Below are 144,179 nucleotides of genomic sequence, written 5' to 3'. Positions count from 1 at the left end.
GGGGGGGAGCTAAATATGAAAAATTTGAACTTTCCGGATTTGTTCCATGGGTTACAGGCTAACAGGTATCAGACTGCCGGCTGGATGGGTCTAACACGAAATTTGAGTCCGATAATTTAATTGGGCGGAAGGGTGTAACACGAAATTTGAGTCCGATATTCTGATTGCCGGGCTGAGTGGCTCAGACGGTTAGGAGCTGGCCTTCTGGTCCCAACTTGGCAGGTTCGATCCTGGCTCACTCCGGTGGTATTTGAAGGTGCTCGAATACCTCAGCCTCGTGTCGGTAGAGTTACTGGCACGTAAAAGAACTTCTGCGGGACTAAATTCCGGCACCTCGGCGTCTCCGATAACCATAAATGAGTAGTTAATGGGACGTAAAACTATATAACATTATAATTATATGGTATTTAGATTCGGTGGGGGGCTAAATATGAATAATTTGAACTTTAAGGAATTTTCCCTTGGGTTACAGCCTAATAGCTATCAGATTGCCGAATTTCGAGTTCCTAGCTCATCTGGAAGGGTCTAACACGAAATTTCAGTCCGGTATTTGATTGTTCGGAAGGGTGGCTAAATATGAAAAATTTCAACTTTTTGGAAATTTTCCTTGGCTTTCAGCCTAATAGCTATCAGATTTCCGAATTTCAAGTTCATAGCTCATCTGGAAGGGTTTAACACGAAATTTCAGTCCGATATTTTGATTGGTCGGAAGAGGGGCTAAATATAAAAAATATGACATTTTTGGAATTTTTGCTTGGGTTGCAGCCTAAAAGCTATCAGATTGCCGAATTTCATGTTCCTAGCTCACCTGGAAGTGGGCAAACATTAATGTCAGTGAGTCAGTGAGTCAGTCAGTCAGTTAGCCTTGTCAGTCAGTTAGGATATAAGATAAGATAAGATAGAGTCGGTCAATGTGCACGCTAAATAGTTCAGACTTTTGCGGCCAAACGGTAAGTCAAATCGACGTACGGATTGCGGCATCAGACGTTCCATTTAGTCGCCTACAGTATTATCTGAGGCATTTTCTCGTGTCTCAACTACTTTTACCATAGAGAGTGGTGAACGTTTCGATTCATATCAAATTTCGTCCGCTTAACACCAGTTGAAAAATAATTTTGCCAACTTAGCAGACATCTACACTCCTAAAACTTGGTAGGCAGGTCGACGATGAAACGACCTATAATTCTGGTTATTTATGGTTTTGCAGTATCTCAACGGGCTTCACCATAAATTGCTCAAGAGTCATAAATTAGGCTGAAATTTCAATAGTGTTTACACATATACGTTCCGTTTTCCCATGCTTGCAAGGCAGCAAGAATAACAAAACTCGGTCTACATATGGCCACTGATGTTGCCAAGGACCGTGCTGAATTTCGTTCATCTATCTGTCTTATGCGTGTGTGAATCAGTAAAATAAATTGTGGAAATTTAACAGAATTGACCAGAACCGGGAAAATAAAGCTCAATCTATGGTAGAAGGGTTGGAGATACGACAAAAAGTCATAGGACCAAAGTTGTAGATCTCCTAATTTTAGTACGCGAAAGTGCAATCCGTTCATTGATAGTAATTACCGTTCAACCACAAAATAGCTCGGAACGCAAGTCTGCACTGTCATTAGATTTGCCTTAATATTTCGAATTTTTGAATGGGTAAAATGTTAAATATTTGAACTCCTTGCAATATCTATGTCAGTTACAGGACAGGAGCTATATCTTTGCCAAATTTTAATTTTGTAGGGCACTGCATCTTTGCGTCCGCCATTTTGCTTGGGGGAGTGGGGCAGACCATTTTGATTGGGTGGTGGATGGGTAAATACGAAAGATTGGAATGTTTTGGAATTTTTCTTTGGCTTACAGCCCAATTTCCATCAGACTGATTAATTTCAACTTCCTAGATCATCTGGAAGGGCCTAACATGAAATTTGAGTCCGATATTTTGATTGGGCGGGGAGGGGACTAAATATGAGAAATTTGAACTTTTTGAAATTTTTCCTTGGGTTGCAGCCTAATAGTTATCAGATTACCGAATTTCAAGTTCCTAACTCATCTGGAAGGGTCGAACCCGAAATTAGAGTGATTTCTTGCGGGGGGGGGGGGGGATTGATATGAAAAATTTGAACTTTTTGGAATTTTTCCTTGAGTTGCAGCCTAATAGCTATCAGGTTACCGAATTTCAAGTTCCTAAATCATCTGGAAGGGTCGAAACCGAAATTAGACTGATTTCTTGCGAGGGGAGGGGATTAATATAAAAAATTTGAACTTTTTGGAATTTTTCCTTGGGTTGCAGCCTAATAGCTATCAGATTGCCGAATTTCAGGTTCCCAGCTCGGTTGCAAGTATGCAAACATTAATGTCAGTGAGCGAGTGAGTCAGTCAGTCAGTTAGCCTTGTGGCTTTATATATATAGGATAAGATAAGATATAGAGCCAGGCAATGAGCACGCCAAATAGTGCAGACTTTGATTTGGAAATTTATTGCGGCAAAACGGTACGTCGTATCAAAGTACGGATTGCACCATTCGACAACCCCTTTAGTCGTCTACCTTACTGTCTTAGGCATTTTCTCGTATCTTGGCCTATTTATACCAAAGAAGGAGGTGAACGTTTCGATCCATGAAATAATTTCGTCCGCTTTTCACAAGTTGAAAAATGAATATGCCAACTTAGCAGACAGCTACAGTCTTGAAACTTGGCAGGCAGGTCGACGATGAATGACCTATAATTTTGGTTATTTGAGGTTTTGCCGTATCTCAACGGGCTTCACCATAAATTGCTTAAGAATCATAAATTAGGCTGAAAATTCAATAGTGTTTCCACATATACCTTCTACTTTCCCATACTTGCAAGGCAGCTAGAATAACGAAGGTCGGTCTACATACGGCCAATGATGTTGCCAAGCAGCATGCTGAGTATCGTTCATCAATCTGTCTTATGAGTGTGTGAATCAGAAAATTAATTTATGAAAATATAACAAAATTGAACAAAACCGGAAAAATGAAGCTGAATCTGAGGTAGAAGGGGTGGAGATACGACAAAAAACATAGGACTAAAGTTGTAGATCTCTTCATTTCAGGATACGAAAGTACAATCCGTTTATTGATAGCGATTACCGTTCAGCCACAAGAGAGCTCGAAACGAAAACCTGCATCGTCATGAAATTTGGCTGAATATTTCGAATTTTTTAGTAGATAAAATATAAAATATTTCAACTTATTGTAGTTTTTACGTCGGTTACAGACTATGAGCTAGAACATTGGGAAACTTTTAAATTTTGTAGGGCACGGCATCACGGTGTCCGCCTTTTTGTTTCGGGGGGGGGGGGCAAAAATTAAAAATTGAACCTTTTTGGAATGTTTCCATAGGTTACACGCTAATAGCCAAATTACAAGTTTCTAGCTCATCTGGAACGGAAGGGCCTAACCCGAAATTTGAGTCCGATATTGTGATTCGGTGGAGGGGCTAAATATAAAAAATTTGAACTTTTTAGAATTTTGCCCTTGGTTAGCCTAATAGCTATCAGATTGCCGAATTTCAAGTTCCTAGCTCATCTGGAAGGGTCTAACAAGAAATTTCAGTCCGATATTTTGATTGGGCGGAAGGGGGACTATATATGAAAAATTTCAACGTTTTGGAATATTTCCTTGGGTTCCAGCCTAATAGCTACCAGATTGCCGAATTTCAAGTTCCTAGCTTACCTGGAAGTGGGCAAACATTAATGTCGGTCGGACATTGAGTCAGTTAGCCTTGTGGCTTTATATATATAGGAAGACTCGCTTTCGCTCGTTGGGGGCTCCGCCCCCAAACCCCCAATTCCTCTACATTATAAGTGCTCACGTGGAAAATTACTGTGACGAACCGGTACTTCGTTACGAAAAACGGATTGCGCCACCAGACGGCCCATATATTCGCGTACATGTTTGGTCCCCTAATATTTTCTCGTACCGTACATTCAGGATTTATAGAAAAGATAGCGTTAAACGTTTCGACGTGGGGAAAATTACGTACGATTCTCACAAGGTAAGAAATTATTTTCCTAATATAACGGGGAGCTATAGTCTTGAAACTTGCTAGGTTTATCGTGGTTGAAACGCTCTATATTTCCGTTATTTGATGTTTTGTCGTATCTGCATCGAGTTCACCGTAGATTGGTTTAGAACCTTGGATTAGGAGTACAGTGTTTATGTTTTACTTTCGTTTTTCCATTTTTACAGGGTGGTAGAATCATGCATTTTGCTCACCTGTGATGCACGAACGTTCCAGTGAGCCTGCTAAATTTCATGAATCTATCGGTCTTATAAGTGTGTAAAACAGTAAAATTAATTACGGAAAATGTAAAAAATTGACGTTAAATCTGAAAAATGCAGCTCTATCTAAGGCATAAGGCATCAAGATACGACTAACATTCCCGGGTGAGAAGTTGTAGATCTCTTCATGATGGGATCCGAACGTCTTATCCATTTGGCGGTAGGACTTACAGTTTAGCCACAAAAATCCTCGAAACGTTAGTTAGTACCATAATGAAAATTGCTTCCAGATTTCGATATTTTCTGGAGATAAAAACGTTAAACAAAGGAGCTCTTTCGAGTTTCTCCGTTGGTTGCAGGCCAAAGTTGTAACTGCGACAAATTTTAATTTTCTGGCGTACTGCAACGTATCGTCTACACTCTATTTTAAGGGAAGGGAAGTAAAAATAACAAAAATCAACATTTATAACTTTTCGACAATACAGCCTAATAGCTATCATGCTGCCTAAATTTCAAGTTTCTAGCTCATGCCGAAGTGGGCAAAGATTTAAGTCAGCCAGTGAGCCAAACGGTTTTATATATATAATATAGAGCCAGGCAATGTACACGCTAAAGAGTGCAGACTTTGATTTGGAAATTTATTGCGGCAAAACGGTACGTCCTATCAAAGTACGGATTGCGCTATCAGACGACCCCTTTAGTCTTCTACATTACTGTCTTAGGCATTTTCTGATAACTTGCCTACTTATACCAAAGAAAGAGGTGAACATTTCGATTCATGTCAAATTTCGTCCGCTTTAAACAAGTTGAAAAATGATTTTTCCAACTTTACAGACAGCTACAGTCTTGAAACATGGCACGCTGGACGACAGTACAGCGGCCTATAATTTTGGTTATTTGAGGTTTTGCCGTATCTCCACAGTCTTCACCATAAATTGATTAAGTAACATACATTATGCTGAAATTAGGTTAGTGTTTCTATATATTCCTTCAGTTTCCCATACATTAAAGGCAGTAGAATAATGAAAGTCGGTCTACATATGGCCAATGGTTGTGCCAGGGAGCGTGCTGAATTTAGTGCATCTATCTGTCTTATGAGTGTGTTTATCAGTAAAACAATATGGAAATTTAACTAAATTGACCAAAACCGGGGAAATGAAGCTCAATCTAAGGTAGAAGGGGTCGAGATACGATAAAACGTCATAGGACCAAAGTTGAAGAAATCATCATTTTAAGCAAGAACGTTCAATCCCTTTATTGATAGCAATTGCCGTTCAGCCACAAGATTGCTCGAAACAAAAGTCTGCAACGTCATTAAATTTGGCTTCATATTTCGATTTTTCAGTGGGTTATGTATTCAAAATTTGAACGTGTTGCAATTTCTTCGTCGGTTACAGGCTTGGATCTAGAGCATTGCCAAATATTAATTATGTAGCCACTGCATCATGGCGTTCGCCATTTTGTTTAAGAGGGAGGGGGCAGAAATTAAAATTTGAATTTTTTTGAATTCTTCCGTACGTTTCAGGCTAATAGCCACAATATTGCCAAATTTCAAGTTTCTAGCACATCTGGAATGGTCTAACCCGAAATTTGAGTCCGATACTTTGATTGGGTGGGGGTGGGGGGAGTAAAAATGTGGAAATTGGAGCGTGTTGGAATTTTTCCTTCGCTTACAGCCCAATATATATCAGACTGACGAATTTCAACCTTCAAATTCATGTGGAAAGGTCCAACACGAAATTTGAGCCCGATATTTAGATTGGGGGGGGGGGCGGTAACTAAGCAAAATTTGAACGTTTTGGAAGATTTCCATGGGTTCCAGCCTAATAGCTATCAGACTGCCGAGTTTCGTGTACTATCTGTCCTATGAGTGATTGAATCAAAAAATAAATAATGGAGGTTGAACAAAAATTGACCAAAACCGGGAAAATGAAGCTCAGTCTAAGGTAGAAAGGGTGGAGATACGACAAGAAGTCTTAGGACCAAAGTTGTAGATCACTTCATTTTAACATCAGAAAGTGCAATACATTTATGATAGCAATTACCGTTCAGCCACAAGATAGCTCGAAACGAAAGTCTTCACAGTAAATAAGTTTGGCTTCATAATTCGATTTTCTTAGCGGATAAGAGATTAAAAACTTGAACTTGTTGCAATTTCTACGTCGGGTACAGGCTTGGAGCTAGAGCATTGCCAAATTATAATTTTGTATGGCACTGCATTATGGCGTCCGCCATATTGCTTGGGGGAGGGGGCAGAGGAATTTGATTGGGCGGGGAGGGGGCTCAATATGAAAAATTTGAACTTTTTGGAATTTTTCCTTGGGTTGCAGGCTAATAGCCATCAGACTGCTGAATTTCAAGTTCCTAGGTCATCTGGCAGGGTCTAACCCGAAATTTGAGTCCGATATTTTGATTCGGTGGTCGGGCTAAATATTAAAAAATTGACTTTTTTGGAATTATTCCTTGGGTTGTAGCCTAATAGGTATCAGATTTCCGGTTTGAAGTGTCTAACACGAAATTAGAGTCCGATAATTTGATTGAGCGCGGAAAAACTTGAACTTGTTGCAATTTCTACGTCGGGTACAGACTTGGAGCTAGAATATTGCCAAATTATAATTTTGTATGGCACTGCATTATGGCGTCCACCATATTGCTTTGGGGAGGGGGCAGAGGACTTTGATTGGGCGGGGAGGGGGCTAAATATGAAAACATTGAACTTTTTGGAATTTTTTCTTGGGTTGCAGGCTAATAGCCATCAGACTGCTGAATTTCAAGTTCCTAGGTCATCTGGAACGGTCTAACCCGAAATTTGAGTCCGATATTTTGATTCGGTGGTCGGGCTAAATATGAAAAAATTGACCTTTTTGGAATTATTCCTTGGGTTGCAGTCTAACAGGTATCAGATTTCCGGCTTGAAGGGTCTAACACGAAATTTGAGTCCGATAATTTGATTGAGCGCGGAGGGGGGCTAAATATAACATTTTTCCTTTTGTTACAGCCTAAGAGGTATCAGATTGCCAGCTGGAAGTGTCTAACACGAAATTTGTGTCCGATAATTCGATTGGGCGGACGGGTGTAAACGAAATTTGAATCCGATATTTTGATTCGAAATTTGAACATTTTGGAATTGTTCCTTGGGTTATAGAGTACAGTAATAGCTATCAGATTGCCGAATTGCAAGTTTCTAGCTCATCTGGAACGTAAGGGACTAACCCGAAATTTGAGTCTGATATTTTGATTCGGTGGGGGGCTAAATATAAAAATTTCAACTTTTCGGAATTTTGGCTTGCGTTACAGCTTAATAGCTATCAGATTGCCGAATTTCAAGTTCCTAGTTCATCTAGAAGGGTCTAACACGAAATTTCAGTCCGAAATTTGATTCGGGGGGGGGCTATTGTATAAAATTTGAACTTTCTGGAATTCTGCCTTCGGTTATAGAATAATAGCTATCAGATTGCCGAGTTACAAGTTTCTAGCTCATCTGGAACGTAAGGGACTAACCCGAAATTTGAGTCCGATATTTTGATTCGGTGGGGGTCTAAATATAAAAAATTTGAATTTTTCGGAATTTTGTCTTGGGTTACCGCCTAATAGCTATCATATTGCCGAATTTCAGGTTCCTACCTCATCTGGAAGGGTCTAACACGAAATTTTTTCCGATATCTTGATTGGGCGGAAGCGGGGCTAAATATGAAAAATATCAACTTTTTGCAATTTTGCCTTGGATTCCAGCCTAATACATATTTGCCAAATTTTAATATTGTAGGGTACTGCATCATGGCGTCCGCCAAATTGTTTGGTGCTAGAGGGGCAAAGGATTTTGATTGGGTGGTGCAGGGGTACATATGAGAAATTAGAATGTTTGAGAATTTTTCCTTGGCTTACAGCCCAATTTCTATCAGATTGCCTAATTTCAACTTCCTAGTTCATCTGGAAGGGCCTAACACAAAATTTGGGTCCGATATTTTGATTGGGCGGAGAGGGGGCTAAACATAAAAAATGTGACCTTTTTGCAATTTTTCCTTGGCTTGCAGCCTAATAGCTATCACATTGACGAATCTCAAGTTCCTAGCTCATCTGGAAGTGTCTAACCCGAAATTTGAGTCCGATAATTTGATTCGGTAGGGGGGGCTAAATGAAAAATTTGACCTTTTTGGAATGATTCCTTTGGTTACAGCCTATTGGTATCAGTTTGCCGGCTGGAAGGGTCTAACACAAATTTTGAGTCCGAAAATTTGATAGTGCGGAAGGGTGTAACACGAAATTTCAATCCGTTATTTTGATTCGGTGTAGGGGGCTATAGTGAAAAATTTGAACTTTTTGGAATTTTTCCTTGGGTTATAGAATAATAGCTATCAGACTGCCGATTTGCAAGTTTCTAGCTCATGTGGAACGGATGGGTCTAACCCGAAATTTGAGTCCGATATTTTGATTCGGTGAGGGGGCTATATATAAAAAATTTGAACTTTTTTGAATTTTGCCTTGGGTTACAGCCTAATAGCTATCGGATTGCCGAATTTCAAGTTCCTAGCTCATCTGGAAGGGTCTAACACCAAATTTCAGTCCGATATTTTGATTGGGCGGAAGGGGGTTGCAAAATATGAAAAATTTCAACTTTCTTGAATTTTTCCTTGGGTTGCAGCCTAATAGCTATCAGACTGCCGAATTTCAAGTTCCTAGGTCACCTGGAAAGACATAACCCGAAATTTGAGTGATTTGGTGGGGGGGCTAATTATAAAAAAATTAAACTTTTTGGAATTTTTCCTTAGGTTGCAGCCTAATAGCTATCAGGTTGCCGAAATTCAAGTTCCTAGCTCACCTGGAAGTGGGCAAACATTAATGTCAGTCAGTCAGTGAGTGAGTCAGTCAGTTAGCCTTGTGGCTTTATACATATAGGATTTTAAAATGAAAAAAGACGTGAATTAATGAGGTACTTTCGGTTCTCTCAGAAATTTGAAACTTGGTACGGATAAGCTGATGACCCCAGGATCTTTAGAAAAATCGAAAATTCTCAAAATTCCTTTAAGGGGGCACGCTGGGGGCCTCAAATAATTTTCGGCTCAGGATACGAACGCAGTCGTATAATTTATCCAAAGCGACAACCTATAGGCTTCGTGGGCTTAACAATTTTCAGGAATTTCCTAAATTTATCCCCCGTCCCCCCAAATCAAGATGGCGGCACAACCTGCCAGACGAGGTAGAAAATTGAAATTAGGTGAAATTATACCTTTTGGTCCCTAACCGAAGGAAAAATTCCAAGATGCTCAAATTTTCCACTTTTTACCGCCGAAGATATAGAAATATGGAAGCAATCTTAATGACTGTGCAGACATTCCTTTTGAGCCATTTGTTGGCTAAACAGTAAGTCGTATCACAAAACGGATGGTACTATCTCTCTTCAATTCGCAGTGTTATACAACTTTGGTCCTATAACATTTTGTCGTATCTCTCTCCGTTATACGTTAGCTTTCGTAAATTTGCTGATTTTTACAAGTATTTTTCATTGTTTGACACACTTATAGGAATGACAGGATCATCAAGTTGGGTGCGCACATTGGCACGATCAAGGGCCATATGTGGACAAAGTTTCATGATCCTAGCTTATATATAATTATGGAAAACGTAATGTAAAACGTTCTAAATGTACCCAAATTTCACCCTATTCAAAATTTGAATACAATGTACCCCCTAAATATGGGAGAAACGAGGGATAGTTTTGAAAAAAATTTGTAGAGCCATAAATGTGGCGTCTGATAGCTCAAACCGTTTGCACTGTTCAGGAGTTATGAAACTCGAAGTGGAGGTCTGCACTTTTCAACGTGCTCATGTTTATCCGTCATCTATATATATATATAAATAAGTAAGTCGGTCTGGGGCGATGAATATATAAATATTTAAAAATGAAAAAATCCTGAATTAATAAGGCACTTCCAGAAAATTCAGTAATTTGAAACTTGGTACGGGAGAAGGATCCCTAGAAAAATCGAAAATTCTCAAAATTCCCTGAAGGGGGCACGATGGGGGCCTCAAATAATTTTGGGCTCTGGTTAAGAACGCAGTCGTATATCTATAGGTTTCGTGGGTTTAAAAATGTTCAGGAATTTCCTAATTTTTATCCCCCGTCCCCCCAAATCAAGATGACAGCACAACCTGCCAGACGAGGTAGAAAATTGAAATTTGGTGAAATTATAGCTTTTGGTCCCTAAACGACGGAAAAATTCGAAGATGTCCAAATTTTTTAATTTTTACCCCCAAAGATATCGAAATATGGAGGCAATTTTAGTGACTGCAAACATTCCTTTTGAACTATTTGTTGGCAACGGTAAGTCGTATCACAAAACTGATGGCACAATCTCGCTTCAATTCGGAGTGATATACAACTTTGGTCCTATGACATTTTGTCGTATCCCTCTCCCTTAAACGTTAGATTTGGTCGTATTTCTGGATTGCTCGTAAATTTGCTGATTTTTACAAGTATTTTTCATTGTTTGACACACTTATAGGAATGATAGGATCATCACGTTGGGTGTGCACAATGGCACAATTAAGGGGCGTATGAGGACCAAATTTCATGATTCTAGCATATACATTAGTAGGCAAACCGTAATGTAAAACGTTAAAAATTTACGCCAATTTCACCCTTTTCAAATTTTTGACCCAATTTACCAGCTAAATGTGAGAGATACGAGGAAATGGTTTCAGAAACAAACATGTAGAGCGATAAATGTGGCGTCTGATGGCACAAACCGTTTGTTAATATCATGCACCGTTTAGGAGTTATGAATCTCGAAGTGGAGGTCTGCACTTTTCAACGTGCTCATGTTTATCCGTCATCTATATATATAAAAGCAAGTCGGTCTGGAGCGATTTATTTAAAAATATTTAAAAATGAAAAAAGCCGTGAAATAATGAGGCACTTTCAGAAATCTCAGAAATTTAAAACTTAGAAAAATCGAAAATTCTCAAAATTCCTTGAAGGGGGCACGCTGGGGGCCTCAAATAATTTTGGGCTCAGGATAAGAACGCAGTCGTATAATTTATCCAAAGCGACAACCTATAGGCTTCGTGGACTTAACAATTTTCAGGAATTTCCTAATTTTTATACCCCGTCCCCCAAATCAAGATGGCGGCACAACCTGCCAGACGAGCTAGCAAATTGAAATTTGGTGAAATTATACCCTTTGGTCCCAAACCGACGGAAAAATTCTATGATGTTCATATTTTTCACTTTTTACTCCCCAAAGATATAGAAATATGGAGGCAATTTTAATGACTGCAGACATTCCTTTTGAGCTATTTGTTGGCTAAATGGTAAGTCATATCACGAAACGGATGGCACAATCTCGCTTCAATTCGGAGTGATGCAGAATTTTGGTCCTATGGCATTTAATCGTATCTCTCTCCCTTATACCTTAGATTTGGTCGTATTTCTGGATTGTTCGTAAATTTGCTGATTAATACAAATATTTTTCATTGTTTGACACACTTATAGGAATGATATGATCATCAAGTTGGGAGCGCACATTGGTACAATCAAGGGACATATGTGGACCAAATTTCATGATTCTAGCTCATACATAAGTACGCAAAACTTAGTGTAAAACGTTAACAATTTACTCAAATTCCACACTCTTCAAATTTTGGAACTCAATTTACCCCCTAAATATGGGAGGTACGAGGAAATGGTTTTAGAAACAAACACGTAGAGCGATAAATGTGCCGTCTGATGGCGCAAACCGTTTGTTAATATCATGCAACGTTTAGAAGTTATGAAACTCGAAGTGGAGGTCTGCACTTTTCAACGTGCTCATGTTTATCCTTCACCTATATATATATAAGCGAGTCGGTCTGGAGCGATGTATATAAAAATATTTAAAAATGATAAAAGACGTGATTTAATGAGGCACTTCCAGAAATCTCAGAAAATTGAAACTTGGTACGGGAGAAGGATCCCTAGAAAAAGAGATAATTCTCAAAATTCCCTGAAGGGGCCACGCTGGGGGGCCTCAAATAATTTTGGACTTCGGATAAGAACCCAGTCGTATAATTTATCAAAGCGACAACCTATAGGTTCCGTGGGCTTAAAAATTTTCAGGAATTTCCTCATTTTTCCCCCGTCCCCAATTCAAGATGGCGGCACATCCTGCCAGACGAGGTAGAAAACTGAAATTGTGTGAAATTATAGATTTTGGTCCCTAACCGACGGAAAAATTTCATGATTTTGGCCGCGCACTAGGCAATGGAGCCTGCCGTTAAATGAAAATTACCAACTTCTTTGTGAATTGCAGTAGACAAGTGGACTTGCCGTTATCATCGCAATTCCGCAAATAACACTTATATTGGAAACAATGTCTGTGTATTTCACAATGCTGTTTCACGGATAAGGCCAAGACACATCCAATTTAGGAATTTTATCCGCTTCATGTGCAGTAATTTACTTCGATATCCGTATACAATGCAGAGTACCGTAGCGAAGCACGGGTACATTTGCTAGTACAGAAATATTGATATAAAATTTCAATTTCAGCTAAAAAGTGTGGCGCTAACATTGCAGTGATTGATGAAGAAAATTTAAGTAAAATAAAATTATGGCTCAATGGGAAAGTGCTTCTTTCTTTCTTTCTTTCTTTCTTGCTTTCTTTCTTTCTTTCTTTCTTACCGAGCTCGATAGCTGCAGTCGCTTAAGTGCAGCCAGTACCCAGTATTCGGGAAATAGTGGGTTCGAACCTCACTGTCGACAGCTCTGAAGATGGTTTTCCGTGGTTTCCTAGCCCATTCCCAACCCATCGTCGCCATAAGACCTATCTGTTTCGGCGCAACGTAAAACAACTTGTGACAGTCTTACTTTCTTATCCGTTTATCCGCCAGGGTTGGTTTTCCCTCGGACTCATCGAGGGGATACAACTGAGAAGGAGAACCAGTGCCTCGCCTAGGCGGCCTCACCTGTTATGCTGAACTGGGCCGTTGTAGGGGGATGGGAAGATCAGAAGGGGTAGACAAGAAAGAGAAAAGGAAGCGGTATTAGGTACCATACCAGTATTTCCCTGGAGGAGAAGTGACGAAACCACGGAAAACCACTTCGAAGATGGCTGAGGTTGGAATCGATCCCCTCTACTCAGTTGATCTCCCGAGGCTGAGTGGACCCTGATCATGTCCTCGTACCACTTTTGAAATTTCGTGGCAGAGCCCGGAATCGAGTCCGGGACTCGGGGGGGTGGCAGCTAATCGCACTAATCACAACACCACAGAGGCATGAAAAAGTGCTAATAACTAAAGTTTTACATTTTTTGTTTGAAACATTTTTTTTGATAAGAAGGGCCGTTTTTGCGAAAATGCTGAAACAGTGTTTTGGCCGCCATTTTTTCAAGATGCTGGACGTAGAACCAAGTTTTCTTTTTCCTAGGACTTTTAGTTAGTTTTTCTGGGAACGTAAAAACTACATATATACCAAGTTCCACACTTTTAACACTAGAACGGCCAGAGCGGTCATTTTCACCGTAAGCGAATTTCAAGTTATTTCCACGCTCGTAATTTTTTACGCACGAGGTTGTTCTTTTGTGACTTTTAATCTTTTAGGGTTATGTACATTCACGCCAAAAACTAAATCCGTACATAATAAGGGAACACCGATATTGTCCTTTATACCTAGGAAGGCCATAAGCGGTCATTTTGACCGCTTTACTTCCTTGATACGGAGAGCTCTATTCTGCTCACTGCTTGCTTCCTGTTATATATTTACAAGTGGCGCTATAGGGGCGTATGGTGTAACTAAATAATATGCCTCTTAGCAGTGGTTGTGAGTGGACGAGTTAGTGCCTGTCCCTTGTGTCGTATAGTGCGTAATAATGGCTCGGCGGCAAAATCTTACTCCTGTTCAATTATTAGCAGAACTTGAAAAGCTAGAAGAAGACAAATCAGGTGACGAAGATACATTATCAGATATAGACGCAATGAGTGACGATGAGGATTTTATACCTCAACAGTGTGATAATATGTCGGATAGTGATGGTGACTCGGCTGATGAAAATATGCACACAATGGACTTCGCACCTACGATAGACGCAGTTACTCCTTCAACCAGCCGTGATCAATCTTGCAGCAGAGCACGATCTCTTAGCAGCAGGCAACCTGTTCGAAGAGGAAGGGGACGAGGTAGGAGAGGTGGGAGAGGTCATGAACTGGTAAAGTCTTCTTCATTAGCACCAGGGGATCAGTTATGTGGTAATAATGGAACAGCTATTTGGACTGTTGTCGAGAGTACTGGGAACCCCCCTGGAAGGATGGCTGCTCAGAATGTACTGAAAGAGGCAGCAGGGACTACTTCTCACGCTAAGCGTAACGTAGAGACTAACAGCAAGGTTAGTGCCTGCCGTTTATTCATTGACGCATCCATGTTGAAGCATATAAAGATGTGCACAGAGACCGCAGCTCGTAGACAGACAACGGATAATAATTGTTCTATTTCTTTGGAAGAATTAGATGCTTTTATTGCTTTGTTATACGCCCGTGGAGCTTATAAACTTACTAGTCTAGCTGTAGATCATATGTGGTCTTCTTTATGGGGTCCCCCTGTTTTCACTAACACTATGGCAAGAAACAAGTTCAAAGAAATTCTAAGGTATTTGCGCTTTGATCTCCGTAAAACTAGATCCACTCGTTTGCAGACAGATAAATTTGCTTTGGCTTCGGCTATTTGGAATGTTTATTGAGAATTATTATGCGTGCTATGAACCAGGAGCGAATGTCACAGCTGATGAACAACTCTTCCCCAGCAAAACTCGGAGCAGGTTCACGCAGTACATGGCCAACAAGCCAGATAAATTTGGCATAAAATTCTGGCTACTGGTAGACGTTGATTCTAAGTATGTGTGCAATGAGTTTCCTTATCTTGGGAAAGACGAAATGCGACCCGCCAATGAGTAACTGCCTGAAAATGTCACGAAACTTATGGACCCATGCCTCATGAAAGGACGTAACGTGACCACTGATAACTTCTTTACATCGGTAAAGTTAGCTGAGAGACTGAAAGAGAAGAAAACTAGTATTGTTGGAACAATCAATCGAGTGAGGAAGGAAATCCCGGTGTCAATCAAAGCACTACGTATGAATCTGTACGAGACTGTCGTACTTCAGAAGGAAGATCACACTACTCTCACAGTATATCAAGGAAAAGTGAACAAGAATGTGCTTCTGCTAAGCACTCTACACTCAAGCGTTCAAGTCAGTGAAGATAACAAGAAGCTCCCTAGTACTACTGAATTTTATAACGGAACTAAGTATGGTGTGGATGTAGTTGATCAAATAGCGCGTACAAACTCCACTAGAGCTGGATGCCGAAGGTGGCCTGTACATGTATTTTACAACCCACTTGATCTAGCAGCAATAAATTCATGGATAGTCTACAAGGAAGTTACGGGACAGAGAATCTCTTGACATGATTATATTCTTGAAGTAATACAAGAACTAAGATCTGATTTTGTGAAGACAAGATCCCGGTTGATTGAACTCCCTACACTTCAGCCTGAGCCTCAGATTCAGGTTCAATGTGACAGTCGTAAGCAAGAACAATGTCAAGTGAACTCCAATTGTAAACAGAACAAAACCTCTGACATATTTTCTTCGTGCAACAAGGTAGTCTGTGGAAAATGTTCGTGTAAAGCATAAATTGCTTGTCAAGTGTCTAAATAGGCTTGTAAACAAATATAGACCGTTATTTTTATCATAATTTTTCACAAAGGCATTCAATAGCAAGTCCGCCGAAATATTTCATTGTTACCTATTAGAAGTGAGAGAATATGAACAATTATTAATATTTAACAATGGATTGATCTGTATACAACACATCTTAATGGTTAACTTAAATGTTCTTTTAAAATAAATTTCTGAATATTCCGGCACTACATTCAGTATGAAGATAAGTCCCTGTGTGTATACACCCAAGTCGCGAACTTGTCCGAACAATTAACTTTGTATTCCGTGTATCAGCAAATACTTCCAACTGACCTGTGCCGTGTCTTGCTGTTATGTGCATGCTACGTAAAAAAAGCCTTAACTCGCTATTTCATATCTCCACAAAAAAACTCCTGACACACACTTTTCCTGTTACCACTTGACTTTAGTAGCCAAAAATTGGCCCTAACGAGACCCGATGTAATCTCTGCGTACGTCCTAATAATTTTTTTTTTGCTATTGGCTTTACGTCGCACCGACACAGATAGGTCTTATGGCGACGATGGGACAGGAAAGGGCTAGGACAGGGAAGGAAGCGGCCGTGGCCTTAATTAAGGTACAGCCCCAGCATTTGCCTCGTGTGAAAATGGGAAACCACGGAAAACCATCTTCAGGGCTGCCGACAGTGGGGTTCGAACCCACTATCTCCCGGATACTGGATACTGGCCGCACTTAAGCGACTGCAGCTATCGAGTTCGGTCGTCCTAAATTTAGCCCCGCAATAGTTCAGACTCAATCTCTCCGTCAGCTCTTAGCACCTAAGCCCCTGGATCATGTCTAGTTAGATTGAGCCTCAAACTTGAGGCTGTAACGCCCTTTGGCGACTAATGCGTGGGTTAACCTAGCACTCTTAACTATAATCACGTTAGTAGTTAGCTTTCTAATGTTCTAAACAGTGTTCACAACAGCAGCTTCGTAAGTATGTGAACAAAGTCTTAGAGTGTTGAAAACAGCAGCTTGGTTTAAAAACTAAGTTCTCTAAAAGAAATATCTCTTGCTAAGCAGTAAACATGTTCTGAACACCTGTTGTTCGATTCTAGTCTGTTCGAATCTATCTACAAAAGTATCTCTTGCACATGTTCTGAACACTTGAGGTAGGCAAGAGCAGCTTCTTAAGTATGTCAACAAAGTCTTTGAGTGTTGAAAACAGCATGTTGGTTAAAAAATCTAAGCTAATAGTATTTTGAGAAGGACACCTTGCTGGCGGTGTGTCGAAAAGTAGCAGCTTGCTTGCTTGTCCTGTAAAATTCCGTACCAAAGTAGCAGTAAGCCATGTGCATGTAGTTAAAGATGGCGGCTGACAGCTGTCAAAAAAGCACGTGGAATTTTTCAAATTGCCCGCCACCACATTTCAAAGGTAGTAGCTAAAGATGGCAGCACGATGCTCTGTTGATTAAAGATGGCCGCTGTCGGAAAAGCGCGTGGAATTTTTCAAATTGTCCGCCACCACATTTCAAAGGTAGCAGCACGATGCTCTGTTGATTAAAGATGGGAGCTGTCAAAAAGTTACGTGGAAATTGCCCTCCAACACATGCATAAGGATGAGGTTTAGTGCCGTAAAGATGGCAGCACGATGCTCTGTTGATTAAAGATGGCCGCTGACCGCTGTCAAAAAGCACGTGGAATTTCAAATTGCCCGCTACCGCATGTCAGAGGTGGCAACTATGAGGTTTAGTGCCGTCAATATGGCAGCACTGACGTTAGCGATGCGTTGTTGTTTACTGTCAAAACGCACGTGGCTTTGTTTACAAAAAAGAGCACGTGGCTTGGTTTAAAGATGGCCGTTGATAGCTGTCAAGAAAGCACATGGAATTTTTCAAATTGCCCGCCACCACATTTCAAAGGTAGTAGCTAAAGATAGCAACACGGCACTCTGTTGATTAAATATGGCCGCTGACAACTGTCAAAAAGCACGTGGCCTTGAAGAGCACGTGCAATTTCAAATTGCCCTCCACTGCATGCATAAGGATCTTCATAACAGCAGCCGCCATCTTGTGCAGTAGCCTCTAAGCTAGCTTTCTTCATAAGAGCCTGTGTATAGCCGCCATCGTGCGCAAGCGTCCCTAGGCCGTCCCCTAAGAGCAGTAGCCATCTTGCGCAAGCACCCCTAGCCCGTCTCATAAGAGCTTATGTATAGCCGCCATCTTGCACAAGCGCCCTTCAGCCGTCTCATTAGGAGCTATGAATAGCCGCCATCTTGTGCAATTGGCGTCGGGAAGGGCATCCGGGCGTAAAACTGAGGGTAGGTCTCTCCATGAGGTTAGGCTTGCTGTCTTGCGCGTAAAAAGGAAGGTTACATCCCTCCAAGATGGCGGATGTGAGGTTAAGCTCGCTCTCTTAGGCGTCAGGAAGGGCATCTCGTCGTAAAACGGAGGTTAGGCCCTTCTATGATAGCGTCTATGAGGTTAAGCTCGCTATCTTGGGCGTCAGGAAGGGCATCTGGCCGTAAAACCTAGGTTACGGCCCCCCTTATTATGTTAGGCTTGCTCTTTTACGTGTAAAAAGTAAGATTAAGTCCCTTAAAGATGACGGATATGAAGTTAAGCATGCAGTCTTAGCTAGCATGGCAATGGCCTTGCCGAAGGTCAATGCGGCGGAGGCCTCTGCGGAGGGCCTGCGGCGGTGGCGGTGGCCGAACCCGTCAAAAACATCTACTCACACGGCCATCCTCAGTCTACAGAAGTACACACACCACACACACAGACACACACCGTTCTCTCACGCAGTACACAATCTTCCGTTCCGCACGCCGCCTTCAGTCCAGCCACTAGCTGAACACTCCAGCACCACAACAGCTCCTTGTTCACAACTCGGAGGGACTCTAGCGACAGGGAATACCTCTGTCGCCCTGGCAGGGCTGCCACGTAACAGTATATTCTCAAAGCTGGGGTAGTGTTTTGTGCACCATGTTTATTGTATAATGGAACTTCACAGTTTACGAAACCCAATGAGACCCCAACACACCGAGTCTCACAATGATTCCACCACGGAGTCCAATACTGTCCCGGAGTCAAGCAACAACTGACTGTCCGCGGCTAGCCTCCCTTTTTATAGCTCGGGCGATGTGCACCAGAATGTTCGCGATGTGTGAATATTCTCGTTGCATCTCCAAGAAACTCACAGGTAAGCCAGCCGACGCGAACAATACTCGGAAATGCCAGCCATGCCCTCCAGGACGGCTGGGAGCTCGCCTGTCGAGTGACTCATTAGTCCCTTCTAGGAAGTAACGAAAGGTGTTACCACAGGGTGGCACTTGACGGTATTTTCTCAGAGCAAAGGTAGTGTATGTTGTGTCCCGTGGTTATTGTGTAATGGAACATCGCAGCTTACTAAATCTACTGCGGGATTTAAATACTGAAAAAACTGATAGACATTATCAACTGCCCATGAAAATTCAGCTGAATATAGAAAATATGTTTAAAAATTAGAAGAAAACTAATGCGGAGAACATACAATAAATTGACATCTCAGCATGAAACAGAAATATTGGAGAGACGTGTTAAAACAAGTCATTGCTGTCAAAAAAAAAACATTATGGAAAAAATGAAAAGGGAAGACATATCTTTCTTCTCAAACGTGCGAAGAGTTTACATCAGTTCTGGCAGGAAGGGTGATGTAGTATATTGTAGATGAAGTGAAGCAAACTGAATAATTTCCCACTACATTAGACGCCACCCCCCGATATTACACTTGTAGATCAGGGACCTATTTCATAAAAATTACAATTTTACAGGTGACATGTGACAGAAAATTGCCAGATGTTAAGTTCGTACTTCACAAAAACTTAAAAGATTATAAAATTGACATGATAATTTTGCATATTTTAACGACAGTTTTACAAATGTCTCTTTCATAAAACTTTTGAACTGACTGGTAAACAATATTTCCGATTTTGTCAAATTGTAAGGTACAATATGTACCTTACCCTGTCCTCAAAATCTTGGCCTAGCTCAGCAGAGAAACTGCGTGTGTCGTCTGATAGTAAAGTGGGTCTTAAAATCTATCTAGAATTTACTTAAACCAAAATAGGACAGGTGCAAGGCCACATATCTTAATTAAATGAGAAGTCAAAGGTGTAAAGGTTGGAACAATTAATAAACAAATCGCATTAAGAAATACGACAACAAAAACACGTGAACTCAAGCGAAACATGATTATAATAATTTGACGTCACAAGTGTGAGTCGCCAGTATCGGTCACGAACCCGTGTCAGAATATCTCGTAAGTGGAGAAGTACGGTTGATCTCGTATTTGCGTGGACTATTCAGATGAGCTGAGCTACCCATTGCTTAAAGCTGAAAGTAACTGTACAATTCAATAAGGCATACGATCATAAGATTCGCTTGTCCACCCCAACATTAACACATAACAACCGATGAAGTCGGCTAGTAAATACACAAAATCGCACTGTCTTGGGACTGACACAATATACCGCCAAAAGGCACTGAATTTAACTTCACGGGTTTCGCCTGGATAAAATGGTGACGTTCAGAAACCCCACGACCAGAATTCAGCACGCGCTGTATACACATATTAACAACGCAGATCAAACAAAAATGACAAGACGTCACAGACATACAAATATAAATCACGAAAAAATACACTGAACACCAGCTGAAAGAAAAACACACAAAATTATACACTCTGTATCGTCGTCTGATGTTCAGGTAACGCGCACGGGATATCAAAAGCTGTGTCCTGCCCACGTCAGGGCTAAATTTATCAGCTGTGGAGAAAGTGAATTGACGAGGGGAAACAAGCTTAAACAGCAGAGCAGACCTCCCCTTCGCATGGGGTACAATAATAACGGGACCTAGTGTACACACACACTGCTATGTCATGGTTCGCCAACATTTAAGCCCAACCCGCGTTCCATAAATGCTTGCCTTCGAGGCTGACAAAACACGCTCCAACTGCTCGCATAGCAGGGAAGCAATCAAAAAATAAGCCCTGATTGTAATCAATATTCGCGTCAATAATAATGCTGCTTCAGGGCACTCATCACCCGTACTCTACACAAGCACTCCTGGCTTCCAATATCCTGAACACTGCAGGTTCAAATCTCGGCTCATTCACGGGCTATTCAAAAAAGCTTCACGCGACTAAATTCATACCTATCTCGTAACTGTAGTATTAAATTCTCTGGGCGCATTCTGGCCTCATACTACACCCTCACTGGGTTCAAGACTCCCCTCGACTCCGGATTAGTCTGTTGCATAATTAATTTGAAGGATCTTATCTCAACAGAATGGTGGAAAATTACCTCGCTTGTCTTTCTCCGTGCTGAAAGCCATGCTACATGCAAAGAAATTCGTGCACATCCTAACCTTAACTGTCTGGAATTATTTCCCTTATTCCCACACGAGTACTAGAGGCGATCGCACCTCTGAATTTAATTTGACGATACTGCCATCATAAATCTAAGCACATAGAAATGGCGCTGGTGAAATTATATAAAACAATACTGTAAGAAAATCACTATCATTCCCTCTATACCATCTCTAAACAAAGCTAATTAAATCACACACGCGGGTCGTCAGCTCCAAGTTAAATTACTTTAAAATCAAAAGAAAACATTATTCTTAAGGCATATAATTACATAATGAAATATATTCAAATTTACAGAAGTTACAAAGAAAAAGGCCATATAGACGAGCTTATATCATATGTCATTCTCAAGAAATGAAGTTTAACTCATCAGAAAATCTTCCATGATTTCCTCCAGCTCCCAGCTGGAGCTCGGTTTGGAATTACACCATGGTGTAACTGTGGATGTCCAGTCTTGAAGTCGGGCACTCGATCTCCTGGGTTGCCATCTCTGATGCCGTCTCCTTCTTACTTGCGCTTAGATCGTCCTGGAACTGGCTGCTACAAATTGAATACACAATGCTGTGACCTAGGCGAGATCCATTAACAAATCTCCTACTTGCAGATTAGTTCCGTTATAGGTTCGTTCGTTCGTAATCTGTTTGCCCTCCAGGGTCGGTTTTTACCTCGGCCTCAGTGAGGGATCCCACCTCTACCACCTCAAGGGCAGTGTCCTGGAACTTCAGACTCTGGGTCGGGGATACGACTGGGTAAGATGGCCAGTACCTCGCCCAAGCGGCCTCACCTGCTATGCTGAACAGGGGCATTGTGGGGGATGGGAAGTTTGGAAGGGATAGACAAGGAAGAGGGCAGGAAGCGGCTGTGGCCTTAAGTTAGGTACCATCCCGGCATTTGCCTGGAGGAGAAGTGGGAAACCACGGAAAACCACTTCGAGGACGGCTGAGGAGGGAATCGAACCCCCCTCTACTCAGTTGACCTCGCGAGGCTGAGTAGACCCCGTTCCAGCCTTCGTATCACTTTTCAAATTTCGTGGCAGAGCCGGGAATCGAACCCGGGCCTCTGGGGGTGGCACCTAATCACACTAACCACTACACCACAGAGGTGGACTTTGTTATAAGTAATGCCTAATATTGGTTTGAAACCAGTCACAGACAAGTTTATCTGGCAGAATATATGTAGCGCGAACCGCACTAAAAATCGCGACTCATATTATATCAATTATATTTTACAAATGCACAGTCAGTGCTCTCTCCAGCCTGTCTTTGTCATGTGGTGGTGGATTCCCAACGGATATTTGAATGTGAGTACATAAATATAAAATGAGCTTGTATCTCTCTACAGTGGTACAATAAATTATATCCTTTCAAAAGTTAAGTAGGCACATAATATGCTCCGATGAATGTTATAATTGGCGCTCATGTAGAAATAACTATTGTCGCGGCCACGAAATTAGGCGAGTCAGAGAAATTACGCTGTTACCAAGGTTATGTAGCAACTGGCTAAGAAATGTCTAACTGAACACATCATTTCGGAGCGCGAGGCAAGTTGTTCTCTCTCAAGCTTCTGATGTTACTTCATACAATGTTTCGAGACAAATTATACTACAAGCTTCAGAAAAGACTGCTGATTCCAGTGGTATAACTATTTTCCATATAAACCACTTTAAATTATTAAGAAAAATAAAATCTTGAACGAGTACGTTTAAATCCGTAGAATCATGTATTGAAAATTTCAGTAAGCAGCCAAGTTTGTATTTCTTCAGCCAATAAAATTTTGTCTGCGGGAAAAATGTAAAAAATCGCCTGACTTATATTTTTTATCTGAAAAATATTTCCTTGAGTCTTGTAATTTTCCTGGAAAATGGCCCGGAAAGCGATCATGTAAATGTCGCTAGCAGAGGCAGTTCGGGGCGCGCGCACCAGCACAGGCTGCAGGACCCCGTAAATACTTTCGGATTACATATTAATCCGTATCAGTTTTATTACATTATAAATATTTGAATACTGTATATTGTACCGAGTAATATAGGAAAAGAACTACTTTAAAGAATACAGTAGGTTTACATTAATTTACAATGAAGTAAGAATCGGTTTCTGGCTTCAAGGCAGTCTTAGTCACTGTCATCACTCATCTCACTATCTGTCGAGTCGTCTTTTACACTGATGATGAATGGCTCCTTTCTTTCGTCCCTTACTATTTCCTTGGCCCAATCGTCTGTTTGAACATCTTCCGCGCGATTGAAGCACTTTTCCCAATCTGCAGCAGTCACACGGTCGATGGCTTCTGACGTGAGTTTTTCTACGCCCTTTATTTTGAATGTTTTGTTCCTCTCTGCCACTTCTCTCTTGACTTGAGCCCAAATCAAATCGCATTCACTATCCATTTTTAACTGCACTTACGATGCGAGCTCAACAGCTGCTTGACAGGTAATGACTCGGGTAAGGTGGCCTGGAGCGGTTGGGCTTCAGTTTGACAGCACTGCACGATCAGCGTTGCCAATCCGTGCCCAGGGGTAAGCGACTCTCGACCATCTGTCGCTTCGCCGTTCCCATATCTGACGACAGCGCAGTTTTCCTCACCCGCCTAATTCGGTGGCCGCGACAATAGTTCAACTGACTATCTGTCAGGCCTGGAGTCCTCGTATTTGGCTACGAAGAGTTGACACACAGCTCCACGTGACAAATTCAAAATACTCTGTCGCCCTCGCACGATCTCGTTTCTCTGTCTCGCTGGGTGTTGGCCAGTAAATTTGAACTGAATGTTCGTTTCGTTCCGGGGTATTCACAAATAATCCAACGGTCTCTAGCTCTCTCTATGGGGTCTTCAGGCTCTACATAGCGCTACATTAGGATTATACTGGCTGATTAAATGTTTTACACATAAATTTATGATATTAGGATAATTGGACTGTGACCATGGTGATACGTTTCTATAGTGTTACGAAACAGATATGTCATTACTTTTTTAAATATTTACAAATTTGTACAACTGCCATTCAGGAGGTAACGCCATCTGTAATGTATACATAAGTTGAGAGTTCATTTTGGCGAATGCTTTGTTATTTAAATTGTCCTGCGGATAGTATAGGCCTACTCTAGTAGCAACGGAAGTAGTAGTAGTAGTAGTGAGAATAATGAAGGTGGTGGTGATTATTGTTTCAAGAGGAAGTACAAATGGGCAACCATCCACTATTAAGTATTAACACTAATCAGAGGGAACATACGGAAGGGGTTCAATACTTGGAAAAACGAAGGTATCGATCAAGGAAAGACAAAAGCCACGAAGGGCGTGAAAATGAGACTTCCTAGGCCTCGTAAACCTAACACCGTCGGGGTCGTAAAATAAGAAGAGTTCGGATAGAACAGATGAAAGTGAAAAGTCTTGCACAAGTAAGTGGAAGCAATACCAGGACAGGTAAGGGCCCCGTGGTTGCCAACTCATGCTACCAAGCTCAGAGTCCCTTTTATTCGCCTCTTACGACAGACAGGGGACATAATTGTCGAAGTTGTCGCACCTGTCCAGTTTTATGAAATATGACCCAGCTGTCTTACCTTTTTAGTAGGCTTCAATAGTGTAAGACCTAAAGAAGTACAAAATACGCAAGCAAATGCACCCTAAAAACCAGCTAAATGTGCCCTAAAAACTAGCTCTATATGACCTAATAAAAGGTATGACTTAAGCATTTGAGAGATAGGTAGCAAGTATTAGAGTATTACTAACATTAAACGTGACAAAAGTGTTAACCGATGTTACAGCTGACACATTTCATCTTGCAAACCGACAGAGCGACAGTAGGTAAATTAAAACTGAAGATGGTCTTCTGTGGTTTCCCATTTTCACACGAGGCAAAGCTGGGACTGTACCTTAATAAAGAGCACGGCCGCTATGTTCCCACCCCACGCCATTTACTGACCCATCGTCGCCATAAGACCTACCTGTGACGGTGCAACGTAAAGCAACTTGTAAAAAAAGTCCTGTTTAACTTTTTTGTCTCGGATTTATCAGAAGAACTAGCTGATGCTTTAATAAGTTTATTAAGTTAATATGATTTGGATATTCATTTATGCAGGGGTCAATCATATGAAAACGTTACTAAAATGGCTGGTATTTAGTCCGGTCTTCAAACTATAAATAAATAAATAAATAAATAAATAAATAAATAAATAAATAAATAAATAAATAAATAAATAAATAAATAAATAAATAAATAAATAAATAAATAAATCCTACTGCAGTGCATATGTGTTCCGTATGCAGCAGTGTGTTATCCTCAAGCGGCTTCATATTTTCTCTTTGTTACAACACATTTTCACATTCTTCTCTGCTTCGATTAGACGTTGGAATGTTTTGCAGGCAAAATTAAATAGTTCAGTCTCCGTAAAACGACCTTCATGAATACTCTGGTCAGGGCTTCATGATGCCTGGTGGTGGTGGTGGTGGTGGTGGTGGTGGTGGTGGTGGTGGTGGTGGTGGTGGTGGTGGTGGTGGTGGTGTCAGCGGTTGAGGAGTAGGATTCGGCCTACAGGTGGCCACGGCTGGTGCGTGAACCGACAGCTCTGCACTCCGACCGAGCAGAGAAGCGGTGGCTACGGCTCTACCGTGGCTCTACGCCCCTGTATTCGGAAGACGGAGAGAGGCTGGTTCCCACCGTCGACTGACCTGAGAATGGTTTTCCGTGGTTTTCCATTCTGCTGCACTAAGGCGAATGCCGCAACAGTTCCTAGTATAGGCCACGGCCGCCAACCTTCTCCGAGCATCTCCTTCACCGCAACAATTATGACGGCCTGAGAGACAGAGTCGCCGTCTAAGAGGCCCGCCAGTGCCTTCAGGGGAGGAATGAAAACATTTTAGTGGTGGTGGTGGTGGTGGTGGTGATGGTTATTGTTTTAGAAGAAAGTACAACTGGGCAACCATCCCGTTAATAGTAATAAGAAGGGAAAGAGAAGTGATCCGATACTTCGAAGAATAATACCGGTAAAAAAAAGACAAGGGCCACGAAGGGCAGGAAAATGAAAGACTCCCTAAGCCTCGCATACATAATACCGTCGGGGTCGCAAAAGAACAATAGTTGACCAAGGGAAGTAGTGATTATTGTTTTAAGATTAAGTACAACTAGCCAACCATCCTCTCCTTTTCCTACCACTTTTCCCACACCTTGTAGGGTCACGGGCGCGAACTGTGTCACATGTATATTTGGCTCCGTTTTACGGCCGTATGCCTTTCCTTACGCCAACCCTATGAGGAGGGATGTAATCGTGATTGTGTGTTTCCGTAGTTGTTGGTAGTGTGGTGTGTTATCTGAATATGAAGAGGACATTTTTGGGACACACACATACAATCCCCGAGCCAGAAGAATTAATCACACGCGATTAAAATATCCGACCCATCCGAGAATCGAACGCGGGACCCCTCTGAACCGAAGGCCTCAACGCTTGACCATTCAGCCATGGAGTCGAACCAGGCAACAATCCTGTATTAACATTAATCAGACAGAAAAAATCGAAGGGGCTCGGTACTTCGAAAAATGAAGATATCGGCTAAAGAAAGACAAGGACCGCGAAAGCCGTGGAAATACAAGACTCCCTAAGCTTCGTAACCTAATACCGTCGGGGTCGGAAAAGAACCAGAGTTGACCAGGGTAGATATGACAGGATAGAATAAAGTGAGGAGCCTGACACAAGTAAGTGGAAGCAATGCCGGAACTCAGCTAAGGGCCCTTGATCGTCATCCCACGCTCCCAAGTTAAGAGTCCCTGGGGCCTCTTACGACAGGCAGGGGATACCGTGAGTGTTAATCTTCCGCCCCCCACCCATAGGGAGATCTTTCACCATCTGCAAAGGTCTGTAGGAATGTAACAATCCTGCGCCTAATTCGTATTGCCATCAATTGGAAAGACGGGGCACTTGAAGGGAAGAACGCCCGAAACAATTTTCTGGGAGGGTGTTTCACAGTCTGTTCAAGATGCTCAGCTCTCACTCGTTCGTGAACGATTCGTCTGAAAACACTTGCTCTGTAATCTTGAGCAATAATATGTGACTCATCACTAAATGTTTCCAGTCATTGGAGCTCCAAGATTGTTTTCCAGCCATCCGTGTTTCTTCATGACATAAAGTTTGTGGAGAAAAATACAAATTCTATTCCATTTTGGCCACCTAAAACTAGGAATTATAAAAAAAAGAAATTTATATAGACCCTGCCTTCTGTTACCTAACTCCTTTCATTTATTAAAATATAAAAAATACTTAGCGAAAATACGCACAAAATGTAATTCGACGCATCTAACCGATTCGTACAATGCCACAGCTAATGCAGTTGTGCAGACTCGCGAAGCAGCCTGTACAAGAGCGATTAGTATCTGATACACAAAACCTTAGTTGCGCACGTCTGAATTGTTCCTTTGGTGAAAGTTTTATTGTATAGTATTGAATTAAAATCTCAAGAAAAAGTTTATTACCGCAGTTAAGTTGATAAACTGTAAACCCTTACCTCTCTGTTGAAATTCGCTCAAAGAGCATAAAGAAATTTGCAGTTTTTAATGTTGTTGTCTACCATCCACCCCCCCCCCCCCAACCCCGCCAACGGCGAACTACAATATATTCTCCAAACTCCCGGTAGACTTTGTGGTCTATGCAGTCTTATACCTTCCTCCTCTACCCCCTCCCACCACCCAACTTCTAAATCCCAATCGCCGCTACTGTTGACAGATGTCCACAACTGCTTTTTTAAATTGGTTTTCTGGCCTTCCGCCCACAATCAAGAAGCCTACGCCCTACGTTCAAGCGTCAATTTCAATCAATCAATCAATCAATCGCTACTGATCTGCATGTAGGGCGTCGCCCAGGTGGCAGATTCTCTACCTCTTGTTTTCCTACATTTTTTCTTAAATGATTGCAAAGAAATTTGAAATGTATTCAACATCTCCCTTGGTAAGTTATTCCAATCCCTAACTCCCTTTCCATTAAATGATTTTTGCCCCAGTTTGTCCTCTTGAATTCCAACTTTATCATCATATTGTGATTTTTCCTACTTTTAAAGACACCACTCAAACGTATTCGTCTACTGATGTCCTCCAGCGCCATCTCTCTCTCCACTGACAGCTCGGAATATACCACTTAGTCGAGCAGCTCGTCTCCTTTCTCCCAAGTCTTCCCAGCCCAAACTTTGCAACATTTTTGTAACGCTACTCTTTTGTCGGAAATCGCCCTGAACAAATCGAGCTGTTTTTCTTTGGATTTTTTCCAGTTCTTGAATCAAGTAATCCTGGTGAGGGTCCCATACCCTGAAACCATACTCTAGTTGAGGTCTTATCAAAGACCTATATGCCCTCTCCTTTACACCCTTACTACAACCCCTAAATACCCTCATAACCATGTTTAGAGATCTGTAATCTTTATTTATAATAATGTTTATGTGATTACCCCAATGAAGATCTTTCCTTATATTAAGACCTAGGTATTTACAACGATCCCCAAACGGAACCTTCACCCCATCAACGCAGTAATTAAAACTGAGAGGACTCTTCCTATTTGTGAAACACACAACCTGACTTTTAACCCCGTTTATCATAAAACCTTTATCGAGGTTATTTTGCAGTTGCTCACAATCTTCTAATTTATTACTCTGTACTGAATAACATCATCTGCAAAAAGCCTTATCTCTGATGCCACTTCCTTACACATATCTTTGATATATATAAGAAAACATAAAGGTCCAGTAATACTGCCTTGAAGAATTCCCCTCTTAATTATTACAGGGACAGATAAAGCTTCGCCTACTCTAATTTTCTGAGTTCTATTTTCTAGAAAAATAGCCACCCAGTCAGTCATTCTTTTGTCAAGTCCAATTGTACTCATTTTTGCCAGTAGTCTTCCATGCTCTACCCTATCAAATGCCTTAGATAGGTATATCGCGATACAGTCTAATTGACCTCCTGAATCCAGGATATCTGCTATATCTTGCTGGAATCCTACAAGTTGAGTTTCAGTGGAATAACCTTTCCTAAACCCAAACTGCCCTTTATCAAACCAGTTATTAATTTTACAAACAATAATCCGAAAGAATGCTTTCCCAAAGCTTACATGCAATGTATGTCAAACTGACTGGCCTGTAATTTTCAGCTTTATGTCTATCACCCTCTCTTTTATACACAGGGGATACTATATCAACTCTCCATTCATTTGGTATACCTCCTTCATGCAAACAATAATACATAAGTATGCCAGATATCGTCCTATATCCCAACACCTTGTCTTTAGTATATCCCCCGAAACCTTATCAATTCCAGCTGCTTTTCTTACTGTAAATGTCACAGCTGTCATAGGTAAATTTTAATACTCCTTTAGTATTAGTCACCTCCTCTATCTGGACATAATCCTTGTAACCAACAATCTTTACATACTGCTGACTGAATACTTCTGGCTATTGAAGATCCTCGCATACACACTCCCCTTGTTCATTAATGATTGCTGGAATATCCTTCTTGTAACTCAGTGGCGGCTCGTGGCTGTAAAGTATGGTGAAGGGCTATAACCCGTTCGGTTTCGAGCGACAGACTTAGATACTACGTGCTTTTGGTTGTTTTGTACTCGGACCTCGAACCTGTGACTGGTGGAGGGTCCACAACGTGACCAAAAATTTATGCAGACCGGATCGCTGTGTAACGTCACAGCGCGGCAACCATGTGGCTGCCTTTGCTCTACAACGCAAAGTAGAGATAAGATCTGACCGGGAGACTAACAATTAGAAGCGCGGCACACTCGAGAAGAGCTAGACATTTTGTCGTGTTTTCACTTATGACGCACAGCTGTTTACTGACGCTAGAAACCGAAAAATTTATAGTAGTAGAGAATATGTATATATTTCCATTAATTGTTTTCTTAATAATTGAACTCACCTATTTTTTGTACATCAAGTCGATCCTCCGGTCCTTTAAAACTGCGTACTAGTCGGTAATGTCTTCATAGAATGGTTGTTTGTTCATTAACTGCAAAAGTATTTCTTTCAGAATAGCAATATTCACCAATAAGATAATCTCTCTTCTGAAATTGCGTTTCTGAGGTATGTTTTTATACGTTTTAGGCAAGAAGAGATTCTTTCCACTGACGCAGTAGTAGATGAGATGGATAGAATAAGGAAGAACAATTTATAAGCGTCTTTATCTTCGTAAAGCATTTGGAACATCTTTTCAGTAGAAACATGTCTGTACTTTTCATCGGCAGACAAAATAGTGTACCCGACACCTACCCTAAATGGCTCCGGCGAGAAATCTACAGAGCGATACTGGGTAAAAACAAATATGCGCTCATCTTAAATTATCTTAGCGGCATACAGGGTAGGAGAAACGGGGCATACCTAACTATAATGAGAACACATTCCTATACAGTTTAAATTAATTCATTCGGTTTATGAAAACCCTGATGATTACGGAATTGAAACATATATACACAAATGAAGTACATAACTGATTTTACGTCTGTTGTGGATTATTTATTGACTCACTGGAATACACAGTTCACCTTGCCGATGGGATTTAGCCACCGCCGACGCTAATTACGTACACCTCATGTTACACAAAGCATCATAATAATCGCACATTATATACAAAAATCACGTGAGGCATACCTCCTTCATCCCAACATTGGGGAATACCATTGAACTCGTCCAGGACTGATCTGATGACCCCAAAGATGAACATTTGGCGCTGAAAACCCTAGCTAATTTAGACTCAAATTAATAATAATAATAATAATATAACAAATATCAGTAACAATTACCGTGTCGCTTATTAGAAAATATATTATTCTGCCGTGTTGAATATTCCAACTACTAGCCACATTCATTCTGGCCTTGATTTTCAGCCCAAAGTTTCCCCTTCTTTGAGGCGTACTCACACAAAAAAACACATCAGGCAAAAGGTCAAGCATCCCCCCACTTGCTAGGGTGGTCATTAACTTCACCTTTCACGGGCAAAACAAACCTTCTGTTTAAAGACACGTCGTTCCGGGGTACACCTCGATAATACTGAGGTCAATTCCTCATTCATCAAACCGCCTCAAATTCGAATAAAACAGCCTCAATCCAACACGTATTTTGCTCATGGCCGAACCCATGACTTCGTATGTCACACCTACCTCACATCACGACATCGGTTTATGATACTAACATTTGCATAATTATTATCATTATCGTCATTATTATTATTGTTTATTATTATTATCATTATTATTGGTTTCACCTGTCCACTGACTTCCTTACGTGATTTACCTTCCACATGCACGCAATAATGATGCAATACACCTCGTAATCAGATCGGAATTAGGTCATACCTGGTAATTAAATCATATCAAATCATCACACGGTAACTTCCTCATAATTACCATGTAATTAAATAGTCCCACGATAATTAACTCACAATTAAACGATAATTAAATTGTCACACGGTAATCAACTAATAATTAAATATTCACACGGTAATTAACTCATAATTAAACTGTCAAACGGTAATCAACTCATAATTAAATATTCAACGCTCATTAACTCATAATTAAACCATAATTAAGTTGTCACATGGTAATCAACTCATAATTACATATTCACACGGTAATTAACACATAATTGAATATTCACACGCTAATTAACTCATAATTAAATATTCACACGCTAATTAACTCATAATTAAACCATACTTAAATTATCACACGGTAATTAAATCATAATTAAATTAAAAACAAACTGATCAAAACAACCCAACTTAAGTTGAAACAATCCCTAGCTAAATATTTCAATGGAGGGATTGGGGTATCAGACCTGTGAGCATCTCTCGAAATTCTGGAACTCCTTACGTAGCTTAAATTACAATACTTACTATTCATGAAATTATCAATACTAGATTAACTACACCTATCTTAAATTATCAGTCCTTGAGTTTACGAAACTAATGGTCTTATGATGAATTAACTAACTACGGTTTTCCCAAATTATTTAAATAAATGAATCCTCTCCCGCACACAAATTTCTCAGAATCAAAAGTTTCCCCTATTTACAATTAAAATCACTCAGATCTGTTATCAATAAAATAAAAAACTACGTGCTCATGTTTGGCACTTCTACATTCAAATAAGGTTACATCCCTAGCATTATAGCGACAGCTTATGACAAATAATTTCCGCCCCTTCTATCCATGCCATTTAATTAGAAAAGTACTCTCTCTATCATCTGATGACATCTTGTCAGCTGGAATGGTCCATATCGGGGTTTAGTGCTGATCCATTGGCACCAAAGCGATCACTGGTAGCTCCATTTCACCATCAAGACGGAAATCCATGTCCTCGATTGATGATGTCACTTGCAGTTTCCTAGGCACAGAACACGTCACTATTTTATTTCCACAAGACGTCCGATTGCGTTCAGCGCGGGTGTCCGGCCACGATTTCGGATTAGTACCTTGTAGTCCGTGGTTCAGTATCGAATTACATTGTATCTCTCAGCCACTGTTCATTTATTACTACCGACACGGTCGTGTAATAATAATTTTACAAGTCGAACTGAGTGTTCGCAATTCGACACAATTTAAATATTTAATTAGTAGCGTCACGTATGTCAGCTCTATGTAGTATTCACACGAATTACTCTCCTGCGCTTAAATTTTAATTTTCAATTCACTAAACGAAGAATTACTACGAGCTCAGCTAAACATAGCTTCGCCCTCCGTGAGCTGAGAGTTCCGAATGAGAAGCTGCACCCTTGGCAGTGCTTTTTACAAGAAGGCAGTTCCCCCAATTAAAATATGCATATGGCCTATCCATGGCCCACTAGAGGTCAAATAGTGCGACAACTAGGTGACCAGTATTCACCTGATGTGAATGAGACACATCCGTGCGATTATTTTTCGTACGATCTCCCGTATTTAAAGTTTTTCCTGTTTCCCCTTCTACTCTGGGGTAAACTCCCGCATCAATGAGGTATTTTGACACTAACTAGATGGCCCCTGGTAATTTTCCATGCAGATATAACGAAGTATTCTTTCTCCATCCGTAAGTTATCACCCAAGAGGACATTATACACTCTAAATGAATGCCCCAATTATAATGATCTCTTCTAAATTGAAACGCGACGCCAAAATTCAGATTTTATTAATTTTCAAATCGTAGACAATCAAGTTGGTCAAGCTGATTTAAAGATGGCTCCCATATTTCGCTTCGAAAAAGTTTGCCTCCCCTCGCTTTCTTGAACGTGAGATAGGGATGACTTCTCTCAAGTTACGTCACAGTGAACCACCGATTGCAGCCCCACCCATGACTTCACGGGCTTCACTCTTCTGCGGGCTCACCGCTGGACAAGGAAAGATGTTGCGCGATAGATCGCAAATAATGAAATTCTATAGAATAAATTGTAAAGACTTATTTCATCTATCTCAATGATATTGATATTAATTAATTTCGTGATTTATTTCCTCAAATAGCATTGCGTCTGCAATTTAAATGACCAGTCTTAAACAGAGGTCCTTGGATCATGCCCCTGTCGGGTGCAATAGAGAGTTCGTTTCTTAAGCGATGCATCTTGGAAAACACAGATCCAAAGAAATTTTGCACGTTTGCAAGAGCTCTAGAAGGAAAGCACGTGTTGTATTCTTCAAATTTTGTGTTATCGGCTAAGCAAACAAATTTAATTTTTTCACAATCGCGAAAACTCCCATCAATATCCATCAAAATGTTATCCAAAATTTCAAAATATAAAATTCGATACATCTGAACACATTCGTCCTGTGACGTTATGTGCAACATAGTTAAGATATCTTGAGAACTTTCTCCAAAACTAGTCTTTTCATCGCAGTTGAGAGAAAAAACTACCAAACGATGTCTGTGCATAGGCATCACTGCACCGAGGAGTCGATCACATCAAACCAGAAAAGGAGCAGAGTGAGCGGAAGCAGTACTGGGGGGGGATAGTAGGAGGGATTTACCGTGGTTGGTACCAAAAATCAAAAAAGAACACCACGTTACAAAAAAAAATTAGATGACCAAGTGTATTGGAAACAGCAGCTTTAACGAGAATACAGTACACACTAACATTTTTGGAAAAAATAGATCCTCAAATATACCCTGGACATTGTAGGAAAGTATCAAAGGGATAATTAAGCTAAAGCTACAGAATAAAATTGACCAATATATATATATAAGAGATTAAAAAGGAACTGCCATGCAAGGTCCGTGCTTTAACAGTCTTTCCAAAGTTATACAGATAACCATCTCAGATGATATATTTCTTATGTAGAGTTTCAAAACCTTTGAAAGAACAACTTTTTTTTTGGTCAATAAAATTGGTGAAAAAAGTTTATCACAATATACACCTTGTTAACCAAGAAGATATAGTCCGAGCAAAAATCCCAGGCATTGATTACAAAGACAAAATAGCTCGGGTCCCCGTTTTAGAGGAAACGTTTTCGAAAGGGGACTAACCCACAGATAAGTTTGGACAAAATTTACAAAAATCGTTACAATAGAAACACTGTGTCAGCGGGAATCTCGACCATATAATGGAACTAGATCACAAAACCAGTTTTCTCAATTATTACTATTATTATTTTGAAAAGAGAGGTGTCACACACACAATCACCTCAAAAGATAATTATTAATATTATTATCTGATCAAATTTGGAGGGAACAAGTACACTTTTACCATGAAGATCAAGAAATATTTGGCCACACTAAAAAAAACCAAATACGCCTCCAGGGCGCCCTAATATAAAAAGCATACACACCTAATAAAATAGAAAAGAGTAGGGTAAAAAGAAGGATCTGTACAATAAGGATAAGTGAGGATGAAAAGAAAAGGAAACTCCGACTGCGTAATGCTGGAGAATGTTTGATCTGCCAATAGATTTTTTTTCAGAATCGTCTAAGGTTGTGAAAGTTTCTGTTTTACGATGTTTAGGCTCAGTCCACATCACCAAGTGTTCAGCACTAAAAATCAATTAATCTTAATCAATTTTGAAGGTGGCAAGGAGTTAGACTCAAAACCAAGGCCTTGAAAGTTTTCATAGCATGCCATCACTCAACATGCCGAAACAGGCCGAGTATTAAAGTTTCCAAAACAAGTTTAGTAAATGATATGTTTAGCTCACCAAAGTCCTTTCAGAATAACTCCATCAGCTGGTAGGGAAGAAAATGGCGCAGCACACGGTAAGCCGTGCGAGGTCCGTAGTCCCTCCACACACACACACACACACACACACACAAAAACACTATTTTACAGAAGATGATGCCAGTCTGCCGAAGACGGGCCAAGCAGTCCAATATATACACGCCCGGAAGAGAAGACTAGTTCATTCGAGAAAGATCAAGTGACGTGGCAGATGACGTAGTAGGTGCAAGGCAGACAGAAAGACAGCGGTCAGTGTGTCGAGAAAAGTCGGAGGGTAACGACAGGTGATCAAAGTAAGGTAATTCCAATGATAGGAAGAAGATTGATAACCAGAGCAGACAATAATAATAGCATTATAGTCTTGTAGAAACATAAAATTGTAGAGTATGTGGAGATGTACATGCGACGAAGTTTGCAGAAACTCGTAGAACGTCGATGGAGAGGTTATGGCAGTAGCACGTTACATATTCCTGCCACCGGGCGGAATCCGAAGGATGGGCGAAAGCAGGTAGGCGTAGCAGCAGCAGCAGGGATGTCCAAGAGCAGCTTCTCCACCGGAATCGCTGATGGGCGACCAGAAGAAACGCAGTATCGGAAAAAAGAAAGAAAAAAAGGAACAACAGAAGTATGGAAAACAAAGAAGCAAGCAAAACAAGGAAAACAGAGAAAGAGAAAGGGAAAGGGAAAAGGAAAGAAGAAGGAAGTAGGAACAATGGAAAGCGGTCCGGACCAAAGCATAGTAGACTTTAAGTGGCCAAATATAAAAATTACAGGAAGTTTCGCATGAAAATAAAAAGCAAGGACAATACAAGAAAGGGGCATGGGAGAGTCTGACATCAAAAGTGTGTGTGGGTGGAGGAAAAAAGGACTGGGTGAGCCAAAAAGAGTAAAATAAATTTTCAGAGATGTGGACCAGAACAAACAAAGCAAACAGAAGGTAAATCCAAATACCAGATAGTAAACATAAAAGAACTCTCCCTCAGTACGCAAGAAGGTTCAGGAGGAAAATTTCTTAAGTTCGGAAAAATGGGCCTGCCGAATATCCTGAGGGTTGGAGAGAGACTGCAATTGAGCAGTAACCAAAGAGGGGAAAGAAAGAATTCGGTATGGGCCAATCCATAAAGAGGAAAGCTTAGCCGAAATATGATGTTGGGTAGAACTAATGGGATGGTTTTTTAACAAAACCTGATCAAAAAGCTTGAACTTAGGCGGACGAAGACGGGAATTACATGTTTTACGGTAAAGTCCCTGGCATGATTTAAATTACCAAGAGCTTCCCGAAGTTAAGAGTCAGTGAGTAAATGAGAAGGGGTAAGCAATAAAGAGGGCAGGTTCCAGTTTAAAGATAAAGGAGTATGAAGATCTCTTCCCAAGAAGAGTTTGGCGGGAGAAAAGGAGGTAGAATCATTAACAGTAGCATTCAAAGCTAGACAAAAGTGAGGGAGTTCAGTATCCCATGACTTTTGATCTTGGGAATGAAAAATGGAAAGAAAAGATTTAAGATTCCGGTGGTAACGTTCAACAACATTTGCCTGAGGGTGATAGGGTGAGGTACAGACCTTTTTGATACCATAAGAAAAACAGAAATTATAAAAAACTTTTGAAGTAAAAATTGACGCGTTATCAGAGAACAGAATTTTAGAAATGCCTATAAGAGGAAAAACGTGATTAGTTAGTAAATTAATGATAATCTGGGAAGAAATGTTACGTAATGGGCGTACAACAAGAAATTTGGAAAAACCATCCAATAAAGTAAAGATGTAGGAGTTTGATTTGGAAGATTTGACCAAAGGACCGACAATGTCGATATAGAATTTCTCGGCCGGGTAAGTAGAGGGAGAGGCTGCATATGTCCCAAAAGGTTGATGATTTTGGGGCTTATGCTTTTGGCACAGATCGCAAGATCGGACCCAAGAGAAAACATCCTTTCGCATTTGGGGCCAATAAAACTGAGAGGCAATGCGAGAATAAGATTTCGCCATTCCAAAATGTCCACCAGTAGGGGATCCATGAAAATATTGAAATATCATGGGGCGTAATGCGGAGGGGAGAACCAGACGAGGAGTAGCCCGAGGAGTAGGTTTAAAGACAAGGAGTTGATTTACAATGCGAAAAGGCCCAGAATAATCATTAGAAGAAATATCGTTTTTCAATTGTTGGCAGTATGGATCGAGATTTTGATGGTCTTGGCAGGACTGAAAGGACAAAGGAAAATCAGTAAGAGAAGAAATAGAATTTACCATAGCAACCGGAAGGTGGTGTATTTCAGAATCAGCAAGATGATGATCGTCAAATAGGCGAGACAACGCATCAGCGACCGAATTTTGAAAACCAGAAATAAATTTCAAAGAAAATTTGAAACGTGACAAACGAAGCAAACAGCGACCAGTACGTCCAATTTTCGGAGCATTATTAAGTAACCAAGAAAGTGCTTGGTTGTCAGTGCTGACGATAAACTCGCGATGATCGAGATAGTCGGAAAAATGTTCAATTGAAAGGATTAAAGCAAGTGCTTCCCGTTCATAAACGGAATATTTACGTTCCACAGGTGATAGTAAGCGACTATAATAGGCAATAGGGCGGGTTTCGCCCTGTATAGTTTGATGCAAGACAGCGCCAATGGCGACATCGGAAGCATCAGTAGAAAGCTCAAATGTAATGTTAAAATCAGGAATTTGTAAGAGAGGAGCTTGGGATAGTTTAGTTTTTAAACAGGAAAAGGCATTTTGCTGTAAGTCACCCCAGTGAAACTTTACGCCTTTGCGTTTCAATAAGTTAAGAGGTTCGGAAAAATGGGAAAAATTACGTATATATTTTCCATAAAATCCAACCATACCAAGAAAGGAACGTAACTGCTTTAAGTTCTGTGGAGGTGGGACTTTATGGATGGCAGAAACCCTATCCGGATCGACAGCAACACCGTTAGAACTGAGAATATGACCTAAAAACTTAATCGAAGTTTGAGCAATTAAGACTTTAGAAGGATTAACCGTTAAACCCACGGAACGAAGACGCGTTAATACTTCACGAACATGCTGTAGGTGAGTGGAAAGATCAGGGGAATGGATCAAAATATCGTCAATAAATGGGAACAAATATTGATATTTTATGTCAGAAAAAGTGAATCAACAAAGCGTTGCATAATTTGAGAACCTAAATTAAGTCCGAAAGGAACTTTTTTAAACTGAAAAAGACCATTAGGAGTAATAAAGGCAGTGTAACGGGAGCTAATTTCGTCTAGGGGAATTTGATTGTATGCAGAATTAAGATCGAAAATGGAGTAATATTTGGCGTTGGAAAAATGTTGAAAAGCGGACTGCAATTTGGGCATAGGATAGGAATCGTAGAGTATACGCCCATTTAATTTACGATAATCTACGATAAATCTCGAAGATCCATCGGGTTTATCGACAATAAAGGCAGGGGAGCATAATTAGAAGAAGAAGGAATTATGGTTTTGTCCTGAAGCGTTTTATCAATTAATTGATTTAAAATTTTCATGCGAGGAGGGCTGAGAAAATAGGGGGATGAACGAACAGGAGTAGAATCAATTAAGTCAATATGAGCCTTGAAATTTTTGACCGTACCAAGAACAGGAGTAATGACATCAGAAAATTCAGTTAACAAAGAATCAATTTGATCAGAATGAATAGAACTGATACTGTGAGACATGGATGAAGTTGAAGAAGGATAATCAGCTATATTAATTAATGGAATAACCGTTGAAGAAAAATGAAAAGAAATCGTAGAGTTCATGGAATCAAAAATAAGACCAGTATGGGAAAAAAAATCATAGCCTAAAATAAGAGGACAAGATAATTCCGAAACAACAAGAAAGGTAAACGGCCAAGAAAAATGTTGAATTTTAACAGTGAGAGAAATATGACCAAGAACATCAATAGGGTGATTAGAAGCTGAAACACAACCGACAGTAGAAGGAAGAAAATGAAGGTGAGAAAATACCATTTTCAGAGATTCAAAGAAAGATAAACTGATTAAAGAAACAGTTGCCCCTGAATCAAGAAGAGCGACGGAGGGGACATTATTAATAGTCAAGACAATATGAGAAGTAGGAGGTACAAATGACGAACTTTCCGTCAAAACAAACCACGCTCTGCTACCATACGTGACGTTATGTGCAACATAGTTAAGATATCTTGAGAACTTTCTCCAAAACTAGTCTTTTCATCGCAGTTGAGAGAAAAAACTACTAAACGATGTCTGTGCATAGGCAACACTGCACCGAGGAGTCGATCACATCAAACAAGAAAAGGAGCAGAGTGAGCGGAAGCAGTACTGGGGGGGATAGTAGGAGAGATTTACCGTGGTTGGTACCAAAAATCAAAAAAGAACACCACGTTACAAAAAAAATTTTAGATGACCAAGTGTATTGGAAACAGCAGCTTTAACGAGAATACAGTACACACTAACATTTTTGGAAAAAATAGATCCTCAAATATACCCTGGACATTGTAGGAAAGTATCATAGGGATAATTAAGCTAAAGCTACAGAATAAAATTGACCAATATATATATAAGAGATTAAAAAGGAACTGCCATGCAAGGTCCGTGCTTTAACAGTCTTTCCAAAGTTATACAGATAACCATCTCAGATGATATATTTCTTATGTAGAGTTTCAAAACCTTTGAAAGAACAACTTTTTTTTTGGTCAATAAAATTGGTGAAAAAAGTTTATCACAATATACACCTTGTTAACCAAGAAGATATAGTCCGAGCAAAAATCCCAGGCATTGATTACAAAGACAAAATAGCTCGGGTCCCCGTTTTAGAGGAAACGTTTTCGAAAGGGGACTAACCCACAGATAAGTTTGAACAAAATTTACAAAAATCGTTACAATAGAAACACTGTGTCAGCGGGAATCTCGACCATATAATGGAACTAGATCACAAAACCAGTTTTCTCAATTATTACTATTATTATTTTGAAAAGAGAGGTGTCACACACACAATCACCTCAAAAGATAATTATTAATATTATTATCTGATCAAATTTGGAGGGAACAAGTACACTTTTACCATGAAGATCAAGAAATATTTGGCCACACTAAAAAAAACCAAATACGCCTCCAGGGCGCCCTAATATAAAAAGCATACACACCTAATAAAATAGAAAAGAGTAGGGTAAAAAGAAGGATCTGTACAATAAGGATAAGTGAGGATGAAAAGAAAAGGAAACTCCGACTGCGTAATGCTGGAGAATGTTTGATCTGCCAATAGATTTTTTTTTTCAGAATCGTCTAAGGTTGTGAAAGTTTCTGTTTTACGATGTTTAGGCTCAGTCCACATCACCAAGTGTTCAGCACTAAAAATCAATTAATCTTAATCAATTTTGAAGGTGGCAAGGAGTTAGACTCAAAACCAAGGCCTTGAAAGTTTTCATAGCATGCCATCACTCAACATGCCGAAACAGGCCGAGTATTAAAGTTTCCAAAACAAGTTTAGTAAATGATATGTTTAGCTCACCAAAGTCCTTTCAGAATAACTCCATCAGCTGGTAGGGAAGAAAATGGCGCAGCACACGGTAAGCCGTGCGAGGTCCGTAGTCCCTCCACACACACACACACACACACACACACACACAAACACTATTTTACAGAAGATGATGCCAGTCTGCCGAAGACGGGCCAAGCAGTCCAATATATACACGCCCGGAAGAGAAGACTAGTTCATTCGAGAAAGATCAAGTGACGTGGCAGATGACGTAGTAGGTGCAAGGCAGACAGAAAGACAGCGGTCAGTGTGTCGAGAAAAGTCGGAGGGTAACGACAGGTGATCAAAGTAAGGTAATTCCGATGATAGGAAGAAGATTGATAACCAGAGCAGACAATAATAATAGCATTATAGTCTTGTAGAAACATAAAATTGTAGAGTATGTGGAGATGTACATGCGACGAAGTTTGCAGAAACTCGTAGAACGTCGATGGAGAGGTTATGGCAGTAGCACGTTACAGTCCTGAGTAAAGGCGCTATACACTCGGATTCAACGCATATCCGTCATTTTGTTGGCCTTTTCAAATATAATTAGAAAATGCTCATCGGTCCTCTTGTTTCTTAGAAGACCACATTTTGTTCTTATTTCTGATATACAGTAGTTCACATCCAATGACTTCTTTTGCAAAATATCGTAAAGAATATCAGTTAGACAAAAAGTCATGAAACCCTACTGCCAGAAAAGTGAATTCAAAACTGTTCACGTCCTGAAAAAAGCCTCTGGCAAATAGAATACATTTGTCACCGGACTGTTCACTGGTAACTATATTTTCGAAGACTTCTTTCAGCTTTTTCCAGTCATCCACAATTACACTCAATAATTTGGAGTTCGAGCTCCAGCGGACAGGAGTCACGGTTGGAATGCGTGGCCCCGATACAGCAGAAATGGCGTACGTTCTCTTCGCCGAGTGATGGAAAAAAGGATGGTATTCTAGAAATTGATGAAAAAATATACATTTTCGTATTGTTTTACAACTCTGTTGTAAGACAAAATTTAATCTGTGCGCCAAACAGTGTAAAAATACTGCAAGAGGAGCTTTCTCTTTCATCTTTCTCTGGAGTCTATTTAAATGGCCAGACATCACGCTAGCACCATCGTAATATTGTTCTACTAATTTGTGCTCGTGATCGAATGGTCCCAAAATTTTGTCCAATAAAGCAAACAAAGCATCTGAAGATCTGTCAGCACTTACATCATGGAAACCTAAGAAACGTTCCCCTATAGCCCCGTCAGCATTAACAAACCACACAATTACAGAACACTGAGACACCTGTTTGATATCTGTCGTATCGTCCACCCGAACAGAAAACAATCAGCACACGTCAATTCTTTTTTTACGAAATCATCGATGTAAGTTATTCTGAAATACACTCGATTAACTCATCTTGAATACTCTTTGATTCGTCACTAAACACTTTTTTATCTTAGAATACTGGTTTTGTATTTCTGCAGGGCTCCTTGATACCAGCAATGTTAACAATTCATTAAAATTACCACGATTTATTGAATTTAATGTTTCGTCATGACCACGAAAAGCTAGTTTTTGCTTACTTAAATAGAGCACTGCATTAATTACCAACTAAAGGAAAAGCCTTTTTAAACGTACATCTTCATTGAACTGTACAATATACAGTGTAGCATTTTCCTTCAGAGCATCAGAGATCGTATTTTGGTTTCTTTGCAAAGTCTTCAAATCTAGCTGGCATTTTATATATTCTGCAATGTCTGAGTGCTTATGTAAAGAACGCGTTATGTTCAAAAGGGCTGAAGATCCTTCTTTATTCCAAACGTTATTTTTATTGCTAAAAAGCAAGCAGGGCCAACATAACAACTTCTGTAGAGCTGCAGAGGAGGACAGCCATGGAAATTCCTTAAACCACGATCGTTTAAACTAAGGCTGTAAGATTTACCGAAATGTTTCACTTCTTTTGTAGCACAAATTTGCAGTGATTCAGTAGGGCGACCAAAACGTAGAACTTCATTCTGATCTTCGTTTCTCCAACGCGAAAATGATTTTTATAATAAAATACACACTATGACATAAACAGGATACATGTTTAAATAAAACGACACAACACTACGAGTGAACCACGATGCGTAAGTACTCGTACTTCACACAGAATGTCGGAGGCAAGACGAGACATTCCGATCTTCCGGCAACTTCACTAGCACAATGCGCTATGAGGAAAGTACGCGGGTGACGTTACGGTTGTCATGGCAACCGCCAAGGCCACGCGGTACGAGGGAGCACTTGGGAGGTAGAGCAAGCTGCGGAATATTTCGTTTTCACTCAATCTCACGCACCGTACTTTTTTTTTTTTTTTTTGCTATTGGCTTTACGTTGCAGCGACACAGATAGGTCTAATGGCGAAGATGGGACAGGAAAGGACTAGGACTGGGAAGTAAGCGTCCGAGGTCTTAATTAAGGTACAGCCCCAGCATTTGCCTGGTGTGAAAATGGGAAACCACGAGAAACCATCTTCAGGGCTGCCGACAGTGGGGTTCGAACCTACTATCTCCCGAATACTGGCTTAATGGCCACACTTAAGCTATCGAGCTGTGGCCGGCGCTTTCGTGAGTTCCCCTGGTTCTCATCAAGTGATGCGAGCTCTTGGTGCTCCAAACGCCGTAAAAAAAGCATTTTCTTTCCGTAAAAGCAACAAATGTAATAAGAAAAATAACAAAATGGGTCAGTAATTTAATGGAAGCCAAGACAATATATGTCAAATTTCTCCGTTAATATTCGCCGTATTGAAAACCTGTACATAACGAAAATTGTTTAGAATATAATTTTCGATCTTTTACGTTTTTTGCGATTTTACCGTGTAGCAAATATCCCCGAAATATCTGTTTTATCTAAAACCTGTACATAACAAAGGTTACAGGAAAGGTCATTCCTGATCATTTACTGTACGTCTCATTCATTTTCACCGCATGAGGTATTATGATTGATGTATTCTCGAATTCAAGCATTTATGCCTGTTCATCTCTCAGAGGGCGTGGATATAAGTGCCGCTTAGCATCAAGTTGAGTTTTCCCATTCATTATAATGATAACAATAACAGTCCGACGCTGTGATTGAATGATAAGCGTACTGCCCTTCGGTTCAGAGTGCCCCGGGTTCGATTCCCGGTCAGGTGGGATATTTTAATAGCTCGGGCTTGGGGACTGGGTGCTTGTGTTTTCCCCACACTCTCCTCTTCATATTCAGACAACATACCATACTATAAATGAGCACAGAAACACGTAATAGTGATTACATCTCTCCAAATAGGATTTGCAACGGCCGAGAGGATTCGTCGTGCTGACCACACGACACCTCGTAGTCTGCAGGCTTTCGAGCTGAGCAGCGGTCGCTTGGTAGGCCTAGGCCCTTCAAGGGCGGTAGAGCCATGGGGTTTGGTTTGGTTTGGTTTTATATAGGATTTGCGTCAGGAAGGGCATCCGGCTATTAAACAGGACATGTGTGACACAGTTCCCACCCCCAACCCCACAGTTTTGGGAAGAACGGTAGAAAACGAAGAATTTAATTATAACAGTAATAACAATGCATTAGCTAAACCGATAGTAGCAAATAGAATGTTTAAAATACAGCGGATATCTACCAGTACTAAGCAAACCCGAGCACAGAATTAGGCGCACATCGCGGGTGGTCGATAATTGAGCCCTAAATACAAGTACTCCGGGACCAGGAAATCTGCTTCTTTTCACAGAGCAGGAAGTAGTATTTTCTCAAACTATATTGTATAGTGATATAAATATTATTATTGCTCATTGCGGGGATCAAACCGTAGCCATCATTAAAGGATTACTATACAGCACCCGGGGATCATGGCCGTTTCTTGTTTTCACCACTAAAGAGTAGCAGGTTTTCGTTAGTATTTCTATTAGTACAACGAGTAAAATGGTACAGTATATTATGAATGAATATGAATATTCTTTATTCTTTCTCCAGATCTACATAATATGTATATGATCCATTTATGTGGAGAAAAAATAACAAATCTTACCTAAACAAGCTCACAAAAGGAAAAGGAAAATACTGTCACCTGGTAAACAAACAGACACATGAACAAAAACAAATAATAATAATCATTTAAAAAAATGGCAATAGGCAGAATAAACACTGCCGCCTGACCCGAGATCAACCCTTATTCATAGTCTGATGGCCGTGGCAAAAATGTAGTCTGGGAGTATAATAATCAGAAACTAAAACAATAACACATTGCTGCATATTCCTATGTAGAGTGCGAACTAAACCCATAACACATTGCTGTGGAGTGTGTCTACACAATAACATATTGCTATATAGGATACAATAGTGTAAGCAGACGGTGACTGTTCTTTAAACACGCGGCATATCTCTTCCGGCCTGGTATGTTACTCAGCACAATCTTTTCTGAGCACTGACCTTCCTGTAATTCTACTTACATTGCAAACCCAGCTATCTTGTTACCTCCATTGCCGTGTCCTTGAGCACTGTTTCTCCTCCCGTTTCATTGTTACTTCCACTGCCGTGTCGCTGTGCACTTTTTCTCCTTACGTTTCATTACTATTGTCCGTTCCTGAATTCCACTGCCTCGCTACACTTGTTTACTTTTATCCACACACAGTTCACCTCCTGCTAATTTAATACTTGTTCACTCCTATTTCATCTGCAAATAACACACATCCTCCACTATTCCCTTTAGCTTAAACAATTACTTGCTACTACTGCTTGTTTTTTTACTTCTTGTCATTACACCTACGTCCAGGTTACTCGTCTTCTCCCACATTTCTTTCAGGCTCGAGCTCCTCCCTTTTGCCAAGCCACCTCGTGCTTCTGTCTTCTCCCTTTCACTCCGTTTGTGTGCACTCGTCACGTCTTGTGGTTCCTCCTCCCCCCCGTTCACTCCGTGTTTCTTCCTTTCGTCTCTGGCACCAAACTCCAACCTCATCTCCTCAATCCTCGTCTTGGTCTCCCTCCTCATCTCTTCACCGATAACCTGTAGGATCTTCTCTACCGTGATGTCTCCTTCTCGTTGCGAGCTCTTTTCTAATGCCCTATTTTCCTTGGTTTTTCCTTTGTTTCCATGCCCGTCTTCACCAACTATACTATCTGTACTTCGCATTTCTTCCACCCTCTTCCCCATTACCACTTCCTTCTCATTTTGCTCCATTTCACGTAATTTCGTTACTGTCCAATATTTGGTCCATTGACCATTGGTTACCACTAATAATTGACCGTTGATGTTGGCTCTTAACCCTTGCAATCGAGCCCGGACCAAATGTCTTTTCAGGGTGTTTATATTCTTGATCCCATCTCTTCCCATATCACTTTTAATCCGAATTTTTGCTCCCTGTATATTATCCGCTCCTCTTATCACTATTTCCGCCATCAGGGTGGAAAACAACTTCATTTTTATCGGTATGTTACCCCGTGCTTTACCTACCCTTCCCACATCGTCAATATCAGCTTCGCTAAAATTGATTTTCATCATTTTTTGGATGACTTCCACCACTTTGTATATAGTCAGCACTTTGTCCTCACCTTTTTCTTCCGGCACCCCATATATAAATAAACATTTATTCCTGCGTTCTTGGTTACCATTTTCTACTGCTGACTTCAACTTTACCATCTCTTCCTCCATCTTCCTTATTTTCGTCTTGAGTGATGTAATTTCTCTCTCGTTAGTTTCCACTTTGGTCATTGTTTCCTCCGTTTTTCTCTGTATCCATCGCCTTATATTTTCAAGTTCTTTCACTTGTTCCTTCATCACATTTTTAATCTGTTCAAACGGGCAAACTTCTTCTACAACTTCTTTGACCACTTTTCTTACGACCTCCACGTCTTCCCAGTTCATATTGCCACTGTGAGTCGGACCGGGATTTGTTTCCAAACCCCCTATAATTAACAGTACCATAATCACCGCTGCCACCTGTATTATCTCACCCATTATTCTCGTTTCTACTTTACCTCCTTCACTCCAAGCTGTTTCCATCTTCCGTCTTCCCTGCCATCTTCCAATAACCACCCGATATTGGTCCACACCAATCATCTTCCTCTTCCCTCCCGTCTTTCTTCCCACTCGCCGCACACACTGCGCTCCCGCTCTACCGGCACTGTCAGTTCCGAACGTCTGCTTCCGTCCGCTGCTTAGGTAAGACTGTCGTACAGTATATTATGCTAACTTATATTATGTTAACTTAAATATGAGCTAGTTAATACAGTTTGGTCTACCCATCGGTTAACTAATCATATTATTTTCTTTCTTCTGCGTGTGTTAAGATTATGTACATACCGAAAAGTCGTATATAAAAAGTACATTTGTATGTATACTTTGATAATACTGCGTTGTATAATCTGATATGTAAAACCATGTAACCTGGAATATGGTAATTATACTTTTTAAAATTGAAATGTAGGCTAACTTTACAGTCATCACATAGATTATTCAAGACAATGACCATACTATTTTATGCCACAGTTATTATAAATATTGTAGGCATAGCTACCGACACAGAATTTCTAACCTCTGCAATAATTGTGGCTTGTAGACCTATATCACGTACAAATCTAAATTTTGAAGTCTTACGTCAGGTAGTCAGACGCTGAATATAACAAATACTGATAGGCCTATATACATACAGCATAAACAAAACAAATAACATCTTAAAACATTGACCTAGTCTATTCTTTATAGAAACAATAATAATATCATTCTCCTTCATCTATTAGCTAATTGAGTACTTGGCTAAGACATGGCTGCTGGACTGGACTTGGCCGCACTGTACATATGGAGTCACTGTACGCTGTAGGGCACCACAGCGACACTAGACGGCCAGTCTACGACCTTAATGACTCTACTATGTGTTTCCAAATATACGGCTCTCTGGTTGCAACTTTCTTTTCAATCAGTTGTATGAAGAAAAACTCAAGAATTTGGATTAATGGATTGCAGAGAGAACTCATATGCAACTTCCGTGCAAGATGTGTGCACCTTGGTGGCTGGTTGGAAATAATGTCTACGGTTCCACAGAACGAGAAATTATCATCATTCTTCGATTACTTTTTAGAACAGGAGTTGAACAACATACTGTAAATATGACGAAAGAACTCTGGAATGTTGGCCAGCGCCACCGCACCAACAACGCTGTGGAAGGTTTGAATGGAAAGTTAAACAGCATAATTGGAGTAAGAACGCCTACAGTATTTTCCCGTTGATTGGACACTTGAAAGATGAAGCAAATAATCAGTGGTGGCAATTGGGAATCAGAAGTGGGGTGGGGCATCAGAATTGAAAAACAACTGAAAAAATGGTGTTTGATGTCCTCTGACGAATTTTGACAAGGAAGTAAAGGTTGGTCCGCCTCTGTCGTGTAGTGGTTAGCGTGATTAGCTGCCACCCCCGGAGGTCCGGGTTCGATTCCCGGCTCTGCCACGAAATTTGAAAAGTGGTACGAGGGCTGGAACGGGGTCCACTCAGCCTCGGGAGGTCAACTGAGTAGAGGTGGGTTCGATTCCCACCTCAGCCATCCTGGAAGTGGTTTTCCGTGGTTTCCCACTTCTCCTCCAGGCGAATGCCGGGATGGTACCTAACTTAAGGCCACGGCCGCTTCCTTGCCTCTTCCTTGCCTATCCCTTCCAATCTTCCCATCCCTCCACAAGGCCCCTGTTCAGCATAGCAGGTGAGGCCGCCTGGGCGAGGTACTGGTCATACTCCCCAGTTGTATCCCCGACCAAGAGTCTGAAGCTCCAGGACACTGCCCTTGAGGCGGTAGAGGTGGGATCCCTCGCTAAGTCCGAGGGAAAAACCGAACCTGGAGGGTAAACAGATGATGATGATGATGATGATGATGATGATGATGATGATGATGATGATGATGATGATGAAGTAAAGGTTGGCAGAGCATTAACTTCAGTGCGGTAATATTAGTTGCTTTTTGAGATTTTGGTTCAACGCTATAAAACTTTCACATGTATTACAGTTAAATACAATTACGGCGTGATTATACAATAAAATGTCATTTAGTATATGACTGCACTCTGACGAAGTAAAGTAAACTCGTGTCCTCATCCTGAGGTTGTGCAGCTCTTCTCAGGCACACCCCCGTTGCAGGTGAGCTGCATGTACCATTTTAACCACATACCAGCCCTCCTGCCATTCTTAAATTCCTGGCAGTACCGGGAATCGAACCCGGGCCCTCGAGGACGGCAGCTAATATCACTAACCGTTACGCTACGGAGGCGTACTGGCGAAGTAACAGACACATTGGCCGAGTAAGACCGCCATATTGATGAATAAGCTCTGCAAGCGTGTGAATAATATCTCAGTGCCCATGGACTTGGCAAAAATATACCCCTGTTACCCTTCCTCAGAGCACGTAACTACGTACACGCTGCTGCTCTACGTACTTGCTGTGGCGCTGTAAGAATAGGTTAGATGCGACAAATGACATTTTATGCGTGTCTTCACTAGGCATTTTTGTAATAATTAAAGGAAAGAATTATGTGATAAGACAAAGGAGTTTGTATAAAAAATTTAAAAAATATATAATTCATATAATTTCTAGTTTCAGGTGGCTAAAATGGAATAAAAATGTGTGTTTTCCACAAAGTGAGGGGGAGGGCCGGCCCCCTCTTCTAATCGCCGCCGCTGCAATTAACAGCGATCTCGCCGTCAAGTCATTTGACATTTGTGAACCTGGGAGGAAAAGAAGAAATACCCATGTAATGTTGAACGTAGAATCTCAGCGTTTTAAACATAATCCAGTGCATTAACTTAAGTGCGGTAATATTAGTTGCTTTTTTAAGATTTTGATTCAACGCTGTCCGCCTCTGTGGTGTAGTGGTTAGTGTTCGTGTGATTAGCTGCCACCCCCGGAGGTCCGGGTTCGATTCCCTGCTCTGCCACGAAATTTGAAAAGTGGTACGAGGGCTGGAACGGGGTCCACTCAGCCTCGGGAGGTCAACTGAGTAGAGGTAGGTTCGATTTCCACCTCAGCCATCCTCGAAGTGGTTTTCCGTGGTTTCCCACTTCTCCTCCAGGCGAATGCCGGGATGGTACTAACTTAAGGCCACGGCCGCTTCCTTCCCTCTTCCTTGCCTATCCCATCCGATCTTCCCATCCCTCCACAAGGCCCCTGTTCAGCATAGCAGGTGAGGCCGCCTGGGCGAGGTACTGGTCATTCTCCCCAGTTGTATCCCACGACCAAGAGTCTGAAGCTCCAAGACACTGCCCTTGAGGCGGTAGAGGTGGGATCCCTCGCTGAGTCCGAGTGAAAAAGCGATCCTGGAGGGTAAACAGATGATGATGATGATGATGATGATGATGATGATTCAACGCTATAAAACTCTCACCAAAGGAAAGTAGTATAAGTGGACGGTTCAGCCGCCACCACCGCCGCAGGCCCACCGCAGAGGCTACCACTGGCACCACCGCCACCGGCTCCCCGCAGAAGCTACCACTATCACCGCCGCCACACGCGCTCGGGAGAGGCCTCCTCCTCACGCTGGCTAAGAGCGCGACCCTAACCTCACATCCGCCAACTTGGAGGGGTTTATTCTAACTTTTTATGCGTAAGAGAGCTAGCCTAACCTCAGTTTACGGCCGGATGCCCATCCTGACGCCAATTGCAAAAGATGGCGGCTATACACAACTCCTTATGAGACGCCTTAAGGGTGATTGCGCAAGATGGTGGCTGCAAGATGGCTGCTATACATAGGCTGTTATGAGACACCCTTGGGATGCTTGCGCAAGATGGCTGCTATAATTGGCTCCTTATGAGACGCCTTAAGGGTGCTTGCGCAAGATGGCGGTTGCTCTTATGAGACGGCTTAAGGGTGCTTGCACAAGATGGCTTGACACGCCCTAAGGATGCTTGCGCACGATGGCGGCTACACACGGCTCCTTATGAGACACCTAAAAGGTGCTTGCGCAAGATGGCTGCTGCACTTATCAATAAAGCTAGCTTAGAGGCTAACGTGCCGTGCTGGTTCGATTCATTAAATTTGGGGCTTAAATGCAAAATGTTAAATATCTCGAAAACGGTGCGTCGTAGAACAAAACGGACAACATTTTTCTGCCTAAAACCCGGGTTCGCAGTATCAGGAATATGATAGCATAAGAAAAAAGTAGTCTAATGATGAGATCAACGGTTCGGTTCCTACTTAGGCCCTTTGGCATTGACAGCTATCTAATTCTACAAGGCGACAGCTATACATAGCTTCTTATGAGAGTGCTTAAAGTGCTTGCACAAGATGGCTTGAGACGGCCCACTAGGGATGCTTGTGCAAGATGGCGGACACAAAATGGCGGCTATACATAGCTTCTTATGAGACTGCTTAAGGGTGCTTGCTCAAGATGACTGCTGCTCTTATGAGACGCCCTGGGGATGCTTGCGAAAGATGGCAGCGACAATATGGCGGCTATACATGGATCCTTATGAGACACCTTAAGGGTGCTAGCGCAAGATGGCGGCGGTTCTTATCAAGAAAGCCAGCTTACAAGCTACTGTGCAAGATGGTGGCTGCTTTTATGCGTGCGGTAGAGGGCAATTTGAAATTCAACGTGCTCTTCAAAGGTACCTTCTTTTTGACAAGCTGTCATCTTTAATCAACAGAGCACCGTGCTGCTATCTTTATCGTAGTAGTGGGCAATTTCCACGTGATAGCTGTCATCCGCCATCTTGCATCGCTAACCTTAGTGCTGCCCTCTTTAGCTACTTACCTTTGAAATGTGGTGGCGGACAATTTGAAAAATTCGACATGCTTTTTGACAGCAACCATCTTTAATCAACAGAGCACCGTACTGCTATCTTTGGCTACTACTTTTGAAATGTGGTGGCGGCAATTTCTACGTGCTCTTCTTTGGAAACAAACCCACGTGCTTTCTTGACAAGCTGACAGCAGCCATCTTTAATCAACAGAGCATCGTGCTGCCATCTTTATCGTAGTAGCGGGCAATTTGAAAAACTTAAACAGCTGTCTTCCACCATCTTTAATTAACAGAGCACCGTGCTGCTATCTTTAGCTACTACCTTTGAAATGTGGTGGCGGTAATTTTAAATTGTATCCAGCTGCCATCGTTAACCAACAGGGCACCGTGCTGCTATCTTTAGCTACATACCTTTGAAATGTGGTGGCGGGTAATTTGAAAAAATCCGTTCGCTATCATCAACTCTAGTGCATACGAAAACCTAACCTCTCATCTACCATCTTGAAGGAGACTATCCTTAGTTTACGACAAGATACCCTTCCCGACGCTAATTAGCACTTAGAGTTTACTACACAAGATGGTGGCTGCTGTTATGACCTTCTCCTCTGTTAAGGTACAAGTTTAAACACGCATCGCGAAGGCTAGAGTGAGCACGTACTACAGTGATGACGTTATTGTACATGTTTAGACTTGATCGTTTTCTCAAGAGTCAGGAGGCAAAGGAATGCAATAAGTATGCATCATGAAAGCAAGAGTGTGCATGTGCTGCAGCGATGGCGTCATCATAGTTGTGCACGTTTAGATGTGAAGATTTCAAAAGAAGTGAATGAAACATAACAAAACTAGAATCGAAGAGTGTGCTCGATGTTGTTAACTTCAACATGCGTTTAGAACATTGTTTGATGTGTTCATATCACTAAATAAGTAATAACAAGACTAGAATCGAACACTGCACTCGACACAACATGTGTTTAGAACATGCCAGGGATACCTTTGTTGTAAGAAGATCAGGTTGCCGCACATTCCTTGTAGGGCTAAAGGGCTAATAGGCTAATAAGATAAATGGCTAATGGGCAAAAGGGCTAAAGGGCTAATGGGCTAGGGTGCCTCTCCTCTCTTTATCTGGGCTTGAGACCGGCTCTACATCTAGAGGCGGAGTTAACACCCTAAAGAAGGGAGAATGTTGGAAAATAATCTATACGAACATAGCTACTCGATCGACTATATACTACAGAAGGATGACTTAGGAGAGGGTAAGCGCTGGGATTGTAGGAAGGTGTTTAAGCTGTTGTACTGTCGAGAGAGAGCCATCACTTAATAATACCTACACGACGTAATTCATGATCTATTTCAAAAATATCTGCTTTGTACTTTGTGTAACCAGCAGCATGATAGGCTCTTAACAGTTGCAAACGTTTTACCAGTACGTTGGGGTCTTTACAGTATCTTATGCTACATAGGGTAACAGAGGCTTGTTGTGAACTTTGAGCCTATATGCAGACAGATGATGTGTAGGGACTTGTTTTGATGTAACACGTGCTTTAGCAGTAGCGTTTCTAGGTACAAACTTAACTTGTTTCGATAGCAATGAAGCGTTGAAATTTTCTTCTTCTTCATCTTGCATCTCTTCTTGAGATGTTTGCACTGCGACAGAACGTGTAGTAGGCTTAGGAAATGAAGTAAAATCATCAAGCTGTAATAACAATAAAACATTGAGATATTCTTCTTCTTCTTCTACTTTCCCTTTACTACTGTTTTGATCAAAATCATTATCCTTATTATAATCATGACCTTGCCTCTCTTTATCTTGAAGTTTGTGCTTAGTAACAGAACTTGTAGCAGGCCTAGACAACAAGGGAGAATTAAAAATCTCTCGCAGAGGAGTACTTTTTAAAAATAAATCAGTATTCGCTTGAATACGGTTGAACTCTTTGTATTTTGTTCTCGACGAAGGTACATTACACGCGACTTCATGACGTTGAGCGTTGTATGCGTTCTTGAACTCCCTTCTACAATGCTTGCATTGAAAAATTGTCCTACGTGATATCTTATGACGTCCCTTGTGATAGCTTCGGGAAAATGCTTTTCCACACTCTTTGCAAATATGCCTAGAAGTAGGGTTTTCTATGACGGACTTTTATCTTCTGCTAACACATTCTTCTTTAAATCTGCTAGACACTTGTTACTCGCTACTTCGATGATGCTAACAGCTTAGCGATTAACAGTAAACCTAACACAAAAGCGTATAACCAAGGTAGCAACAGTGAGGTTTAACCCCGTCAGGAAGGCAGCAGTGAGGTTAGCGATGTTTTGTTGTTGGATTTTAAATTCCGCGCTACGACATGCATACGGTGGCAGCCTTGAGGTTTAGCGCCGTAAAGATGGCAGCAGTGAGGTTAGCGATGCTCTATTGTCCTTAAAAGTGAGGTTAGGGTCCGTCAAGATGATAGCGCTGTTAAAAAAGCACGTGGTTTTTTTACCAACAAGAGCACGTGGTCGTCCCGTGTAAAACGATAAGGGCTATAGAAAAGATATATGCTGAAGTAAAGTGTACTGTGAGAGTCAAAGAAGGAGTAGTAGTAGGAGAGATTATCACTAAAATGGGTCTGAAGCAGGGGTGTAAATTGTTACCGATTTTATTTCTGTTGTTCATTAACGATATACTAGAATTTGAAGTTGAGGAACGATTAGCACTGCCATGTTTAGAACATCTGGATATTCCTGGTCTTGTCTTTGCTGATGACATACTACTGTTCACACTAACGCCAGTTGCAATCCAAAAAAAGTATTGATGGTATCGAGAAGTACTGTAAAGAATGGAATATAATTAACGCACAGAAAACTAGAGTAATGGTGCGCAAGAACGGGAAGAAATTAGCAAAAATGAAAAACGGTATCTTGAAGGAGTGAATCTGGAAGTAGTTAACAAGTTAGAATATTTTGTAATTATCATATCAGGAAATGGAAATTGGTCTGAAACGTCAAGAGGGCAAAACTGATTGGTGTAGCAGCCCTAGCTACTATAAGAATATTAGATAACAGGATGTCTAATATTGATTTTAGGGTACAAAGAAATGTATTCAGCGCTGTGATTAAATCCAAAATGCTATACGGTGCAGAAGTTGGGGCACAGAAAAGGAAATAGTAATGCTCGATTCAGTCACTAGTAGATTTATTAAAATAATTACAGGCTTACCAATATATACAGCGAATGGTGGAGCAAGATTACTGTGTACAGATATTAATATAAAAGTGGATATAATTAAGAGACTAATAAAATATTGGTTTAGTTTTAAAAGGGGGTGGAGGGGGATAAATTCTAGATATAGCTTACCGACACCAAATGAGGTATCAGGATGGGTACTGGGCGGGCAACTTAAGAAATTACTAGAAGGAATTGGGATGGGGAACTATTGGGACAACGATTTAGAAGAAAGAAAAGTCTGTGGAAGAGTGACACGGAGGGTAGCAGATATAGAAATACAAAGACTAAGAGCTGAGGGTAATAATAGGAAAACTCTGTAGGAATTCATTATTATATATATCCAGGTATAAATAATACATGATAAATTAACCAAAAGAGAATACAGGGGAATAATATGGTGGTTGATGGGAGTTTATAAAAATAAGGCATTTACAGAAGTTGCAAATACATGTTTATTGTGTGAAAAGGAGTTAGGAAATGCACATTTTTGAGACAGTGTGAAAGTACAAGAGCATTACGGGTTAAATACTTGGAAGCGAAAGAGATAAATGAAACGGAAAGAGAATCTGAGTACTATACTCTTGTCAAATTAATAAACAGGGAATGGAGATGGCCAGGAAAACTATCGAAATTATTGACAATTGTAAAAAGCTTGTGGGAGAAAAAAATAAAAGTGGTGAATGAGGGAAGGGGCACATGCTGCTAAAAAATGAAAGAGCGAAATCAGCACGAGTACACATGTTTAAAGAGATAAAATGGGACACAAAAACCACACATACCCGTACACTGAATAGGAAGTTTAAAATTGATTATATTCAGTAAAAGAATACATATAGAAAGTATTTATCTCTGAAGTATCATCTCTTTATGGGTTAATAATAACGAAGTTTCGCAACCATGTATGCACATAAAACAACTTTGATACACAGATACGGAACATTATAGAGTTTAAGTCACTAATAAGTAAGGGCGCCAATAATTATAAGTTTAGAATATTGTTTCGTTTTTATATTTGTTCAGTTTTGTTCCTTTGTTCCTTAGGTAATGTATATGTCTAATTAGTAGATTCATTTCATTGATATGTAAGCCGTACTGTATTCCTTCTAATGAGGTTGTTTGTTGTTTGTCTGCCTGTTTTCTTTTTACTTTGGTTTATGTTAGTTTGTTTTGGCTGCTGACGTACAGTAGAGTTGGAAGAGTGGGAGGTAGGCCTGACCTATCTCAAGGTAAAATGTTGATTCGGTACGTCTGCACGTGTATAGTAGAGTAAGGTAGTGAATAGTGTTAGGATAGAGGAAGTAAGTTGTCAATGAGACAGCGAAAATGAACCGAGTTATGGAATCCGTCTCGGCAGTAGAATACAGGCGTGTCAGCCTACATGTAGAGCTGGGCAATGCGCACACATGTGGGCTGTTACATGAAGGAGTGGGTAGGAAATAACATTGGCAGCTTAAGGGGTCTGTGAGGTATCGGTTTCCGAGCCTCGTAAGACATGTCTGGTCGTGACATTCCAGGGAAGGGTGGTAGGAGTTCCTCACCAGTGGTGATGTCGCGGCCGGACAGATTTAGGATAGAGTTAGTGTATATTTAATGTATTTAAGTAGTTAGTTTAGTTTTAAGTAGAGGTAGTGTGTTGCATGTGGAGCTGGCGATCAGCCCATGTGCAAAATGCTACATAGTAGATATAGAGGTAGTTAACCCCTCAGCGCCGACCTCTATACGTGGTATAGACCCTCTTTTCTTCCGTAGCCGCCGACCTCTATACGTCGTATAGACCCATACATGGTTTCACATTTACGACTATAGCGCGAAGAGTTTTGTAGTTATTGATATGCAAATTGTTTTGTTTCCAAGAAGACATTTTCAGGTTTATCAGTGTTGTAAATAAGAATTTAAAATCGTTATAATGTAGTTGTTTTTGCAAGGTTAATTATTTGTCAAGTAAGTCTGAGCACTAATTTCTGCTTTTTTTTAAAGTCTGTTTGTTTCATTCTTTCCCACAGAAGAAAATAAAGAAATGATGATCTCAGAAGTTTGTCTTTTCGCGTGATATTCTTTGCTCTATTTGTACATTGGGAGTGCGGTTTATTTATTATATTCGTCTTTATTTCTCAGCTTGTAATATTTTCGTAACTCTCCACGAGCGCTCTGTGTAGGCAACAGCAAGTGCTGCTTTCTGTCATACGATACGAGAGCCAGTTGTTCATGGTACATATCTCGCTTGAAAGACTATGTCTCGACCTTTCATCTGAAATATGTATCGAGTTGATTTGTTTCGCATACAGTAAGTGTTATTCCCCTCATTCAGTTTCGTCCTGCTGCTTTCAGTCTCGCTGCAGCTTTATCAGTCCGTGTGGCGCGCCGCGCTCAGCCGTGGTTTGACTGACAGTAACGTGCTTGGAATATTGTATAATTCAGATGAACGTTTAGTCGGAAGTAGTAATGACAGTATTAGCAGCACTGATAATGAAATAGATGATGTAGCAGTGGTAAATGATGAGAGTGACGATGAGGAGGAAACAGTACTTGGAAATTTCGTGTAGGAGACTACTGATAATTATACATGTCAAAGGGAAGTTTTCAACAGTGAATTATGATTCCTAACTTCTCTAATAATATTCACACATGTCACAGAGACAAATATTGAGCAATTAGGGGTACCTTATCGGAGCAACTGGTGAAAGGTTTGTTTACAAAATACGCTCGCTCGGGCGGGGAAAGAAATATTCAGGGCCGGCGCGCATCAGATAATACAGTTCCAAGGTTGCAGAAAAGACATTTTATCAGGAAATTAGCACCGAAGAGTGAGAAATCCAAACCTCAGAGACGTATCGTGTGTTAAAAACACGACGAAAAGAAGACATCAGTGTACTGCTGCCAGGAGTGTGACTTGGGTCCCTGTCTCGAATAGTGCTTCGAACTCTATCACTCGGAACTAAATTACTAAGGAAATGTGAAACAATTATGTAATTATCTGCACGTACTTAGTTCTGTCATAAGGAATTCCAAGTTTCGTGAATATCGGGCTACTCTTATAATTGTAGTAACGTTGTAAGTGAATCAATGTATTTCAGTCGCGCGTAGTTGAAATCTCATCCGGCCGCGAGGTAGGAAGCTCTTTAAATGGCTGCGACGCTGAGGGGTTAAGTACTAATTAGTTAGTGCTTAGCTATAAATAGTCTGTAAGTGTTTATTTTGAGTTGCAAATTGAATTGCATACATCATTATTATAACCAAAAGTCATAATAAAAGGAATATACGAACATATTTGTAAATTTAGTGCTTTAATAGTCTACTATTGCACATTTTATTAACATTACGTATTTAATTACATGTTTTTTGTGATGATTACATTTAATTACATATTTTGTGATTATTACACATTTAATTATATATTTTGCAATTTTTACATATTTAATTACATGTTTTGTTATGATTACATTTTAATTGCATATTTCGTGATTTTACATATTTAATTGCATATTTTGTGATTATTACATATTTAATTACATATTTTGTGATGGTTACATATTTAATTACATATTTTATGAATATTACATATTTAATTACATATTTTGTGATTATTACATATTTAATTACATATTTTGTGATGATTACATATTTAATTACATATTTTGTGATTATTACATATTTAGTTACATATTTTGTGATTATTGCATATTTAAATACATATTTTGTGATGATTACATATTTAGAGATATATTTTGTGATGATTACATACCGTATTTAATTACATATTTTGTGATTATTACATATTTAAATACATATTTCACTGTTATTCACTACATTTCATGCACATATGACGCATTTCGATATTATATAAATATCCGGGCACTACTTTCAACAGTATAGCCTTACGTGCTACTATTTTGAGGATCCTACCAGCCTGCGGGCTGAAGATTTGACGGACATAACATAAATTTATAAGGGTTATTATAAAATGTTGGTGTCAAAACAATCAGGATTACAATAAACTAATAGGGGAAATCCATACAATATGAACCACTTAACTTCAAACGTCCATAACTCTATTGACCTTAATGAAAATGTTTAGGCTATATACGACATTTAGTACAATGTGTCAAATTATTTGTTGAAAATAAATGTTAATATTATCTGTAGGATTTGTTTAAAAGTAATGTGTATTCTAAAATTTGTTATCAAGTAATTTGCACCAATAGCGTGTAACTTGGAGCAGGTGATCATGTAATTTATAAACGTGTTAAATATAAATGCTTATAAGTTATTTAATGAATTTGATATTAAATACTAAGCTATACAATAACGACACTATGAACTCTGGTCGTCACTTTTCGTATGTAGGGCAATGACAAAACGATTCATCCTGAACTTTAGCGCTTTTTTCATGAGCCCACTTTTTGCAACTACTGCACTGAAACCAATCTACATCACAATACTTGTCACATAGAATGCCGTCAGATAGCTCCTCAATTGTAATTGCGTAGGCTGAGTGGACCTTGAACCAGCCCTCTGATCCACGTAAAAATCCCTGACCTGGTCGCAGTCGAACCCAGAGCCTCCGGTTGGCAGAACGCTACCACTACACTGTGGGGCCCGTTTCAAATTATAAGACAAGTTCTTTTAGAATCACCAGTAAAACCACTAAGAAACATAATTATTACAGTTGTTTCAACGGTCCAAATTACACACACTCGGGCAATCTAAAATTAAACAACATGCAAAAAAAATTTAATCAAAGACTAAATAAGATAGAAAGCATTTGAAATGTATGAATTAAACTATGTTTACACTTACCTGGGTATTTCATCAGTACTTGCAAAAGCTAAGCACCCTCTTGGCTGAAATAACTACTTCACAGTACCCTTACTTGTCACCGTATAAGCTTACAAGGAATGTGAGTATTAAGATTGTTTTCCTTTTCTCCCTTCAAGTCCATTAGGAAAACAACTTCCAGGAAGAAATTTACCCTCGGCTGTCTTTCTGACCTTGCCTCAAACAGGGGGTGACCAAACTTGCAAATCCCAACATTATCGGTCCAAATTACACGCAGATTCAAATAGACGGACTTCCCCTACTCTCTTCTCAATTTCTCGTGATCCAAACCTAGAAGTAAGGGGCATTTTATTCTACCGAAGATTTCATAATAATTTTCTCTTTAATTTCAGAGTCGTTCAAAGTGGCGGAGAATGATGACAACATTACGCATTGCTTCGGTGTTCGTCGTATTTGTGTTTCTTGTGATATTTGTATGGTTGGCCAACAACAATTTGGCGTGTGTAGATAATGTAATCAGAGCAGTCAGTGACATACGTGAGGATTTGTTTAAGGAGGCTGTGCCAGGCGAGGAGAATATCTTCTTCGTGCAGACCAAATGCGATGAGGACATGGGTATGCGTGTGTTGAAACCTCGCCAGGCTTGTGCGATGGAGTCTGCAACGCTTATGAACCCGAGTGCCTCAGTGTATCTTTTACATGCGTGTGAATTGAAAACGGAGAGCATCTTGAAAAGTCCTGTATATGTTCGTGAACTATTCACCTACCCTAAAGTGCACTTATCACAGCTCCAAATGATGCGTCACTTGAAGGACACGCCTCTAGAAGAATGGTCAAAGAAGGGGTTGTTGTTGCAGAGTCGGTACCCCGTGGAACACACCAGCGACGTAATGCGCTATGCATTGTTGTGGAAATACGGAGGAACCTATTTGGACCTCGACGTCGTCGTCATGAGGTAAGAAGTGTAATTTGATACTCGCTCATTGCCCGAACAGGAGAGGGAGGTGGGGAAGGTAATTTTTTTATCTTAGTTCGCTGTTAAGTACAGTCCACATTGGACCAAGTCCACACCGGTCATAGTAAGTATACTCCAAGTCAACTCAAGTCTTAAGCTGTCCCTTTGATTTTATATAAAAGACGCTTACGTTAACCGCCAGGTTCAGGAGAAGAGCAGAGATGGAGAACGGAAAAGAGGGGAGGTGCTCAAATGCGGAAGGATATCGTCCTCATATCTACAGTTGAGTACTGGTATAACATTAAAGGGGCCGCTTACGACTTGAGTTGACGTCGACTATAACAGTTCCGATGCTGATAGCTGGACGTGGGCTGTCAGGCGTAGGGAGTCGCTGTTTTCTGTACCTGTTCGCACTCTACTACTCTACCATTAAGAAACCAGTGTAACATAGTGTTCTTCTTCTTATTATTATTATTCTTGTTCTCCCACTATTGTGGGGGTCGCGTGCGACTGTGTCGCACATGTGGATGTGGCCCTGCTTTTCGGCAGGATGCCCTTCTTGATGCCATCCCTACAGGGAGGGATGTAATCGCTATTGCGTGTTGCTGTGGTGCTTTGTAGTGTGGTGTGTTGTCTGAATACGAAGAGGAGAGTGTTCCGACAAACGCAAACAACCATTCCCCTAGCCAAAATAATTAAGCAGACTGTACTCCGACCGCTTTGGTGCCGGACAGTCTGAGCGAACCCACCACATTCGCTCCGACTGGTTCACATTCGCTGTCATTACGACATTCGTTTCGAACATGTCCAAAGACAGGGTGAAAGCAAAACCTGAGTAGAAGCAGTACGGATTACCAGGACCACGTGATATCGAAACAAACATTTTACAGAAGTGCGTCAAAATACATTTATTTATTTATTTATTTATTTATTTATTTATTTATTTATTTATTTATTTATTTATTTATTTATTTATTTATTTATTTATTTATTTATTTATTTATTTATCAATACATCCATAACAGGGTATATCCCCAATTACAATGGATGGTACAAAATACATTCACTATAAAAATTGTGATCCTCCGTGGCTCAGACGGCAGCGCCTCGGCCTCTCACCGCTGGATACCGTGGTTCAAATCCCGGTCACTCCATCTGAGATTTGTGCTGGATAAAGCGGAAGCGGGACAGGTTTTTCTCCAGGTACTCCGGTTTTCCCTGTCATCTTTCATTCCAGCAACACTCTCCATTATCATTTCATAGCATTTATCAGTCATTAATAAAAATCACCTTGGGAGTGGCGACCCATTGAAATGTTTCATTCATTACATCCCTGACCCGGACAATGACTGGAAAACAGGTTGTAGGTTTTCATTTTTCATTTTCATAAAAATGGTACCTATATGTACAAAATAATATATAGCAATTAAAAAAACCAAGATTGCCTTGACTAAATTACGAATAATTTAAACACATTTTCAATAAACTATCAAACATATAAAATATTAAAGTTAAGGAAGATAAAACAAATAAGCAGAGAAAAAAGAAAAATATTCATAAGAACAGCAAATACACAAACACATATACACTTAAAAAATAATAGTGGCATTACATACGTCATATTTCAGTGCTGAATTAATTTTCTCCAATAAATTATTCATTATAATGTAAATATTGTTTTAACATTTTTGAAAATAAAGGAAATGATAAAATAAAATCTATTTGTCTGCTGTCTGAAGATATTCTGTTAGATACTTCACACATTTTTACAACAGGTGGATTTTTGTAATCTGAGGTGCTTGAGAAGGGGCAGTAAAAGGTTTGTCTCAAACGAAGAGTTACCCTCCTGGTACTGAAGTTGATTCTTTTAAGAAACGCTTGATTATCTAATATTCCATTACCTGTCCTGTAAGGAAATATCTGTTGAGCTAAGATTCTACGTGTACTGAGCTGCATTAAACCAAATTCATTTAATAGAGTTCTATAAGAAACTCTTCGATGATATGATGATCGGTTATATTTTAAAAACATAAATATCGCAAAAATTTGTTTTGTATTTTTTCTATTTCGTTAATTGTACGCATGTACTGAGGAGCCCATACTACACATACATATTCAAGTTTACTTCTAACAAGATGACTGAATAAGATTTTTAAAGTATATTCATCCCTAAGTTCCCGAGTATTTTTAATCATAATCCCTAATTGTTTAAATCCATCATTTGTAATTTTGTGAATATGACTGTTGAATGAAGGTTTTGAATCAAGCATAACACCCAGATCATTTACTAAATTACACCTCTGCAAAATCTCACCATTTATACTGTAGTTATGCACAGTCATATTCGTATTACGAGAAAATGTGATCACAAAACACTTTTTAATATTGAAAAAAGCCTGTTTGCAACACACCATTTGTAACAGTTGTCCAGATCGGCTTGCAATATCATAGCATCGTCATACCCGGTAATTTGCTTTTAAATCTTTAGGTCGTCAGCAAAGAGTAAGCATTTTGAATATTTTATTACTTTCGGTAAGTCATTTATAAATAATGAAAAGAACAATGGACCAAGATTTGAGCCCTGAGGGACTTCAGAATTAACTTTGAACTGGAATGAAGTATTTTGTGCGTAAGATACAAACTGTTTTCTGTGTCAGTTGTTTCGAGAAGAGGTTCCTAGATCTATGTTAAAAAACAACTTAATGTTAGCGCAGACTATGGACGGATAAACATTGTCGATATTTATGCTACAACAATTTGTTTGTTAAAAGATCGCCTTTGTGATGATGAACCCCTTGCATGGTGGAGAAATAACAGCACAGAATATCCAAGATTTTGCTCCGCTAGCGAAGAAAATATTGTCTATACCAGCCTCCAATGCGGCAACTGAAATACATTTCAGTTCAGCTGGTAACATTTTTAATGACATAAGGAGCTCGCTTAATCCAAGTAGAGTAAAAGACGTTCTTTTGATTCAGTCCGTACTAAAACAGACAACACAATAATAATGAATGTTTGTGACGATGTGAAAGACGGTGAATGTTAATGTTCCGTGTCTGCTAATGTGATGTGTGATGTTGTTTTCACAATGTTTGTAGTAAGTTTGTAATTGCATTACTTCAATGCATGATAATGCTAATCCACAGCCTGTTTCCAGTCATTCGACCGGGTCAGGAATGGAATGAATGAAGCCCCATCTAGCGGCGAGGATAGGAATCGTGCCGGCTGCAGAAGCCTGCCGGGAGCAATGATTAATGACTGACAAATGAAATGAAATGATATTGGAGAGTGTTGCTGGAATGAAAGATGACAGGGAAAACCGGAGTACCCGGAGGAAAACCTGTCCCGCCTCCGCTTTGTCCAGCACAAATCTCACATGGAGTGACCGGGATTTGAAGCGCGGAACCCAGAGGTGAGAGGCCGGCGCACTGTCGCCTGAGCCACGGGGGCTCACTTCAACGCATATTTCGTTAAAATATTTGCATGGTGTCCAACGTTTCAGTCAGCCACTCTCCTTTCGTTGCTCCTTTTTAAATTTGTTCGTCGTAACTTGCTTGACACTGTCCACAAAGGCATCACCCGCCTTACCCGCCAACCCGCTCAAAGTCAACCGTATGAGGTTCGAATGAGCGTGAGTGAACGAACTGCGCCGTTTGCACACCTCTAGTCCTCAACATTCCTGCAATTTACACTCCATGCAGAACACCAAACCTACACCAACTAACGCGCAGATGCTTCCCCGCTACGTTGGAGGGTCTGCCTGATAAGAGCTGCGCATGGCTATCGATAGCCACACGAACATTATTCTACTCTACAGCCATAGATAAATACCATTCAGGGTAGCCAGGGTCTTCGCCAAAGTACAAAACTCAGTGCTCTTCGACAGGATTACTTCTGGCTTTTGAGAATAAATATGGAAACAAATGTCTCCAGTCATCAAACCTGTTTCTTCCGGTACAGGAAGTGATTTGATCCTTGAAGCGAGCGACTAAGGAAACCAGTAGCTTAGTAAGAGGTCATTACTATTAAAGAAAACTGGACCTTGCATACTTCTATTTGAATGGGGACTGCGCGGTGAAAGTCACGAGTAAAGTTCGGAAGAGTCTCTTGATTGTGCCATAAATACGACCACTCTCAGTATTGAAGTTATGTTGAAGGGCAATATCAGTTCTACTATCTACATAAATCAGACCGAAACTTGTTCGTTGAAGTTACTATAAATTATGTAGTTAGACAAGTAGCAAAATGTCCAGTATTCTTTGACCTGATAGATTCTCTCATAAATGCTAGGGAAATCATTTTGATGTAGGTGGCGATCGTTGTATCTATATACTAATATATAAAGAGGTAAAGTTTGTGTGTATGTAATGGCTAATCTCAGGAACTACTGGACCGATTCTAAAAAATATTGTACTAATGTAAACATTCATTATCCCTGAGGGACATAGGCTGTACTTTATTTTAAAAACAATTCGAAGGGGGTGCACGAGGAGAGATATAAAAATACTAGGCTAATATAAGCGAAATATCGAATTTGTCGTACAAGGACGAGACAAAGCTCAATTTAAGCCCCTTGACGCAAATAACAAACCTCGGTAAGCCCTATCTAGCGGGTTATGGACATATTCGCACCACACTACCCGTGCTCTAGGAATCGGATAAAGGAATGAACTGCCATAATCATGGCAACATCAGCTCCAAGTATTCTTACAGCAGCGAGATTATCTACAAAAAGTTATATCACAAAAGCCTAACAAGTTACAGACATGAAAATTGGTATTTTGCATCTCCTTTAAAAATAAAAGAACACAAATTTATTTTTCAGAAAATCCACTTAAGGGGTGAGGGCAGGGGTGGGGGTGAAAGGGAGTGAGGAAGGAGTGGAATTCTTTATATAAGGATTCATAGATCTCAGAAACTGAAGATGTTACAAATGTTAAAACTGGTACTGGGAATCTCTTTTAAAAATAAATGAACACACTTTTTTTAAAAAAAATCCACTTAAGGGGGTGAAATAATAAAATAAAAATAGTAAAATAATAAAATAAAAAGCGGGTGAATTTTTCAAATGAGTATCTTCTTCTTCTACAGCTTTTTCCACACCTGTGGGTTCGCGGGTGTAAACTGTGTCGCACATGTGAATTTGACCCTTTTCTAACGGCTGGATGCACTTCCTGACGCCAACCCCGTGTGTAGGGATATAATTACTATTGCATGTTCCTGTTGTGGTTGGTAATGTGATGTGTTGAGTGAATATGAAGAGGAGAGTGTTGGGACAAACACAAACAACCTGTCCCCGAGCCAGATGAATTGATCACACGTGATTAAAATCCCCGACCCAGCCCGGAATCGAACCCGGAACCCTGAGAACCAAAGGTCTCAACGCTGACCACTCAGCCAAGGAGTGGGGCAGTTTTAAAATGAGTATATCTCATAAACTTAACACGTTACAGACGTGAAAACTGGTATTTGTAATCACCTTTAAAAATGAAGAAACACGTATTTTTTGTTTTCGGAAAGTCAGCTTAAGCTGGAGATCGAAAATAAATGAAGGAGAAGTTGAATTATCTTTATGAGGATACTCATATCTCAAAAACTAAGATGTTACAGACGTGGAATTAGGTATTTGGAATCTCCTTTAGAAATGAAAAAACACCCCCTTTCTTTTTCGACTTTAAAGAGGACTGTTTCTCACATGTAGAGTTCCATGTCGTATGTTCCAGATTTAGCTCTGTCAGTAGTCTGGTCATCTTAGCTCCCAATGGGAATGCCACAAACGTGGTTTACAAAGAGGTTCTTGGGGTAAATGAAATGCAATTTTTCGGTAAGTTTTTATACTTTAGGGATTTTCAGATAATATCTTAGTGCAGTACCGAGGAACTATTAATTTTTATCAACTTACCAAATCCTCGCGGGCGAAGCTGTGGGTAACAGCTAGTTAAAGATAAAAACGAGATTTCCAGCGTCCTTAAAATAATAATAATAGTAATAATAATAATAATAATAATAATAATAATAATAATAATAATAATAATAATCTTCCTGCTCAAAGTAAGTGGGGTAATTGGGAGAAAGTTATTTTTTGTTTGCTAGTTGTTTTACGTCGCACCGACACAGATAGGTCTTATGGCGACGATGGGACAGGACAGGGCTAGGAGTGGGAAGGAAGCGGCCGTGGCCTTAATTAAGGTACAGCCCCAGCATTTGCCTGGTGTGAAAATGGGAAACCATGGAAAACCTTTTTCATGGCTGCCGACAGTGGGGTTCGAACCTACTATCTCCCGAATACTGGATACTGGCCGCACTTAAGTGACTGCAGCTATCGAGCTCGGTATTATTATTATTATTATTATTATTATTATTATTATTATTATTATTATTATTATTATTATTATTATTATTATTATTATTATTATTATTATTGTTTTGTTGTTGTACCGGGGGTACACGTTTTCCGTCCGGTTGAACTGCGCGCCTTCTAGAAGGCAGTGCTATGAATCTCAAACAAATATAACTCAAGATACTTCAACATTCAACCATTAGATGTCTCTATCATCGGCCTATGTGCCCCCTCTGGCGGGATTAAAGATAATTAATTCTAGAGGAAATTTTGGGAGATTTTTTAATGTGTTAAAGTTGTCAACACTCCTATGGGCTCCTTCTTCCATTGTTAATAAGCAATCAGGAATTTTGTGTTCTTTTCTCTAGCCAATTAAAATTCGGAGTGTGTACAGGCATCCAGCCTATCTATAGAGAGTTCTGGAACTTATCCTCTGAGATAGTATAAAAGCTGGGCGCTTTTGGACCGTAATGTCATCTTCATAGTGAGTGCGTCGTGTTAATAGGAGGCAAGGGCTGCCTGTCGTCTTTCGGAAGGCCGAACTACTCAGAGTAATGGCACAACTTTCTTAACATGTGATAGCTTCAGGCAGAGAACTTGAGACGAAGCTTTCAAACTTCTTTTCGTAATGTAAAGTCCTAAAGTCATGGTTTAAATGTAAATTTTGGGCAAGTCTGAGAACTCTGTTCAAATCTCTGCTGGGAAACATGTAAATTATGGGAACAAAGAGTGTTCACCCTCTGTTGATTCCCATTCAACTTGGAAGGGGGTGACTAAAATTTTTTAAACCTCTAAAATCTTCACTTCCTTTCGTCATATGAAATTCTCGTTTCGTCACCCCTCCGTAGTACAGGCTTTGCCTCTGCAACTTCGGGCCATAAGCCCATTTAGGGTTTAAGTGTTTGTCTAAAAGGAGAGCAATTATTTCGTCTCCTAGCCTTTGTTCATGGCCCAAATTGTTAAATCTTTTATTTTTGCATTAAGGCCGTTTAGTATGGGCACTCATTGCCTCCGTTTAAATTGTAGTCAATGATAGACGAGTGTGTAAAAGACAGAAGTGATTGCAAATACAGTTATTGGAGTTTGTAAGAAGCTTGTGCCTCTTAGAGTCTGGACTACACTAACCTTTCGGATCTAAGTCTCCTAGAATGAAAATGAGTGGAGCAAACATGCTCTTTTAGAAGTGTACTGGTTCAGAACGATTATGCTCATCCCTTGTATATTATCACATGGATAATTTCTCTCTAATTTTGAACCTGACTTTTTACTTTGCCATTGTTGTTGTGGGAGCTGACGAGCTCATCATTACAATTGTTGTTTTTCATTCAGATTATCTATCAAATTTTAAAATCAAAAGAAAAAAGAAGGAAATAAATAAAATTTCAAAATTTAGTGCTTTAGCTTAAATGCTCTGGTCATTTAATTGTCCACCCATTCACCCCGGCATCTTTACCCCCTCTCTGTTCCACAATGTTTCCGTATTAGTTATTATTATTATTATTATTATGTCCGGCTCTGTGGTAAATGGTTTACGTGCTTGACCTTCATCCAGAGGATCCTGTGTTCAATTCCCGGCCGAGTCGGGGATTTTAAACTTCATTGAATAATTTCGATGGATCGAGGGCTGGATGTGTGTGCCGTCTTCATCGTTAGAATTCATCATAGGTAGGGCCCCATGTTCACAGATGCGCAGGTCGCCTATACGGCGTCAAATCGAAAGACCTGCACTAAGCCTCTTCGGAGGCCACACGCCATCATTATTATTATTATTATTATTAGCAAATGTCCCCGTGCTTCGCTACGGTTTATTACATCGTATAAGGATTTCTAAATAAATTAGTTTACACGCCGTAATTGAGATTTAATTAAATTTATTAAAGTGCAGACCTCCACTTCGAGATTCACTACTCCTACACGGTACATGATATTAACAAACGGTTTGCTCTGTTAGACTTCCGTTTCATTCTTCTACATGTTTGGTTCGAAAACATTTTCTCGTATCTCCCATATTTATGGATTAAATTCAGTTCGAAACTTCGGATAGGATGAAAACTGAGTACACTTTTAACACGTTACATTACTTTTTGCACACTTAAATATAAGCTAGAATCATGAAATTTGGTCCACTTGCGGCTTTCGATCGTGTCAATGTGCACACCAAATTTGATGACTCTATCTTTCGTATAAGTGTATCAAACAATGAAATATACGTGTATAAATCACCAAAATTACGAACAATCTAGAAATACAGCCTAATCTAACGTATAATTGAGAGAGATACGACAAAATGTCGTAGGACCAAAGTTATAACTCCCAATTGAACGGAGGTTGTGCCATCCGTTTTGTGAAACGACTTACCGTTTAGAAAACAAATAGCTCAAAAGGAATGTTTGCACAGTCATTTAAAAATTGCCTCCATATTTCGATATTTTGGGGGGTAAAAATTGAAAAATGTGAACATCTTCCAATTCTTCCGTACTTTGTGGGCTAAAAGCTATAATTTCGCCAAATTTCAATTTTCTAGCTCGCCTGGCAAATTGTCCCGCCATCTTGATTTGGGGAATATTTTTAAGCCCACCAAACATATAGGTTGTCGCTGTGGATAAATTATACGACAGCGTTCTTATTCTGAGCCAAAAATTTGAAGGCTCCCAGCGTGCCCCCTTCGGGGAATTTGAGAATTTTTCGATACCGGGTCATTAGCTTCTCCGGTACCAAATTTAAAATTTCTGAAATTTCTGAAAGTGCCTCATTAATTCACGTCTATTTCCATTTTTATACATTTATATATAGAGAGATCGCTCCAGACCGACTTTCTTTTAGATTATTATTATTATTATTATTATTATTATTATTATTATTATTATTATTATTATTATTATTGTTGTTATTTATTAGTATTATTATTATTATTATTATTATTATTATTATTATTATTCATGGGGCGTGATTATCTCAGTGGCTTAGCTGCTGGCTTCCCACGTGGAAGGCTGAGGTTCGAAGCCGGTCAATTCTGGATTGACATTTTCATGTCAAAAATCACGTGACGTGACGAAGAGCACCCGACCTAAATCCCCCGACGGAAACCAATGTGAGCCCGGGTACCTCCAGCGACCCCAAAACTAACTGCGATAACCTGAAGAAAGTTTATTTATTTATTTATTTATTTATTTATTTATTTATTTATTTATTTATTTATTTATTTATTTATTTATTTATTTCATATACCTTAAGTTGCAATAGCATTTAAAATAATTCTGTCGGAATTCTGATATAGTTGTAATGTTTGATTGTTTGTTTGTTTGTTTTTTCCTAATGGTGCAATGTCTCTCTAACACTGTCTTGCTTGTACAGCCGGCCAAGCAGGTTGTCTGGCCGGGCCCTGCTAACTTGACGAGGACGGTAGTGTGAGTGTTTGTTCATTTGAAGTTGCAGTTATTGAACAAGTACAGTTAGGAAACATGGCATCCAAAATTACACGGCAAAATACCCTGAAAGTTGTATTTGGCAAGGAGCAACAAAGACCAACAGCCCACGAAATTCACCAGTGGATAGAAGACGTTCTAAAGGTATGTGATGATGAACTACAAACAATTCAACTAGTTGGAAAACAGAATGCAGCCTATCTCAAATTTAATAATGACAGAAGCTACCAGAAGTACTTACATTCCTTTAGAGGTACAAATTCTCTTACATTAATGAATGGCGATTCAGTAACAGTTACAATCATGCCCGGTGAAATAGAACTTATCACTGTACGCTTAATGAATATACCGCCGGAAGTACCAAACGAGCGGGTACAGTACGTATTGCAGAATTATGGCAAGGTACAACAGATAGAAAACGAGAAGTGGTCAAACAGATACCGCTATCAAGTCGATACAGGAATAAGGGTAGTTCAGATGTCAATTGAAAAGCCTATTCCTTCAACCCTCAATGTAGCGGGTTATGAGGCATATGTAACCTATCCCGGACAGGAGCAACATTGTTTTTCATGTGGAAGTTGTTCTCATATTCGGACTAATTGTCCCACTAGATTTACTAACAGCAAACCATCGACGGCATCTAGATCACGCTTCACATTGAGCGATCTATTCAAACCTCCCTCATTTGACAGTGCGCGGTCAGATAGAGAACCCGCTCTCACGGATGTAAACAAACCAACGTCCGTGCAGAGCAGGGTAGCGAACGGTGCAGTGGAAAGTAGCACAGATAGCAACGTCAACCCTACAACACCTGGCTCAAGTCATGACAATAAGTTAGAACATATGGACATAGTAAACACACTAGTGTTAACAGCCGATTCACAGGATATAGCTAACGCACCTGCAGGGGACCAATTTCCATTACCTTCAAATGACAGTACAGACTCAGATACCGTATCAGTAGAAGAAACATTAGATATCAGGGACATACACGTATCAGATAAAAGAACCATAGAAGAAAATAACGCGATCACAAACACGCTGAGACAGGAAGAACAACAACTTGATACAATGGCCATCACTCTTCAACCTTTGACAAGGTCTGAAACTGAGAGCCAGCGCCCTCCGGGAAGTACATTATCTTCGTCTGATATGGATAGGTCTGTTATCACTGAACAGCATCCTCCCACTCTCGGATCGTGGAACAGTCAGATGGACCTGGAGGAGGAAGTATTGCGGAGTGAGGACCCAGTAGCAGAAATATCGCTTGATGTAACAAAATGTAACCCCGGTCAGCAAAAAGTAAGCAAGTTAGCTAGTAAACAACGAAACCATCCGTATAAGACAGGAACGAGTAAGCAAGGATTACCTCCCCCGACTACGAAGAAATAGTTTGACAGAATATCAATATGTGGACTGCATTCTATTTTTCTCTCTGTTGTAGTGTCATGACCCTCATACTAACAGTGGGGACAGTCAACTTCAACAATAATTCATCCCCAACTAAAATGCATGCTCTGCTGAAATTTCTACAGTGTCATGATATAGATCTTGTAATGCTACAGGAGGTCTCCATCAATGATTTTTCTTCGGTATTAAACTATAATGCCTATGTAAATACTGGTAGTGATAACCTAGGTACTGCTATCCTTACTAAGTCAGGTATTGAACTGCAATCCATAGAGAAGCTTCCCTCTGGTCGTGGAATGAGTGACAGATTTCAAGATTACCTGTTTTACAATGTTTATGCACCATCTTGGAGTAATAAACGCCAGGAAAGGAACGAAATCTTCCAGTCGGACTTAACATATTTACTTCGCTCCTTGCCTACGCATTATGTGATGGGGGGTGATTTTAACTGTGTACTGCGTGCAGTAGATTGTACAGGTCCCTTTAAGCCGAGCAGCAGCTTACAGACTTTAGTTACAAATCTCCAAATGTGTGATCCTTGGGTGCTAAAACATAATACCCCAGGATTTACTTTCTTTTCTTCAAATTCAGCAGCACGACTGGATCGATTTTATGTTCCTCAAAATTTAGCTAATGACATAAGTCGTGTAGAAGTAGTACCAGTCACATTTTCTGATCATGAAGCTGTTATCCTACGTATAAGATTAAATATAAATTTTATACCTAGAGGACGCTCTTACTGGAAGATGAATGTAACCTGTCTTCAAAATTCTAGTATCCTTGAAGAGCTGAAATTGCTTTGGTCAGAATGGAGTAAAAGAAAGATTAGATATCAAGATTGTGCTGATTGGTGGGATCGGTATGTAAAGCCGCAAATAAAGTATTTCTTTAAGCGAAAATCTTACGAACTTTATCAAGACGAAGAACGTCTAATAAACCTTTATTTTAGGTGTATTTATGACTTACAAGAAAACTACCAGCCATCACCAGAGAGAAGAAGTAAAATCAGCCGCTATAAAGCAAAAATACTTTCTATATATAACAAACGACTGCAGGGACTCAAAATACGCAGTCGGGTCAACGAACCAATCGAAAATGAACGGATCAACCTTTATCATTTAATGAAGGACTTCAAGCGCCGCAGATCATCTCTCATATTGAAAGTTCAGGACCCAGAAGGACAAGAGTACATAACACAACCGACTATAAGTAAGGCTTTCGATTCCTTTTATCGACAACTGTTTGATGCCGAGCCCACCCACGACAATGAAATTCATTTTTTTGCTGACTGTAAGCCTCCACCGCTCAGAGAAGAGGATAACTCAAGCCTTGAAGGACCCATAACCAAGGAAGAGGTTTTAAAAGCGATACGACAAGGGAAGAGCTCAAGAACACCTGGGATTGATGGAATACCTCAGGAATTTTACTCTACCTGCTGGCCGATAATTGGAGAAGACCTCACCTGCGTCCTGAACACTGTGTTACAGAGGAAACAACTCTGTGAATCACATCGTCGAGGGATTGTTGTACTGATAAAGAAGTTCTCTACAGCTATCACTGTCAATGACTATCGCCCAATTACCCTCCTTACTTACGACTACAAAATATTAGCCAGAATTCTCGTCAACAGATTACGACCATTATTATCCTCCATCATTCACCCTGCACAACACTGTGGAGTGCCTGGACGAACAATTTTTGATGTTACCTGTTCGCTGCGTGATTACGTGGCGTCCACGGAACGCACTCATTCACAGAGCTTACTAGTGTCCTTAGACTACCAGCGTGCGTTTGACAGTGTGAATCATCAGTATCTGCTAAACTGCTTAAAGTGGCATGGTCTTAGTCCCACATTTATCTCTTACATTCAGTGCCTATATACAAACGTATCTGCGATTTTGCAAATTAATGGCTTTCACACTAAAACCATTCCCATTACGAGGTCAGTAAAACAAGGATGTCCGGCTTCGATGGTGCTATTTACCTTGGCCATAAATCCTCTCATTTGCAAGCTGCATAAAGAAATAGGAGGAATAACACAAGGAAGTGCAAAGCTCGCGGTAGCTGCTTACGCGGATGACGTCAGTGTAATATTATCATCGGATAACGATATACTCCACATGCGAAATGCTCTCGCACAGTTCAGTGCAGTATCTGGGTTGTCTATTAACTATCGTAAATCGAAAGTGATTCCGCTAGGAGACTGGGCATCATTACCTCAACTCCCACCGCTACAAACGGTAGAATCACACAAGATACTTGGAATACATTACACTCGAAAGACCAGTGACATGAATCAACAAAACTGGGGACCTGTTGTCAACAAGATAAAAGTCTATGCAAAAGAACTCTACTGCCGAGACCTCTCTCTAATCCAAAGGATCTGGACTGTCCACACATACCTTCTATCACAATGCTGGTATCTTGCACAAGTACTACCACTGCCTGCAACGTTTGCTAGACAGATAATATGTGCTAGTTCCTGGTACATATGGCGTGGCAATATCTTCCGAGTACCGACAACTACCTTGTGTCTTCCACCAACAGCTGGTGGACTTGGGTTGGTAAACGTCATCATTAAATGTCAAGCCCTCTTCTTGAGTCGTGGAAGAAAAATAGAAATGAACCAACGGAGCTTCTCATCTGCTTGGCTGAAACACTGGTCTACTGTGACGGACTTGCGCAATCCACCTGATCTTCGGATTGTCCCGTCTGCCCTGAAGTATCTCCGAATTTATTTGCAAGAATGGTGCTATTTGACGGAAGCCAAGTTCGTATCAGAAGTACAATTAACACGTCGGGTTTATACTGATTTATTTCGTCTAACACCTACATCACTTATGCGTTTATTTCAACAAGTGCCTTCAAACACCGACTTTAAACAACTTTGGAAAAACATTAGTGCCCCTCATCTCCCTGCTAAAGTGCGATCTACATGGTATATGGTAGTCCATGACATTGTACCCACAAAAGAACGGCTATATCGAATACGAATGACTGATTCGGACTCCTGCTCATATTGTACTCAACATGACTCAATACTTCACAGACTGACCACTTGTATGAGGGTCAGACCGGTGTATATGCAAGCCAAAGTGTTTCTTCAACAACTGAACTTCACAATCAATAGAGATGACCAATTCATAAGACCAGATTACCTCCTTACCCCAAGGACAAAGCACAATTCTTCACTATGGATAATTGGACACACTATCCATTTTATAATGACTACTGATGGACAGCTGGACAAGGAACTTTACGGTGCATACCTGAAGCGAACAAGATGGAAGTTTGTTGCTCCCCGAGTCAACGACGTGTGTGGACATTATCTAAGTGATTTGTGAAAAGTAGTACTTTGTTGTTGACATCTTTGTTGGTTTTGTTACAGGAATTACGAAAGTGCCACAGGAATTTCGGATACATTACGGACTCTAAAACCTCAACAGAGAGAAATTTGAACACAGTACAGTAATGTCTTTGTCTAGAATACTCTGTGAAACTAGTTTGTATCACTTCTTAGGTGTGTCTAACATGTAACACGTAAACAGCATTTTTAAAAAGACAATCCAGTCCGTACCAGAATTACAGTATTTCTTTGAAGATGTAACATTAAAAAATCTGTAATTTACTTGATCAATAAATCTATTTTAAAAAATTGAACTGTGACTTCGGTTAAAATATTTGAGCTCTCAGCAACATCAAAATGTGTAACAGTATCTCCTCATTTCAGTGGCCTAATTACATACGATATCTCACTTGTAAAACCTGGTAGCTATCCTACTATGTCAATTGTGCCCCTGCCTACTTATATCTAGTAGAATAAAATCTTGAAAAGCCAAAAAAAAACACGAAGATGGGCTAGGAAACCATGGGAAACTATCTTCAGGGCTGCCGAAGTGTAATTCAAACCCACAATCTCCCGATTGCAAGCTTATAGTTGCACTTTCCGAACCGCACAGCCATTTCGCTCCGTAATTATTTTTTCGAGGTAAGTACAAGTAACTAACATTCCCCTCTTAACGCTATAATTAGAAGGGCGAAAAATAAAGAGATCGATGACCCTTCGAAGAACGGAGTTATCGGTGAAGGAAACGAGGGATCAAGACTTCCTGTCTTGCAAACTTACAACACAGCTTGAACAGTTAAGGTAACGGAAGCTCTTTGCAAGGATACACAGGGCTAGCCGAGGCAACAGAGGAGTGCTGGCTTCACCCGGAAGGATGTGGTTATGATTCTCTGTCAGGAAGTCAAAAAAATTAAGGAACGAGATTTCTACTTCTGGAGTGGCACGTGGCCCTGTGTTCACAAAGCCTGCGCCGTAAATGAATACCAGGTTAATTCCTGGGAGCAAAGGCGGCCGGGTGTAGAGCTAACCACTCTTCCCACTAAGTGCCGAAGTTACGCATAGTGGAAGCCTTTACCTTCAACCCCTCCAAGGGCCTGTATGGAAATAACTTTGCTATAAGGATGCACAATAATACTGCAGTGGTACACATGAATATTCAGCATAGTCATTATTTTTATCCAAGCACTTGTTCCAATGATATACCAAGGCATCGATATCAGCATGCAAAAAGTACACGTCCAGTCACGTTATGACGGCATCCTAAACGGCGTTGCATTACTTACCACCCAGGCCTTTCATCAACGGTACGAAGACATGGAAGTCACTGGGTTCCAGGTCGGGGCGTAAAATAAAATTGCTCTTGTTACCTAATTTTTTGAAGCATCTTCATGATACCGGCATGCTGAGAACAGTACGAGAGTTAATCGAGAAAGGTCGGACGGGAATGATAAACGCAAGCAGTTGCTGGATGTTCTCTAAATTTCTGTCTGTCTTCTACGGAGGAGTCGGATAGTAAAGAAGGAACCTATAGGTTTTTATCCAGTTAAATGAGTTTTCTTCTTCTTTTTCGAGTAATTCAGTCTAATGACTGGTTTGTCCCTGCGATCAGTCTTCTCCAGCTGCGTCGATCCTGTGCAGTACGTTTTGCGTCTACATAGCTTCTGCATCCTGAGTTCACAAGAAATGTCATCATGAATGTCTTTCTTGGTCTTCCACGAGTAGTTACCCTGATATTTTACCTTCCAAAATTTCCATCAATACATTCCTATGCCGAAGCCTACGTCCATTCCAAGAAAGTAGTAGTACAAATAAATATTTTGTAGATTACTTCGTGTTTCACAGTTTTGTACATAATGAAGTATCGTCACTTTGTTAGCAAATTCAATTAAATGGATTAAGTTTTTTTATTATTTTTACTTTATAATGAAGTAAGGGGATGAAACAAATTTAATTCCTTTTGTTGTGTATTGCAGTTCGTACTCCGTGTACGGCGTTTTTTAGGCTTGCGCAAATGAAAATTCCGTATCCTAACTGGCATGGACGACGCCAGAAATGAAGTCAGTGACCTTGATCCTTTAAAACAAAACACATTTTTAAAGCAAATTAATAGTTTTTCAACTTAGATATTCGATTCGGCACACTGTACCATGTATAACTTGTGGATGGACCCAACAAGAGCGGCAATAACAACCGCTACACAACGCACTGTTGAGATGAAGAGACTATGAATGTTCGTCCGTGGTATCTCTGTCTATGCTTCTCCCATGCATCACCAAAGTTCATACGTTTTGACCAGGGGCGTTCTGTGGCTGGCCAGTTGTCGTGCGATCATGGGCGTGAGGTCCGGTGAACGCGCACGCCAAGGATCCTTTCAGTATGTGCGTCAGTATAAGCAGGAGAGCACCCATAATGTTATGTATAAAAGTGATAGGAATATCATCTACATATATAGTCTTTGATTTAATCGAGTACAAAGCCTTTTTAACCTAATTATCTGTGACACTGTGAAATGTGAATGGTGGATTGGCTGGAGGGGAGGGCGGTGAGTCGGTGAAGTTAATTGGGGTAGGTTGAATATTTATTCTACTAAACTAATCGTTCAGTACGTCAAGTGGATTGTCAGGAGTTGTCTGTCTCTGTTGATGTTTTCCTATTCCCAGAGCTTTAAGTTGGTCCCATGCGCGATTAGAATTTAAGTTGTTAGCTAAATTCCGGAAATATATACATTTTTATTTCTGATTAATTGCTTTGTGCGATTTCTTAAGATGCAGTAAAATTCGATGTTTGTGTCATCTAGGGTTTGTTTATAATGTCGAAGTAACGAGTCACGGTGGGCCATCATTCTCTTGGCTTCATCATCAAGCCATGGACAAGAAGGGTGAGAAACCTGTATTCGAAGTGTGTGCGTGTGTGTGTTTTTCTTTGCCGCATGATTTGTATAAAATGTCACTTGTTCATTGCTTATCACATGCCCATTATTATAATAACATTACCGTATTTATTCTAAACCAGAATATTGCACTTTTGCTGAAACTGTTTATTCTTGCATTCATTTCACTTGTACTCGGAATATATGAAATGCTGCAGTTGTGTTGGGATGGGAGTAACAGAGGTAGCCGGGGGAGAGGAGCTGTCGTCCAAGGAGTCCAGACACTCCAGGAGTTTTAACGAATGTACTTTTATTAAGAAATGTATATATTGTACCCGGATGATATAGGCCCTACTTTTCATGATTTTAATTTTATAAGATAAATGCAGAATATTAAATTATGTACAGTGTCAGTTTGGTGTGGAAAGAAGAATTTCGACATTGTCAGACGTGGTCACGACAATCCGTCGCCACAGTTAAGCCTGTCATTACGGGGAGAATATTCTTGGTCAAAAGCTAAGAGGATTAAATCTAGAGCTCACAACAACAGAAGTAATGACTACAAGGAAGTGAAAGAGCATTTATTTCTGAACAAGGGCGAGGCCAGGTGCATCACCGATACGAAGAATATGGCGTACCAGTATTTCCAATGCCTCGAGGCATTTTGTGTTTTCAAGTGGCAACGAAGAGATTTTAAACTAACCGATGCGGTGTTGACCAATGGCAAAATTTATCAGAGGCTCGCAGATAAACCAACATAAGAGAAACTCAGAGTGAACTCCAGTTAGCTTCTCCGATAACAATAATTAAATTATTCCAACCACAGAATTGAATAGAGGGGATTTTTGTGATATCATTCCCATGTTGATTAATTGTAATTGTCATAAATTAAAGTAATGAGTTCTTGGAAATGACCCACGCTATCTCGCCATTGGTCAAGATGAGCACGCCATCAGGGACGCCGATTTAGCGCGCGAAAGGTGGAGGACAGGAATTAAGTGATATTTCCATGATCACCGAACGATATAAGTTCAGAATACGACACATTAATGTGTATCGCCAGTTTATTAAGTGGGATAAATTAAGAGATCCAAATCCACCTGAATATGCCGATTTAGGATAACCAACCCCCCTCCCTATGAGATGACCACGGATGACTCCGGGGAGAAACCATATCGTCTATAAATAACCAGCAGTGGGACCTCACATCACCAGTTGTTACCAGTCACCAGTTGTGACCAGTCGAGCTTCACATCAACCAGTCGTTTGAAATAATTTGATACGCTGACACGGTGACTCTCTAACTCAGTACTAGAAAACGCATTATAGATTCTCTTAGAGTTGAAAATACGTTAGTAGTCATGAAGGTGAAGACGAACAGTGATAATTATTCAGTATATCGAGTGTAAATTATCAGTATCACTGTATGTGAAATTAATACATTTCTCAACATTTCATGTGTTGGAATTTAAAGGATCAACAGGAACGGCGATAACACTTTTTGAAGGCAGTGTTCGGAGCCTGAAATAAATATTTCATGATAGACGGTGTAACAATTATTGTAGCAGGGAACTGTAGGTGCGAGGCGATCACGACACGGTTTCGTACACTTCAGGAAGTGCGGATTGAAGAACGCGATACGCGCCGGTTCGAATGAAACGACACTTCGTCGTAATGTGTCACAACGTGTGATTCGGGCTCAAGAAAGAATAATTGTGCAAATGTAATGGGTCTAGAGGCACCTATAAGTGTTTTTTTATTCTTGTATAAATTAGTGTAAATTCTCTAGTAAGGTATTAATCATGGGTAGTCGCCCAGAACTGTTTTATTGTGTTAAATTTATAAAGTGCGATATGAAGTACGAGTAAAATTACCATGGGGCCATGATGCTCCTCATCCGCTACGAGGCAATGGAATTCTACATAGGAATGAGTACACAAATTTAATATTTGGGGATGTTATCGCGACTAAACGGGGTTCAATGTAGATTAATTATGGTTACTTAACATGGTCCGCCTCCCGAATCCATGATTTTATTTTTTTGTTAGACGGACGAACTAATGTATATTAACGTAATAATGGGTTAGATTAATTAACTGAGTATTTGTTTGTTGTATATAAGGTAAATATGGGATATATTTCTTTCAATTAATGCATGCTGTTTGTAATATTTTGATTTCAGTTCATTTCAAGTGTTAAATTCTTTTTTTGTGCTAACCCATTTATTTGATTTTCAATCACTGCGGTGATTATTTGAATTTTAGTTAGGAATATTTGCTACCAGACAGCCAGATTGTGAAAGTGCCAGAGTATGTAAAATTTGTGTTACGTACGGAAGGTCATAAATATAATAATGATAGTGTTCTATCTGCTTTGGGTGTTCGCAAGTTCTATAATAATAATAATAATAATAATAATAATAATAATAATAATAATAATAATAATAATAATAATAATAATAATAATAATAATAATAATAATAATAATAATAATTTGTGCGTTTGCAAGTTAAAGTATAATAATCATGGCAGTGCTTTATGAGTGGCAAAGGAACGTAAATTATTATTATTAATAATAATAATAAGATTTTGTGCGTTTGCAAGTTAAAGTATAATAATAATGACAGTGCTTCGTGAGTTGGCTAGTGCAAATAATAATCAATGTGGAGATGACATGTAGCGTTAAAGAATTTAATTCGGGTAATCAGTTTGATTTTACGTAAATTGTTGATTTCACGTTTTAGGACTTTATATTAACCATTAAAATTTGTTTAAAAGCGATAAAGGCACGTGAATTAGAATGGTCACGATATGTTGAAAGCCCAAAGTGGTTTGAGCCCATATTTAGAGTTGGAAGTCATGATGGACGAAAATCCGGCATGAAATAAAATTGAGCCGTACTATTTATAATGATGAATTAGATGAATCTCAAGGCCTAAGATGATATAAAATGCCGATTCCGGTGTTATGAGTGGTAGAATCCACGCACCGAGGATTAATTTACGAATTAAATGTTTGAAGAGTTCCAGTAAAAAAAAGTTGGATTTCAAATGAGTAGGAAGGAATAGTTAGCAATCGCCGGCATTGGAGGTATTTGCCCAGCGGCGACGTGCCATAGGTTGTGAGATGTGTCTTGGGAGGACATGTATCCCCATAAAATTAACGGCAGTATGAAACTGAAGGTTGCGGTACCGAATACCGTGTTGTCCCAACCGATATAAAGCAGATCTTGGTTGTTCATAACGGGATTTAACATATGTGACTGAATTCTAAAGAGTATAGATTAAAATATCGAACTTCCCATTTTAATAATAATAATAATAATCCAAGTGAATCTTGTCTTAAATCAATTGCTTAGTGCCAATGTAGACCGAAATTGTAAAAGCTTATGCATTTAACCATAAATATCGCTAACGCTAGTGTAACACGAGCAGTTAAGTTACAATAATAATAATAATAATAATAATAATAATAATAATAATAATAATAATAATAATAATGAAAAGTTGAAGGAGCAGAAGATGAAGAACTTGCAATAGTATTTTGAGAATAATAATAATTGATGAAAGGAAATTAAGATTTTTTGGACGATGATTCATTGTAATAATAATAATAATAATAATAATAATAATATTTTATTAGGAAACTGATCATTAAATTGTGCGGATAAATTACGAGGAAGAACGACCCTTCGTTTGAAACGTCGGCAACGGTTGGCATATAATCATCCCAGATGACAAATGTTAATAATCAAATATAGGATTATAATTGAAATTAATGATAATAATAAAATAATTGATGGTTATCACAGAATATGATAATGATCAAGTAAAGAATGATAATGATATTATTTAATAATCATAACAGGATATGATAGGGACAGCCGTCATGTGTCGAACTGCTCAGAACCAGATGTTGGGTTTTCACGGGGGAGAGTGTTAGCGGTAGATACGAATTAACCCACGGACGGCACATGTCTTCATTGTCAGAGCATAGTAATGAAATTTTCCGTACGTCTTGTCGTATTGACAAGTGTAAATATTGAAATAGGCTTTGAGTTAATGAGCTCTACCTGGCATGTTTGTGAATCTGGAAATAATAGGCAGAGTTTGTCCGTACTATAAATTCCCGTTTTCGAGATGATAACATTTCCACGGTGGGTGTCCGGCTCACCAGGATGTACATACCGGAAGTGTCTCATGTCCAAACGGAACGAGGAGATGACAGTAAATAGTTACTGTCATGCCTTCGTCTCCGAAAGATCTCCAGCGATGAAACGTCCACTCATACGGATGTGAATTCGACCCCCAGTAACCGATTGGGGCGAATTCACCAAATATTTTACACTACCAGAGTAGTGAGGTAAATCCAAGTATAATGTCATTTATTTTTCAGGATGGAAGTGTCCCAATGTAATAATTGTCATCATGTGTAGTTTGTAAAATAAGTTAATAAATTGCTCCTCATTGCAATTTCAATAGGAAACAGTTTCCCTATCTTTTTATTGTAGTTAGTCCAGTATGCCCATGAAATTTAAGTTGTGACTTCCCAGCCATATTGTGGAGTCTATAATTTATATCCATGAATGAGCCGTCCCTCGTTACCTTAATTTGCATGCCCCGTTCATCCCTGTGTTCATTTGGTGCGCCGATATATATATTTTGATTTTTTTTTTATTTTTTTTTTATATTTTATGAACCGATCACCCCTGAGATTAAGGCTAGTCTGGGAATCAGGAGGTGAGCGGGTGCAATATAATGTATATTAATATTAGCTTCCGGACTCCGACTCATTGGCTGAATGATCAGGGTTGAGGCCTTCGGTTCAGAGGCTCCCGGGTTCGATTCCCGGTCGGGTCGGGGATCTTAATCGCGTCTGATTAATTCTTCTGGCTCTGGAACTGGGTTTTTGTCCCTAAACTTTTCTCTTCATATTAAGACAACATCCTACACTACCAACCACCAAAGAAAGACATAACTGTGATTACATCCCTCCATATAGGGTTGGCGTCGGAAAGGACATCCTGCCGTAAAACAGGACCAAATCCACATGTGCGACACAGTTCGCAACCGCGACCCTACAGATGTGGGAAAGGCGGGGGAAGAAGAAGAAGAAGAAGAAGTAGAATAATAATAAGAAGATTACTATCAGCTTCCGGAATCCGCCACTCTTACTTGGATCCATGGACGCTCATTTCCTGCTTAGGTATTCTACACCACCTAAATTCTGGAAGTTTGGACACCTATCAAAATAAAAATCTGGATGAATGCCCCCCCCCCCCTCCTCCAAACTGAAACCCTGGCTACGCTACTGGTTCGACACCACTAACTTCCGAATGAAAGCTGACAGTTACGTAAGCCTGCGCAGCCACTCGCTCGGTGCAGGAAAAATGCTTTTTTCACCATGTTAGAGGAGGATTTCGAGCATGCGGTACAGGATGCTTTGCTTGTCGAGTGCAGTACAGCTGGATGGTTAAGGATGAAATCGTTATTTGTATTCGCCTTAAAACACCATATACGTCTTTGTTTATATTCAAGTGATATGGAAAAACAGTTTTGTGATGAACTATAGCCGTCGTTTGGCGAGTCTCGTGGAACAAGACCAGTCCTCAGTTCGGCAGGAATACTTCTATAGCTACTTATGGAAAATGATGGTTTGAAAGAAATATTTCCAATTGTGGAAACCAATCTCAAAATTTTGTTTACGTTGTCAGTGTCTAATACAAGTGATAAAGCTGCCGGTATCCATATTCAGTCCGACTCGTTGGCTGAACGGTCAGCGTACTGGCCTTCGGTTCAGAGGGTCCCGGGTTCGATTCCCGGCCGGGTCGGGGATTTTAACCTTAATTGGTTAATTCCACTGGCACGGGGGCTGGGTGTGTGTGCTGTCTTCATCCTCATTTCATCCTCATCACGACGCGCAGGTCACCTACGGGTGTCGAATAGAAAGACCTGCACCTGGCGAGCCGAACTTGTCTTCGGACACTCCCGGCACTAAAAGCCATACGCCATTTCATTTCATCCATATTCAGAAGTGAAAGATCTGGGACCTGCTGCTTTGCAAATATATAATAAAAATAATAAATTTTTAGTTTTTAGAAATCTAGTATGACCATTCCCAAATAAATTATCTTCGCACAAACTATTTCAGTTTTTCATTTCAACAGAAATAAGGTCACGACCAATGACATGATAGGATTTAACATTCGGTCTTGATGTCTTGCTTGCTCCATACCGTCCATCCCATTTATTAATTAAAGGAGTGTCGTGATGTTTGCGTACATTTCCCATACTTTTTAAACCGAGTTATTGGTGAGTTTGAAAAACGTAGTCTCAAATGTTGATGTCCTACAAGAGTTGACCAATGGAGGTTAGATAGACCTTAGCATACATCATGCCTAGACTCAGCTAAAGACCCCTAGTTCGCTAACCCATGCTCTCTCAAGTCAGGTACCACTTTTAGTAGCCTCTTTCGACAGTATTCCATAAGATGACGACATCCTATTTTTCCGAAGGTGTCCGAGGACGTAGCGCGTGGCTAGAGGTAGATTGCGCGTGGCGGCACGTTCTTATGGAAGTTAAAAACCTGTCTGCGATCAACACTTTCTCAACGCATTTCAACTTCCTTCAAGTTTTATACAGTACATTGAGAGTAATGCTTTGGAATCATATCATATGCGATGCAGTCACAGATACAGCTCAAGCTCGGAGGAAGTTCTTGCAGTAATTGTGCTGAGTTTGAAAGTGAATACAATGTGTTAAATTTATTGGAAATAGAGAAATAATAACGTGGATTGATAGTGATGAAATTAATAGTCTATTTAAAAATTGTAGCAATAGATTCAGTGAGACGAGCCCTCAACATCAATCAATCAATCAATCAATCAATCAATCAATCAATCAATCAATCAATCAATCAATCAATCAAACAATCATCTACATTTAGGGCTGGCGCCCAGATGGCAGTTTCCCTATCAGCTGTTTACCTCGCATTTTGTTAAATGTTTTCAAAGAACATGGAAGGTTATCAAACATGTATTTTCATACGAAAGTGCTTGGCAAAATGGTGAAATATGATGAAGCTGAACAAAGCCGAGAGAGAATGAGGATGATTTCCGAATTTAGTGTACGGTACAGTTCCTGGTCCGAAGTTGTGCGATTATGATAAATCCTTCCTTGGTCATGACGGCCTTTTTGATGGAACCAACCCTGCCTGGCATAATTGTGAATAACTTATGGTACCGCTATCGATTTTGAATCTGCGATCTTGAGATCCGGAGCTCGACACTCTACCACTAATCTTTACAGGGATCCCCTGAAACTAATCAGCAATAACATTACAGTAACTGACTCTTAAGCTGCCACACTTCCCCACTAGATGACATTACTGCAGCACTTGTACATAAACTAATCCGTCAACTAGTAGAGCAGCTAGTGTCAAATATAAACTAAATCACTGAGAATTAATGTTAGGATTTTTATTCTTTTGTGTCGCAGGTCGCTGACTGGCATGAGCAACTTCGCGGGCGCTGAGTCGTTGGAGTACGTCAATTCAGCTGTGTTGAACTTCGCTCATGATGGAGTAGGTCATGAGATGGTGACAGCATGTGTAAAGGATCTCCGAACTGAATTTCGAGGTGACAGATGGGGTCATAATGGTCCTGGCGTCATCACGCGTGTACTCCAAAAGGTGTGCCGTGTGCACAAAGTGAGTCTTAAGATCTACAGTATATGACAGAGTGCGATTTGTGATTTCATTGTTATTGCAATGTCCTCGTTAACGACCGGCACGCTTTTGGAGCCTAACTAGCTGGCTGTGTTTACATTCCTTGTCCGCTGGGTGCGCCAGGATTTCCCCAGCTCGAGACATAGCGTTGCGAACTCTCAGTTTTAACTATATAGCCTCTGAGAGCGAGCAGTGAGACTGGATAGGACTGCGTGCAGCTGTGCAACACTGGAGACTGACAAGCGAGCCGGTTCCAGGACCGGCACGCTTTCGAAGTACTCCCCGTGGACTATCACTGACAAAGCAAGCATGTTACTGGTCAAGAGTTATCTGCTATCGGCACAGTAGAGGCGGCTGTAGACAGTCATAAATCTGGTTACTGTTGGGGACTGGTACTGCTTAATGTTTGATTCGCCGATCGTTAACGAGGAAATTGAGAGAACTCTGCCAGAACACGGAATACATTTACCGAGTTAACTATATTCATCTTCATAACGGATGGCTGGGAACGTCAGTACCTATGGCAAACTAATTTATTACATCATCATATCATGGATAATCCTTGCGAGCGGCTTCCTGGATTCCACCGACCTAGTCGCCAGTGGAGGATTCTAAACCGAATTAGAAAAGGCTGGGGAAGATGAGGAGCAACATACACAAATGAGAATGGAGGAACTCTCCTTGCAGTGACTCTGGTGAAAAGCACCGAACAAAGCTTTCAGATGCCCCATGGTAGTTTTGAAGGTCTTTAAAGCGCGTCCAGTGAAACAGTTTATTCGATTGCTCAGCTGGACCTAGATCTTTGAATAGTTTATGAACTTGGGAAGGACTATTTTTTGTACAATTGCATATTTATACATAGTCGCTCAAAAAACGAAAGAAAGAACGCCTGGTATTGGATGTTCTTCCCCTGTAATATTTCATCAGACTTAATTTTAAGTGTAAAAATACAATTCACCTCCCATGTAGATATAAATCCCATGGATGCCCACAACAAATGATATCAACAGGTTCAGTTATCCCTCAGGAAAGTATACCTGCGAGAAACTTACAGATTACCATGCGACCATTCTTTTTTGGGGACGACTGTGCATACTGTAATAGTTTCCTCGCGATGCAATATAGTCCAAATACTTAGTAAACGTCCTTTTGGAGTGACCGGCTGGGCTTGTTCATGTAGGTAGTGTGTGAGGTCTGATTAGCGCGAACTTTCTCTTTCCGATTCGCTATCTCTCAACTCGCTCGTTGACACGTTGTGTTCAGCCACTGCGTACAGTGCGTAGCACAATGTGTCGACGAAGACTCGGCAGCGAGAGGAGTAGGAGACGAAGTAAACCCCTTCGATTGCCCCTCCCCACATGCTCGGCCGATTCCCGCGCAGGACGTTTAACAAAATATTCGTACTACAACTACACTCGCCGACAAGAGAAAATACGCATCAAGAAGTTGTTTAGCTGCAAAACTACTCCTCCGCCAGTTACATCTAAAGCAGATAGTCGCATGATTAGTTGAACAGTTCTGCTACCAGAGGAACGCTAAATCCGTTTATGGAGAGCTCGTCAACTATTCGACATACCTGTACTGTGCAATCGAAGAGATTTCGCCAAGTTATCGGGGTTTGAGTGGGGGCCTATTTTTGGAATTCGCTGGTCTGTATTTTCGTATCTCCCATTACCTAGGCGGTTCTTATCAGATTTTTAGGTCTTATTGGAGCCAGTGGATTCCTGAGGGCACGTGCAGACAACAGGTGGACTGAGAGATACATCAGCTCATCCGGGATTCAATGCTATGGCATTTTGATCATGCATGTAATAAAAAAATAATGTAGTTATTTATGCTGATACAGTCTGCTCCTGTGTGTTTGTCATGAACATGTAGAGTTGTAGAAAATTAATTCCAACATGGAAATGCTCGATAGCTGCAGTCGCTTAAGTGCGGCCAGTATTCGGGAGATAGTAGGTTTGAACCCCACTGTCGGCAGCCCTGAAGATGGTTTTCTGTGATTTCCCATTTTCACACCAGGCAAATGCTGGGGCTGTACCTTAATTAAGGCCATGGCCGCTTCCTTTCCACTCCTAGCTCTTTCCTGACCCGTCGTCATCATGAGACCTAATCTGTGACAGTACGACGTAAAACAACTTGCAAGAAAACAAAAAACATGGTAATAAAGCGTTTCCCGGCCATGTCCGTGTATAATTTTTTTCTACGTCTAAGGAATGTGGCTTGAAAGTTTGATCGTACCTTCCTCATTGTTACACCCTGCACTGTATTTAGAACGTAAACATTTTCGATACAAAATCGAATTTTTATTGTATTGACACTTCGAGGGTGCAATATGTATGGGTCAGGCAACTTTGAACATGCTGCCAAATGAACCAAGACTTTAAATTGTGCTATATATTATAATTCATTTAATACCCCTGTTATTAAATTTCATTTGACCATATTTGAAATCTGCTGCAGTACGGAAATACATACTGTATATGCCGAGTACCTCCTTCAATCAATCAGTCAATCAATCAACGGTCTGCATTCAGGGCCGTTGCCCAGGTGGCAGATCCCCCAATATTCTGTTTACCTAGCTTTTTCTTAAAGAAATTGGACATTTATCGAACATTTATCTTGATAATATATTCCAACCCCTTACTTCTCGTCCTATGAATGAACATTTGCCCCAATCTGTCCTCTTGAATTCCAACTTTATTTTCATATTATGATCTTTCATGTGTTTAAAAGCTCCGCTCAAGCTTATTCTTCTATTTATGTCATTCCACGCCAATTCTCTACTGATAGTTCGAAACATGCCACTTAGTCGAGCATTTCGTCTCCTTACTCCCAAGTCTTCCCATCCCAAAGTCTGCAACATTTTAGTAACACTGCTTCGTCGGAAATCACCCAGAACAAATTGTGCTTTTTTTTTTTTTTTGCATGTCTCGTATCAAGTAGTCCTGGTGAGGGTCCCATACACTGGAGCCATACCCTAACTACGATCTTACCAGAGACTTACATGCCCTCTCCTTTACATCCTTACTAAAACCCCTAAATACTCCCATAACCAGGTGAAGCGATCTGTAACCTTTCTTAACAATCTTCTTAATATGATTACACCAATGAAGGGCATTCCTTATTCACAGTTCAAAAAAATTAGTGGAACATGTTTTGTAACGTCTGATATGTGAACGTTACTTTGGTAGATGAGGTTTCAATGGTCGTACAGCATACCTTGAGACCTTAGGTACTCAGGGTATGTCAAATCGAAGTTATACTCCATCTGTAGGTGTAGCCATGCATTAAACTGTCAGGTGACCCCTCAAAACAAAGTGAATAGCGGTGCGTCCGTGTGTCGTTGTGAGGTACACAGACTACTGAAGTCATTTGTGCACATTGTTCGTAAACCAGCACATCCCATTACACATCTTAACAAGGTTCAAGTCGCAAGGGCCGTCACTTTGATCCAGGAAGAATGGACTTTTCTTCGTGTTGCTGTGGATCACAATGTCTCTCCGTCAGTTATTCACCGCTTGTGGAATCGCTACAGTGAGACGGGCCAGTTCACAAGGAGGGTTATACAAGGTCGTGGGTGCATGACATTCTCCACAGAATGACCGATATCTGAACATCCTGTGCGTTGCGGCGTCGTTCATCAACTGCCAGAGAACAGCAACAAGACCTCAGGAGGCTCACGGGAGTCATGGTGTCTGGCCAGACAGTAAGAAACAGGATAAGAGAAGTGTCCTTACGACCAAGACGTCCTGTTCGAGCATTTTATGCGTCTGAAACTATTAGCCTATAATTGGTGGAAAATGTTGAATAAACATAATCGAAGATCAAGAAAGGAAACCTCAGAAAAATCTTAGGACCAGAATGCGAAAATGGAAGTTGGATGAATGTTACCAAGTAACAGAAAAAAATAACAGATACTATCAGGAAACGGAGATTACAATTTTTTAAATTTATAACAGGCACGCAAACAAAATTTTAAACTTAGTTTATCAATGAAAAATCATAATAATTGGCTAAAAGAAATCAGTGAAGACCTAAATGATATTGGCATTAATGAGAAAACCATTCCAGATAAGACTAAAATTCAGAACCTTAATTCCCAAAGACAACTTTTCTGTAAAGCCCACCCGACTAAATACCGGATGGACTGGTCAATGAACAAAGTAAAAACACAACCAGATGATAAAGATATATCGGGAAGAAAAGAAAAAACAAAAAAGTGCTAGTAACTTCAAACGCTCTCATTTTTGGGCATAACGAATAATAATAATAATAATAATAATAATAATAATAATAATAATAATAATAATAATAATAATAATAATAATAATAATAATGATCATAATAATAAAAGTCTCTTCTTTTTTGTAGATTTTAAGAGTCGTCTTAAATTTGCCCTCTAAGGTGGTTGTTTAACTCACTGATAAAGATACTAGTATTGATCTCTCGCATGGAAATGAAAATGAAAACCTACAACCTGTTTTCCAGTGAGTGACCGGGTCATGGTTGGAATGAATGAAGCCCCCATCTTTCGGCGAGGATAGGAATTGTGCCGGCTGCCGAAGCCTGTCGCACTCCTCTGGGGCAATGATTAATGACTGGCAATAATGAAATGATAGTGGAGAGCGTTGCTGGAATGAAGGAATGACAGGGAAAACCGGAGTATCCGGAGGAAGACCTGCTCCGCCTCCGCTTTGTCCAGCACAAATCTCACATGGAGTGACCGTGATTTGAACCACGGAACCCAGCGGTGAGAGGCCGACGCGCTGCCGCCTGAGCCACGGAGGCTCCTCTCGTATGGAATCACTCTTAAGTTTCAAGTGAGGGGAACCCATTAAGTACTGTACCGTAGCTATATGATGGTGGTGGTGATTATTGTTTTGAGAGGAAGTACAACTGGCAACAGTCCTTTTTTGACAGTAGTAATCAGATAGACGAGGTCCGAACATTCGAAGAATGAATTTATCGGCGAAAGAAAAAATTGCACCACAAAGGGCGTGAAAATGAAATATTTCTTACCCTTCGCAGACTTATGGATTGGAAGAGAACGGGCATTGGCCAAGAAAGATTGGATAGGAAATATGAAAGTGATATATCTGAATTCAGCTGGGGCCCTGTGGTCGCCATCTCGCGTTTCCAAACAGCCTTCAGTCCCTTCTTATGACGGGCAGAGATACCGTGGACATATTCTAATGTACTGAATCTCAGGATAATGTCGCAGGTATGTCTGCATACAAAAGTAAATAGGCCGTGCAAGACATTGAAAGAAATGGCATTAAATTCTCTGCGTTGTCAATACTTGGGAGATGACGCAGCACACGATGTGCTCAAGTCCCATGAGAAATGTGCTACTGAGCTGGCGTCTCTCTTTCATGCTCTTGACTCTGTCAGTGAAGGACGGCCCTTCAATTTGGAGACAGAACCTGAGAGGAGCTACGTCAGTTCAACCATCAGTTCGGAGATAATCAGGCAGAAGCGTCAGTATAACAGAGACAGACGCTACTGTTTGGTTCACGTATTAATAGTAAGTGCTAACCTGTCACCTGATTAGAAAGCAAGTGGAGATTCCGTACAGTAACGCCCTAGGTCTATGGAAGTGGTCACTAGTGAAATATCTCGTTAACTTTATGTTATCTCCAGGTAATAAATTAATAATAATAATGATAATGATAATAATTAGAGCTGTCGATTTAATCGATTAATCTAAAAACTCGATTAACTGGTCAATGTGCTTTAGTCGATTAATCGAACCGTTTTTTTACAACTTCCTTTACGTCGCTCCGACACAAATAGGTCTTATGGCGACGATGGGATAGGAAAGGCCTAGGAGTGGAAGGAAGCGGCCGTGGCCGCATTTGCCTGGTGTGAAAATGGGAAACCACGGAAAACCATCTTCAGGGCTGCCGACAGTTTGGCTCGAACCCACTATCTCCCGGATGCAAGCTCACAGCCGCGCGCCCTGAACCTCACGGCCAACTCGCCCGGTACGAACCGATTAAAATTGTAGTGTAGTGAAGGAAAAATAACAGTTTTTCGTGGCACAAAACCTGTGTATTTTGTTATTTGCCATTTGGTGTGTTAGCCTCAGCTATTGCATGCTGGACTGGTCATTAAATAGTAAGCTGATGTTCATATCTTTCTCTTATACTATTGTAGTATATTTGCAGGCCTTTACAAAACAGTCAGGCGGCATAATGGAAAAATGTGGGGCAGGTACTTGAAGCGACTGTTATTAAGAAATTTCCAGGAATTTTCAGGTAATATGGGAATGGGCAGACACGAGTTGCCAGAAAGACACAGTAGAAAATGTGACAACTTAAACCTCAGCTCGTGTACGGTTGTTATACAGAAGACAGTATATATTCGCATTCAGCGTTTGTAAACTTCATGTACAAATACGGCTTATGAACCGATGCGAAGAAAACTTGATGAATTTTCCGGACTTAAAATAAACGACTGTCGTAAGGCGACAGCCAGAAAAACAGTTATTTTGTAAGAATTGCGGAAAAATGTTATGTTGGAAATACAAGTAGTCTTCGATATCATCTTAAACATTCATCCGTTCCAAAGTGTATCTACATCTATCAGTGTCTCTACCAGTTCATCTTCTCAGTCAACGTTGGAGCACTTAATAGTGAAGCCTGTGTCCTCTAATATAGAAACTGAAAATACGAATAAACTAGTGATTGGATTGTTTTATTTTATTTATTTATTTATTTATTTATTTATTTATTTATTTATTTATTTATTTATTTATTTATTTATTTATTTATTATGCCTTTGTAGGTGGCGAAGTTAGGGCTCTTGGCCCCCTCTTACACTTAACCACTGTAGTGATACATCATTGAGAGGAGAATTTGAGTACATAATATTATATAGTAAATAACAACCTACACAAATCGTCCTGGGATATCCCTGCACTAAAAGCCATACGACATCTCATTTCACCTACAAAAAAATACATTACACTTTTTCTAACTCACATTCATTCGATCTTCCAGTCATACAAGTTAGTCAGCTGCATTCAGCAGGTAGTCTCGGCAAGCAGTCTTAAATTTAAGTAATGAGGTGGAATTTCTGACACTGACAGGCAGTAAATTCCAAAGTCTAGAACCCGCCACAACAAAGGAGTTGTTGTACATAGAGGATCGGTGAACAGGAATGGAAAGGGACGAACCAGAGCGGGTATTACTGCTGTGAAAGGAGGATAAATACTTAAGCTGGGATGAAATGTATAGTGGTCTGTCTTCAGAGAGCAGCCTGTATATCTGTATCAGTATGTGATACGTTCGTCGTTTGTCAGGTTTCAGCCATGAAATAGTGTGATAGTATGGGGTGACATGTGTATCATAACTTAGACTGTATATAAATCTAAGGCAACAATTAAGCGCTCGCTGAAGTTGCGAAGTCTGTTCTTTTGTTGCGTCTACCAGAATGACGTCACAGTAGTCGAGGACGGGAAGCACTAGGGTTTGTATGAGTTTGACTCTCACATTACAAGGTAATAATCGCTGTTTCTTTTAACCGAATGAAGTATCGAAAATATTTTTTACACACATTCTTAATATATTCAGACCAATTTAAAGTTTCGTTCATTGTCACTCCAAGATTTCTCACTGTTTGGCTGAATGGAATAACTCCACCATTCAGTATAACTGGAGGAATAGTTTCGTATCTTACTTAGTAGGGCCATCAATTTTTGAGAGCCAATAATGATTGCTTGTGTCTTAGAGGGGTTAAGAAGGAGGGAATTTGTCAAGGAGTAAGCATTAAGTCGCTGGAGGTCAGCATTGTTGCCTGTTATGGCATGAAGCAAATCAGAGGTCTTACAGTGACAGTAAATTTGTAAGTCGTTCGCATAAAGATGGTAGCTACTATTCTTTAAATTAGATGAAATGTCGTTTATGTACAAGATAAAGAGCAATGGGCCTAAAACACTACCCTGCGGCGTGCCTTCCTTCCTGGTTAGCCAGTGAGAGGTTTGATCAAGAGTTATAATTCGTTGCGCGCGATTTTTGAGGTATGGTGAAAAGAAATTAATAGTTCGTTGATCGAAGTAGTAAGATTGCATCTTGTTTAATAGAGTCTGGATGTTTATAGTGTCAAATGCGCTACTGAAATCGAGGAGAGTAAGTATTGTCACCAGTCCTTGGCCCATTGCGTGCCGTATGTCATCAGTCACTTTGAGCAGGGCAGTTGCTGTGCTGTGTCCCTTCTTGAAGCCAGATTGCAATGGGTCTAGGAGAGAATGGTTGTTTAAGTATTCCAACACCTGCTCATGAACCAGGCGCTCGAGTGCTTTGGAAATCGCTGGTAAGACAGAAATTAGTCTGTAGTCGGATGGTAGGGAGAGGTCAGGTTTCTTAGGTACAGGGATAACATTAGCTAGTTTCCATGGTGAAGGAAAGGTTCCGTTTTTAAGGCAGTAGTTGAAAATGTGGGTAATAATGGGTAAAACAGCATCAATAATGTTGTGCAAGAAAATTACAGGGATTTCATCCACTCCTCTGGCTTTTGATTTGATAGAATATAATACTTTTTTTTAACTTTATTAGCAGTAACAGGGTGGAATGTAAAATGTTGTTGGTCAGGTAAAGGGTTAATAACGGAGTTGGGTACTGAGTTTGGGGAATTTAGTACATTAGGTGGTGTTCTTTCTTCAGTAAAAAACACTCATTTAACTTATCGAGTGGTATGTCTGGCACATGAGATTGTTGCCGAGGTTTCCCTATGCCTAAGGAACGAAGCGTGTTCCAAGTTCCAAGCACTGCTAGAATTCATGTTTGCAGTCATGTTTTGCAAGTAAGTAAATTTACGGTTTCTAACGAGCTGTTTATTTCTAAGGACCCGATAATTTTCGAAGTCACTTTGGTCACGAGTTCGTTTAAAGCGTCGGTAAAGTGCATCGCGGTGGGCCATCATGTTTATATTTCATTATTTAGCCAGGGACAAGATGGGCGAGTAACTTTTATCTGTCTCTTAGGGGCGTGTTTATCGTACAGAGTGATTACAAGGGAGTTAAACTGAGTATGTCATTCCAGGGTAGATTGTAAGCGTCATGTCTTAACTCGTCCATATCCATGCCTTTTGTGTTTCTGGAAATAACATACTTAGGTTTATATTTTTGGCATTCGGAGGGAGTAGGATAGGTAGATAAGGTCATGAGTGGAGATGGCTGGGACTGGAATCTGGCTGTGAGTTATAACTTTGTTTGGGTTATTTGTCACAATGTGGTCAATGAGCGTGTGTGTTTCGTAGTTTTCTGTGTAAGTGTGATTAGTAGGCTCTAAACGGAGGATGGTCATATCACAGGAACAAAACATGTCAATAAATTGTTTAGTTTCGGGCGTTTTAGTAAGTAGGTTAATGTTGAAATCACCTATGGCAATGATATGCTCGTACCTAGGCAGTAGGTCAAGTAAGCGAAATTCGAATTCAGTCATATTTGTTATCGTTGCCTACGTTATAATACAAGGCCTGGAAATAGAGCCCGTAAATAGCTATCGAAGTGGTCACACTGAAGTTCAATGCTGGGCCGCTAGGATCACTTTCTTGCCCCCTGTCTACCAGGTTAGCGCCTTTAAACCAATGTTCTTAAACACTACTAAAGGTTGGGCCCAACGCGAGCCGAGCTGCTATTGGTTAACGAAATGACGTTACAGTAGGAGCAAAGCAGCCGAGCCCAGAGCGCGCAAATCAGTAGGAATCTCAAAATATCAGCAAACATTACAGTTTCTCAGAACTAATTGGAGACCAGACATAAAGATTACTGCTGTTATAAGATTGAAAAAGAGTACAGCATAGTAACTTTTCATTATTTCCATTACGAATAAGGCGTAAATGTAACGTGACGGCACACTGACCAACGCTTGAAATTTATTAACATTTCCAAGTTCCTCTACTTAGTTTGAGCAAGGTTACGCGCTTTCAAATCTGTAAACATAAATTTTTAGAGATATGAAATCTTTGTCATATTAAATCTTTACAGCAGAAATTCCGTGATGGAACTACCGTATGTTAACATACGATATACTGACTCACTTCCGCAGGTACCGGTATCGAGTTTAAAGTTTATAGTGCATATTATAACAGCAGCAGAAGTAAGTTCATATACGAAACCACGCATGGATAGTCCTGGAAAACCTACAACCTGTTTTCCAAGTCTTTGACCGGGTCAGAGATATAATGAATGAACCATATGTAGGCTATTATTACAATGGGGTCGCCACTCCCAAAGTGATTTATTAATGACTGACAAATGCTATGAAATGATAATGGAGAGTGTTGCTGGAATGAAAGATGACAGGGAAAACCGGTATACCCGGAGAAAAACCTGTCCCGCCTCCGCTTTGACCAGCACAAATCTCACATGGAGTGAACGGGATTTGAACCACGGTATCCAGTGGCGAGAAGCCGACGCGCTGCCGTCTGAGCCACGGAGGCTCCGCATAGATAGTCTACTTTTTAAAAATTAAACAATAAGAAAGAACAGGAAAAACACTTCATTAGAACACAATTCTACGTGTGAAATTAGATGTCATGGAGTGGTTGCTTTTGAAGATGAAATCCACTGTCGTGCCTTTCGCCGATGAGCTGCTATGGATTTTTCAGTTCTTGTCCGAATCTTCATTTGTCGTATGCGTATAAATATTCTCGTTCTAACATACTTTTTTTTAATATTTCTGGTGGTACAGCGGGGAATTTACTGCTAATTATTTGACACACTTTGCGTATAATATTGGGTATGCGTCACAGTTCAGCACGTCCGTGAGTGTCCCTGAAAATTAACTCAACTTCTTTTATTTGGTTTACCATTCTAACGATAGAAAGAGTAGGCATTTCCCCAGTGGGACTTCGCATTGACCTGTCAAATTTTCTTTCACGGTCGGCGATGTAGCTGGCGAGGTACCGAAATCCCTCTGCTGAACAATCAGGTGTCGCTGTAGATTTCAGTGATTTTTTTTTCTATTTACTTTACGTCGCACCGACACAGATAGGTCTTATGGCGACGATGGGACATGAAAGACCTAGGAATGGGAAGGAAGCATCCGTGGCCTTAATTAAGGTACAGCCCCAGCATTTGCCTGGTGTGAAAATGGGAAACCACGAAAACCATCTTCAGAGCTGCCGACAGTTGGGTCCGAACCCACTATCTCCCGAATACTGGATACTGGTCGCACTTAAGCGACTGCAGCTATCGAGCTCGGTCGGTGAATCATTAACGGCACAGTTTCCTATCGCAATGTTACTGTACAATGAGCACATAAATTTCACTCCAGCTACTATGACACTGTTCACGCAACTAACGAAAAGAAAATAAGTGCACCTCACTGCACGAAACACAGCAACTTAACAGAGATCTCACAGAAACGAACTACGACACACACACTACGCAAAATACAGTAGGTCACTATATAAACCAACAGCAATATACGTAAAGAAATTACGTATAGTTATTACGTGGGAATCCTTTCTTTATAAGACAGACATACTGTATATAAACAACGAAATGAGATACACGTGCGGTTGTATGCTACACAGTCACGGTGCTCCTGTGATGACGTCACGAGCAGGACGAGGGAAAATTAACATCTACTGCGCAACCAATCTGGGCCACCCGTGCCTTTAAACGTGTTTATTAACTGAGTTGGTTGTGAATGTGTTATGTATTCGTCTGCTGTTACGCATTCGCAGTTCCAGCCATGGTTTATTCACGAGAAATTAAAGGTAGTGGAATTTCGTTTCACAAGTTTCCAGTGAATGTTCAGTGTTCGAAAGATTACACAGAGGAAATATTACGCATGATATACGACTTCCAGCTGATGAAATTAAGCTTCCGTTCGTAAGTTTGGATCCGAGTTACGTCATACGAATTGTGCGATCCCAAAATTTGTCACTGGACATTTTTGTAAACAATGCTACCGTAACCGGCGATCATTTGAGAGGCCTCTTCAAATTCAGAAATCTTAAATTAGGAAGCCAACCAGAAAAATAATTTGCTCAACAATTTGCGATAAAATGAATATAGCAAGAGCTAAAAATATTATATTTTCCCCTGAAACAATCTCTGGTTTTAAAAGTGTGGAGGTAGTTTGTGCCGAGAGCATTAAATACAGTTTAAAATAAACCATTTGTTTTATGGAGCATTTTATGAACTTGTTCCATGCGCATGACGTCTGCAACATCTTACATGGGACATATTCCAGGAATGAGAACAAACGAGCATCTTTTAGTACTGAAGTTGAACGCCTCAGTTGGTTAATTAATGATTTCCTGTCATATATTAAGAAAATTCAAATGCATTCAGATAAAGTAAAAAAAAATCATGAGGGAAATGCATCAGTCATACATCTTGACTATCCAATCCACTGTGGCCTGCGTAAAATACCTCAAAATTATATATTTGCATTATGTATTGACGAGGAACCTAACAAGCGATGACACCGAGCTCTTCTTCAGCTAACTAAGACGCCAAGCGGAATAAAATTACATTATGGTTCGTGTGGCAAAATAACATACAGACTGTAAAGGCTGTTTAGATCATATCTCTTCTCCAGCTACTCAAAGTCCAACATTGTGTCTTATTCGTTTTCAAGATCGAGGAGCCCTCAGATACCGAAAATCATCATCTGTGGCACTTCTGTAGTGAACGACGGAATTTGTCACCTCCGCTACGCAGTACTAGCCCCGAAGAGAGTTACTAAAAGGTGTACGTCTTTTTTTTTTTTTTTTTTCGAAAGACATGTTCAACAGTGAAATTAAGTGTGGAAAGCGTACAGACGACAAACCACCTCTTTTTCTACTATGAACATTTCTGAGACCTTTATTAGACAACATTGCTTCGAGCTACTGTAGTAGAAGAGAGAACGTTTTGAAACTTGATAAGAAGCCCCTCAAAAGGAAAAGATTGAAACTTCAATGGCATATCCAAGCCAGTACAGCACCGCTCTATAAGTAAAGTACTGTCAACACTCGTAAAAAACATCCAGTTTTTTTATTTAGCATGTAATTTACTTATTGAGATATACGACCATGCGAATACAAGGGAGGGGGGAACGCGATCCTAGCGGCTGAATGGTGAACTACGATGCCACCCGTTTCCATGAGTGCATTTCAAGGCCTTGTATTATAGCGTAGGCAACGTTTGTTATTTTGGGCGGCTTGTATACAATAACTATAAGGAGTCTGTGTTGGTTAATAATGACTTCAACAAACATGAATTCTGGCCCCAGATGTGCATTGTTAGATGATACACATATCACCCGGCTTTTTAAGTCGTTTCTGCAGTACAAGGCCACCCCACCTCCTCTTCTGCCATCGGATCTATCATGACGTAAGAGGGAATACCGGTCAAGTTGTACCATACCAGAGAGTATGCTCGGTGTAAGCCGGCTTTCGCTAATAGCAAGAATATGGATATTATTTTCCCTCATTATGGCTTGAATTTCGTCGAAATGCGCTACCAGGGAGAGTGCGTTGACATGGCAGCACTTTAAGTTGGTACAGGGAGATAATGCCTGTCTGAGGAGCAAGCCGGTGGTGAGAGGGGGGATGCTGCCATGGTCAGTGTCAGGTACAGAGCTCTGGATCAGCTGAATAACGGAATGTTAACGAAATAGTATAACAGAAATAGCATACAACTTACCTCGACATCCTGATAAATGCTTACACTGACTACCACTAAAACACACACACACACACACATAATACACTTACAAAAACACTTATGAATAACAAGCAGATGCACTATCGAGCTGTGCTGTTTCATGTTAATTGTCACTGTTATCTCGCAGATTTTTTATGCTGTCCAGTTCCGCGACAGTGGTGATGGATCTTTTCGTCCCATTAGGAAGGTGAATCACGATACGTCTGTCTTGGGTCCAAACGCGGGATGGCCCGAAGTGATCCCTAGCAAGGTTTAATATGCACTTTCGGGTTTTGGTGACGGACTCGGTGATGAGTACCTTTGTGCCCTTCAGGAGCCGCTTCGCCTTCCACACTCGGTCACGTTCGTGGCAACGGGTAAATTTAACTATTATAGGGCGCCTGCCTGTAGATACCACGTCAGTTGCTGAGCGCTGAGGCCGCCCAATCCTGTGGCACCGGTCGAAGCTCTCCATCGTGAAGTCCACGTTCAACTTCGTTCGGAAGGTTTCCCTCACTTTTTCGTAAATGTTCTCCCGCGGTTCCTCGGAGACTCCATAGATTAGGAGGCAGTTTCTACGGCTGTGCTGCTCTCCTTCATCAATGAGTTCTTCTTGATGGTCGAGCTGCCGTGCTAACCTGCACAGCTCTTCTTTCAGCACGGCAAGTTCGGAGGAGATGGCGCCTCGGAAGTCTCGAAAATCCTGACTCAGCAAGTCTAGGGACTCTTCCCTGGGGTTGGCAGAGCTGGATAACAACTGAAGGCGCGCCTCAAAGTCATTAATCGTTGCTTCAAAAGCATTAATCAGCTTATTTACTTTCTCGACGGACATATCTGTTATTATTTATGTCCAACGCGAACCACACTTGTACTAGATGACTTAGTACACACTTGCAGGACAAATATGCTACCAGTTATGCGGTTTCTGCGAGATATAGACAGAGCACTCGTACGCGTACGTTACAGTAGACGCCATGTTTGCATGATTGTGCAGGATAGGATGTCACGATGTGTCTGATCGTTGTAGTGAAGAGGTTTTGCGGGAAGCTCTCGTTTCTCACTTACAATTTTCTCTCTAGAGACACGGTAAAAAAAGAGGCACAAGTTGTGTGACGTAGAAAGGTCAAATTATTAGATTTACTGAAACAAGCAGAATTTGTAAATCTCGCGAGGGATTTTTGATCTTCCATATCTAACCGTAGCTACCTGGGGGTTACAGCTCATTTGATTGATTCAAATGTGTATTATCGTCATTCAACATTACAAGTTGTAACATGTTCCTAAGTCGCTGACTAACTTTTACAAACATATAAAACTGCATTTAACTTGAAAAATCTGAATATTTTCATTTCAAATGGAAATTATGAAAATTAACATTCATTAAATAAAATACACACTTGTTGGACCTTGTACTCGCACTTACTTGTTACCTGCTTACTTACACATACGTTATTTGAAGGGCGCCAGCTGTCACTCAGTACAGCAATAATAGAATGAGACTCTTGACTATCTCTAGGGTGTGGGGTAATAAACTTACTTTTGACAACATACCATATAAGTTCTGGGAAAAGGAGATTGGCGTTCGGTTTCCCCATTAATTTTGAGGTTAAGATATTTTACTTTCAAAGAAATGAAACTATGAATTCGTTTGATAGAACAATATATATTCTTTAAATAATATATCAAAAAATAGTGAGTCTTGTTGCGATAAAACAGATGAAAATATGAAATTATGACATTGCAACTGACAGAAACTAGGCATGAATTTAGATTCTTCTTGACCGGACATTTAACAATTTATACGAAATATTTCCCTCACTGATTCACTTGACTGTACCTTCAACACTTTGAGTGTAATTACGACGTAATCCATTGCTCTGGTGTTTACTGTAGATGTGTCACGCCTAACTCGGTGATACATCCTTGCGACTGCTTCTTCTCCATATCATCTGACTTCTTTGTAAGTCAATATGGTATGACCTCTTGGCAGGTCCAGGGTTGCCCTCTCTGACTCCTTGGTAAGCCTTGCGTCCGCGTCTTCCACTAAGTGACGGACCAACCATTTGGTCTCACTCTCTCAATGACCAATAATGGCTCACTGAGTCTTCACCATCTCTCGTTCACTGGCCAACTAAGGCCTCTTGATCTAGTAGACTACTTCACTGTACTGCATCCGTATAAGTAATGACTGACGCTACAATGTGCACCCACCTTATATAGACGTTGGCTGACACAGCTACGTAATCTCCAGAAATAACAATGACATACTCCCACCTACGCGACAGATATTACATACAGTGGTGAAATAGCCCCGCGGCTATGACACCGTGCGCGCATATCTAAATAAATACAATGACGTAGCCATGGCGCGGCGATGACTTGGCAGAATCTCCACTGGTATAGCAATATAACAACGTCACTTCCAATCTCTGATATATACAACAATTCTCACTGTACAGGTATTGAGTGTTATACTACACATACGTATATATGCATACATCTAAGTGCAATCTTGCAAGCAACAGGCAATTGCAAAATTGAATAAAACGGATAATTACAATAATAGTACAATATCACAGATAACATAATAATAATACTGACATAATAATAATAATAATAATAATAATAATAATAATAATAATAATAAAATACAGATAAAATCATACAATAATAAAAATACAGATATCATCTTGTAACGGGATTTGAACCGTTACAATTCGCCTCCCTCATAAATAAATCGAAGAACAAAGAATCGATTGATTTATGAACAAAATTATATATATAACACTGACACAGATAAACACTTTAAATGAGTATACAACAATAATTTTCTTTTTCAGCATCCATACATTTTATAATACATCACATATATGAGAATTCTTCTCGCATATTGCCATCGTAGATAACTGTCCAGTGTCCCATTCTCATACAATTCACAAGAGCATAGCCCTTAATTTAACACACACAAATAATTTTAAATGATTACACTACATTCTTCTTTTTTTTTAACATATCAAAATATTTTGTGAAAATTCACTTATATGAGAACTTTTCTCGCGTATTGTTATCTCAGATAACTGTCCAATGTCCTGTTCTCCGTTTTTTTTTGTCACACAGTACATGACAATGTAGCACTTATTCTTCCAATACACCAATACGACACTTGGTTCACACGCAAATCGCAGATGTTAGTTTTATTTTGCCAGTTTCTCACAACATATAATCATCTTACTCTTATTTCAACAAATCTCACGTGAAATACTTCTTTACATATATAATACTATAAACACCGACAATATCCCCTTCCTGAATTTATAAGAATATGCACACTTCCCGATACGGTTCACAATTGTCAAATACCCCTGATACAAAAGAAAGAATTTAGACATATTTCCCGCCTCGGCAGATGATGAAAATGGAACTCTGAGTAGCACTCTGTCACTCAAACTGAATCAATTTTGCCCTCATTGACTTACATATATCAATAAATCACATCCTCCTTGGCAACAATAATTAAAGAATCAATACTATGGCTACAAGATGGTTCAATTATTCCGTAATCCACCATAATGTTTATTTGTTCTTAGACTTCACTAGCATTTTTAAGTTGAATGGGGTACTTACCTCCCACAAACGATCTATGGTCATGTACTACAAATTTATATTCATATACGTGTTCTTCCTCACTTACCACTAAATACCTCTCGATGCTTACCTAACATCGAACACAATTACTCCTCCTGTAATTCACTCAAATTACCTCACGTCACTGCCTCATACCGACTATCCCTCGGATACTGGTCGTTATAGACACGTAACATACCTCAACACATTTCCTCTCACTAGGAACAACTTCACTTACCTCTCATATATTTCAAAGAACACACGTCACCAACACACTTACCTCAGACCACCATAATTAATACGTACTTCTTTGCTAGTTTTATCCCAGAACAAACACACACTACCTAAATCAAAGTCTACTCTACTTCCATGATTTGCAACCAAGTCAGCTCCTAAAACAACTGAATACACAAGATCTGGTACAACAAGGCATGGCTGAAACAATTATCTTCAAAAGTGATTACTACCGCTATCATCCTATTTACTCACTATGACTTACCCAACGGCTGTTATAAAATAGTACCTTCTTCACATCACAATTTCCATCATCGGAGTTATCACCTCACTACGTACATCACATTCCCAGTATTACACGTACTTACATCACTTTAACAGAACACTTCTTACGTCTAACTTACTGCTGCCATTAATTACTTCATTATCTACGACTACGTCAGTACTTAAATATCTCACTTAACATTACTTAGGTCACAATCACACTATACTCTTAAATCTACTTTCACTACATAACTACTTATACTACATACCTGTTCATCTACTATCTTCAGCCTGCCCACTTAACTTACCCGATTCCCTGTGAATCTGAAATACTCTGACTCGATAACGACACCTTGATAACCTTCATATTAAGACTATCATAGTCTCTTTGATAACTCAAATCCGTACCCCTCCCATCTTCCGATTCTCTCTGATTACTCTTCTGACCTTCTCTCTCATAACTCAAATCCATACGCCTCCCATCTTCCGATTCTCTCTGATTACTCTTCTGACCTTCTCTCTCATAACTCAAATACATACGCCTCCCATCTTCCGATTCTCTCTGATTACTCTTCCGACCACTATCACCATCAACACAACTATTAATCCTCTGCGGATCATGATTACCCCCTCTCCTCTGATACACAGCTAACATTTTTCCCCTTCTCTCTACTATACTACTTTTACCAGACATCATGCGCTCTCTCTCTCGCCCTTGTAAACATTCTTCCCAAAGCCTGTCAATGAACACTTTAAACTCTCCTAAAATAGACATATTATTCCAGTATACTCGAAACCATATTCTACTTTCACCGATAAAAACATTAGACATAATCTCCAACACATATTCCCATTCAATAATATTATTCCTCAACTTACTTGCAAATATTTTCTCAACTATTTTCACAAACTGTATAGGATTAAACTGTTTTCCAGAAAACTTGGTTAAATCACAATCCCTACTGAACAAACCACTCGCTACTATCACCTCTAAAGCTGTCTTACCTCTACCTTTTTGCCGTATCACTTCCTGGCAACTCAAAATTTCTTCTACTGCTACTCTCTCAGCATTCTCTTCCTCTATTCTCACTTCTTCCTTCAATTCTTCCTCTCTTTCTCTTACCTGCTGTGATAGCGTTTCCTGTTCGTTCCGCAGTTCACTGACTTCCACAAGTTTGCTTTCAATTTGTTCAATTCTACTAATCTGTTCCCTCGTATCTTCCCTAACTGCATTGTAAATTCTGTCCAATCTTTTCTCGACTACCTCATGAATTTCTTCCCGATTACTCGAAATTTTATTTCTTAACTCTTTGATATTCTCTGTACAAGTTCCTTTGACATGCTCAATTTGAGTATGAAGATCGCTCCGATTCAACTCCATTTCATCTCTAAGGTCAACGCACTCTTTATTTACCTTATTTTCTAACTTAGATATTTGACTAGTTACCTCTACTATCTTAGTATCTATTTTATAATTTAGTGATTCACTTAAAGCATCTATTTTCTCATTAATCCCATCAAAATTCTCTTTATTACTACCAATTAATTCTTCCATTTTACTACTTAGAGAGTTAATCTGTTTATTACAATTTTCATTACTACTATCAATTAATTCTTTCATCTCTTTCTTATTATTTTCATTACTAATGCCAATCATTTCTTCCATTTTATTACTTATCTCTTTCTTACTATTTTCGTTACTACTAATTATTTGTTCCATTTTACTACTTAGAGAGTTAATCTGTTTATTACAATTTTCATTACTATTGTCAATTAATTCTTTCATCTCTTTCTTATTATTTTCATTACTAATACCAATTAATTCTTTCATCTCTTTCTTATTATTTTCACTAATGATCTGGGTAAATCTGGCCATCATTAAATTGATAGAATCTTGGTTCATTCCCCCCGCGATTTCCTTTTGAGTTTCAGTGTGCTTCTCAATTTCTGCGCTTTTCTGAATTTCCTCAGAAGCTCCCATCGTATTCACCTGCTCCCTACTCTGAATTTCACCTTGGATGTCCGCAGAAGCAATGACCTCGTCCTCACATGACTTGTTATTGTCTTCCTTGTCCATCTTTGGTTCACTAGTGATAGTACGCGATCTCAAATTAATTTCCCTCTTCAAATCCCTTGACATATCCCCAAAATACAAATATATATCACAAAATTACACTCTTGACATTTACCGGTAATAATTTCCGTTGGCTTAAATGCGCACACTCCTCCCAAAATGAACCTATGATATGCTGTCATTCAGAACAAATTCTGAATTTATTCGAGTCCCACGTTGCGTCGACACATTGTAACATGTTCCTAAGTCGCTGACTAACTTTTACAAACATATAAAACTGCATTTAACTTGAAAAATCTGAATATTTTCATTTCAAATGGAAATTATGAAAATTAACATTCATTAAATAAAATACACACTTGTTGGACCTTGTACTCGCACTTACTTGTTACCTGCTTACTTACACATACGTTATTTGAAGGGCGCCAGCTGTCACTCAGTACAGCAATAATAGAATGAGACTCTTGACTATCTCTAGGGTGTGGGGTAATAAGCTTACTTTTGACAACATACCATATAAGTTCTGGGAAAAGGAGATTGGCGTTCGGTTTCCCCATTAATTTTGAGGTTAAGATATTTTACTTTCAAAGAAATGAAACTATGAATTCGTTTGATAGAACAATATATATTCTTTAAATAATATATCAAAAAATAGTGAGTCTTGTTGCGATAAAACAGATGAAAATATGAAATTATGACATTGCAACTGACAGAAACTAGGCATGAATTTAGATTCTTCTTGACCGGACATTTAACAATTTATACGAAATATTTCCCTCACTGATTCACTTGACTGTACCTTCAACACTTTGAGTGTAATTACGACGTAATCCATTGCTCTGGTGTTTACTGTAGATGTGTCACGCCTAACTCGGTGATACATCCTTGCGACTGCTTCTTCTCCATATCATCTGACTTCTTTGTAAGTCAATATGGTATGACCTCTTGGCAGGTCCAGGGTTGCCCTCTCTGACTCCTTGGTAAGCCTTGCGTCCGCGTCTTCCACTAAGTGACGGACCAACCATTTGGTCTCACTCTCTCAATGACCAATAATGGCTCACTGAGTCTTCACCATCTCTCGTTCACTGGCCAACTAAGGCCTCTTGATCTAGTAGACTACTTCACTGTACTGCATCCGTATAAGTAATGACTGACGCTACAATGTGCACCCACCTTATATAGACGTTGGCTGACACAGCTACGTAATCTCCAGAAATAACAATGACATACTCCCACCTACGCGACAGATATTACATACAGTGGTGAAATAGCCCCGCGGCTATGACACCGTGCGCGCATATCTAAATAAATACAATGACGTAGCCATGGCGCGGCGATGACTTGGCAGAATCTCCACTGGTATAGCAATATAACAACGTCACTTCCAATCTCTGATATATACAACAATTCTCACTGTACAGGTATTGAGTGTTATACTACACATACGTATATATGCATACATCTAAGTGCAATCTTGCAAGCAACAGGCAATTGCAAAATTGAATAAAACGGATAATTACAATAATAGTACAATATCACAGATAACATAATAATAATACTGACATAATAATAATAATAATAATAATAATAATAATAATAATAATAATAAAATACAGATAAAATCATACAATAATAAAAATACAGATATCATCTTGTAACGGGATTTGAACCGTTACAAAGTTAAACATCACAGAGAAAACCGCAATGTCGCTAACTGCACAGAAGAGTGTGAATACGTAGTTCGTGAATGGGAGTTGGAAGATAAAGTTATCACTGTTTCCACTGCCAGAGCAAGAAATATCGTTCTAGGAGTGGAGAGAGCAAAGTACGGCCATTTTCGGTGTGCAGCCACCTCAATACAATTAAGTTTAAATAAAGCATTCAAGGATGCTATGTGAATCCGATTAAAATTCGATTAATCGATTAAAGGCATTCTGTTAAACGATCAAAATTGTTAATCGATCGATAATTTAACGAAAATGAAAGATCAAAGGAGAAGCCTGGAAAAACCTGGTCTGAAGACAGAAAGGAAGCCCGCTGCAAAAGAATGAAATGCACGCCTTTTAAACACATTGCGCAGTACTAATGGGCCCATTCGCATATAATAATAATAATAATAATAATAATAATAATAATAATAATAATAATAATAATAATAATAATAATAATAATAATAAAACCAAGAGAAGGCTGGAACAACGTGGTCTGAAGAAACAAAGAAAGCCCACTCTTAAATAATGAAAGAAATATGGGCTCAAAGAGAGCATTCATTCGGTTTTTCGCTTGTCAGCCAGACCGCTAGCGCGAGAAACAAAGTGAACGATCGGCAGTGTCATTTCGTGAATAACAATTTTTCATGGCGCGTAACACTCGAAGTCTTCGATTAGTTTCCAAGTCAGTACTCGAGGACCAAAAATATTTCCGCGTGGAAGACTTGTAATAATTTTACGTCAAGGACTTATAAAAAAAATATCTCGTGTTGGGGACTTGTAAATATCTCCAACTTGAGGACTTTGTAATTATTTCTACGTTTACGACTTTAACATTCGTTATTTCTGCTTGGAGTGTTTGAAGAATTCCAAGTCGGTATTCGACAACTAATCGAGACAGTGCTAGAGACTTACATTTGAGAACTTGTTTATATCTACGGAGTAAATATTTAAGTTTGTAATTTTGTACTACGAGTGTTAGTTTATTACCCCCTAGACCTTACTTGGGACTTGTGAATCTTTTTGCGCTGTGACTGATTTATTTTGCGATGTGAACATCGAACTCAGATAATTTACTGCAGCGAGTACTCATTAATTGGTCAAGACGGCATTTGGAAATTTGCATTTATTTTTGTTGTGTCTCATCGGTTGTTGTTGGGTTTTTTTTTCTGTAGAATCGACGGACTTGTGTTTATTTCTACGGCCATTTATTCACTAACTTAAACTATGTACTCCGAGTGTTAATAACTTGTAAATGAAATGTTCTTCGTTCAAGCTTTACTTGTAGACTCTCTGTAGAGACAACAGACAATTTCATCATTGCTTGTGGACTCTGTTTAAACGGAACATCTGTAACTGCGTTCATCTTCGATCTTCCGGCTGGGGAGTACAACTTACTCGGTGACTCATTACAGAACTTCATTGTATCCATGGTGAATGCTGCTAGGACTACGGTTTCTATTGTCATTGGTTACGCTGGTTGAACTACTTGGTGTCCATGGTTATTGGTAACTTTGAGTGGTCTAGGTAGTGCTCGGGGGTGTTAATTACCTCATTGTTGCACAAGCTGACGAGGATATTAACTGCAGAGGCGATAGTGAACAAACTTATTGAGAATAAATCAACAGTTGATATAGAACTCACGTTTATTAATTATGTGCTTAATTTTTTATTTAACCAAGTATGTTTTATTTTTGTTTGTTTACATATTTCCTATATTCGGCGGTATGCTGTATTCTACTTCTTAGATGTCTCCTCTCCACATTTTCCATCCTTACCACTTCTATCAATTAGATTCTCATTTTCATCAGTGCCCCCTAGTTACTGTATTCTACTTCGAGACAGAAATTGCCCGGTCATTAAGGACAGCGGTGGGACTGGAACCGACATTCTCATTAAGCCTCCTTTGTTCTTCCACTAGTCCGTAACTTAACAGAAAATTTTACATGAAATAGAAGTCTGGAAAGCTTGTAAGATAGTGTGTCGTTCTCGTTTTTAACGAATAAGATGCGTCCCAAAATTTTGAAGAGTGTTACATAAAAAGTGATAGAACTGTATTATATTGCAACTTTTGTGTGAAACCCTTTACCTGCAGATATTCGTTCGCAAGTTACGCAACATAACACTAAAGAAGTCGACTCAACGTTTGCTTCCCGAAATGCAAGATGAGAGACCTGCTCCAGCTGATATACCACTTAATAAACTACAGCCTCCAGTGCTACGTGAAACCATGACGAATAGAATACCTAGTGAGATCACTCACCGAGTTCAAGCGCGCTCCCGCAGAGCGGCGCTTGTGGAGCCTAACACCAAGGTCAGCTGTTTTACCAAATACAACACCCAATTCCTTTGACTTTAATAAGAGAACACACGAGATGAAATGGAACTTTACGAAAAGCGAAAGAAATATTGTGCTTTACATACTTAAAAAAAGTTTGTAAACAGAGCACATACAACATTAAACATACACCAGATTGCAAATAACACTGACACTTTCCTCAAATAAAGTAAATTACTTAAATTACCCCCAAGACTAGTTTGAGGCTACTTTTGTTAGTTTATAAGTAGACTTAGCAGATTGTCGAGCTTGAAGATCTCTGCGGATTTCTCTCGCTCTGAAGAAGAATCGGCACTTTAAATAGTGGTAGACCAGTTTAGGAATAATGTCCAAAGTGTGTTCAATACAACAGCCAGCTCCTGATGGCACAACTGAAATCGCCTCAATCGAGTTAAGGCACTCATAAAAATTATTGCCTCACATCGACCTAAACGAGCTCAGTTTTTAATGAATTTTCCCTTCAGCCTGGAAAAGAATGTCACACACACTTGTAGATGGACGTGTTAGAAACCTCGTGCCACATAAATACATACATACATACATACATACATACATACATACATACATACATACATACATAGAGGTGTAACAATAAGTTATGGCCAAACTTTCAGGACACATCCCTCACACGCAGAAGAAGAAAATATGTTATATGGACATGAGTCCGGAAACGGTTTATTTCCATGTTAGAATTAATTTTCTACAACTCTACATTGTACATTGATCACGGGAAACACACAGGAACAGGACGTACCCACATAATCATAAAATGTTTAAAATGCCTTCCGTTAGCATGCATCAACCCGCCATCAGTGCATCCGGGTTCAATCCCCCTGTGGGTGGGGGCGGTAGAGTAACACCCATGATACAGGCTGCCTGTTATAAGAGCCCATTAAAAGAGGCCCTAGGGGCTCTTAAGTTTGGAACGTGGGTTGGCAACCACGGGACCCTTACCTGAGTCCTGGCATTACCCTCCACTTACTTGTGCTAGGCTCCTCACTTTCGTCTGTCCTTTCCGACTTCCCTTGGTCAACTGTTGTTCTTTTCCGAACCGACGGTATTAGAGCATTCGAGGCCTAGGGAGTCTTTCATTTTCACGCCCTTCGTGGCCTTTGTCTTTCTTCGGCCGATACCTTCATTTTTCGAAGTGTCGGATTCCTTCCATTTTTTCTCTCTGATTAGTGTTACATAGAGGATGGTTGCCAAGTTGTACTTCTTCGTAAAAGAATAATCACCACAACCACACCTTCAGGACACAGGCTATTATTTGGTGTAGTTGCTCTATTGAGGTTATTCATTTGGATTCACGAGTGGGATTACAACGGTGAAAAGCTGTTTTCGTGTGTTTGACCCGATATTTCAGGACTTCTTCCTCTGATGCAATGAGAGAAAATTATACTTAAAATAAAGGAAAAGTTTGATTTTATCCGTATTTTTTTATCGAGAAATGCAGTGACTTCTTCATATTCACACAACACACTACACTACCAACTACCACGGCAACACGCAATAGTGATTATATCCCCATATAGAGTTAGCGTCAGGAAGGGCATCGGGCCGTAACACAGGGCCAAATCCACATGTGCCACACAGTTAGCACCCGCGACGCCACAGGTGTGGGAAAACCTGTAGAAAAAGAAAGAAAGAAAGAAAGAAAGAAAGAAAGAAATGCAGTGACATTATGACCGTCATACGTGATTACCCCACTTCTTTTCTAAAAAATCTAGAGACCTAGAGCTTCAGCTGCTTCTTGTAATGTTCCAACCTACAGGCGAATGATGTCATCAGCCGTAAAAGCTAAGCAGTCGGTGTCCACTGTTTTGGATCCAGTGCCCATTCTAACATCACTCATCTCGGGGGAGAGTCAGATAAGTCAGTTTTTTCGGTTTTTTAAATTTTTGCAGAAACCTGCTAAGTACTGTGCTTTCTACCCTTTGACACTAACAAGATAAGTCATTTCGTAATGATACTGAAGAAATAGCCACATTTTACTTCCATATTATTCAAGAATACAAAACAGTTCCCGGTAAGAACCAGGTAAGGGTTATATAACGCATACCTGTCTATGAAATGTCACTGTAACATTTGTCCCAAATGGAACATAATAATTCCTTTTACACAAATGAAGTGGAAAAATCTGCGGTAAATTAAGAAATATCGTCGTTACTAGAGAAATATCTAGAGAATATGTATGCGTACTTACGGGCCGTAGACAGGACTCCCTTATGTTGCATTCCGCTGCTCGTGCCGTCTTTTGTTTCTTTCTTGAGGTCCAGGGCGATCACCGACGAATGGGAGTGTTATGTCTGTGAGTTATCATTATCTTTGTCCATCTGACTAGCGCGGGCAGTTCAAAAAGAAAAATAGCATGTTCCCTGGACCAATAACTATATTACTCTTTTGTTGAAAGGAAAATAGCATGATCCCTGGACAAATAAATATATCATTTAATGAATGAGTTAGGACACAAAACGAGTGAGCAACATGAAGAAAACGACACCTAATTAATGCAAACAACTTCAGTGAGCAAAGACATCACACACGGAAGTGTTAGACAAACAAAACACATACGGAAGCGCTGCGACGTAGAAGAAAAAAAATGTTGTGAGGTAGTAAAGTATGTATCCATATCATCCTCTGCAAGTAAAATATTTGTTTGTTTTTTTCTAGTGGATTTACGTCGCAGGAGTTGGAATACCGAGCTCGATAGCTGCAGTCGCTTAAGTGCGGCCAGTATCCAGTAATCGGGAGATAGTGGGTTCGAGCCCCACTGTCGGCAGACCTGAAGATGGTTTTCAGTGGTTTCCCATTTTCACACCAGGCAAATGCCGGGGCTGTACCTTAATTAAGGCCACGGCCGCTTCCTTCCACTTCCTAGGCCTTTCTTATCCCATGGTCGCCATAAGACCTATCTGTGTCGGTGCGACGTAAAGCAAAAAAAAAAGGGAGTTGGAGGGAAGCGGCCGTGGCCTTAATTAGGGTACAGCCCCAGCATTTTCCTGGCGTGAAAATGGGGAAACCACGGAAAACCATCTTCAGGGCTGCCTTACTATTTCTTAATTTACCGCAGATTTTCGACTTTATTTGTGTAAAAGGAATTATTATGTTCCATTTGGGACAAATGTTACAGTGACATTTCGTAGATAGGTATGCGCTACGTAATATTTTGAATATTGTGAATAAAGTGGCTTCAACCAGATAAGTCAGTTTGTCTTATGTGTAATACTATGAATTCTGTTCTTATTGTGGACGTGAACATTATTATCTTCTAAATGAATTACTGGTAGCGATTTTAGATAGCTGCATTTGTTAAAGAGAAGTATTCAATCCTACTAGCTAACAATACAGAAATGTGTCTTGCACGCTTTGGTTTTTACTGGACTACATAATAATGCCTGGTCGGTATAGAGTCAGTTTCATTCGCAATCCAAAGCAGATATTCGTGTTTTGAATTAAACAAAAGCCAACCAAAACCATTATTTGAAACGCCGTTTCTATAACCATAGACTGGTTTGACATTTGGTAAAATCGGTGAATTCTTATTGTTAATAAAATGCTTCCTCTGAGTACTTGAATGTTTTGACTTATGTTGTGATTCGCTCGGATGAGTGATATCATTATTGGACAGTCTGTTTCTCCTCTTACGGTGACCTTTTCAAGAACATACTTGAAAAGAATGGACGAAAGACAGTCGCTCTGACGAACGCCATTCTTAATTTCAAAGGATCTAGATATTTTCTCCATGAATTTCACTTTTCACTTTTGTTTAATGTTGTTGTTATTATTAATTATTAGTATGTGAGGTATTCCTCTATGGAATCGCGCTCCATATCTTTGTAATTTGTGTACTTCACGTTGTACATGAAAGTGTGTTTTAAAATAAGAATTCCGTGTCGATGCAACCCAAAGTCCGTAGTTCAGTAATGATTTAGTTCCCAATTCTGAACCCAAGTTAATGGATGGAGTTTGTCGATGTGTTCGTTCTAGACTGGGCTGATACGTAGGTGGATCAAAAGGTTAGTTGCACTAACGCGCCGCAGCAGCGCGCTGTGTGTCGCAAACGTGGGCACAGCGGAGAAAGGGACAGACACTGCCCACATGTCTGTTAGGCAGGTCGCTGTGGTGTCTCGTCTAGTATTGTGTAAATAGCGCCCAAATGCAATGGCGCGTCAACTGGACGTTCACTCCAAATATGGGGTGCGTGCGACAATCCGATTCCTATGGGCCAAAAGGAAGAATTGCACGGACATTCATCGTGAAATTAGTGCTGTGTATGGGGAGCGGGCCATTCCCCGGCAAGGTATCGTAAAGTGGCGTCAGCAATTCGAAGCCGGACGCACGGATATCACGGACAACCATCGCGAAGGCAGGCCCGCAATGTCCAGGACCCGTGCAAAGGTCAACGGTGTGAATGCGATCATTAGACAGAACCGGCGCATTAAACTGAGAGAAATCGCGACGCAACTGAACATGTCGTATGGCAGTGTGTTCGCCATTGTTCACGAGGACCTTGGATATCGTAAGCTGTGTCAAAGATGGGTCCCACGTCTTCTCACCGATGAGCCCAAGGTACAACGTTTCCAATCCTCCCTGGCATTTTTGCAACGCTATGCCGCAGACGGCAACTGGTTTCTGCGGCGAATCGTCACAGGCGACGAAACGTGGATCCACCACTTCACCCCCGAAACGAAGCGAACGTCAATGGAATTGGTGCACCCCTCATCACAACAACGAAAGAAGGCCAAGGTTCAACCTTCAGCCGGTAAGGTTATGGCGACAGTGTTCTTTGACATGGAGGGTTTGCTGCACGTGGAATTCATGCCGAACGAGGCGTAGCATTGTCAAACGTTGCACCGGTTGCGTAAAGCGATTAAAGAGAAGCGCCGGGGGAAATTGAGCGCCGGTGTGATTTTGTTGCACGATAACGCAACACCTCACAAGGCCCGCCAAACGAGAGAACTGCTGCATCGTTTCAAGTGGGAGGTCTGGCAACATCCACCCTACAGTCCCGATCTAGCGCCATGTGACTTTCATCTGTTCGGTAAGCTCAAAACGGAGCTCGGTGGTCGACGTTTCGAGATCGATGAGGAGGTGAAGGCCGCTGTCTCCGAGTGGTTGCAGAACGCTGGAGGAAATTTCTATGCATCCGGCATCGACAAGTTGGTTGTGCGTTCGCAGAAATGTTTCGAGTCTCTTGGAAACTATGTGGAAAAGTGACGTTACAGTGTATGTCTTTATAGTCGTGTTGCTGTTGTATAGGTGGTGTAATAAATGGGCATAACTGGGAAGTGCAACTTATTTTCTGATCTGCCCTCGTAGATGTGTATTATTCAAGATTCTCCGTCAAAAGACGCCGACACAACGGTACATCGATTCCAGGACATTCATTTTTAGACCAGGACATTCTAGTTAACGTTTCCTGCACTCGCTTTCAAAGCATATCAAATCTGTATGCACAATGACTTCGCTCCTGTCATATAGACTTCGATTTTGTGGAAGATGCGGCAAATATTTCCCATACCGCGGCATGTTGTACACCATTTAAAGTAATATTTCAGCTAAAGTGGTTACTTCGAGAGTGTTCCTAATTGCTTTTTGTTGTCGCCCACAATCCTGTAAATGATTTACTATTCTATACAGAATAACATCATCCACAAAAAAGCCTTAGCTCTGATTCCAGCTCTTTACTCACATTTACCGGGTGAGTTGACTGTGCGGTTAGAGGCGCGCTGCTGTGAGCTTGCATCCGGGAGATAGTGGGTTCGAATCCCACTGTCGGCAGCCCTGAAGAGAGTTTTCCGTGGTTTCCCATTTTCACACCAGGCAAATGCTGGGGCTGTACCTTAATTAAGGCCACGGCCGCTTCCTTCCAACTCCTAGGCCTTTCCTATCCCATCGTCGTCATAAGAACTATCTGTGTCGGTGCGACGTAAAGCCAATAGCAAAAAATGAAATCACTCACATTTTAAACTGGCGTATAGGGAGGGACCTAGTGCAGATTTAACGCCCTGTAGGCGACCTGCGCTTCTATGAGGATGGGGCCCTACCGTAGATGATTTCTAATGATGGAAGACAGCACAAATATCCAGTCCCGAAATCAGAACCATTAACAAATGGAAGTTAAAATTCCCGACCTGTCCTGGAATAAAACCCGGGAGCCCTTCGACCAAAGGCCAGCACACTGACCATTTAGCCATGGAGCCGGACTTTACTCAGAGCATAACTTGGCGTTTCATTCGTCTATGCAGAGACTACGGCGAAACACATACCAGTGTTTTGTATCCCTAAATTAGCATTCCACCTTTCGTGATATATAGTGTATAATAGGGGGTCATATGGACATTTTTCTCACTCTGTGCAACAAATCATTCCTCGGCATCACGGCTTTTTTAAGCACAGAAATAAAAAAATTCTTACTATGTACGTATACTGAATTCCCTACATGTCACCAAAGACCCTAGCTCTTTATTTTTAACAATAATAATGTTATTGTTTTTACGTCCCACAAACTACATTCTGACGGTTTTCGGACAGGCCGAGGTTACGGAATGTTGTCCCGCAGGAGTTCTTTTATTTGCCAGTAAATCTGACAACGCGAGTCTGACGTATTTGAACACTTTCAGATACCACCGGACTGAGCCAAGATCGAACCTGCCAAGTTAGGGTGATAAGACCAGCGCCTCAACCGTCTAAGCCACTCACACCGGTATTTTTAACAAGTTGCATCATTTAATTCTCTACGTTCATTTTAATTATTGAAATTTCTGAAATTACCCGGATGTGTTGTGTTCATATAATGTTCCGATTTTGTTCTTTAGTTCAGTGTGTTCTTATGACCATTTTTACATTTGCTCTTGTTGAATGAGCATAATTCATGACGTTTCAAAATAAATTACCCGTCTTCCAAAACTTTATATTTAGTAATGCAAATCTGTTCGCATTTCCAAACACATTGCATACTATTACGTAAGTCTTCAAGTTCCGTTCACCACAATTAACAAACGTTCAACGTTTCCTGCACTTGCAGCATAGATAACATCAAGATGGTAACAGAATTCATCCCCAATGCGTCTGAGAGTATATTCAGTTACAAAATGCGCAGCGGCTGGAATTCTGGTTGTTAGCTCAACCACGTAGGCGGATAATGGTGGAACGTAAGCACAATATTCAAGGCATCCCCATAGGAAGAAACTACATGATGTGGTGTCTGGAGATAGTGAAGACGAAGAGTGTAATGCTAGGTCGTGGGGTCCTGTGCGTAACGTAGTCTAAATTAACTCAGTCTTGCTGAAATCTGTGAGTGTACCGGTTCGCGTCACCTATTCTTCGCTGTCGGTCTACTGCTACTGAGACAATATTATTCGTTACCATTACACTGGTCAAGAGACCTAGGACCTAGGCAAGGTTTTTATTTCACCTCCCCTTAGAAGGTGACGCCTTCTCTCTGGCCAGCAGTCAAGAGACTCGCAGTTTGCTGTCCCGAGAAGTGTTGTTACTGCTACCCACAAACGGTTCGGCGATATCGGAGCTGTTCGTGGTTGTGGTGTACCGTTAAGAAGGTTGTGTCAGCAACAGGACGGAGATATATCGGTACGGCGTTTATTATTTAATGTGAACTAAAGAAAGGCACAGTAATCTCCTCCAACACTAAAATGTTTCTACACATTCTGGTTATTAATGGCTGTTTTTGTTAAAATATTCAAGGCAACCCGATAGGAAGAAACTACATGACGTGGTTTCTGGAGATAGTGAAGACCAAGAGTGTAATGCTAGGTCGTGGGGTCCTGTGCGTAACGTAGTCAAAATTAAGTCAGTCTTGCTGAAATCTGTGAGTGTACCGGTTCGCGTCACCTATTCTTCGCTCTCGGTCTACTGCTACTGAGACAATATTATACGTTTCCATTACAATGGTCAAGAGACCTAGGACCTAGGCAATGTTTTTATTTCCCCTCCCGTAACGGCACTTTTGATACTATAACTAAACATTTAATCTGACGAATATGATCTATGGACATTGTTAATTCACAACACTGAATTTTTTAAACTGTCAGATGTTTCCAAATGCTGATCGTTGATCACTAAACAGTATTATTGAACACTCGCGTGTCAGAATATTAGCAAAGACTTGAACATAACGGGCTTCACATGATTGCTTTAAGACTATAAAAATATCTAGAGGTCTACAGGGTCTTTCACTCGAAGTGGGGCCGGCCGGTCGGCAGTCGGTAGATGGGCGAGCACATTGCAACTCGCTGAGCTTGGGGCCGGGAGAGCGCCCCTATGAATCGCATGTAAATAACAAGCACACATAATAACGCATAATCACAGTAAAATAATTTCTCGCCTTGTCACAGAAGATATTGAATATTGTCCTCCACCTGCATCTGCACAGTTCATCTAAGGAAATTTTCATTCATACGCATTAGTTCATCTACCTAGGCAACCTCTCGTGATATCTTGTTTGAGTTCATCTACAGTGTGAATATGAGAGAGTTGGTGGCAGTAACTGCAGACAGGATAATAGGGCCTATCGTTTTTCAAACCACAATCACTGGGCAGAGATATAGTAATGACATTGTCGTACCATTCTTTAACAATTGATGGACAGTGAATGCCAGTCTGGATATTTCCAGCAAGACTCGGCAACCGCGCATACGCCTAACGAGTCATGAAGTTAATGAGGAAATTTTTGACAATAGAGTAATTAGTAAACCGTTGTGACCCTCAAGATCCCCAGATCTTATGGTTTGCGATTTTTATTTACGGGAAAATTTGAAAAATAAGCTTTATCAACAAACCCTCACACTGAAGCCAGAAATGTGTAGATGCAGGTGTAAGAGATTTCAACATCTTCTGTGATAAGGTGAGAAATTATACTTTGATTATGCGTTATTATGTGTGCTTGTTATTTACATGCGATTCATACGGGCGCTCTCCCGACCCCAAGCTCAAGCGAGTTGTCATGTGCTCGTCTGACCGGCTCACCCTCCTACCCGCTGTGCTTCACCGGCCGGCCGGCCCCACTTTGAGTGAAAGACCCTGTAGAACACATGCTATAGAGACAAATAAATCAACTGTTACAAAAATACAAAACTGCATCTATTTTGTGTGTTATGTGTGTGTGAGCAATTTTATTTCATATTGGTTAATGTAGAGTGTAATATTTTAATTCCTTTAAAGGTGTGAGTGAGAGCGTGTGTGTTAGCATCTGCTAAATTACAAGGTGATACAAAGGGCACTAGGAAAGTTTTGCAATGTAAATGAACGCTTTAGATTTTTCAAAATAATTTTCACCACACTCAATACACTTCTCCATATTGAACCCATAATTCTACGATGAGAAAATTATTTTTTATTTTTCTCAATATTTATTTCAAATAACAAGCTACTTTTATTTGTGAGAGCAGCCATGTTGCATTTTCAAGAGCCAGGCTGTCTCGTGGGAACGAACTCACCCGTGGCAAACTGAGCCGCAAGCTCGTGAAATACCGTGACACCTCGGTGGACTTCGAGTACTCAGTAAATCTCCAAATTCATGGAATTCTTCGTAACGAGAGATTTTGGCAACACAGTAAATACAGAAATAAATAATCTAAATTATTCTTAAACCCTACGTGAAGACAGAACCCCCAGGGTAAATATAAATGCAGTTAAGCCTAGGTACAAATCTGCGCCCGATCAGTGGACTAGCTCCACGTGCCAAGGTCAATGGATGAAGAAAACCCGCGAAACGCCCGGGCAGAAATAATTTATTTCACCTGTCGCGAGTGTGGTAAAATTATGAGATTAACATCTAAATAAATCGCAAGTCTGTCCAGAATTCTGGAACAAGTTTCATGAAAATCGGTTATTGGACGCGAAATTAGCAGATTGCATAATCAAGCTTAGTGGTGTGAGTGGCGCCATCCCATAAGACTATGAAAGAAACCCCCCTCTGCATATTTCTCAGTGTCGGTCTGGTTTCTGAAGCAGCGGAAGCTCACGCCCGTCGTCGGCAGAAAAGTGCATAAGGCTGATCTCCAAATAACTTAGTACATGTTCGTGGCTATGGTTCACATCTACTGTTAAAAATGGAAGGTGATAGAAATTTTTCTGAACTTTCGCCGACAAAACTGTGAAAGCATAGGCGTCTGTTTAAATACACCTCGTGTGTGCTGGAAATTGTTAACGGAGTCGGGAAGCTAGTCAGAGTAGTTCTGATATCGTTATCTTTGGAACACCTGTTGTATTAGGGTGAATGAAAGCCGAGTCTTGGGAGAAGGGAGACAGTTGCGGTCGACTGCAGAACGAAGGAGGTTTGCTGTACAAAATCATAACGAAGGAAGTGCGTGATTTGTGTTGTCATTTAATAACGTGTGAAAAGTCAGTATTTGTAGGATATATATTTTTAAGAAGATGATGTTCCTTGTAGCCATGTGCGGCTAAGCACGAGGGCAGCTGGCTAAATGTAGCGAGAATATTTGAAGATGACATCAATGCAGGTCTGTCTATATTTTGTATTATGTTGTAGTTAGACTGTTGTTTGTCCCAACCAATTTTTCAAGGCGTGTGTCGGGTTGATATTTGTAATTATCAGGCGAAAAGTGTTATAATTTTGGTCAGCGTGTGAAAATCTTTAGTTTTGTAAAATTTCACATCAAGAAACTATAAAATGCGACGTTTAAATATTATGTTAATGTTCTATGAGATATTGTTCAAAGTGAGGAAAATTAGGAAGGTGATAGTGATAAAGTAGTCGTGGCGAATCTCTTAATTAAAAATATCGTTTGAATTCAGAAATTTTTGTCGAAATTAATAATAATAATAATAATAATAATAATAATAATAATAATAATAATAATAATAATAATAATAATAATAATAATAATAATAATAATGTCTACCGCGGGATAAAATTTTCCTATGTTAAAAGTGCATTTAACAAGTATGTTTTACCAGGATTGCAGGCATTTAGAAAATTTCCAGTGAAATCCGATAAAGTTATGTTTTATTCATGGGAAGTAAAAATTTTGTGACATCGTGTATGTCGATGATAAGGAAAATCACGGTGTGTTCTTGTATTCTCGAGGTCCGAAAGTTGTAGTAACAGTAAAATAAAGAGGTGTATTTTATAATGGTTATTGTTTTTCACAAGAGGATTGAAATTTGAAAAGGGTCTTGAAATATAAGAAAAATGGATTAAGAGCGAAGAATTTATATATGTTGAGATGAGAGTGGTAGAAATATTGTAGATGAAAGGGAGCCTGGATTTTAATACCGCCGGGATAAGGCGAGGAGAATGAGTTTAGAGACAGGCTATGTTTGCCGAGGAGAATGGAATGTTGAGACAGGCTGTATTGTGGCAGGCTGTAGGGTATTCCGCTAACAATCCGAAAATTGAGACGACTACTGTGTGATGCACTTCATTGCGCATGCTGAGGTCGTGTTTGAGTTGGGAGATTTGCTCACCACACAATATGTATTTTCGAGTTCACGTTGTTTTTGTAACGAGATAGAGACTTACTGCATTTTCCGACTTGCGTTCATGTAATAGTAAGAGACGTTGTTCCGGTGTGTGTTATTAGTCTGACCAGCTATACAACTGAAATGTCAGGGTTTGTTTGAAATTGCTAGTTAGCTTGATGTGCCAGGGGAAGCGTATACGACCCAATGACCGCCCGACGATAGAATTATGACGTCACATGTTATCCTAGGAGTATACTGATGGTGAGACGTCCTAGTTCACGCTCGACGATAGAATTAGGAAGGTATTGTGTACATAGAGATTAGTGTTAGGGTGTACAGACTTTAAGTAAGCCCGACGATAGGTCTGGGATGTCAGCTGTACATACTCAAGTCTCAGATTAGATGTTTTTGCGTAGTGCCATGACCGAACGTAGTGCCTGTAGTAAAATACGAAATATGAAGAGAGTTAGCTTGATAATAATGAGGCCAAACTTGCTCGCAGCCCTCAACAGCTGGAAGGTGTTGACCTAAGATTACGGGACCCCTGACGGCGTGCATAATACGGGTTGTCCAACATTGGATATCGAGCTTATGGGGATTGAACATTTTACTACAGTTCTCCATGCGTGTTGAGTTCAAATAACTTCGATATTTTATTTTATTTTACGGAACTAAGTATTTGGCGTTCTCCTGTTCATTTTTGCTTTGATAGTGTGCATATTGACACTCAATGTATTAGTGTGAGACTTGAGTTGCGAATGCGGTTTCGATTCATCAGCCAGTAATATTATTTTTATTTTCAATTTTGTCGTCCTTGCATTTTATACGTACTTTGAATTCGATCAAGTGATAACGTTGTAAGTAGTGTGTTGGGACAAAAAATAAGTAGATGGATCTGTAATGGTAGTCATTGTTTAAGAAGGAAAGAATTCCTTAAGATTGTTGTATTTTTCAATGTGGACTGGTAATTTTATTAAGCGTAACGTAACCATTTCTAACCTGAAAATCGGTTTGATAATAATATTTTTCAAGTGATTTACCACTTTTTAATTAACTTCAGTGTTTGGCATTTCTTCTAAATGCGTGATGAATAAGTGTTTCCCGCATTTCGCAGTTTTGTTCCTTCAGAACGTCGTAACGTAAGATCCTCGCGGATCATGGTGTTGTTGGTTCCTTCTGAACAGCTGTTTGGGTGATGCACGTTTAGCATCGGGATTATTTTATCACTTAAGGGTGTCATGAATGACAAATACATGGTGGAATTTTATTTCAGTTGTGAATGCTGCTGTTAACTCGTAGTGAACACCATGCTTTCCCATCATATTTCGCAACCTATCCAAAGCAACTGATAGTCAATTTGGTTCGATTAAGGGTCCATTCGGCGGGTGTTCCGTATCCGAAAGGGTATTCGACTGGTGGATAACCTTAATTGAGAGGAAATCAGGCGTTCTACTTGTTGAAAGTCAGATTTTCCACGGATCGTGTGGATTAATTCTCAGTTCTTGTTTGGAGTAATAGGTGCCCAGTTTTCAGGTTTTTCCTTTTTCAGTTTTTTAGTTTCGCTGTCCACTAATTTATTACTTTCCCCGAAGCAACTCTTCGATATTGTGAGAAATAAATCAACGCTGTGCAATGTGACTGCGCTTGAAACATTCAATAATAAATAATTTATAATTTTTTTATTTCAATTTTTTATATAAAATAATAATGTTGTCGTGCCATTTCGAATTTAATAAAAGTTAGTAAGCACATAATTGCTCCCCATTTCAAGTAGTTAGGCTCTCTTCTGAACCCCATCGTTTGGTTAAGATCGTGACCGAATTTCTTCCCGCAACGACCCAAGATTTAAGAGTTCAATATTGCTCTGCTGTAGCAGCTGTGGCCCACCAACGATGGAATGGTAAGTTCAAGGGTTCAATATGTCGAAACCAATCTCAGAACCAACTCTACCACTTTTCTTCGGTTACATTTTCACACTCTTGATCCCATGCTGCCAGAAGCTCCGCGTCGGATGCAAAACGCTGCCCTTTCAGCTTTATCTTCACTTCTGGGAAGAGTGCGAAGCCACATGAGGCAAGATCTGGACTGTATGGAGGGTGATCAAGTTCAGTCAACCCTGATTTGGCAAGAATATCCATTGTTACATTAGCACGATATTCTGGAGCATTGTCTTGATGCAAAAGCCAAGTATTGAGCCGTGACCTTGGACGGAGCTGCCTGAGAGCCTGGATGACCTGAGGCAGACAAGTCTCGCTGTACCGCTTCGCAGTAACTGTCCTTTGTGTTTCTAGCACAACCCGAGTCAGGATGCCCCGTTTAGTGAAGAATACTGCAATCATCCTTTTCTTCACTGACATTGACTTTCGCACAGTCACAAGAGTACCCTTAACTTCAAACAGCCACACCTTGTTCTGGGATTTTGTTGGGACATCGTAATAATAAAGCCAAGTTTCGTCACCTGTGACGATGCTTTTGAAGTTACGCCAAGTCCCATTTTCAAACTGTTATAGTATTTTTCGGCACCATTTCACTCGATGTACCCTTTGTTCCTCTGAAAGTGAATGGTGCACCCAAAGGGAACAAACCTTTCTAACATGGAGATGGTCGTGAAGAACTGAATGAATAGCTGGTGCAGGTATGTAGAGGGTTTCTTCTACCTGCCGATAAGTCAAACGCCTCTCTTGCTGCAACATTTTCCTCACAGCTTCAATGTTTTCCTCAGTCACTGATTCAGAAGGTCGCCCACAACAAGGATCGCCTTCAACGCCAAATTTTCCCCTCTGGAACTCTTTGTACGAGCGGAAAATTGTTGTCCGATGTGGACAGTCTTTCCCTAGCACAGGAGTTATTTCCTCCAGGCACTGGTCAACAGTTAATCCACGAGCAAAATTGTAGCGGATACTTACTTCGATATTCACCTTTTATTTAGACCACACTGAAATCTTAACTTGCTTTCAATCCCACTGCTTGGTAACAGCTAGTTTGAAGGTCGCTCCTTGCAGTCTTCTAGATCGGTTTTCACCCCCCCCCACACACACACACTTTTCATCCCTCACCATAACAGGAGTGTCCAGCCAACCGTTTTTGCGTATTGCAAAACGTTCCTAGTGCCCTTTGTATATCAGCAGAAAAGTATTGTAAATGTGGTTGAGTGTAAAAGAGGGCCATTCTGCCTAACTTCGCCACTTGAAAGAAGACAAATAAATAAATAAATAAATAAATAAATAAATAAATAAATAAACCGGTTAGAAAAACAGACAGATCATCTGATTGGCGAGTACCAAGCGGGTTTCAGGAAAGGTCGATCATGTGCAGAACAAATATGGAACTTGAAGACGATATTAAGGATTCGCCGAAGTGCCAGCACGATCGTCACCTTTGTGGATTTTAAGAAGGCGTATGACTCTGTGGACAGACAGACAGTATTTGATACCCTAGAAGAACTCAGAGTGGACAAGAAGACCAGAGCACTTATCCAGCAGACCCTCACAAGTACGACCTCTAAAGTGAAATTCCTTGGAGAAATATCTGAGCCTTTTGAAATATGTACGGGCGTTCGTCAAGGTGACAGCATCTCCCCTATTCTGTTTAACTTAGTTCTAGACAAAGTTATTAGAGAGTGGGAAAAGGATATCAAGGGTGTGAACATCGGAAATTTGGGAAGCAAGGTCAATGTGAAATGTTTAGCATTTGCTGATGATCTCGCAATCATTACTAAGACCAAGGATGAAACAAGGTATGGCATACAGAGACTACACAATATAGCATCAAAGGCAGGCCTCCAGATATCCTACGAGAAAACCAAGTACATGGAAAATCTACGTCAAAATAGCAAAAGAACTCCGCTAGAAATGGAAAACGGCACAATTTCACAGGTGCCCTCCTTCAAATACCTTGGAGAAATTATACTACCATCAGGATTAGACAGTAGTGCCAATGTAGAAAGAAACACCAAACTACATAAGGCATACAGACTGACGTGGAATTACTACAACAAAAGAGTCATATCGCGTAATGCAAAATTACGACACTACAAGACAGTTGTATTGCCCGAAGCTTTATATGCCTCAGAAACCATATGCTTAGGTGGTCACTCTAAAATTACAGAAATTGAAAAGCAGGAGCGGAAAATTCTCAGGAAAAGTTATGGTTCTACGAGAGAAAATGGAATGTGGATTAAGAGGAAAACAGCGGACCTCTACTCCTTCACCGACAGGTTTACTGATGCTGTACGGAAAAGGCGCCTTAATTTCTATGGCCATATCTACAGAATGAACAGCGACAGACTAACTAAAAGATTATTCAAAGTAATCAACTCAAAGAAGGTCAAAATAAAATGGCTAGAAGAAACTAAGGCGGACCTCCAAGAAATAAATATTACAGACGACATCATGGAAAATCGTGGAGCTTTTAGAACCAAAGTAGCTAATCATAAATTTAGGGAGAAACCAAAAAAGACAACTGGTAGGAAGTGGTCGACAGAACGCAAGATGCAACACAGTGCATTCATGAAGAGATTTTGGGAGGATAAGAAGGCACAAACCATCAAACCAACTATCAAGTTCAAACGCGCTCTATGAATGGGCATAACGAAGGAAGAAGAAGAAGAAATAAATAAATAAATAAATAAATAAATAAATAAATAAATAAATAAATAAATAAATTAAATAAATACATTCATTGTTCCATATTTGCCCTATGTCGTGCCCTCCCCTCCTGTTAAAGGACGTGCCATGTACCTAGTTGTACCTATTGATATAACATATTATCCGCACACTTTATCTTGGTGCATTTGTGTACGGGGGTGAGGAGTGAGGAGGAAGCTGTCCCTGTATCGATAGTGCTGCCTGGTGCTGCCAACTGAATGAAAATGAAATCTGAATTGAATCGAGAATATGATCGATGGATATGAAATTTCTAAACCCTTATCATCTTAAGCCAACAACTATGTCACATACACATTATATAACATTATAAAACATTTCTCTATGCGAATATTGTTCCTAGCATGAATTCTATACTTTGGCTTTGTTGTGTAAACAACAACAGTACTAGTACGTTAAGTGTACGCCAGATGTCGCACAACGATGCTTAAGCGATTCATAGTTCGTGTTTCAAAGGTTGCCAGTACGAATCTCGAAGATCGCCGAGGTCGACCGATTCAGCACTAGAGTGTAAATGCACCAAGATAAAGTGTGCGGATGATACATTCCAATATTTCAATATTAAATGGGGAACATTCTTGTTTCAGATTCGTAACATGACGCCAAAACGATGCCGGAGATTCACCGTTCATCCGCCGTCGGCGTTCTACCCGATCCATTGGCGGAACTGGAGACTGTACTTCGATGAGAAGGACGCAGACAGGACGATGTCCAAACTGAACGAGAGTTTTACGATCCACGTGTGGAACAAATTGAGTGTGGCAGAGAACATCACTGTCGGGTCACGGCAACCTTATGCCCAAATTGCGAAAAAATTTTGTCCTAAAGTGTATTCGCACTGTGGTAAAATCTTTTGAAGAGAGCGGCGGTGCTTTCCTTCCTCAAATATTGGACACACGTCGTTACGAAGTTGTTCTGCTTTTCAGATTCATCCACATCTATTCTTTGTCGGATCCAGGAAGATGCAGTGATGAGTGTTTGCACATATCACTGGTGCTACAGTGCTGCGCCTATACACTTGTTTTATATAGCTAGGTTTTCTACTCAAGAAATTTCTGGGGGGGGGTTTCTTATTTTATTTTAAGACAAATAAGAATGTAAGTTACTGAAATACGCACATTAATATTCTTTCGAAAATCTTTATTTTTGAATTTGACTGACACTGTCGAATTTTATCTTATAATTCATTGTTAAAACATGTCCTTCGGAAATGATGATACGGTGTTGTTCGGAAATAAATGACTCTTCTTGCCTCACACTACTACTGATTGTTTGAATGAGAGAAAACTCAACTGCTTCATTCCAATTAGTCTCCGTCTGCAGCGATATATATCTGCCTACGGTACACATTCCAGTCGCTGAAGAAACGTGGCTCCCGTGTGGCTGTGAACTTCTGGAAAGCACTTTATTGCGCATCCTTATTTTGGAGCACTCATTCTTAGACGGAGCGCCTTTATGAGTATACAAATGGCATGCTGTTGGTTCTAAGTCAGGGTTATTCAGAGAGCGCGGAAATATTCCATATTTCAGGTTACTTTCCTTCATACCTTTTTGCCACGTCGGGTGCAGCATTGCTTGGTAGGATGCGAAGGCGTTTCCTACCGACCGATGCCGGCTGCTTATTTTTTTTTTACATAACTGCCTTTGCATTTCATCAATTTTAGAACAGTGTATAGCAGCGGTACTGGGTTCATCAGAACGAAAGAACTTGTAATGGATTACAAGACAACTAACAATATTTTAGTGTGACGTCAGTTTTGGTTTTGAATGTGTTCGGCGTTTTCATCAGTCTCCAACCTTTAGGATCCACTTTTTAACATACTTCACAATGCGACCAAGTTGATACTTACTCTTCTCGCTGCTGTTCATAACGATCTGTCTGTTCCTGCGGTACCAAGTTGTCCATTTTAATTCTCTTCGTTGTTGTTTAGGGCAAGAAATGGTTGTAATGGACGCTGAACTGTTCGACAAGTTCCCGAAATGTGTGAATTTGCCTCTACATATTCCTTCTAAACGTCGTCCATTGCTCTGCCTTCCTCGTCTTGGAAAATCCGATCTTCAGCTACAATTTCTTCAAACGTAAAATTGCGTAATCTATTCAAAAGTTCAATATGCTTTATTACTTTACGATATGTTCAGACTGGTCCATCATGTTGCACAAAGCAATTTAATACGTCTTAGCTTTGCAGCTACATGTCGGATGGCGTAAAAGCTGACTATAATGTGGTGACCTTCTAGAAGTATTTCAGTTCCATCGATCGCCATTTATTTCCGAACAACCTAGTGCGTGAAAAATGAAACTCTGAATAAAAGAATTATTTACGAAATTATGTTACCATTATGCAAAGTTGTGATTACATGCTGTATCACCTAAATTCAAAGACCGCCATATTGGTATACCATGTTGAAGGAAGACTCTTGTGGTTAGCTCTCAAAACGATTTTTTTTCTTTCTTTCATCTTCAGCAGACGTTTCTGGCCAGTGTGAACCTAAACGTTTTTTTAAAGAATTCTGCCATTCCTCACGTGTTGATGCGGCTTATTCTTAGTTACTCTACCCTGCTCTGATTACTTACTACTCAACAAAACTTATGTGAAGGTGTCTTATTAAACATAGTAGTAGTCGTAGTAGTAGTAGTAGTAGTCGTAGTAGTAGTAGTAGTAGTAGTAGTAGTAGTATTGTTATTATACGGACAGATCAACTTTCAGCCCATTTTCAGGTTACCTCTATATTGCTCGGATGATAACAAAAGTATGACAATAAATAGTAATTCTATTTAACGTCTCTTCGATAAAGAGACCCCGAACAGTTGAAATGTTGACCTGTATGAGTTCTTAAACGTGTCAGAAACCAAAAGATCCGCATTTGTCGCATTTTAATTCCTTCGATGGCCACCATTATAACTTGGGAATCAGAGAATAACGACTCTGTCACTGAAATTAATTCAGCAACTTTTGAAGATAATTGTTACGAATATAACTTCATATGCCTTTGCTGGCGGGACCTAGTGTTCACAGTTCACTATGTGTTCTGGTATGGGCTAGAGCAATTTTGTTACTTTGATTGACCTGTCTCAGTCTCATCGTTGGCTTTGACAATATGAAAGTGACTGAGGTATGAATGATACTAGTAATGCCATTCCTTCTGCAGCCAGTCCCTGCTATGAATGGCGTGAAAATGTTGCTCATAGGGTCGGTTAATGCATGCATTTCAGTGGGCTGGGCAGACTGATATGTAATAGCAACGTCTGGCTCGGTGAGGAAAGCAACGGGAAACTACCTCACTCCTCATTTCCCTAGTACGCCTCTTCAGTGATGCCTAGGCAATCTATGACCGCTGATGGCGGAGCTGTTGAGGATCCAACCAGCCTTAGGGCTGACGTCTGAACATACATTCATAACTCCATTATTACTCTAATTTATTTCAGGATGCCCTAATGAATGCACACACACTCATAGAAAACACAAACAATTCTAACCAGTTATGAATGGCCACACACTAATTACCAGTCTATTTAAAAATCTCTCTCCTGTACACACACCCAGGAGTCGCGGCCGGTCGCTACCTGGGAACGTCTATAATCCTTACTTTTACTTTCCCGCAAGTCCAGTCACCTCCTACAGCCACTGTGCGTAGACAGCTGGATTTGAACACTGGCTATACAACACACGATGACTGTTCGTGGGTTCGACTCCAATGATAGTCCGGTACTTCATACAATCACATGAAGTGAACAACGAACAGCAACAGCTCAACACTATCCAACAGCAGGACGATACTCACGACCGCGAATATTAACTCACGTCCAATTATCCTCACACTCACGATAACTGCTTCAATCGCTGATTCACAGCTGTCCTCAATCCACAGAAGTACACACACAGAGTACTCTAGGGCAGTACACAGTCTTCTGTCCCGTACGCCGTCTCCCATGCAGCTACTCACTGGACACTCCGACACCACAACAACAGCTCCTGGTTCAGACCTCGATGGGACACTAGCGACAGCCAACTCCTCTGTCGCCCTCAGCCCAGCCACCGAACTCCAACTCACTGAGTGTCACACTGACTCCACCTCGGAGCCCAACTATTGCTCACTCTAACACTGACTCCCACACGGAGTCCAACTCTGACTCCGAGTCCAACACTGACTGACCCTCCGGTGCTCGTCTCCCTTTTTATAGCTCGCGTAATTTGATCCAGAAATGTCACAATGTCACTGGACGCAGAACATTCACGGTGAATCTCACAGAAACTCACAGGTAAGCCGGCCGCCAAGAACAATACACGGGAAGGCCGACTCCACCCCACAGGCCGGCTGGGAGATTCCAGGTCGTCTGAGTCACCGGTCCGTTCCTAGAGGAGCTACCATGGGGCTGACACGTAACAATATTCTTACACTTGATCATTTTAGATTAGAGACTCCCTTGCTGACTTTCCATGGTTTCCCATTTTGACACCAGGCAAATGCCGAGGCTGTCTGGTAATTAAGACCACGGTCGCTTCCTTCCTAGTCCGAGCCCTGCCCTATCTCACGAATGTTTAGTGAGGAGAAGCTATTTTCAAAGTCCGCCTCAATGCTGCGTGTTGTAACCACTTCTCGCTCATCAGTATATACCACTGTACATCCACAGTGCAGCCAAGCACTCAGCAACCGATGTCAAAAATATTCTATTAACATCATTGAGCACATGGGAAGCTCACACTAGTTCACGAAATACCCTTCAGATGTTCCCATGCCATTTTAAAAATATTGTTGCAGATATACTACACCATGCATTTAAGAGTTAACTTTTGTGAAAGAGCCAGTCCCACAGGAACAAGAATCTAACAATCGCAATATTCTGCAGACTTCGGGTGGGGAAATATCGATACTTCCTCTCTATCTTCTTGAAAGTAACTATCAGTGCATCGGCTATGAAGAGAGCTCATTGTATTGCTTTTGGAGAAAGTAGTTCTATCCTCGTTAAGTTCCTCTCAAGTATTCAGTGTAGTTCTTGAGAGACAGTTTGTTGATGTGGACATTATTGACAGGAAGTTTATGATACCTAAGAGAGCTTAATATCCTAGTAATTGACAATGTGTTTTGATAATGTAGTATGTTCACCTCAAAGTTAATGTTGTAAAATTATGCACCCTAACCTGCCCCTTCCCCATTCACTGTCAGTTTTTGGACTTATTACTTCAGAATTATGACTACTGCGGGCAGTACTGAGAATCCCTTTGTTTTTAGAAACAAAGCCATCGATGGTTTGTTTTAATGATTGCTTTATCTCATTGCTTACAAGAGGAAGCCACATCTATGGAGTCCAACGTTGCCAGCCAAAGAAACATGTCCCTACGCGTACGAGTGTTTAGCATTTTTCGTTAAAAAGTAGAGACATGGGAATGGATTTCTGAATTTTCTTCAAATCTTGGCGATTTTTTAGCCGAATACTGAGAAGAAAAGTTGTAAATTAAAAATAAATACCTTTGCCTGTAGAAGAGAAACTCTGTACTGTATATGATTGCATTAGTTTGTAAGCATGATCTCATCATGTGAGGAGATATATGTTAGGTAAATCCCCTTGTATTGTAATCGAGTAGTGAATACAGTTACCTCTATTATCACACGGTGTAAGTAGATCATGTAGTATACTTTTCAGTCTGTATTGCGAGGGAATTGCGAGGAGCAAAGCCGAAAATATAAATTTAGGAAGCAGACGAAAAGAACCTAAAATTCGTGAGGAGAGATATGGGCAGTAGGGAAGTTCTTGAAGAGTTTCGCACCCAAGTCGCTAAAGAGTTTTCCTTATAAAAGTTGGCAGTGTGGGGGCGGGCATTGTCATGAAGAAGGATGATACTGTTATCCATTGATTTTGGCCCAATGATCAAGCTGAATAAAGACGTTATTGGACATAGGTTTGAATTGGACAACGACGTATGTGACTCGATACAGATGTAATTCCATCGACAGCCCACCAACATTGGGACTGACCGTCTCATCACCCAGTGGGATAAATGTCTTAATATTTCTAGTGATTACTTTAGAGATACAAAATATTCTGCTAGATTTTCTTTTTCATTGTACTGCCGTAAATATATTACATTTCTCTCCCCCTGTTCTCTCTGGATTAAAATTTCGAGTTAAGAGATTGGTTTCTATCCTCATTTAAATCTGTCCTGATCTCCTGTATCAGGTCCTGTGATTTCTCGATTATCTTTCTAGTACACCTCTATATACTTTGTATATGTGTATATATAGAGTATTTCAGGAGTAATAATAAATATTTTGGGAGGCAGTAATATGGTCTATTTCAAGAGGTTTTATGAACATCTGTGGAATGCGTGTGCGGAACTACAACTGTTTGTATAGCACTCATAAGAACAACTTTACAAAAAGTATTAAAGAGACACGAATGACTTAATGATGCGAAAACCTTACAAAATATCCAACAGTTCAACACAAATAATTTATCAATGCATTTATTGATGCACAAACCTTCTGTACGTCCACACACATTGGACACATGTTAATATGTTTTTTAATTCGAAATAGTCCATACTAATGCCTTTCGATATATTTACTATTCTCTTGAAACAATCTTTGTAATGTGTGTCATGCCAAAATAAATTATATAGAGAGGTCGTAACTAAATGTGTATCGTTTCCAGGACATATTACTTGTCTTAATCTTAATAGACCAAACAAATGTTATTCTTTAATTCCAACAACACTCTCCAATATCATCTCATCTGTAAGTCATTAACCATTTCCCCAAAGAAATTACGACAGGCTTTGGCAGCAGGCACAATTCCTCTCCTTGCCGCCAGATGGGGGCTTCATTCATACATTTTATTCCTGACCCAGTCGAATGACAGGAAACCGGCTGTAGATTTTCAATTTCATTATTATTATTGTAACAGTACATTGAATTAGCAAGCGGTAAAGCTTCAGATCTAGACAAGAGAGCAAGAGCTAATCCCATAAATAGCCAACTACAAAGTTTACTCAATAAAGGCAAAGGTAAGTTTAGAAAAATGGGCTCAAAATAATAATAATAATAATAGGGCCTACGGTATTAAAAAATGACAGGAAATCTCGTAAGCACGAGTAATTTTAGGAAATATTGCTAGAGCACGATTGCCCATTTAAGCACAAGACTAAGCTGCGACCAGTTGAAAGGAAAGTTTAAATTCCAAAAGAGCACAAGAAGGTTAAATTTTGTAAAACCGAGCCGCACCAAATAAAAGGTAAAGAGGATTCCGAGCGAATCCTTATTGCATTAAAGAAATACAAGGAAAATCTAAAACCTAGCTTAGTTCCGCATGGCGATGTAAGAAAAGAACATTCAAAAATATTTCTCCTGGTACCGGTTGGAGAAAATACTGTAGATTTTACCTACATAATTTAATCAGAAAATAAAACAGAGTTAACTGCCAAATCCTGAGAGTTCACATACCCAAGTTAATTTAAAAACAATTCCCTCAATCAGGAGGGAAAATCGTGAGTTTGCTTTCAATGCCTTCTTTGCCCTCCAGACATTCTGCGGAACGCTTTCTCATTCGTCATACACAAGGACAATCGCACGCAGCGAACGACACACACCACTATATAGCTGGCTGGCACAATAGGTACCACCCTGTTGTTTGGGATACCGCCAGTCCAGGACAAAGAATTATCTTGGCTGGTGTGTTGGGCAAGCAATACTAGGTAGTGCAAGAGGTCTTGCCTAAGTTCGGAGGAGATGAAACTGCATGCCACAATCATGCAATAATAATTCAAAATACGGAAGACGAGCAAATTTAAATTAAATCGATGCTCTGTAGGTGAAGGAACGTTCCTGCCTTGTGAGTTTCTCCGAAAGTTGTCATGTCAAGGAATAATATATTGAAGGAGGTCGATATTGAAGCCTAGCTGGCTGGATGTCTTTATATTCCTTATCCGTTAAGTGCCAGAATTCCCCAACTCGAGACACAGCGTTGTCAACTGTTAACTCTATAGCCTCTGAGAGCGAGCAGTAAGACTGGATAGCACTGCGTGCAGCTGTGCAAAACTGGAGACCTGACAAGCGAACCGGCTCCAGGATCGGCACGCTTTTGAAGTACTCCCCGTGCACTGTTACTGACAAAGCAAGCCTGTTATTGGTCAAGAGCCATCTGTTATTGGTCACAACAGAGGTGACTGTAGACAGTCTTAAATCTGGTTACTGTCCGCAGGTGGATATTGCTGAACGTTTGAGTCTTTGAGTCTTCAAAGAGGAAGTTGAGAGACCTATGCATAATTTTACGCGGAAATGACCCCTATAACCATTTTAGCTACCATATTTGAGCTTCCCTACCAATGTTCACGCACTTCGGAGCGTTTGAACTCAAATGCTTTCAACGTGAGTATTCCATCGTAGAAGAAACACCCGCGTTGCTAACACTATACAGCAAAATACAGCGTGTCAATAAAATGGACAAATACGCACAGAAACGATTTTTTCTTACAAATTACTTGAACGGTCTCATTACAAGGTACCAATTCCTAAGATTTCTGGACCATATCTTCAATCGAATGTTCCTTTCCTTCTAGTGTAAAATTCGAATTTTGTCCTTATTGGTTCTTACACTGAAAAAAAATGGAAATTGCAACACCCAGAAGGAGTGGTGCTACATTGCTGTAATTGAACATGCAGGACGAGTGTTCGGTTGTGATTCGATTATTACACTTTCAGGTCCCTCTGGCCGCAAGTTTGGACAACAATAAATACAGGATGTGCCCACCACGAGCTGCAATGCATTGATGAATTCGTCGAGGCATGGAGTCAATAAGGCTCTGGATCGCTTCCTGAGGAATTGTGGCCCATTCTTGCTGCACTGCACAGGTCAGTTGTTCCAGAGTTGTGGGTGGCTGAGGACGGTTGGCCAGTTGTCGACCCATCATGTCCCACACATGCTCAATAGGACTGAGGTCCGGGAATCTGGTGGGCCATTCTAAGGTTTTGGTGTCGTGGAGAGCTTCTCTGGAGATGCGTGCAGTGCGAACCCGGGCATTGTCCTGCTGAAACACCCCATTAGCAATGTTCGCCATCATAGGGTCAACCATTGGATTGAGTACTCTATCAACGTACTGTCGAGCAGTCATAGTGCCCTCAACAAGCACTAATTGTGATTTCACATTAAAGCCAATAGCTCCCCAGATCATAATGCTTAGTGTTGGCCCTGTGTGCCTCTCGACAGTAAGATCTGGGCGGCCCCTCTCCCCGGTACGTCGATCCACACGATTCTGACGATCACTGCGGGCAAGACAGAAGCGCGATGCATCACTAAAGACGACCCTATGCCATTCGTCGACCCACGTCGATCTTTCTCGACACCAGGCCAGCCTTACACGTCGCTGTTGTGGGGTCAATGGAACACCTTCTGCAGGGACACGGGCTCGTAAGCCAGCTGCACGAAGGCGATTACCAACTGTTTGGTGTGTAACGTGGGGTGCCACAGCTACTCGAATTTGCGGTGCTGTTAAATTGGGTTCCATCCGGGCCATCCGAATGATGCGGCGATCCTCTCTCACAGTTGTCTGTCGCGCTGGGCCTGTGCCAGGTCTACGAGTGTGGATACCTTCATTTGACCACTGCTGCCATACGCGTTGTACCGTAGATGCCTGTCGGCCAACACGTGCAGCGACAGTCCTTAGCGATAATCCAACCTCACACAGCCCAATTACCCGAGCCATCTCAAACGGCGACAGTTGTTCATAGCGTGCTCTTCTCTCTCGTGGAGGCATGTTTGACGGGGAACACTTCACTGCACAGACTGCAAGTCAACTACGCTACACCAGAGTCCGTATACTGGAGTTGATTCCTCCGCGACCAATCACGTGGGGAGACCTGTAGCAACAATCCAATAGGTCTGAAACTTTGATCATTTACATACCTACATGGCGTCGTTCCATATCTTGAAAATGAACACAAACGACCAATGCCTTCATGGTGTTGTAATTTCCATTTCCTTGAGTGTAAGTGACGACATAGATGATGTTCTTAGGAATTTACTATTCAAAATAAGTTACTCTAAGATTAATGTTATAATTGGGGACCTATTCTTGTTCTAAGGGATTAAAATAAATGCACTCCTTGTATTCTCATCGTGTTAACAAAAATAATTACATTAGTTAATGACTAGTACATAATAACTAAAATAAAATTATTTTCTCATTCATAATAGGAATTGGAACAGAAAAAGCACCATGTTGTTGGTGGTGGTACAGCAAACAAATAAATTACCTTAAAGGACAGATTTTAAACAAAGGAAGGATCGAATATAATAATGCAGATTCGCCAGGATTATACCATACTGCTTTACAGTAACGTTTGGTGGTTTGCCGGTATAGCCAGGCGTCAGACAATTTCATTTAACCTGTGTCTTCGTACTCGGCTCTAATTGGCTCAAGTCGCTCGAAATGTACCGATTGCTCCTAAAGGCAATTTTAGTCTTAATAACACTGTTGGATATGAGCCTCGCTCTGGAATTCAGATTAGCTGTAGACAATATCTCAAATTTTCCTTATTACCAAAGTTTCTAAATTATTAAATTAGTTATTTTCCATGTCAGTGATTCCTCTATTGACTAGGCAGAGATGCTCTTTGTGTCATGTTTTCGTCTTTGTAAGTTATACGCTGACTTCGCTGAATGATGTTCAGTCTTCCGAGAAGTTTAATGGAGTCTCCTTGTAGAAGAATAAAGACAAATATTCATTAGTGTCATTAGTGAATTTAAGAATGGGATTTCTCAGTGTATCGGTAAATATTTGGGTCTAACTCGCTTAAATATTCTCTGTAAACCAGATATGGGGTTCTGCTGCATCATGTGTGTGCCTCTCTCTCGTTTCGAAATGACCTTTTCGGTAGTTTTGTAATTCCGTATATCATGTTTATTTTCGCTCAGCAGTATAAAGGCTGTTACACGAAATACCATCGCTCTTATTGTATAAAACGTACATATGTTGGACAATATCGGTACATAATTGATACAAAAGTAATCGCAACAGCATGGAGAATTGTCCCTAGTGAAGAATCATATTCCATAAATAATCCGTTTGCCCCGAGACCTCTTGAAGAAGCGTTCTTACATTAGTGATTTCTCCGACACAAATAACCAGAAGTCGCATGGCATAACTCCATCATAACGTCCCAGAATTGCGCCACAGTGTTGGATTTTCATTATTTGATTTGAGTAGTGGTGATTACTGCTTTAAGAGGAAATATTTCATTGTTTTTGTTCTATGGAATGATTGGCATTTTGTATAGTAATACCCGTTAGAAATAAGGCGTAAAGCAACAAGCAAATTTATGTGAAATGGAAAAAAGACTCTACATGCAACGTATTTATTCCAACTACTGCACATGCTATATATTTTATGACGCTATATTATGTAGGCTAGTCATGTACCGGGCGTTTCACCCACCTCTTGCGATTTAGTTTTATGCAGCCCGCCGCGTTTACTACAATTCTGAAATATATCGGTCCCTCTCCCTAAAACGTGGTAATATATAACGAGACTATAAACCAGCAGGAATCGTGAGCGCCACTATTAATTCATTGTGAGTTCCCCAAATGAACCAGTAAAACGAGAACAGATAAGAACACGAACCTTACAACAGGAAGTGCACACAGACCAGGAACAGGTAAGTTTGAGCTAGAAATTGCGCGATGCATGCCAAGCCCCGCAATAGCTCACTTGGCAGAGTCGCGGTGGAAATTGTGATAGTGGGCGGTGCTCGAAGATTCGAAACTCACGCTAGTATTTTTTTCACTCAGTTGACCGGGATGTGTAGTTTCCAGTTTGAAGAGGTGGAAACATGTGACAGGATTTCCGTCTTTTAACGAAGCACCTGCTCGAACTGACGACCTCCGTGGTCGATACAGAGCTGCGCGCGATGTTTTAAGGATCGTCTGGCACGTTGCAACATCTCCGGCGTAACAGATCGACATACCTCGGTGATGAGCTGCCTCAGGTGACCGGGATTGCTCGGCTCCTGCTCATACACCAGTTGTTATAAATAGTCCACAGAAATAATCCAGGGGCGTAAGATCGGGTGATCTGACGGGCTAGGGGACAGGTCCTTCCCTTCCTATCCATTAATCAGGATACGTCGCATGCATCGGACGACCACCGCCACATGCGGTGGAGTTCCATGATGTTCAAACCACATCCTGCAACGGTCAAGGAGTGCACATGTTCAAAGAACGGTGGTAGGTCACCCTAGAGAAACCGCAGATGGCGTTCTCGCGTCAGAAGTCCCTCAAAGAAATGGAGACCAATGAGGCGATCACGTACGATGCCACACCATACGTTCACCCCCCACTGTTCTTGAAAAGCTGCCTGTCGTACCCAATGAGGATTATTCACAATCCAGTAATTCATATTATGTCGATCAATTGTTCTAGACTTTCTAGAGTCTCGACTCCATACACCAAAAGGTTTGGTCCACTGTACTAATTTCTCTTCTGAAACAAATTAATAGTATTTTTGTTCATTAGGAGCGCAGTGCTTGCTTTCGTATGTTTTCAAAGTCGAACAGTGCAATGGGAACGCGGCTATAGAACATCGAAAATAACTTATATGGGTAAGTGTAAACTGTACGCTGAGCCTGATTTTTGAAATACCAGATACAAAGCGTTTCACTGAATTAAGTGTGAGGAATTTAATTGTCTTCGCTTCCTTTTCCCGAGTACAAACCCTTCTGACGTGTTCAATGTTCCTTTAATAATGTGTATTTCTTAGACACGCGAAATAATAGTTCTGTTCTATACTTCCAGTGTTACTCTGAACATTAATTGGTGTTCTTCCTCAGTAGTAATTTCTTTGTTCCTTAAACGATTATGACAGAATCAGTATTCAACTTTTAGAAGAGAATAGCTTGAGAAAAAGTCGACTGAATGGAAAAGTAGACTTTTACTTATTGAGGTATTTTAATCCTTCTCACCAGAAATATAATTAGATCGCATTCCGGTTTCGAACACTCTTCCCGTGATCACGAAAGTTCCCTGTCTCTTACATTTAATCGCTGTGGAGGTGACACAGATATTGAACCTCATGCATGAAGCGAAGTTATCATTTATGATAAACTAGCAAATGTACCCGTGCTTCGCTACGGTAGTCTACATTGTATTCAAATATCGAAGTAAATACTGTACATGCTGTAAATAAGATTGTTTTAAAATTGCATGTCTCTTAGCGTTATCCGAGAAACAGCGGGGGGAGGTCCCCATACGTTGTTTTAAATGCAAAGTGTTTGTTACGGATTTGTGATATAACGGCAGGCTCATTTGCCTACTGTCATTCACAATCGAGTTGGGAAGTTTACATTATAATTGCAGGCCCCATTGCCTACCGCGGTGTCACAGTCGATTTGGGGAGTTTTCGTTACAATGGCAGCCCACTTACCTACTTCCAAACAGATAACAGTTGAGGAGTTTTTATTATAATGGCAGGCAACTACACTACTATCAGTCGAAATTGAGTTGTGAAGTTATCATTATAATGTCAGGCCCCTTTTCCTACTGCCAGCCAGCTTACTGCCAGTCACACCAAGTTGGTGAGTTTTCATCAAAATAGCAGGCCACTAGCCTAATGCCAGTCACATCTTAGATGAGTACGTTTGTTTATAACGGCGGGCACCCTTGCCTACTGCCAAACACAATCGGGTAGGGGAGTTTTAAACAACACTGCATGCTCCCTTGCCTTCTGCAGGTCAAATCGAGAAGTGAACTATTCATTATAGTAGGCCTCCCTTACTAATGCCATTTACACAGGAGTTGGAGATGGACCCCGTTCCTACTGCCAGTCAAAGTCGGTGTGGGGAGTACTGATTACAATAGCAGACACACCCTTCTCGATCGCTACAAATCGACATCAGTGAATATATACAGATCGACATACGAAAGTATATGAGTGTTTACAATACTGCAGACTTTCATTTACAGATTAACTGCTGCTAAACGTACGTAATAGCGACAAAGTATTGTACCATAAGACGCCGGATTTAGTGGCCTAAATGGCTGGTCCTATGATATCTCATCTATTCTTGGGTCAGATTGAGTTAGAAACGTTGAACAGGGTAAAGGTTTTGTAAGATTATCTCGCATTGCATTACTTTTCAGATAATTATGTGACAGCTTCACACATAGCATTTGGCTCACATATGGCTACTAGGTGGGCCAATTTTCGTGAAGAGTTTGATGATTCTATATTTCCTATAAGTGACTGAAAGTATGAATTATGCATGTGAAAAGTCCAAATTTACTAAACATCGATTAATAGAGAAAAATCAAACGTAAAAGAGATACAGACAGGACAAAAAGTCATAAGACCAAGGTTGTAGATCATTCCAAATTGAACGGAGATTGTGCAATCCGTTATGTGATAGGACTTCCCGAAGGTCTGCACCATCAGTAAAATTGCCTCCATATTTCGATATTCTTCGGGGATAAAAAGTGAAAAATTTAAAGATCTTGGAATTTTTCCGTCCGTTACAGGCTAAAACGTATGTTTGTCAAATTTCAATTTTCTTTTTCGACTGGAAGATTATGCCGCAATCTGGATTTTGGGCGAGGAGGGTAAAAATTAGGACTTTCAGGAAACTAAACCAAAAAATATGCAGATGGTCATTATTACCCCTTTAACGAGTAGCTGTGGGAAAATATCGCCAAAATAGTCAATGTACAGGCATACAGTCGTTAAGATTTTGTTTATATAGATAGATAAGGAATCTGCTCCACATACAACACCTTTCGGGCTATGTCCGTTGGACTTAACCTGCAAAACTGACCGTTCATGACATCTCCCTTATTAATCCTCCTGTCGAAAAAATGCACATGAAAATAAAGTTTTAGCGATTGAATCCCATCGTGTTTGGTCGATTTCCAGTCAGATTGGTCTTGTAAGGTATATATTGTGGAAGAGTAAAATCACCATTTCGGTTCCCTATAAGCCGCCAGTCCATTCCGGGAACATGAAATGTTATAGACCTTTAGAAACTACCTTTGGACAGGTTGATGCTAAATATAAAGTTTGGTTCGAATATCTTCAGTAGTTTTCAAGTTGTAAGAAATACGCTTTACGCGCACTCGCTCTTGAATTAAGTCCGATGGGACTTGTACGGAAAAATGGTCCGTTAATGATATCTCCCTTATTAATCCTCGTATCGAAATGATGTACATGAGAAAAAAGGTTTAGAAATTGATTTGCATTAAGGCAGGTAGATTTCAATTAAGTTTGGTTGTGTATATTTTGTGGGAGTGCGAAATCACGGTTTTGGTTTCGTATAACCCCCCACCCCCCCACCCCTGTAAGTTCAGGGATTTAGAAACAATATTTGCCGTAAAACCTACCCGAGGACAGTTGGATTCTAAATATGAAGTTTGGTGGAAATATATCCAGTAGATTCTAGCACTCGCGTACATACGCAGTAATTAAGGAGGAAAATAATACAGTTAGGAAAGTTGATGTGAATAGAAAATGGATTATAACTGAGGACAGCCGGATAACAACAAATACGTAAATACCAAGTGAATATATTGGAAAATCAAATGACTAGAGCCCGGATTTTGATGCAGTAAGAGGATAGAATGCAAACTTACTGAAGCGAGTAGCAAATATAGTCTACCTCCACAACGGTTATTCTATGGGGTTTGCATAAACAGTAGGTGAACGGCCAATCAGAACCCCTATCATTTATGTTACTCTTACTACATTATGGAAGAGCGGGTGGCCGACACTTCCTACTAACCAAATTAATTTGCAATCTAACCTGTTACCTACTGCATAAAAATCCGGGCTTTACAAATGACCCTCAATCAATTACGCTGGTGTGAATTATGTATATAAGAAAGCGGTAACACAGGAGAAATTTAGGCGCAGTGATTCTTAGGTAAACAGATAAGAAGATGACTAATGGTGTTATTACTTAATCTATTCGAGGACGGTTATAACCTCAAACGATATTCCGCTAATATCCCGCAGATAGGCCGATTAACGCCTCTCTTGCCTTCTACCCAAGGAACAACCACGAATATTTAAAAGCATGATGAGGAATATGGCAATACGTTACTTCCCTGCAGGCAAGCAGTCTGACACATTGCCATGGTAACCTGTAGGTTCGTTGTCGGTCTGTCGGTCACAATGCAGAGCATGATACCTGCAGAAAATAGTAAATTTCTCCGCCATGTGAAGAGTAAGGTGAATTATGAACATAACGAAATTTGTTGATAATTAAGAGACGTTTCACGTACGGTCTACGGAGTTTACAAAAAATCAATACTATAAGAGAAAATGGAGGAAAACCGTCCTGGTTTTCCTATAAACCCCCGTCTATTCAATGATTTTAAAATGATATACATATCGAAACCTTCCCCGGGATGAGTATACTCTAAATGTGAAGTTTGGTTGACATCTACACAGCCGTTTCGACGTGATGGTGGAACAAACAAACAGACACGAAAAGTAAAAACCACCGATTCGGTCTTGAGTTGACCTAAAACGGATGAATATCTAAAAAATGGCAAAACAAAAGGAAATTACAGACAGCGGACCCCCTACAACTTTATTTATATAGATGAATACATGAGTTCACCAGTTGGTACTGAATGACAATCATATTTTTATTTGAATATTTGTGATATGAAGTTAAATATTTCCACCAAATCTCTCGTATCCTACAGGAATAATACATTTATGTTTTATCTTCTGATCTAAATTGTTTAAGTGAAGTTCATGTTGAATTGTCTTTTCAAATGAATAATTGATTGGATGACTACGAATATCTCTGTAGACATGTGTTAAGAGGAGACTGTATTCTTTCTGATGTTCAGTACTATGCAGTATATTACTGAACACTTATCTCGGAATCTTTGAGGTAGACTTCCATTTTACAGGAAATAAGTTCATTCATTTTGATTTCATTGATAGCCTAAATGATAACGTAATGATTTAAGAGCTGAAGCAAAATATTCACCGTGTTTGTACACAGACATGCATAATCAACCTTTTTTTTATCATCCCATCGACGACAATATGTTAATCTTCCCAAATATTATATCAAGATATCTAAACATAGGGGACAGGTCCTCCCCTTCTTATCCATTAATCAAAATACGTCGTATGGAGATGGTTGCGGACGATGCGGACGACCTCCGCCGTATGCGGTGGAACTCCATGATGTTCAATCCACATCCTGCAGTGCTCAAGGGGTGCTAAGGCGCCTTTATACGGGAATTCCTGGGATGGTTTTTATCTTAGCCAATATACTCAAAAGCAATACTTTTTCTAGAACTCTCATCGAAATAAAATGTAGACAGCACTTGCCCGTGGATCGCTCTACGTACCGGATGATTAGAAGAAGTATGTAATGGTGATGGTCTCAAGTTGTGCTAGTATTAGTCTACTTGTTTAACGTGTGTAGTTCTATATGGAGAACATTTCAGCCTACTTAACAAGCGGAGATCATATACAGAGTACGAAACGTACTGATTTCATATATAATAACAAAGCAAAGTCTTGAAGGCCCTCAAGAGGAGTGGAAGATGAATGCTTTCATCTTTTATAATCTCGGCATTAAGCGAGATAGAGTGGTTAGCGCCATGTCCGCCCACCTCCCAAAAATTCAGCTGGTGATCACTTTTTGTGTAAGCTGAGTGAACTTCGGGGTCTTGTTTCCTCCAGAAGTGGAAATTCGCTTCTAAAAGTTTCGGCTTCCTGAAAGAGAATGGAACTCGCGTACTTCGAGGTGAACCGAACACGCCTTTACCACATCGGCCAGGCAGCTATTTAAGATGAATAGAAGAAATAACATAAGGTGATCGAAATATGAATAATTACTTTCGGAAATTAAAGGTAGTGAGGGATTGTGTATAATGGTAACGTGCAGGATTCGAGTCCCTTGTCGGGACTCGTGCCTGAAATGTTGGAAACTTTCACCAAAAATTTGAATATTCAATTTTAACCTTAAAAATTCTCCCCATTCTTTCAATTCCCGTTATCAGTTTTTCCCTAACGCTATTTTAAAGAATCCCGAATTTAGAGAGCAGCGGTTCGGTGTGTATAGAGCAAGCCCACGCCCCTTTCTCGCACGCTATCAGACAAAATTTTCTTCAAAGTTCTTTTGGACTACCATTTCAATAATACCACTTGAATATGTTCACCTTGTAGTAGGCCTATGCTGTGCATAAGAGGGGAAATACATCTTATTCGTATCTACCTTAAAACTTTTTCAGCTCTTTACCATGCATAAAATGTTCTTTGCAACAGAGTTCTTATCGGATTCACATGAAATATTCAGAGAATGTTTGTATATGTTCAGGAATTAAAAGAAGTTCTGCATCTTATCATCAGTTGAGTATTACCATCATATTATACTCATAAAATAGCTCGAAACTAGACTTTTGCTTATTGATTGAATAATGAAGAATTGAACAAAATTATATCTCCAATAGTTTATATCTGACTACAAAA

General features: G+C 40.2%; 1 protein-coding gene across 1 annotated transcript; it reads left to right on the top strand.

Moving 5' to 3' along the window:
* The first annotated feature begins 25,718 nt into the window (after positions 1-25,718).
* Positions 25,719-126,680, top strand: LOC136875882 (lactosylceramide 4-alpha-galactosyltransferase-like). The gene is made up of 4 exons (XM_068228238.1): positions 25,719-25,793; positions 60,027-60,589; positions 85,475-85,685; positions 126,291-126,680. The coding sequence occupies exons 1-4, from the start codon at positions 25,719-25,721 to the stop codon at positions 126,558-126,560; spliced, it is 1,119 nt and encodes a 372-aa protein (XP_068084339.1). The 3' UTR covers positions 126,561-126,680.
* The last annotated feature ends 17,499 nt before the right edge of the window (positions 126,681-144,179 follow it).

This window comes from Anabrus simplex, chromosome 6 (genome assembly GCF_040414725.1).
Source record: "Anabrus simplex isolate iqAnaSimp1 chromosome 6, ASM4041472v1, whole genome shotgun sequence".
In the NCBI taxonomy this organism is placed as follows: domain Eukaryota; kingdom Metazoa; phylum Arthropoda; class Insecta; order Orthoptera; family Tettigoniidae; genus Anabrus; species Anabrus simplex.
Note: the sequence above shows the minus strand (reverse complement) of the source record. Positions and strands in the feature narration are given on the sequence as shown.

Excerpts from the sequence above, each read along its gene's own strand:
- LOC136875882 (XM_068228238.1), top strand. The coding sequence starts at position 25,719 with ATGCCTGGTGGTGGTGGTGGTGGTGGTGGTGGTGGTGGTGGTGGTGGT. Across the intron at positions 25,794-60,026 it reads GTGGTGGTGGTGGTGGTGGT|AGTCGTTCAAAGTGGCGGAG; the intron begins GTCAGCGGTTGA and ends CTTTAATTTCAG. Across the intron at positions 85,686-126,290 it reads AGGTGTGCCGTGTGCACAAA|ATTCGTAACATGACGCCAAA; the intron begins GTGAGTCTTAAG and ends TTCTTGTTTCAG.